Source organism: Bactrocera dorsalis, chromosome 1 (assembly GCF_023373825.1).
Source record: "Bactrocera dorsalis isolate Fly_Bdor chromosome 1, ASM2337382v1, whole genome shotgun sequence".
Lineage (NCBI taxonomy): Eukaryota > Metazoa > Arthropoda > Insecta > Diptera > Tephritidae > Bactrocera > Bactrocera dorsalis.
Window position 1 is genome coordinate 53,544,642 of NC_064303.1, and position 144,179 is coordinate 53,688,820.

The 144,179-nt window shown below is 37.0% G+C and overlaps 2 protein-coding genes and 1 pseudogene across 7 annotated transcripts; 2 read left to right on the forward strand and 1 right to left on the reverse strand.

Annotated features, from left to right (window-relative positions):
* Positions 1–1,714: 1,714 nt before the first annotated feature.
* On the forward strand, positions 1,715–65,637 carry LOC105223759 (methionine aminopeptidase 1D, mitochondrial). 6 transcript variants are annotated; one of them, XM_049446071.1, is made up of 4 exons: positions 1,715–1,870; positions 1,927–2,129; positions 34,355–34,499; positions 34,574–35,125. In XM_049446071.1, the coding sequence occupies exons 1-4, from the start codon at positions 1,828–1,830 to the stop codon at positions 34,945–34,947; spliced, it is 765 nt and encodes a 254-aa protein (XP_049302028.1). In that variant the 5' UTR covers positions 1,715–1,827; the 3' UTR covers positions 34,948–35,125. The 6 variants fall into 6 exon arrangements, with proteins under 6 accessions (XP_049302028.1, XP_049302026.1, XP_049302027.1 ...); XM_049446069.1 differs by lacking the exons at positions 34,355–34,499; positions 34,574–35,125 and adding exons at positions 64,873–65,326; positions 65,387–65,637 and having other exon boundaries at positions 1,716–1,870; XM_049446070.1 differs by lacking the exons at positions 34,355–34,499; positions 34,574–35,125 and adding exons at positions 64,873–65,326; positions 65,387–65,637 and having other exon boundaries at positions 1,735–1,847; positions 1,949–2,129.
* A 6,904-nt stretch (positions 65,638–72,541) lies between these two features.
* Positions 72,542–74,503, reverse strand: LOC125777749 (uncharacterized). The gene has a single exon (XM_049453198.1). The coding sequence runs from the start codon at positions 74,501–74,503 to the stop codon at positions 72,542–72,544; it is 1,962 nt and encodes a 653-aa protein (XP_049309155.1).
* A 42,668-nt stretch (positions 74,504–117,171) lies between these two features.
* Positions 117,172–117,964, forward strand: LOC125775609 (uncharacterized; annotated as a pseudogene).
* Positions 117,965–144,179: the final 26,215 nt, after the last annotated feature.

The following is a 144,179-nucleotide window of genomic DNA, read 5'->3' on the forward strand; positions in this document are numbered from 1 at the left end:
GATTTTCGGTTTGCACTGCATTGTCTGCTATTTGTGATGTATTTTCAGCTATTTGCTGTGCCAGACGATTTTCTGTTTGCACTGCATTCTCTGCCATTTGCTTAATAGCCACTAACAGCATGTTCATGTCCACACTTGATGATGTTCGTTGTTCTTCTACTTTTTCTTCTACCTTTATAGAAGTTTCTGGGCCATCAAATTCGAATTCGTCGACATTAATTCCATCCGCTTCCATTGCTTCACGTAATCGTGCCTGCAGATCCGCCTTTTGCCCGCTTATCGGCAAATTACGCTCCTCCAGTTTCTTTTTTAATTGCTGAATTCTCAATTCTCCGAATTTAACCATCTTGAATTTGGATTATTTGACAATCCCACTTCTGACACCAATTGTTACGAATTTACTGCTTGCTAGTTCACTTTGTTAGGTTCGTATCTCTGGATTGACAAATTAAACCAAAACTGTTTAATTTAATTCAACAACTCTTTATTTCACAACTCGTCTACACTATAGCAGTTTACTCTTAGCACTGATTGATTACGTTGGCGCTGCCACGGCTTATATAGCCACGCACTTCTCGCTGATGCCGACGTGTCCTTCTAGAATATTGCGTCTGGAAATTACCAGAACATAATGCTATACGGCGCCAAATGCAGACAAGCAGACAGCCGCCAGACTCTGCAATTGTTCAAGTAGACGGCTGCGGCGCCAGATGTCTATTGTTTCGACAAGCAGACAGTGCGGCACCAGATGTCTATTGTTTCGACAAGCAGACAGCGGCGGCGCCAGATGTCTACAACAAGACAAATGCTATTCCATATACCTACAACTATTGTTAATAATAAGGGATGCATATAGCAATACAACTTAATACTACTTTTGTAACAATATAATAATTTGCAATCGTACCAAATGTGGGTGTTTTAATTTAAAATGCCCAAAAATTCTTATATTTTTAGATCTGCCCATAATGGAAAATGTTATAGAAAATGCTTATTTTGCGGCGCTCTCACACTGGAATAAGTTGGGCATCACATTATCCCTGTTATATCTTTAATGTCAACTCTACTGTCGTCCTACTGTCGTTGGCAAATATAAAAATATACTAGGGGTATTCTCTTGCTCTTGCAAGATTGCAGATTGCAAAAATACTATACCGAAATATACAAGGGCATGAGAGCACCCATTGCAGAATCTAGTGATATATGAGCGACTGATTCAGTCAATTTATTGTAAATGACTATTGTGCATGGCTATTGTGAATTGGCGCTCCTTCTGCATTCATTTTTATCAAAAAAAACTGTAACAAAACTTTATAATTTATATAGCAATTATAAAATATAATTAAAATTTACCTTTCTCAGCAATTTAACGACGTAATATGTCTTTATGTAAAATGGCAACTACAACAGGCTTGCAATTTTATTTTTGCGTGACATTGCACGCTAAAATACATGGGTTTTGGTCTGACATATTTCACAGCCCTTGCAAATATTTTTCTGCGTGTGTTTGTTGTTGTGCCGTTGTAAATCTGCAATGCTTGCACCGTGCACCGGGTTTTGCAAGAGCAAGAGAATACCCCTATTGAAGTTTGCGAGAGCGACAACTGTCGGCCTGCAGTCGTGTAGTCATGCAGCTGTCAAAATAACTGTGTCCTTAAGAACGTGTGTATTTTAATATTTGACAGATGTCGTTTGCAGTGTGTCGTGCCCATTGTGTTCAGCACATCAAAGTGCTGAAATGAAGTGCTGAATACAATATCGGCAGGTAATAGCCGAAAGGCCGGTAACGTTGTACACTTCGTGACTATCCTTATAAATAAATAAATTATGATCTACGCGGAGATGAGGTGGTCATCTTTATATTCGAAAAGTGAATGACAATTGTTTTCTGTTTGTTTATTTAAATTACGGTCTTTTATTTAACAGCATTTATTTTTTTTTCGAGGAGACTCTCACTGGAAAGGATCGTATCCAGCCATATTAAAAAACCAGATTATTTTTACCGATTTCACTATCCGGGTAGTACAATCGGTGTGCCAAGTATTAAGAATGAATCAGAAATAAATACTACTCGCTTGAGTTGTAAAATGGCAGGACAAGTACTCGAAGCGTGCTCGCGATTAATAAAAGTAAGTTATATTTCAGATTATGGAATTATATCGATACTTTAAAATAGCGAACCGCGACATCGGCGTTAAAATTAGTATGTACGGATAGACGTCATCCAGATCAAGAAAAAAAAAATATACGTACACTCAAAAGTTTTGGCACAGCTGATGTTGGTTCCTTCAGTGCTCTGTAGTTCCGTAAATTTAAAAGGTCCGTTCAAATGTACTAGTAATATACTCACCTTTATGTTATCTATCACTATACTTAATTTCATTTATGATGTGTCTGTGGTTGTTTTGTTACAATAATTTAAATAAAAAGCGAATATATTTCATTGGACAAAAATTTTGGCACATTTTGAATATATACGATATTGAAACATGGGAAAAAATGCTAATTTAATAACGAGTATTCAAACCTTTCATTTTAATAACGTCATTTGAACAATTTGGCATGGAGTGAACCAATTTTCTTGTCACCTCAGATCCAATGTTAGTCCATTCATACTGCAGTACCTCTTTTAATTGGCTTTTACTTGTTACGTTGTGCTTTTCAACCCTTCCTCCAAGTTCATCCCGTAAGTGCTCAATCGGATTTAAGACCGGTGATTGAGGAGGAGTTCGAAGTACGTGGGGAACGTGATGAATGATCCACTTACGAACATCATAAGCTGTATGTTTTGGATCATTATCTTGCTGAAAATAGAACTGATTTCCAAGATTCAGCTTTTCTACACTTCCTTGTAAGTTTTCTTTCAATAAATTTCATGTATTCATATTCCCAACGCCTGGCGCCGCCATACATCCCCAAATCATGACTCCTCCACCTCCATGCTTTAGAGCATTACTAACATTACTTTTGTCAAATTCAGTATTTGCCTTTCTCCATACTCGTATTCGACCGTCGCTTTGGAAAATGTTAAATTTACTTTCGTCTGTGAATATTACTTTGTCCCATAAATCCATAGGTCTGTTTTTATACTCCTTAGCAAATTCTAAACGCTTCTTTTTGTTAGCCTTGCTGATAAGAGGTGTTTTTCGAGCTATTCTGGATTTGTACCCGTTACAAATAAGCACCCCGCCGCATTGTTTTCGAATGCACATGTTTATTTAATTCTTCCTTCAGGTCAGCAGCAATCTGTTGAAGTCAGTTTAGGATTTTTTTTAATTTACGTACCACATATGCCTTCTCTCTAGAAGTAAATTTGCGCGGACGACCCGAACGTTCGCAACTCTCGAGACAACGAACATCTTTAAAACGCTTGATTATGCTCCGAATGGTAAAACGACTTAACTTCATTATTTCACCAATTTCTGCATAGTTTCTTTTGGCGGAATGAAGATTTAAAATAATTTTTCGCTTCTCTGCTGTCGTTTCTGCTCGCCTCCGATCCATTTTACTGAATTGTAGTAATTAATGCATGCTTCGAAGGCTATATTTCAATTTAAAAGTTAACGGTTTCTATTATTTGGTACAGCATCATGCAGTCACTTGTCAGTTTTTTTTTTTTTTTACTTTTTAAGGAAAATCAAAGGAATTATTTCCGAGAATTCTAACTGTGCCAAAACTTTTGTCCACAGAAATATGTACATTCGTTTTTTATTTAAATTATTGTAACAAAAGAACCATAAGCATTACATAAATGAAATTAAGCATTACATTATTTGAACCTTCCTTTTATATTAACGGATCTATGGAGCAGTGAAGGAACCAACATCAGCTGTGCGAAAATTTTTGTCCGTCAGTGTATGTATATGTATATCTACCGCTGACTTGTAGTTTTTTGAGGTATACAAATTGGGTAAATTATAGAATAGCATCCCCTGATTTCGGGGTTAAAATGGATATGTACGGATAGAGGAGGTCCTCCATATTAAGAAAATATATACATTCATATATGTATATGGTTGCCGCAGACTAATGGATTTTGAGATATTTGCATTTAAAGTTCAAAAAATCAGCTATTTAAAATGCGTGCTTCTCTCCATAATGAATTTTATAGTTATATTTTTAACATTATATTATATTTTTAGCCCTCGGTCGGACCATCTCCTGAGTTTCGCAAAAACTACCCTCAGTCTGATCAACACCTGGGCGTGCACAGTTCTCTTGTTTTGAACTCCTTCAAAAAAAAAAAAAATAACCCTGACCGATCGAACACCGGTATTAATCAAGATAATGAGATTTTACGTAACTCTTCACACGGTAATGAAATTAGTTATGACGTCATAATCTTTCTTTTTTCTTATTTTTCTTCCATTACAAATAGGGTAAATTAATTTTTTGCTTGATTACAACCATTTTCTTATTTTATAAATAACTAGCTGGCAATGGTTGCGCGAGGCTTCGCCACGCCCGTCAAAATATGCAAAATAAAAAAAAATATTAATAAAATAAACTTAAATCTTTAGACTGTTCTTTAGTTCAACTTAATCTTTAACATTTACAACTGATTCCAACAAAGCAATTTAACGGAATAGTTATATTTTTAATTTCAGTTATGCCTAAAGCTAAGTTAAATAAAAAAACTTAAGTAATCTCGTAGATTTTTATTGTTCATCAGTAAGCAAAATATTTTTAGGAGAGATTTTATTTTAATTCTTTATTTGTTTTATGACAATTAAAGCGTTAATTTCAAAATTTCTCAGTTTTTATGAACTGGCTTGACTGCAAAGAAAAGAATTCTTAAGTGAAAAGTTGCATAAAAACTAAAATTAAATTCTCTTTAAAATGAGGAAAAAAAAACTTGAAACCGGTGCACCGGTATATTAAATTATTTCTCTGTAAACAATATTTAGAACTTTTTTCTCAGGAGATAAAATAAAAAGATTATTTTTATTAGTGACTCGCGACAAAGCTACGTAAAGCTGGCCATGAGAGAAACAATCGATACTTAGGTCCAGTCCAGCGACTTCTAATGTTTGGCCTTGAGATTTGTTTATTGTCATAGCGAAACAAAGTTTTAAAGGAAATTGGAGGCGTTTGAACTGAAAAGGCAAGTCTGTCGGAATAATAGGTATTCTGGGTATTAACACAATATCTCCAGGGCCACATCCAGTTACAATCTTACACTCTATTAAATAATTTTTGAAAGATACTATGACCAAGCGGGTGCGGTTACAAAGTTTTGGAGGATTTAGGTTTCTTAACAAAATAACTGGTGAGTCTAGTTTAAGATTAAGTTTGTGCGGAGGTGCGTCAGACGGATTTAATGAATTAAGAAATTCGGTTGGAAAATGAACTATTTGCTCAGAATCGACAACTGTGTCGACTGAATAGTAAGTCTTTTTAGGGGCGTCAAATTTGCATTGAACAATGTCATTAATTACATAACATTCGTCATTTGTTGGAGTTAAAATAGCTCTCTTCTTAAACCAATCCAATGTTTTCCCACTTACATTTGAAATATCTGGATAGACCTTTTCTATAAGTTCTTCAAGGTTTTTAACAGGTACACAAAGACTTTGATTTATGTCTACTTTACAGTTTTTGTCTGTCATTTGCCCATGACCAATTTGCAGTAGTGTCTTACCGAAAATTTCATTTTCTAGACCTGGGGTCAGCCTCATGTTCTTTTTTAATTGGACATTATAGATATGTTTCCACAACTTTGATCTTTTCAAGCACGCATTTACCTCATCTGCCCTTGTTCCCCTAGAAACCACTGGCAAAATTTGACGAAAGTCTCCAGAAAATAGTACTGTGCATCCACCCATAGATGAAACTTTGTTGCGCAGGTCTTGCAATGTTTTATCTAAAGCCTCTACTCCTGATTTGTGTGCCATTGTAGCTTCATCCCAAACTATAAGCGAGCAGTCTTGCATAACCTTAGCAGTACTGCTTTGTTTAGGAATGTTGCAAATTTTGCATATTTCCTCAGTTACCTTAAGTGGAATTTTAAACATTGAATGAGCAGTTCTTCCTCCATCGAGAAGAGTTGCTGCTATGCCTGAGGATGCAACAGCTAACGCGATTTTCCCTAAAGACCGAACTTTTGCCAATAGAAAATTAATAAGAAAGGTTTTCCCAGTACCCCCAGGGGCATCAAGTAAGAATATTTCACCCTCACAATTAAAAGCAGAACTCAAAACTAAATTATATATACTTTTTTGTTCTGAATTAAGCTTATCTTCATTACGTCTAACAAGTTCAAGTAGTTGATTTTGATCATATGATTTTTCTCTCTCGTATAGTCTATTATTGACAGTGTTAACGTCAGTTATCAGTGCAAGGGAAAAATCGGTAACTGTTTTACCGCAAAGAGAAATTAAAATTTTGTTGAGGTCACACAAAGCCTCATCAAAAATTAATTGATTGTAACCTAAATTTTGATTACCAGCTTCTCGTTTTTTTCTTTGCAATATGTCTTTTGACATACTTTCTTTAAATTTATTCCAAAGTTCAACAGAATCCGAAACTTGACAAAAAGACAAAATTATAGCAAATAAATATCGCATCGAAACAGACGAAGCACTAATTTCTGCTTCCAGTAGCGTTTGTTCCCAAAGTGAATCATCTTCCAACAAACCCAAAGCTTTGTAGGCTGCTTGATAGGAACTAAAAGCCCTACCTTGTACAGTTTTCAAAAATTGGAAAGAAGTTGGACCTTCGACTTTATGTAAAAGCATCCTTAGGTAAAAGCATTCACTATTATTGGGATGAACAACATAAACTCTTCCCAAGGCGTCTCATTTTTTTAAGTTTTCGTAACCCTCAACAGGAGAGCTTATTTTCCTACGTTGGAATTTTTTTGTAGATCCATTCCCCGTGTAATAAGCAGGAACTTCGTCGTAGGTTATAGTTTTGGCGAAATCATCATTTGCACATAACTTTAAAAAAGCCGTTAAAGTCGTATCTGTTGGATTATTAACAATATCACGCACGTTATTTTCGTTGAAATATATCCTTTGGCCGTTTTCTAAATGAACTGATAGATGAGTAATAGTAGGATAGCGATCATGGATATCAAAAGAGAAAATTCTCCACAGAGCTTCCGACGTGCATATGTATCTTCCAGACTGAAATTCTTGAATTTCATCTTTCGAATTTATACCCTTATTTATGTATTTACATACGTATTTAATAGATTTTATAGAACTGCAGTGCTCGACATTGATATAGGCATTAAAAGCTTTTAATAACACAGGGTTATATGGTACCACCCAGCTATTATCAACAGTGTAGTTGCGCAACGATGCTGTTTGACCTCCTTCTGCTGGGGATAAACGGCGATATTTTGGATATCCATCATCCCCACAGGATGTGGTATCTTGAAAAGCTTTTGGATATTTTTTTATACAGCGGTTCTCTTTCATACATGGTCCATGTATCATGTGCTTCACTACCAAATCGTGCAAAATTGGATCGCATTGCTTATTCGGTAATTCGGCGGAAATAACACTATCAACATGATTTGCTGTTATCTTATTTTTTAACCAAAGCAATAAATGCACATGTAGAAGTCCACGCTTTTGCCATTCCACAGTATACATATGGCACTGAGGCGGGCCAAATATATGAGCTTTGTTAATTAATTTTAACAGCTTTTTAATTTTTAAGTTAAAAACTCTATTGATAATATCATAGCGCTGTTGAACAACAGTGTTTGAATCTAAATTGGTTTTAATTTCTTCCCAGTTAGGGTTGCATGTAATTGTTATGAACAAATCAGGCTTCCCATAATTCCTGACATAAGTCATAGCATCTTGCGTTTTTTCATGAAGATATCTAGGGCCGCCTGTGAATGTTGCAGGAAGAATAACTAATTGACCAATTTGATTTGGTTCTTCATTTGATTTTAAAGCATCCTTCAAATGAATATAATTCTCTGCACGTAACTGTTTTTGGTTATTTCGTAAATAAGCCAGACGCTCTGTCTCAATTTTAGCGTATTGATCAACTATGTACTGATTCATTAACATTCCATACTTATGAATCGGGTTGAACAAATTTTCTTTTACCATTAAACGGTAGCAATAAAAGCTCATGCAGGAAACGGTTTTTGAGATAGGCTCTTTCGAATTAGGATCAATTTGTGAAATATTTGTAACCATTTTCACCGCTCAAAATATTAGTGGGTATTGGAGACTATCATAACTACGATGAAGTTCAGAAATTCGAACTAATTGTTGCACCGACGTTTTAAAATTATGTCCCTTTTATTAAATTCTTGACCAGTTAACATGACCGCAACTTCACTGGTACATGGTGCATTGTATCGACCAGGATGACTTCCGACAGGCAGTTTATTTGCATGAATAATTACTCGGAGATCTGGAGTATTTGGTGGAACACTTTCTAAAGCAGTTTTACGCGTTATGTTCATGCAACATGTCTTGCAAAACCCTTACAACTCCTTTGTCAACTACTTGCGCTGCTCTACTACATCCTACGGACGCTTGTGCTTCAGAGTCTGAAATAAAATAAATCTGAAGGAATTGATGCCCTTGGTCTAATTCCGGAAATAAACTACCTGCTAAGTGGTAAACTTGCCCTTGTATCTTAAACGTAGGCATGTAACCACGCTCGACAATTTGATTACTCCGAAATGAAGTAAATTGGAATGCATTGTTGTAGTTCCGTATATTTTGCAAAAAATGAATCGATTTTGGATGATTACCTGTTAATAAGGACTTTAATGGTTCGGGTGGAGGAGGGATTTCTTCTAAATATACTTTTCCACCAAGGCAGCACATGCCAACTGATTCATCTGGATATCTTTTGGCAGAACAAAAACTACAAACAATTGACATATTTCCAATTGAAATATATTGGTCATTTGCATATTCAATCGCAGCATCGTAGCGCATACCCGAAAGCTTTTTTCACGCCACAAATGTTGGCTGGCTTCAAACCGGCGCGCATGGTTTCTAACCCTATTTTGCATCAGGCGCGCCTCCCGCTGACTTTCTGTTTCAATAGTACGTGCATTGCGCTGTCTCTTCGCACGTACAGATAGTACGTCGTTATCAGTACGACGTCGGGCCATGCTTTTAATTAAATTTTTAGATTTAGTAGTCGCTATTTATTCAAAAATTCTCGCAATTTTGAGAAAGCACGAAAAGCGCTCAGTTCTATTCGCTTGCTAATTTGAGAATGATTAATCAGCCCTATCACGCAATCCATCGTAGCAAAGCTACGAATACGAATGTCCGCTACGAATACGAACAATTTGCTATCATTGAATTCATGTGAATTCGAAACTTTTGTTGCCAGACTTATATTTGAATTTTGACATTTCGAAATCAGCTGTGTAGAAGAAAAAATAAAAATTAGGATTAATAAAAGTGGAAACGTTTATATTCAAATTGATTTTACTAACAAAAAATATGTATTCGCTAACGTTTTCATTTATGGTGCTTTAGGATGAACGTGAGAAAAGTCGGCGTGATATAAAAATTCACCGAAAATCACTGAGGGACAGGAGTAACCCTTTCGATGTGGACGAAACAATGTACAATTCATAAATCCATAAAAATTCATTGTTAATTTTTATTAAAATTATTTTTTTAAAACAGGTTTATTAAAAACTATCGCTTAAATAAGGCGGCCTTTACGTATGTCCTCGATGTTCTAGAGAGGAATGCAAGTTCTTCAAGATCGTCGTCTATATCTTTACTTCATCGATTGTCTTCAGTTTTACGGTTTTTAGCTGAAGGAGGCTATCAGCATGGAGTGGGTAAAGACTTCGATATTCCAATGGCTCAGTCAACATTTTGTTGCATCTTAAAATAAGTATTGGGATTGCTTCAGTCTCATTTGTGCCCTCAGTGGATAAACCTCGATTTAAGTGATGTTGAAAAAAGGGAAGCGAAAAAGGATTTTTTCAGAAATACGGATATCCAGGCGCGATTTTATGTGTAGACGGGACACATATTAAAATCGTTGCCCCAACTAAAGATAAGTTTCTCTATTATAACCGCAAAGGATACTTTAGTATCAATGCCATGTTTATAAGTTTGGTGGCAAATTCGCATATCAAACATCTTAACACTCCAGTAGTCGCGCGTACTACAATAGTAGATCACTTGTGTATATACTTTTACGTTTTATGAATAACTATTCGCAAGAAGTCTGAATTTAAGTTCCTAATATGTTTAAAATGAATATTTTTTGGTTGATTTGGTTTTATAATAAACTGTTACTTATTATTATTAAAACAAATTTTTTTATTTACAAATATTTCGTTTCAAACCCTTATGTCTAAAATGTTCTACACATGTAGTACGCGCGACTACTAACGGCACAAAACGGGGCGCGACCACTGGAGTGTTAATCAATGTTTTGCAGATATGTGACAATAAAATGAAAATACGTTATGTCAATGTTCAGTTTCCTGGGAGCAATCATGACTCTCACATATGGAAATTTATTTCTCTGTAGCACAAACCTGTCGTACAAAAATTCCGCTAAACTTAAAAATTTTCCGTTCCGAGTGAATTCAGTGAACGCAACTCTACGAATTTCGAACTTACATTCGGAACTGTTCGAATTGCATGATAGCAGTTTCGTAACTTTCCCGAAAAAACACTCTACGATGGATTGCGTGATAGGGCTGAATAATTTCCAGCAGCTGACCATATGTTACAAAGATGATGCCACTCATGTTGCCTCGCAGAGGAACGGAGTGAGAATTTATTCTTTTATGAAATATCGAACATGCTTGCAAACTGTCGTTCAGCATACAAATACATATGTACATATGGTGTTTTCCGCGACAATACCCATATCCAGCATTCCACTCCATGTCTTGCCGCGCATGCACATATATACACACAATTATATGGAAATATAGGTATTAATCTCTACGTTGATATATACCAGTGGTCGGCATGAGAGGATCTGTTACTGTGTTGGTGAGCACTAAAAAAAAGTAGCCCAGTGAGAAATTGGAATTTAAATTAAGCAAATTTTATGAGCAAAATTATAAAATAAAGACATTTTCGTTCTTTTTCATCTAAATAATTAATAGTATAATGAAAATTAACAAAATGTCTTCAAGGATATATTCCCTATTATCTTTAAAAGACTTATACCACTAATACGTATGGGGCTTTGCGCGAACATGTTGTAATCAAACAAATTTAATTTCTAGCGAGCAGGTTGCGCAAAATTGTTCGCCTTACCGCGGATGCATAGAACATTAATTGATATACATACATATATATACACATGTTTGAACTCTTTTTTTCATTTATGCTTTGCGCTTCTCCTGCATGCAGCAACAGGCGACAATAATAACGAAGCTCGCATAAAACATAATAAAAAATGTTAAACGGATTTTTATTTTAATTTTTGGGTTGGGTTTAGTATCGCGCCGGTTAATTTTGGCTCACTGTAGCTAAACGAGAGAACCAAATTGAAAATTTTAAACACGCATGTATGCTTAAATTATCGAACTTTATTTTAAAACATATTTTATAAAAATCGGTTCTCAAATTTTTCCACAAATTCACTTTAAAAAATGCTATTTTTTGCAAATTTCTCAATATATGCTAATGTATTTTCCTCTGTTGTGCATTGTACCAAACCAATTATGGATACATTTTCACGCACATATATTACTTATGAATTATAAAAACCACTAGTAATGTTTTTTATTACTTTTGATTGTTAATTTCTTTGTAAATCTTTAAATAAAATACACCTTTTTCTGCATTGAGTTCAATAATGCGAAAAACCAAAATGACTGCCTAATTTGAACTGTCAAATTGCCGAGAAAGCACGAACAAAAGGGAATAAATTAAACCCAGTTAGCAACAAATGTGGTAAGTGAACGCGAAAAGGTGTTCAGTGCTAAAATACTGTGGATGGCGTAGCCGGTGTTGGACCGGCCAGGGTTATTTTTTTAAAGCGCGGCCGAAGGCCGCCCACGCAAAAAGGAGTTCTATGCGAAAAAAATTTGATACACCCCGGTGTTGGACCGACCAGGGTTATTTTTTTTTGAAGCGCGGCCGAAGGCCGCCAACGCAGAAAGGAGTACTACACGAAAGTACATCGGTCACCCCGGGTATTCGCTCGACCAGGGTTATTTTTTTAGAGCGCGGCCGAAGGCCGCCAACGCAGAAAGGAGTACTACACGAAAGTACTTCGGTCACCCCGGGTATTCGCTCGACCAGGGTTATTTTTTTTGAAGCGCGGCCGAAGGCCGCCCACGCAAAAAGGAGTTCTATGCGAAAAAAATTTGATACACCCCGGTGTTGGACCGACCAGGGTTATTTTTTTTGAAGCGCGGCCGAAGGCCGCCAACGCAGAAAGGAGTACTACACGAAAGTACTTCGGTCACCCCGGGTATTCGCTCGACCAGGGTTATTTTTTTAGAGCGCGGCCGAAGGCCGCCAACGCAGAAAGGAGTACTACACGAAAGTACTTCGGTCACCCCGGATACCTTTGTATCATTCTTTATTTTGATTTCTTGTCCATACAAAAATGTTGGCTGGGTTGCATTGCTTTCAGTTTGTATGGAAAAATGAGCAAAAACACTGATTTTTGGTCATTTTCAAAGGGCTCCCTACAGGTCTATAGGGGCTCTAGGGGGTCGAGGGGGGGTTTATTAAAAAGTTCGATCCTTTCCCTTTCCAATGAGGGGGCGTGAGGGGGGGTAGCCCCCCCCCCCCTATTTTTCTCCATAAACGATACTAAACCGGCGCGATACTAAACATTTCCCTAATTTTTTTTTCGTATTAATATTAATATGAACAATGCAATAACTGATGCAATTTGCTTAAGAAATGTTCAATTCATTACATCGTATTTTTCCTTTCTAAATTGATGCAGTAGTTTTAAAGATATTGGAGTGTGAAGAAAAAATTAGTCTATTTTTGAGGTTTTTTTGCTTATTGTCGCGCCTTTATAAGGCAAAATATTTTTTAAGGTATCCTACGTTGGAGAGGAGGGTTTGCAAAAAACCGGAATAAAATCGGTTAAGATTTAGCTGAGCTGTGAGGTAACATACACATTTTAAGGCTTTATTTTATTAGATGTAAAGATTGGATTTTAACTAAAATGTGATATGGAATAAAGTTATTTTTGCACTATTTAATGAATGAATGAATGAAAGTTGAGGAATGTACTGCGACCTTTGGTCTATTGTGCCCTCTCCTGACTCACATTGTCTCACTCAGCCCCAGCGCATGAATGAAATCCAACAGCTTGCCGATTGCTAGTGAGGCAATGTGATCCCTATCCGGAAATATCGATCCAAGGGCCTTCGCCCTGCGTCTCCAGACTGCTGTGCAGTCGATCAGCAGGTGCTCCAGGGTTTCAGGCTCCCTATCGCAGAACCGGCAACTTGCACCAGAGGATAGGCCCATGCAGTGGCCAGTGTACCATGCGACCAGTAACCTGAGTTTGTTCCTTTGGAGGTTTATTACCGTTTTGAACCTTTTCAGGTTGTAACCCCCCAGGCACCCAGATTAGGTGTACCTGGTTCTGTTCTGCAAGGCTGTTCAGCCCTTCCCTGCACTCCTGCACTAATAGCGATTTGACCTCATAGGAAGAGATCGCCTTTAGCGCCGCTTGACTATTGCTGAGGATGGCTATTCGCTCATTACGATAGTTGCAAAGGATGTTAATATCAATACACTCGCTAATTGCACAAACTTCTGCCTGAAAAATGCTCGGGAACTCTCCCATAGGTATGGAGAGCTTAGTGCGTGGGCCCACATTCCCTGCGCCGATTCCCTCCGACATTTTCGAGCTATCAGTGTACCACCTTAGCGTGCTATTCCCCAGCATCAGTTCGAGGTTGGAATCATCCCATTCGTCTTTGCTGCCAAGGGTGACCTTAAATCTTTTCCTTAATTTAACCGTTTTTGTAGTGTTGTCCCTCGGGAGGAGGGCCAATGGTAAGCGGCCACTTATCTTCTCCATCCTCCGGGACGAGACTACCTTGCCAATTCTACACCCCTCCGCCGTTATTTGCAGAAGTGTGTGCTCGGCTACCTGACCGATAACCAAATGAAGCGGTGTCAGTTCAAGCAAAGCCTCCAGTGCCGCCGTTGGACAAGTTCCCATTGCACCCGTCATGCAGACACAGGCTAGACGCTGTAGCTCCAAGTTTTGTCTTAACCGAAGTTTGAGACGCTACTGAGGCCCATGCCACCGCCCCATATGTGATTATCGGTCGCACTATCATGGTGTACAACCACCTAACGATCCTTGGCTTACAGCCCCAGGACTTTCCTGCCAGTCGATTGCACACCATTAAAGCTTTTGTCGCTTTGACCACGGTCAGGTTTACATCGCAGAGTGGAGTCCAGCATCAAACCCAGGTATTTGACACTGTTGATCATCTCTATCTCCCTTCCCCCAAGTGAGAGATTCCTAAGACCGGGTAGGAACCTGCGTCTCGTAAACGGGACTACGGTCGTCTTGGAGGGGTTGATACTCAGTTCAACCCCCCTACACAACCCCTTCGCTAGATTTAGACTTCTCTGGACCAAATCACAGAGAGTGTCCTCATATTTGCCTTTCGCCATTATTACAATGTCGTCCGCATACCCCTGGCAGCGGATCCCATTGTCCGTTAGCAGTGCTAACAGGTCGTCCACGACTAGACTCCATAATAGGGGGGATAGCACACCTCCCTGTGGGAAGCCTCTAGTTGTGCCGAGACGGATTCTTTTATCACCTAATGTGGTCTCAGCAACCCTGGTGCGCAGTACGGCTTCTAACCATCTGCGCCCCGGTGCTGCCACATTCCTTTTCTCCAGTGCCCTGGCTACAGTCTTGTGAGACGTATTGTCAAAGGCACCTTCGATATCCAAGAACGCGTAAAGCATCACTTCCCCATGCTCCAGTGAACTCTCTATCTCAGAGGTCAGCTGGTACAGGGCAGTGCTCGTTGATCTGCCCGCTCTGTAGGCGTGTTGAGCCGCATGCAGCGGTGCTCTCTTCAGCGCCTTAATCCCTTTTTCCTGGTCCACGATCTTCTCCATAGTTTTTAGTAGGAAAGATGTTAGGTTGAATGGCCTGAAAGATTTCGCCAATGAGTAGTCTTTCCTACCTACCTTGGGTATGAAGATCACCTTCGCTGTCCTCCATATCTCGGATATACGCCATTGCGAGGCTCTCTCTCAGCAGCCGTATCAGGTGGGGCAATAAGAATTGCTCACCCTGTTGTAACAGCGCCGGAAAGATGCCATCCACCCCCGGAGACTTGAATCTCTCGAACGAGGCCATTGCCCACTTGATGGAGTCCGCCGTAAACAGCTGTTTGGCGATACTCCAATCCCCGCGGGATGGCCTGTGTTCGGTCATAGGAGGACACTGGTCTTCCCGAACTGTCTCCGGGAAGTGCGCCCGCAGAAGCTCCGTGGCTCTGTCCTCTGCGCTGGTCGTGAACGTCCCATCGTTCCTTTTAATTGCTATTACTGCATCGTTTGTGCCCCTCGCCAGAGCCTTGTGCAGCCTGGCTGCTTCTGGCGTAGTGGCGACATTCTCGCAGAATCTCCTGAAGCTGGTCTGCTTTGCAGACCTGATCTCCTTATTGTATATAGTGAGATAGCTCCTATACTCAGCCCAGACCCCCGTACGTTTTGCCTTATTGAACAGGCTGCGTACTTTTTCCGGAGGTCTCGTAGTTTCCTGGACCACCAGGGGCAGTTACGTCTGTCTCCGGGCACTTTTAGGGGGCAACTGCCATGATAGGCGTTAATCAAAGACCCATTCAGCTCGGATAACCTAATCTCCAGACCCGGACCTGAGACGCTATTATCAATATCATCGGCATACGCCAGCAGCTGTACACTCTTATAAAAGATTGTACCTGCTCGATTAAGTTCTGCAGCTCGAATAATTTTCTCCAGCAGCAGATTGAAAAAGTTGCACGATAGGGAGTCGCCTTGTCTTAAACCTCGTTTGGTATCGAACGGCTCGGAGAGGTCCTTCCCGATCCTGACGGAGCTTTTCGTGTTGCTCAACGTCAGTTTACACAGCCGTATTAGTTTTGCGGGGATACCAAATTCAGACATCGCGGCATAAAGGCAGCTCCTTTTCGTGCTGTCGAAAGCAGCTTTGAAACCGACGAATAGGTGGTGCGTGTCGATTCTCCTTTCACGGTTCTTTTCAAAAATTTGGCGCATGGTGAATATCTGGTCGGTTGTTGATTTTCCAGGTCTAAAGCCACACTGATAAGGTCCAATCAGTTTGTTGACGGTGGGCATTAATCTTTCACACGATACGCTCAACAGAACCTTATATGCGATGTTGAGGAGGCTTATCCCATGTTAGTTGGCGCACACTGTGTGTCTCCTTTTTTATGGATTGGGCATAGCACACTTAAATTCCAATCGTTGGGCATGCTTTCATCCGACCATATTTTACAAAGAAGCTGATGAAAGCTCCTTATCAGTTCTTCGCCGCCGTGTTTGAATAGCTCGGCCGGCAATCCATCGGCCCCTGCCGCTTTGTTGTTTTTCAGGCGGGCAATTGCTATTCGAACTTCTTCATGGTCGGGGAATGGAACGTCTGCTCCATCGTCATCGATTGCGGTATCGGGTTCGCCTTCTTCTGGTGTTGTGCGTTCACTGCCATTCAGCAGGCTGGAGAAGTGTTCCCTCCATAATTTGAGTATGCTCTGGGCATCGGTGGCTAGATCACCTTGGGGGGTTCTACAAGAGTATGCTCCGGTCTTGAAACCTTCTGTAAGCCGCCGCATCTTTTCGTAGAATTTTCGAGCATTACCCTTGTCGGCCAGCTTATCAAGCTCTTCGTACTCACGCATTTCGGCCTCTTTCTTTTTCTGTCTACAAATGCGTCTCGCTTCCCTCTTCAACTCTCGGTATCTATCCCATCCCGCACGTGTTGTGGTCGATCGTAACGTTGCGAGGTAGGCAGCCTGTTTTCTCTCCGCTGCGACACCGCACTCCTCGTCGTACCAGCTGTTCTTTTGCATTTTCCGAAAACCAATGGTTTCGGTTGCAGCTGTACGTAAGGAGTTTGAAATGCCGTCCCACACTTCCCTTATACCGAGTTGTTGACGAGTGCTCTCAGAGAGCAGGAGTGCAAGTCGAGTAGAAAATCTTTCGGCTGTCTGTTGTGATTGCAGCTTCTCGACGTCGAACCTTCCTTGTGTTTGTTGGCGTGCGTTTTTTGCTGCACAGAGGCGGGTGCGAATTTTGGCTGCAACAATACAGTGGTCCAAGTCGATGTTAGGACCTCGGAGCGCATCTAAAACACTGGAGACGTGTCTTCCGTCTATCACAACATGATCGATCTGGTTGGTGGTTTTTCGACCCGGAGACAGCCAGGTAGCTTGATGTATCTTCTTATGCTGGAATCTGGTACTAAAGATAACCATATTTCGGGCCCCAGCGAAGTCGATCAGCCTCAACCCATTTGGGGATGTTTCCTCGTGGAGGCTGAATTTACCGACCGTAGTGCCAAAGATACCTTCTTTGCCCACCCTGGCGTTGAAGTCGCCAAGCACGGTTTTGACATCGTGTGCGGGGTATCTCTCATAAGTGCGCTCCAAGCACTTATAAAAGGCATCTTTGGTCACATCGTCCTTCTCTTCCGTCGGGGCGTGGGCGCAAATCAGCGAAATGTTGAAGAACCTCGCTTTGATGCGGTTTGTGGCTAGACGTTCATTCTCCGGTGTGAATGATAGTGCTCGGCGACGGAGTCTCTCTCCCACAACGAATCCAACACCAAACTTGCGCTCCTTTATATGGCCACTGTAGTAAATGTCACAAGGACCTACTCGTCTCTGTCCTTGCCCCTTGTCCCGTCCATCGCATTTCTTGGACGGCGGTGATGTCAGCCTTTGTTTTCACGAGGACATCAACCAGCTGGGCAGCGGCACCTTCCCAATTAAGGGACCGGACATTCCAGGTGCATGCCCTCAATTTGTAGTCCTTATTTCGTTTGCCATAGTCGTCATCAAAAGGGGGGTCTCTCATCCGAGGCTGTTTACACTTTTTCATTGGGGGTGTTTTTTTTACGTGGCGGGTCCCAAACCCAGCGCACAACCCTATGCAGGGGATGTTTCGCCTTCTCATGCTAGCTCGCCTTCAAACGGATGTTCTTAGGCTACCCAGAGGATACTTGGTCAAAGACCGGAAGTCGTGAGCTGCTTGAGTCATATGTAAAAGAATCGTTTCTGGCCACTCCCAAGTGAGTGGCGATCAGTGAACTTTGCTCACTTCGTGAACTTCTACACATGGCTCCATCCTCCGACTGACTTAATAGAGTAAAATATCGTGGTGTGAATACAATACCTATGTCCATTTTTTAGTTAATAATATGACTGTTAATGTGTCAATCTGATTATCAACATGCCACCTAAAAAGCTAATTGTAAACAACACATGTGGTAGCTGTTCTGAAAACGTAAGAAAAAACACCAAAAGATTGAGATGCTATCTGTGCCACAAGTGGTTTCATTCCAGATGTCTGAACCTCAGTAATGCTGAATTTGACGCAATAGCTACAAACATCAAGGTAAATCGTATCTTATGGAGGCGTCTGAAATGCAATGATTTGGAGGTTAGTGTAAGACATTCTGATGACTCGGAGGATGAAAGTGAGAATGACAACGTTGATAGACTTGAAAAAGTCCTAAATAAACAATTTGAAGAATTTGCCAAAAAATTGTATGACAATCTTAAAAACATTAAATCATCTATTAGTGAAAGTATCACCGGGTTAAAAAAAGAAGTTAAAGCGCTCGTCAAGCAACATGCCATCACCGATAAAAAATGCACGGGTCTGAGTGACCGTATTACAACTATTGAAAAGAATTTATGCTCCTACCAAATCTAATCATCATCACCATCTTCTCCTGAGGACATCATAGAAGAAATTAATGATCGTAAGAAGCGTGAGTCAAACGTCATCGCTCTTGAAATTTCAGAGTCAACCAAAGCTACTGACATCGACCGACTGGAAGATGATAAAGTATCACTCTCAGCTGTATTATCGGATGAATTATCTGCTAAGTTAACTGGATTCAAAATCCGAAGACTCGGACGTCAGACACCTAACCGTACACGTCCTCTGCTTATAGAGACCCAGTCAGTTGCTGATGCCAGAGAAATCTTTAAACTAAACCAGAGTGAGAGCTCTCAAGTTAGATTCAAACCAGACCTAACCCCTGCACAACAGACTCACCTTAATGATTTACGCTCTCAATTAAACACTCTAAACAATAATGGTGACACAAGTAAAACCATCAAGTATATTCATGGCATATCGCAGATAGTTAAAAAAAAATTTCGCCCGCTCAGTGAAAAGGAAGAGACTCGAAGCTCTTCAAGTAATTTATCAAAACACGCGGAGGCTCCGAATAACTAAATAAATTTTTCACAATGTCGACCTCATTTGTATTACTGGATCATGGTTACACCCATCGATTCACGATGGCGAACTAATCGAAAGCACTTACACAATTTTTAGGCATGATAGGGATCCAGTTCTGTCCGGTCTAGAACGAGGAGGTGGAGTTTTCATCGCAGTCGAACGCCACTTTCAAGCTGAACTAATTGATCAACATAACCTTGAGCTCGTCTTCGTCAACGTAAAAGATGCTTCCCATGATATCATTGTTGGCTGTGTCTACATGCCACCTCTCTCAAACTTTGATTCCTATACTAATATACTCACTCTGCTCTATTTTATAAGCGATAATTTTAAAAATACGAAACTATTACTTGTTGGCGACTTCAATTTGCCTAGTAGTGTCCCCCGAAGGGACTGTGAAGGGATTCTCCAAGATGGTTTAGCTTTACTTGTATGCACTCAAGTAAACAACACAAGCAACTGTGATAACACTTTTCTGGATCTCTGTTACAGTAATATTGAAATTAGTGTTGACAAAACCCTACCATTTGTTGAAGAGGACAAATATCATCCGGCTCTCTCTATCAGTCTTAATTTTCGACCTAATCTTACATCACCGAGTCCACCTACATACTCCTTCAAGAAAGCCAATTATCATATTCTCAACGTTTTTTATCACCAGGTTAACTGGGTAGGAATGTATGAAATAGACACTATCGACAATGAAATTGCTTGGTTTTATAACAAGCTAGAGGAAGGCATTACCCTATATGTGCCTGTACATAAGAATTATGTCAGTAATTACCCTAATTGGTTCTCTTTTGAGCTTATCAACAGAATTAAGCTCAAAAATGCGGCTCACTCACAATACAAAAACTCTAATAACCAACGAGATTACGCTCGCTTCAGCATGTTAAGGCGTGATTGCAAAACTTTAAGTATTGAATGCTACAGAAAATATGTTGACAAAATAGAGAACATGGTTCAGTCTGACACAAGTGCGTGTGAAAGTTCATCAAGGATAAGAAGTACAATAGTGTGAACATTCCATCCGAGATGTCGTGGCTCGATCAATCTGCTACCACTGGTGAATCAATCAGTAACCTGTTTTCCTCATACTTCAAAACAACATTCACTGATGATAACAATAATGATCGAATTAACAAAAATACAGTGATCAATGACCCAAAACCAACCTCGATAATCTGGAAATCAAATGTGAAGATGTTCTCAAACAATTACTCAAGCTGAACCCTAACAAAGGTGCTGGACCTGACGGTATACCAAATGTTTTCCTTAGAAACTGCGCTACTGTGCTCTGTGAACCTATTACTCACATATTCAATAGATCTTTGCAGCTTGGCACCTTCCCTAGCGCATGGAAGCTGTCGTGTGTCAGTCCAATCTTCAATAGTGGCCAGAGAACTGATGTTTCCAACTACAAGCCTATATGCATTTAATCAGCGTTGGCAAAACTATTTGGAAAGCTGGTCCTCTCTCAACTTACTGCTGCCTTTAAAGATATCATCACGACAAGACATCACGGATTTACAGGTGGCAGATCAACCACGTCCAATCTTTTCTCTTACACTAATTTCCTACTCAACACTTTGAATGATGGTCTCAAGGTTCACTAAATATATACTGACTTTAGCAAAGCCTTTGATCGTGTAAATCACAGAATTCTTGTTTCTAAGCTTCAAGTCTACGGAGTCTACGGCAATGCCTTGGATTGATTATATTCCTACCTGGTAAACAGATCCCTACAAGTTAGTTAGTTGATGGATATATGTCTGAGGAATATAAGGTTACATCTGGATTGCCACAGGTATCCCACTTAGGACCTCTGCTTTTCAACATCTTTGTCAATGATATTGGCAAAAATCTCCTGTCAGAATACCTGCTATACGCAGATGACCTCAAGATCTACAGAACCATCAAAAATGAGCTAGTTGTCCAGCTGACATTGACAAACTCTCGGCCTCTTTCGCGCTCTCACAGCAATATTGCCACCAGTTATAAACTAAACGGTCACAACCTGCAAGAAGTTCCCGACATGAAAGACCTGGGCATCATCATAGACAACAAACTCACTCGAAGCATATAACCAAGATCACACTCTAAGCTTTCAAGGTTCTTGGATTAATCACGAGAACAGGCAAAGAGTTTCGCTATCCCTACACATTGATACGTCTATATTGCCAACTAGTTCTACCCATACTTGAGTACGGCACTGTAGTCTGGTCTCCTTACACTGATGTCTCAATCAACAGATTGGAGAAGGTCCAAAACAAATTCTGTAAATCTCTATCCTTCCATACAACCTTGAGGTCGCAAGTACTCTCCACTGATGATATTCGTTCATGCTATAAATTCAACAGCCTAGCTACACGTCGTCAAGTCGCTGACCTAGTCTTTTACTTTAAGGTTGTTAACAACCTAATTGATGTCCCAGAGATTCTTGGTAGTTTTGAGTTTGCTCCTACCGCATTCTCGCTGAGACAATCACGGAAACTTAAAACAACAAAGACACAGAAAAACTACGTCTTCCATGGACCTCACAACAGGATTGCTAACCATGTAAATTCACTTCACCAGAACATCGATTTCTATGGAGGCTCCCTCAGTTCATTCATCAATAATATAAAGGACAAACTCCTTCCATACCATTAATTTGATCATTGTAATATTTACAATTTTACAATACCTTATTATTATATTTTTTCTCTTTTTTCTTTTACTTATAAAAGTAACTGTTGTACATATATTGCCGATTGGCGTTAATTTGTTAAATAAATAAATTATATATCGGGGAAATAGTTGATTTTTTGAACTTTAAATGCAAATATCTCAAAAACCATAAGTCAGCTGCAACTATATATGAAATTAAAAATAACTTTATAGGTTCCGTAAATACTAAACAATGAGTGGGGAGCATACATCGATGTCTAGGGACAATAATAGCAACAAAATGTAGGCTAAAAGCCGCTAAAACTATTCTAATTACTTTTGATTTATGTAAATAATCATTAGTGTACGTAAACTTTTTTGATATAAATTATTCCCGCTTAAGCATTAACAACAATTTTATTTTATTGGTGTAAATAAATATTTTTTATGCTATATTAAATGTTAAATATACATCTTTTGAAATGGATAGAAAAAAACACAATTTATTAATTTTACAAACAATAAACGTGTCGTAATTTAATACATAGAACTGGTGTATGTAAACTTTATTGGTCCACTGTACATGTTCAATGGCATTTAAGTCTGATAATTGTGGAGGTGGTTGCAATAATTTAGGAAAGTTGTGGATTAACCACATCTTCGCCACTTCGGAAGTATAATTGGGATCGTTGTCCTAGTAAAAGGCAAAATTGCTCGCGATACCCAATTTATACTATGTTCGGACCGAAATTGAAAACATTTTGAAAACACATTTGTATGTTGTGGAATGTAAGTCGTTCGGACCGACAATGTGTGTTTTCGATAAGTTTTCACTGATAACTATCAATATGGGGATTTTCTCTCTCTTGCAAGAAGACACAAAATCCAAAAATCCTATACCGAAATATGCAAGGCCAAAAAAGCACCCATTGCAGAATCTAGTGATATATGACGGCACGAAAATAAACATGGGTTTTGGTCTGCCATATTTTACAGCCATTGCAAATAAATTTTTGATTATGTTTGTTGTGCCGTTGCAACAAGAAGAAAATTCTGCAATTGGTTTTGCAAGAACAAGAGAATCCCCTTAGCAGTGAGCAGCTGTATTTGTATATGGAATGTAAAACCAGTTTTTCCCACGAAAACATTTTTTCAATGTCGGTCGAACATAGTATTTATTAGTTGCACTTTGCTTAACATTTGCCTTTAGTATATCAGGATACGCGAACCTACTCATATTTCCCTCGACAAATGTTAAGTTTCCCACTCCTGCACTGGACATACAGCTCTAAACCGTCCAAGAACCACCACTGTGCTTTACTGTGGCATGTGTATTTTTACGTTCGAATTCTGTGTTCGGTTTTCTCCATACGTAGCTCCTGCCATCAGAATCATGTTAGTTAAATTTACTTTCATCAGTAAATAAAACCAATAATACCAAATATTTAATCAAATTCATCACATTAGTTAACTTTAAATTGTCCCACGCCCCCTCCAAAAATTCTCTGCTTTTGATAAGTATTATTTAGCAAAATTTTGCCGCTTTGCTTTGTTTTACAGTACGGATTGCTTCGGCGCACACTGTTTTTCGGCAAAAAGTTTTAATTTTGGAGCGCTAACAAAAGGACGCACTTTCACTTCTTTCAATATTCGGCGCTCATCAAGGGAATTAAGCTTCTTTCCTTGACCTTCCTTACTTTTGTTGGGCAAAGGAAATTCTTTGAAATATCGCGTCACAATATTCTGCACTGTGAATCGGGGTTTTCCTGTTTTTTTTGGGGAATTTCGCGAATTGATAGCCCTTCAGAATGAAGTTTCACCGCTTTTCGAAATTTGCTTGCTTTCCATTGCACAAAACACTTAAATATAACATACGATGAATACACAATGAGTATTTATTGAAATAAAAGCGCAGAACTTATTTCAGTTCCAAGAAATAAGGGTGTCCCATTTTGCACTTGACATTCAAATCGTATGTGTGTATGTTTGTTTTGCCTTAGTTCCCATGAAGTTGGGCGATGGTTACCGAGCTTACGAGAAATTAGTAGTTAATATAAGTTCAAAACATGTTGCTTACTTTTTATTAAAAAAATGTATATTTTTCACTTAAACTGGAGGCCTTTTTTGTAGCATAGTGCGGTGTCCCATTTTGCGTTTGAGCCACTGTACATTAAAATTAAATAAATATTAAACATATTTTCATATGTTTAAATTAAATAAATATTAAACCTAAATTAAATAAATATTAAACATATTTTCATCAATATTTTGTCGCCCCGCCTTTATTTTTTAATACAGCATTTGCTCTTTCAGGCAAGTTTAGAATGCATTTTTGTATCATGCTGTGCAATTCGACGTTATTTGTCTAGACATCTTTAATGTTTCGCTTTAAAATGTCAATTGTTGTGCTACTTCATTCATTCCTTTCGTTTAAGATATGGCCAACAGTTCTCGATTGGATTTAGGTCTGGAGAATTGCCGGGCCAAAGCAGGACTTTCAAATGCAATTTATTTAGGAAATTCATGCTTTTCCCAGCTGTGTGGCCTGGAGCCCCATCTTGCATTCTTCTGCCGGAAAGTTAAGTTGGTTAAAATAAGGCATCAACGTATCTTTAAGTGCAGACATGTATTGGATAGATCGCATTGTGCTTTCAATAAATTGTATGGGACCAGGATCTTCTGTAGAAATGCAGTCCCAAATCATCACTGAAAGCGGGTGTTTTACCCTGGGAAGAACACTGGAGCTCATTCACTGCTTCCAAATGGCATTCATCGCTAAAAATAAACTTTAAAAAAATTTTAAATACAATTTTAATATGCTTACTATTGTGAGGTTAAATAAATAAAGTAAATAAAAATAAAGGAATGTAAATATTTTATAAATGTACCTTGCTCCAATAACTGGAATCATAACTTTTGTGCAGCTGGGCACAACAGCACTCTTCGCTGGTTTCCTGCATTTTTAGCCGTTTTTGTAATATCTTCTGGGAAGAGTATGAAGCGATGTCTTAACGCCGGCGCTTTTAGCGTTTTGTAAAATATTTTGTTCTGACGCAGTTCTAATCATATAAGTTTTTTAATAATCATAATAAGTTTTTTTTCAGCCACCTATGTTTTAGAAATACCAACAATTTTGCTAGTTCCTGAGTAGCTCGAAGATTCTTCTTTCAAAAGAGCTACAAGATGTATTTTCTTGTCTAATAATGCTGCCAATACAGCTTTTAATTGAGCAACCCCATAGTTGGGCTCCGTAGGCCCAAACTGGCTTTAGAACTTGATTATATAGTAACAGTTTGTTTTGATTTGATAGCGTGAATTTCTTGCCAAATAAGTGGTAAAGTTTGCAAATTTCATATCAAGCTCGCTCCTTTTTTTATATGCTCTTTCCAGCATAGCTTAGCATCTAAGGTGATACCAAGGTACTTAGTACTGTTATGATGTATAGGAATGTTATTTATATAAATTGGACAAAAAGCCGCCATTTTCAAGGTAAAGTCGTCATTAATTGATTTGGTGTCGTTTAATTTGATGCGCCACTTAGGAATTGCGTTAACTGCTGTCTGCACTCGTCGATTAGATATTGAAGTTGACTCTCCAGCTGCTAACAAAGCTGTGTCATCCGCAAATGTCGCTGTCATATAACTGGAGTCAGATGGGAGGTCACTGGTATAAAATAAATAAAGCATTGGCCCCAACACGCTTCCCTGAGGAACACCCGCTTCTATTGGTTGCAAGTTTAAGTATGCATCCTCTTGCTTAATGCGGAAGTATCTATCTTTTAAGTACGAAGCACTTATTTCGAAAAATTGTGTGGGTAGCATGTATTTCAATTTGAGCTGCAGCCGCGTATGCCAAACATTGTCAAAATCTTGAGACGCGTCTAAGAAGGCCCCTGTACAAACGTTCTTTTTATCAATTGTATTTTCAACGAAATTAACGATTCGGTGTACCTGGTCAATTGTTGAATGGTGGTGACGGAAGCCATATTGATGTGTTGGTATAAGGTATTTATGAACGATTATTGGTTTGAGCCTATTTATGACTACATTTTTGTACACCGAAATTGGTCTATATTATGTAATATCGTGTACTGGCTTACCCGGCTTAGGTATCATTATGACTTCAGATACCTTCCATAGCGATGGCACGTATCTTAGGCATAATGCGCTGTTTATAATGTTTACAAGTTTTTTTTTATAAAATTCTTTGGTAAATTGCATAATATTTCTCCAGTTATTAATTCGTACCCATGTGCTTTTTTGAGTCTTGTGTTTCCGATAAGATTTTTAATTTATTTAATAGTAACAGGAAATACTGATGTGTCGATACAACCAACTACTTTCACAGTTTATCTCATACCCATCGTAAATGTGTTTCTCAATTGATTTGCAAATACGGCAGCTTTTTGTTCATTTGTTTTGGCCCATGCAGTTTCATTTAGTTTTAATGGTGCTACATGTTTTATTTGTTTATTAATATTTCTTGCAGCTTTTCAGAGTGAATAGTCAGTGGATTTATCAGCTATGAGTTTAGCCAGATAAGTTTTGAATGAAACATTTTTAAACTCTTTAATTTGTGCTATTAGTTTTGCTGTACGTTTATTAAGCTCAGTTTTGAGAGCAGAGAGCCATCTCCGTCGAAGCTTGTGCTTTTTATGGATACTTTCTAAGATGTGTTTTGGGTATTTGGTACCACATACATTCACGCGGGTATTTGGTGTACTCTTCCACGCAGCGTTTTGAATTATTTTTGTGAAATCTTCAACCTCACAGCCCAGCTCACTACCATATGTGCTTAAGTTTTCGGTCGACTTAATATTTCAACATATTTTTAAATTTATACTAATTAGTGCATAATAATAGGCTTTTCATACAGAGTTAGCACTGGAGAATGGTCAGAGCTTAGGTCTGAGCAATCTTTTATACATAAATTGAGTTTCGGTATTTTATTGATTATAAAGAAGTCCAGAAGGTCTGGCAATTTCTGACTATCTGTAGGCCAATAAGTGGGTCTTCCTGTAGAAACAAAATTGCATCCAACTGCTTGGTTGTAGTCGAACCAGATCCCAATGAGTGTGTTTCGCGTTCCGTCATATTTTTTTTAATAAATTCATATAAGTTTCTATTTTTATATTATGTCTAGGTGAACTATACAGAGCAATAAGATCAATGGGTGATTGTGCAGTTTAATGAAGTTGTTGTAGCTTGAATTTCTTTCGTCTTAATCGGATCTTCATCGCAGTGTTCAATAATGCTTTTGATAATTATAGCGCTCCCTCCTCGTGCTGAGTTTGCCGGGAGTGGTGTGTGATATAATTCATAATTTTTAAATTTAAAATATGGTTGGTTTGTAAAATGCGTTTCAGATAATGTGCCCAAAAAATAAGGTGACATTGTATTTATTTTGAAAATTCTTTATTTATTCTTCCAAATCAATTTCATCATTTCACTTCAAAGTAATCCCCTCTCGATGCAATGCACTTATGCCAACGGATTTTCCAATCTTCGAAACACTGGTTGTAGTCACATTCCGGGATGGCCTTCAGTTCCGTCTTCACTGCGACTTGAATCTCCTCCATCGTATAAAAACGCCGTCCCCGGAGCGGGCTTTTGAGCTTGGTGAACAGCCAGAAGTCGCACGGCACCAGATGAGGTGAATACGGTGGTTGCGGAACGATATGGGTTGAGTTTTTGGCGAAATGATCTCGAATTACGAAGGCAGTATGGGATGGTGCATTATGGTGGTGTAAAAACCAAGAATTGTCTTTCCACAATTCCGGCCTTTTTAGGCGGATAGCGTTACGCAAACGACGCATAACGTTCAAATAATACTCCTCGTTGACTGTTTGACCGGTTGGAAGCAATTCATGATACACAACACCATGATAATCAAAGAAAACAGTCAACATGACCTTGATTTTTGAGTGACTTTTGCGCGATTTTTTTGGTCTCGGCTGTCTTTTGGCACGATATTCGCTCGATTGATCGGTTGTTTCGGGGTCGTAAGCATAGAGCCAAGTCTCATCGCCAGTTATAATGCATTTCATGACACCCTGGTGGTCGGAAAGCATCGTTTCACACACTTCAACGCGACGTCTTTTTTCCAAAAAATTCAATGTTTTCGGTACCAGTCGAGATTTGACGCGCTTGAGGCCCAAAACATCCTTCAAAATGGTATTGGCTGAGCCTTTCGATATGCCAACTTCATATGCGAGGTCTCTAATTGTTAATCAACACCAAATCTTTGATTTGTTGAATGTGAGCTTCGTCGGTTGAGGTTGATGGTCGCCCTGGACGCCGACACGTTCACTTGTAAACATTTTTCACCAAAGGCTTTCTGCACCATCCTCAACGTATCCGCAGCAGAAAATTGATTCCGTAAACAAAATTTAATGCAAATTCTTTGCTCAACAAATTTCGACATCGCAAAAAACGAAAAACTCACTTTTAGCAGCTCACAATCACGAATGAATGTTTTGACATGAAATTTGACATAAATGTGACTGACAGTACTACCAACCTAAAAAAAATAATTCACCAAATCCTTCGACGCACGCAGTTTAAATTCAAATGTCACCTTATTTTTTGGGCACAGTAGTACATATGTATGTATGTAATTATTAAATGAAAAATTGATGCAACACAACAAAACATAGAGATTCACTCAAATTATAATAAATATATTTTTTCTGTAAAAAATAAAACAAATCAACATATTGAACTCAGTAAAAATTAAAAAAATTACAGTACTTTTCAAGGCTAATATATTCATTATAAAATAGATAGACAATAGACAATAGAATTAATTGAGGTATGCACTGCGACCTTGGGTCTATTGTGCCCTCTCCTAACTCACAGGAACTCACCAAGCCCCAACAAATCGATAAATTCTAGTATTTTGCTGGGAGCTAGTGAGTCGATGTGATCCCTATCCGGAAATGTAATTCCAAGGGCCTTAGACCTGCGTCTGCAGACTGCAATGCAATCGATCAGCAGGTGCTCCGGGTTTCAGGTTCCCTGTCGCAGAACCGGCAGTTAGAGCAAGAGGCAAGTCCTAAGTTGAACAGGTGCCTTTTCAACTTGCAGTGGCCGGTGTAGAATGCGACCAAGAGCCTGAGCTTGATCCTTGGGAGGTTGATTATTGATTTAAACCTTTTGAGGTTGTACCCCCCTATCAGCAACTTGGCATGCCGCATGCCATGCGCCCGTTGCCAATGACCTTCTCTGCCCTCTCTTTCCTCCTTACGGAGCAGCTCCTTTATCGTGTGGGGGCCCACCCCGGTGAACGGTTCGGGCCCTACCATATTTGTGGAGGCTGCAGAGCGGGCGAGCTCGTCAGCCAATTCATTTCCGGCTATGTCTCTATGACCAGGTACCCAAACTAGGTGCACCTGATTCATTCCCGCCAGGCTGTTTAGCCGTTCTCTACACTCCTGCACTAGCAGCGATTTGATCTCGTAGGCCGAGATCGCTTTTAGTGCCGCTTGGCTATCGCTGAGTATGGTTATCCGCTCATTGCGATAGCCGCGGTGGAGGTTTATCTCTGTACACCGACTTATGGCTAAGACTTCGGCCTGGAAGATACTGGGGAATCTACCCATCGGTATGGATAACCTTGATCCGTCGGTGTACCACTTCAGTGTACTGTCCCTCAGCAACAACTCAAGAGTGGAGTCACTCCACTCGCTCTTGCTGCCAAGGGTTACCTTGAATTTCCTCGTAAAGTTAACTGCCTTTGTAATCCCGTCCTTCGGGAGGAGGGCAATTGGATTACTGCCACTTATCACCTCCATCCTCTGGGACGAGATTATTTTTCCTTTGCCGCATCCCTCTGCCGTTTTTTGCAGAAGTGAGTGCTTGGCTACTTGGCCGATCACTATGTGGAGCGGTGTGAGTTCCAGCAGGACCTCCAGCGCCGCTGTTGGGCAGGTTCGCATAGCGCCCGTCATGCAGACGCATGCGAGCCGTTGGAGCCTCGATAGTCTCATCACCACCGAGGCCTGTGCCGCCACAGAGGCCGCTCCATATGTCACGATCGGTCGCACAATCATGGTATACAACCACCTGACAATCCTTGGATTGCAACCCCAGGATTTACCTGCCAGCCGATTGCACACCATTAGAGCCTTTGTCGCCTTGACCATGGTTTGGTCCACATGCTGCTTCCACCGCAAAGTGGAATCCAGAGTGAGACCGAGATATTTAACATTGCTGGTCATCTCGATCACTCTACCCCCAAGTGTGAGGTTCCTAAGTCCGCGTAGGGATCTTTGCCTTGTAAATGGGACGATGGTAGTCTTCGAGGGGTTGATGCTCAGCTCAACTCCCCTGCACCACTCCTTTGCCAGATTTAGGCCTCGTTGCACTAGGTCACAGAGAGTGTCCTCGAACTTGCCTTTCGCTATGATCACTATGTCGTCCGCATATCCTTGGCAGCGGATGCCGTTGTCGGTTAGCAATGCTAACAGGTCTTCCACGACAAGGCTCCACAGCAGGGGCGATAGTACACCACCCTGCGGACAGCCCCTTGTTGTGCCTAGGCGAATCTTTGTGCCCCTGCAGTGGTCTCAGCAATCCTGGTGCGGAGTACCGCCTCTATCCATCTACGCACTGGTGATGCCACATTCCTACCTTCCACTGCCATTGCCACACTTCTATGAGAAGTGTTGTCAAAAGCTCCTTCAATATCCAAAAAGGCGCATAGCATGACTTCCCCTCTCTCCAGTGAACTCTCTATTTCGGAGGTCAACTGGTACAGAGCTGTGTTGGTTGATCTGCCAGCTCTGTATGCATGCTGAGCTGCATGCAGGGGTGCGGTCCTCAGCGCCTTAGACCTTAAATGATGGTCTATTATCTTCTCCATAGTTTTCAGTAGGAAGGAGATTAGGCTAATCGGCCTGAAGGATTTGGCCAAAGAGTAGTCCTTCCTTCCCACTTTCGGTATGAAGATTACCTCAGCTGTCCTCCATGATTCGGGGATGTAGGCCAGCGCCAGGCTCTCCCTCAGCAGCCTAATCAGGTGTGGCATCAGAATCTGCTCACCCTGCTGTAGAAGCGCTGGGAAGATGCCGTCCACTCCCGGAGACTTGAACCTTTCGAACGAGGCCATTGCCCACCTGATCGAGTCCGCAGTAAACAGTTGTTTGGCGATAGCCCAATCAGTGCGGGATGGCCTATGTTCGGTTGAGGGCAGACACCAATAAACCGGGACAGTCTCCGGGAAGTGAGCACGCAAGAGCTCTGTAGCTCTGTCCTCCGCGCTGGTCGTAAATGTCCCGTCATTCTTTTTGATGGCTAGCGCTGTGTCCGTCTTCCCTTTAGCCAGAGCTTTATGCAGCCTGGCAGCTTCTGGTGTGGAGGAGACGTTTTCACAGAATCTCCTAAAGCTAACCTGTTTTGCAGACCTGATCTCTTTATTGTATAGCGTCAGGTTGCTCCTGTACTCCTCCCAGACCCCTGTACGTTTTGCCTTATTAAATAGCCTCCGTACCTTCTTCCTTAGGTCTGCGAGTTTCCTTGTCCACCAAGAGCATTTGCGCCTGTCTGTGGGTACAACTAAGGGGCAGCTGTCATTGTACGCGTTTATAATGGACCCGTTAAGCGCGGTCAGTCTGACCTCCATTCCCCGGCCCGTGGCGCTACTGTCAGTCTGCCCCTTCCTCTTTAGCTCCTCGTCTAGCCTCTCCTTGAAGGTACTCCAGTTGGTCCTTCGAGGGTTGCGTCTATGAGGGCACAGCTTGACCTCTGCCCTCAGCGCGAACCTCACAATTCTGTGGTCCGACAGGGAGGGCTCCGTTGAGACTCTCCACTGCGAGACCAGCCCCGTTGCAGGCTCATTACTGAGGGTGATGTCCAGCACCTCCCTCCTGCTTATAGTTACGAATGTGGGTTCACACCCTACATTCTCTACCGCTAAATTTCTACCTACTAGATATTCTAAAAGGGACTCACCTCTCGCGTTGCAGTCGGTGCTGCCCCATTCCGTGTGGTGGGCGTTCGCATCACAGCCGATGATAAGGGGGAGCTTATGCAGTCTACAGTGCTCCACCAGCCTTTCCACCGCCTCCGGGGGTGCCGTTGCTGCCTCTCCCGGAAAGTATGCTGAGGCTAGGACGAAGTCTTTGCCCTCACTGTCCCTAGCCTGCACCGCCACCAAGTCTTGCGTCAGAAACTCTGAAATGCAAAAGAAATCAATATTGCTTCTAACAACTATACACGTCCTAGGCCTCTCGCTTGAGAGGTCCCAGATTACCTTGTTTGCCTCCGTCTTGAGGCCCTTTACCTCTCCTTTATGGGTCCAAGGCTCTTGGATCAGCAGCGTGCCCAGTTTTTCCGCAGTGAACCTGCTTGTTATGACAGCTGAGGCTGCCGCCGCATGATGCAGGTTCACTTGGGCAATCTCCATGTTGACGGCCATCATAAATAGGGCTCGAGGAGGGAAAGGTCCTCTACCCCGCCGTCAACCGCGCTGCTGTCGATTGAGTCTCCAAGTCCATCTAGGAGCTCCTGCGTAGAGGGTAGCCCCATGCTCCGGCCATCGTCGGGGACGTCTATAGTCGGCTCTGGCACTGCCTGTTCAGTCCTGCTCCCGCAGGGCTGCTCCGACGACTCGTCCACCTCTATCTCCTTTTCCTCCGGGGTGGATACCGTCATTGCCTGGCTAACGACGCCTTTGTCCTGTGAAGGCGCGGGCGTCTTGGCTTCCTTGCTCCCGGTGTCAGCAGGCTTGTAGGGCCGCATAACGACCGTGCTGTACCTGTAGAACAGGCGGAAGCTCGCGGCCCGAACGTACTTGTATGACTCGTCGTCAATGTACACGTTCAACCTCCATCCTTCCATGTCGCCTAGCTTTTCCTTCTTACTGCTGGCGACACACCAGGCCGAGATACTGAGTCCCCTGTTCTGGTTCCTCAACAGGCCCAGGGTGTACTCGTAGGACCTATCTCCACTCCGAGGGAGAAGGCGGGTATTGTCACTTGCGAAGCGAATTTATTTGGCGAAGCGAACGCTTTAGCGAACATACCCCAATTTTGCATTGTGAATGGCGAATGAACGTATTCGCTAAAATACGTCGTTGCCATTCATGAAAAAAGTAGTGCGTTCATCCGAATTTGACATTTGTGCCATTTATACTTAAAAATTTTTTTATTATATCAACTGAAATTTGAAAATATTGTTACAAAAATTAGTATTAAGTTGTATTTGTATTACTATATGCATCCCTGATTATGAACAATAGCTGTAGGTATATGGAATAGCATTTGTCTTGTTGTAGACATCTGGCGCCGCACTGTCTGCTTGTCTAGTTAAACAATTGCTGAGTCTGGCGCCGCGACTGTCTGCTTGCGTCTGGCGCCGTATAGCCGTATGTTCTGGTAATTTCCAGACGTGATATTCTAGAAGGACACGTCGGCATCAGCGAGAAGTGCGTGGCTATATAAGCCGTGGCAGCGCCAACGTAATCAATCAGTGCTAAGAGTAAACTGCTATAGTGTAGACGAGTTGTGAAATAAAGAGTTGTTGAATTAAATTAAACAGTGTTGATTTTATTTGTCAATCCAGAGATACGAACCTAACAAAGTAAACTAGCAAGAGTAAATTCGTAACAATATGTTTAATAACGCGGATCTGTATTTTGAAGATAATTACGATGTGGAAACGCGAACTAATCTTCTTCGACAGCGCCGTTTTATTAGAGATAATTCTAATCCTACAGAGCTACCTAACACAGTGTATGTATCCAGTTCAATTATAATGAATAATAAGAATTTTTTGTTCAATGTACACGTATTTGTAGATTCGTTGCGAATTTCCGCTTGAACAAGGACGCATTTATGTATGTGCTGAATAAAATCAAAGACAAATTTCATTGTCGGATGTCGTCTTCCATAACGCCCATGTTAAAATTGTGTGCCGCACTCAGATTTTTTGCACATGGCAGTTACCAACAAGCTATAGGGAATGAATTTCAGTTGGGACTTGCTCAACCAACAGTTTCCCTTATTTTAAAAGAGATCATACCCATTTTGGAAAATGAAATTTGTCGTACCCATATAAGCGTAGATATGAGTGAAGAAGAAAAGCAGCAGGCAAGGAGCAAATTTTATTCAAGATCGGGAATACCAAATGTAATAGGCTGCATCGATGGAACCCATATTGCGATTTATGCTCCTACCACAAACAAACACCTCTATCTAAACAGAAAAGGATTTTTTAGCATAAATGCAATGATTGTGAGTTTTTATGAATTTAATACAGTAAAATTGGTATAAAAATTTTGTTATATTTTTATTACAGGCTTGTGATCATGATATGAATATCCGTTTTGTGGATGCTAGATATGCTGGTTCTACACACGATTCGTTCGTATGGAACAATAGTTCTCTGAAGGCATGTTTAGAGGCAGCGCATCAAAATGGAGATCAGAACTCTATTTATTTAGGTATTCGCAATATTTGACTACTGCGCAAGTTTAATCTTGACATATGAATATTGAAAACAATAATACATTTGCAGGTGACTCCGGATACCCACTAAGCCCTTATTTATTAACACCTTTCCGTCATGCAGAATCTGGAACTAGGGAGTCAATTTTTAATAAGAAGCACGCGAAAGCGAGAAATGTTGTTGAACGTACGATTGGAGTTTTGAAATGCCGTTTCAGATGTCTTCTGAGTGATAGAAAAATGCGCTACGATCCTGCTAAAGTAACATCCGTTATTAATATATGCTGCGCCTTGCACAACATTTGTAAAAAATTTAGAATCGGTGATCCGGAGGAGGCTGAAACCTTCTTTGATGCCGTTGTACCATTGGAACCAATTAATGAAAATGGCAATGGTTCACCAGGAGAGCGCCGCAGAAGACAAATTGCTGATGCTCTGATGTAAATGAAACTATACCGACTTCAGTGAATAATATATTGTATTCTTTTATTTTATTCAATACTTTGAAATTCAATATTACATAGATAATAAATATATAAAAATTACAAAAACTACATGCTTTTAAATTAAATTAAAAAAATCACAGATTCAATTCTGTCACTTACAATAATAAAGTAAAAATAAATTCATCACATGTTTTCTTAAAAGAATCACAGATTCAATTCCGTCACTTACAATAATAAAGTAAAAATAAATTCGTCACATGGTTAAAATATGAAATAAAAAAAAATTCATCACATTCTTATGAAATAAACTATAAACTAAATTCAATCTATTTACAAGCACCCTATTTTTTTTGCATTTTTAATTTTAAAATTTGTAGTTTTATTTCCATCTTTTCTTTATGTCTTTTTTTTTCTCTAAATATTCTTCCTTCTTCCTTTCTTCTTTCATTTTCATTAATTTAATTTCTTCCTGTTTAAGTTCATAAGTTTTTCTTGCATACCTTGCAATTTCATCAACTTTTTTTTCCATTTTTGCAATTTTGTTGGAAAGGATGTCTTGCACTTCGGCTTGCTTTTCCAACGCTTTCATCCGAATGACTTCACGTTCCTCTACTGTCATTCTAGGACGGCTGCTTGAGGATTGCGATGCCAAATCCATGGCTCGTTGTGTTTCCACGGTCGTGCGCTCTTCTGGCTGAATTTCATTATTATTTACCGCAGTTTCCACTTCATTAGAGCCATACGCTAAGCCTGTAGGATTTACAGCCGCCTGAAGGTGAAGAAGCTCATCCACACTTTGCTCTAATGGAGATAAACTTTGCTGAGCATAAGGTCCTCCTCCTGTGGCAACAGTTTCGCGTCGGTTTGTCGCTATTTTTTTTTTTTATTTTCAGTTTATAATCTAACCAAACCTAAATGCTACACATAAGTAACTTCAACCAAACAAATTAATTAAATTTTTACCTTATTCCACTCGCGTCCGTTTCGCAATGGTGGACCAATGGCATTGAGTTCGGCAGCGAACAGATCCCATTGCTCTGCCCTGCTTTTCTTCGTCGATCCAAAATTCCCCATTCCTCTGGCGACGTCCGGATTATTTTCCATTAACGCAACCAATTTTTGAAATTGTTGCGTTGTTGTACGTTTTGTTCTAGAAGTATCGTTTTGTTAAATATAATTAAATAATTACATTTGCTCAAATAACGATCAAAATTTACTTACGTCCTTTCCATTTCAAATAGCGAATAAAAAATACATTCGTCAAATTTTGACACTAATGGCGAAGCGAATGACGTTTTTTCGCCAGTGGCAATACCAGAAATTTATTTTCGCCACTCGTTCGCCATTTTCTGGCGAATTCGTTAGAGATTCGCAACTTACAATTCGCCACGGCGAAACTCGCCAAAATTTTCATTCGCTTCGCAAGTGACAATACCCGCCGAATACTGTCATGCTGCGCATGATTGGCACGTCTTCCACCCTCTTCGCACAGAGGACAGGGCCCGTCCAGCCTCCCAGCTTTGGAGCGTGTTCCCTCAGCCAGTTGGCGGACGACTCGTCATGGCAGTCTACCTGCATCATGCCTCCCCTGAAGTCGATGCCCAGGAAGGACGCCGTATAGTCCACTCCTTCACACACCTCGTCCATGAGGATGTCCTGCAGCACGGTGAGCTCCTCCGTTTTTAGCGCCTCCGCCGGGTAATTGAGAGGCAGAACAGCCATGCGGATGCCCCTAACAGCGTCCGCATACCCGCGCCGCACCTCCTCCACCCGGTGAGGAGCCGGTCCAGATTGTTGGCCACCGGTTGCCTTCGCGTCTGTGCCCCGCACCCTCTTGGATCGTGGGGGCAATGCCCTGCTGTCGCCCCGCCGTAAGGACAGCGTAGTGCTGACCGGACCACGGCCGCCGCTACCGCTGCCCTGCGCGCGAGCTGGCACATTGTGGTCGCGTCCAGTCGCCGGATTGACGTTGACCCATTGGCTCTTGCTCCTGGCTAGAGCCTCCGCCTCCTCCGGGGTTTTCCCATCGTGTAGGTGGCGTAGGTACCACCTCATGGTGGAGCCACTCATCCCTCTCCTGCGTGGATCCCCACACCCACCGGGTTGGCCAGCTTCTGGGAGGGGGCGCTGCCCACCTCTTCTGCGCCTTCTCCTCCTTCTCCTTTTAGTGCCGTCAGGCTCTGCCCGACACGACTCACCAGAGGTCGACCCACTGCACCCTCCGGCGGGGGGCTTGACGATGTTCCTTTGTGCTGCATCGGCTCCAGGCGTTCCCCCCAGGTGAGCTCCGCTGCAGGAGGGCACGTCGTCGTCATCCTCCCTGGCGTGCTAGTCGAACAGCGAGCGCTCCTCTGGCGTGAGAGCGTCAAGGTATCTAGGCTTACGCCTGGCCCCTCGACCCCCCTTACCTTCCGCTGCTCCAGTCCCCTTCTCTTTATCCGCTACCGTTTTCCCTTGTCGCTGCCCTTTGTCCGTCATCAAATCAGGTTTTGTTGTTGTTTGTTTTTGTGTTTGTTCGTTCATCTTGTTCGTTCGACCCTTGGCTCAACAAGGTGAGCTGTCGGGTCTATGGTCTAAATGGGGAACGGGAAGGTCCGCCACACCAGAGCCCCTTGGCGCGGTAAGGCCACCGTTACTTCCCAATTCGGCCCGGTGTTGGGAAGGCTGCGTTAAAATACAGCCGAATTTACCTCTGCACCGCGGCAAGGTGCCTACCATTAGCAGAGGCTTATAAAAAAAAAAAAAAATAGATGATTCCATCACTAATCTTTAGTTGGTTATTTTTTATTTTTTTTTTTGAAAAAAGGATATCGGAGAGCGTCAAGAATGTTTACGTGGTTAGTAGAGAACAATCATAGAGAAATGCACCCTTTTATTAAATTATTAACTATTCCAAATAAAATACGATCAGAAATTAAAATTTTCGATTTTAATTTCAATATATAGCAAACTGTTTCTAATTACACCGGCCTAATTCCTTGTTCAAGTTCTGATTATTTTTTTCCACTAATTTGGTAGTGCTGATCACGAAATTATACCTCATTTTATCGTATCACATCAGGTTTAAAAAAAAACTCTACCTTTCGGTAGGTCTAAGATATGGAGAGAGCAGACAAATCATATTGATGATTGTTATTTTTGCTGTACATATGTGAAAGGTTTTAATGCTAAAAATAAAAATAAAATTGTCTCGGCAAATGTATCTACAATTACTCGTACACGGCCGATTCCACATGGTTCAGATATGCCAGTGCCCCTTCCAAGCTCAATATCCGATCTTAGTTCAACATCATCAGTACAAAATTTACAGCGTCAAGAGTCGAAGGAAGTTTATGAACCAATTTTAAATCAACCACAGAAATTTACTCAAGGTGAATTAAATGATTTAGTTAGAAAACTAAATCTTTCTAAAGAATCTGCTTAACTTCTTGGATCTAGACTTCATGCCAAACATCTGTTAGCTCCAAATACAATACATATTTTGCATGGTATAGAAAACGTGAAGCAGAATTTGCACCTTTTTTTTTTAGTTTGTTTTAAGAATATTCCCAATCTTACTGAAAAGTTACGAGTAAAATATAATTCTGGAGATTGGAGACTTTTTATAGATTCTTCAAAGATTATCTGAAGCAAAAAGAATGAGTGTTCGATGGACCACAAATAATAAACACCCCAACTATAAAAATAAGGTTGCAAATCTATTAGATAAGTATCGGAAATAGAGGTGTAATATGAGCATAAAACTCCACTTTCTATATTCACATATGGACTTTTCCTTGATAATATTGGTGATTACAGAGAAGAGCAGGGAAAAAGTTCAACCAGGACATAAAAACTATGGAGACAAGGTACCAAGGACAAAAATATGTGAATATAATGACTGATTACTCCTGGTCACTCACACGTGATATTACTGAAGATACTCACAAAAAGACTACACCCAGACGTAATATTGTCGCGAAACGTAAAAGATGTCACTCCAAATAGTTATGTAGCATTGTTTAGACTCAGTGTTTTCTTTGTAAATGTTCAAATATATGTTTTGTAATATGATTATTGATTTTTTCTTTACAATTTGAAAAAAATGCTTTTTCCTTCTTTTAAAAAAATCTGATGTGATAGGGCAATATGTAAGTGTTTTCGTGTTTAAAATAGTAAAAATTGGTAATATTTGTGGCTCAAATACTAACAACATTCAAAAAATTTTGATTTGTCGGCCGGTGTTATTGAAGGCTCTAATTTATGAGCGTAGACGTTGAGTAAATTTAAAAATTTCTCTAAAGCTATAAGTTTGCCACTGCTGTATCTATAAATATTTTTTATTTGGAGAACCTTCTCCATCCGCACATGCCCGATTGGGACGGATTTCTAATATTCTCCCGGTTAATGTATTGGTTAGGCCCCACAATGAAGGTGCCCGCGAAAACTTGGTTTTTAATAAAAATTGTTCTTTCTGACAGTCACTCAAGATGTTTGTATTTTTGAAGATGAAAGTTAAGTATATTGGGTTGTCAAGCAAGTCTTGCGGTATTTTTATTGATTTTTTTTTTTTTATTGAAATTGAAATGAATTTTTGATGACTCATGCCCAGCTCTTGACCGATGCTATGGCTGTTACTATGCCGGTCTCTTTCGACTAATTCAGCGATTTTACGGCAATTTTCGACGACAGGCCTTGCGGAGCGTGGCGCATCTTCGACCACCTCTACACAAGACCGAAAACGTTGAAACCATCGTTGTGTGGTGGAAATGGAAACTGTATCGGGTCCATAAACTGCACAAATTGTATTGGCGGCTTGAGATGCATTTTTGCCTTTATCGTAATAGTACTGTAAAATACGCCGTATTTTCTCTTTATTTTGCTCCATGTTTGCGACGCTATAACTCACGAACGACTTAAAGAAAAAAGAAACAATCAATCAAACACGTGTTAGCGCGTGAAATGAGCTTTTCAAAAAGGTATAGCATGACCAGATGCGACGAATAAAACTAGAACAACGCGCTTTCAGCGCCAACTAGCGAAAATGCCGCAAGACTTTTTTGACCACCCAATATATGTATATTAATTATTCAATACAGTTTCTTTAATGCTTTACCGCTGGTTGGGGATAGAAAAGACTTCTGTCAATTGAAAATATTTTCATTCTAATTTTTATTTGGTTTTTATTTTGTTTATATACAATTTAGAAATATTAATTTTATAATTTAATTGTTTGAACCCGATAAATGTAGCTGGGCATATTGCAAATGCATTTTTCAAATTTTATTCTTTAAAGCATGCTTAAAAAATTTTGCATTTGACAATGAACTTCTGTGCGAAAAGGCTATAAGGCAGGTTGGATAGGTGATTTCCCTCTACATATCAATGATTATTTAGGTTTTTGTACACTTATTTAATTCTGTTTGTCATATTAAAAAGTAAGAACTAAGGGATCAGGGGGGGGTAATCTTAAAAAAAAAATCCGGTCCTTTTTTTTTATACCCTTATAATTAATGTAGAAACCCACTATACCATTGGAAGGTTTCGAAAAAGGCTCAAAAATAATAATACCGCTCGACGTTCGGTACGCTGGGAATGCACATCTGGCAGTACCTCAAACTTTAAGCGCGTTTTTCTCAAAACACACATTTTTAAACTGGCGGACATGATTCCGGTCGAACTACTCACCCGATTTGCTTCATTTGTTTTTTTTTTAATATATTTTCTGTTTTTAATTGACAATGTTATGACAAAATGCATGTAAAAAACACGGGGAAAATTAAAAAAACGTTGATTACTTTTTTATTTATCAACATTTTTTCATGATTCTAGTGGAAACGATAACCATTCACGTATTTTTAAGAATAATTGTTTCAGATGATCCAAACATGAGAAATCCTGTCCGAGAGTGAAAAGACGCATCTCATTCACCCAGCCATTTCTCCGACAGATGCCATCAAAAAATTCCAAAAAAAATTTGTTTGTACACTCCACGATATACCTCATGATATGTGAACAAAGTTCTATTGTAGAATAAAAATTTCTATAAAAAAATTTCAAAAACAGGCCCGATGACCCTACTGACCCCTTAAGCCCAAAGTTGCAGACTAAAAATTCACTACAGTAGAAACTCGATTAACCGGACTAATTGTTGTCGATAGGCATTCGGATAATCGAAAATCCGGATAATCGAATGTATGAAGAAAAACAAATAGATATTCATATCCTGCAACGAAAATCAATGTTTATTAAGAAATGAACACTTACTTATGTATGTATGTACCAGAGTCCTGCACGAGTAATTAAAAAAGTAACATGTTAGCAAGCGGCGATGCCGATGCGGCGAGTACACTCTACGTAACGGTACTTTGGCATCGTGGGCATCGGCATCGAGGGTATCGGCATCGCGGGCATCGCCGATTACTAACATGTTACCAGTGGTCGGCATTTCTTAGAACAATTGTGGAAACTAACTTCACACGTACGCTTACGCTCTATCGCAGAGCCGCTCAAAATTTTTCATACCTATACTCGGAGTATAGGCAAGCAAATGCAGTCGAAGCATGTACGCTATGACGCTAATTCTGCCAGCGTCAAAAATACACTCGAAATACAGGAATTCAGTTTCGAATAAGCATATAGAGGACTTAATGAGAATCAAAACTTACGATCTTGAAGTCGATATGGAAAAAATCATGGAAAGTTAAAAAAATTAACTTAAAATTATTGTTCTTAATTGCTTTTTTAATCAAAAACCATAATTTTTTATTTTTTTCTAAATTTTTAATAACAAAATAAACAAATAGCACGATTTCACTCAGTGTACTAAGCAAGCGCGCGCACACAATCATACGCTAGCAGATATCAAATGTGTGATTGTATGCGTTGGTAAATAAATTGCGCATTATTTTGAGCGGCTCTGCTCTATCGTTCAGTCGTTGTCGAGCCAGCAACGAATTAACATCATGTAAGACTATAGCGTTTCATTTGGCATTGACGATACCAGATAGTAATCGTACGATGCCACGATGCCGCGATGCCGATGTGCAATGTTACCTTCGCATCGTGGTAATCGTCAGAAGTGTTACTTAGTAACGTAATCGTACGATGCCTACCTTAATCGTGCAGGCCTCTGGTATGTACATATTTTCTTAGATTACACTACATACGTAATACTAAACTGCAGCATTAATCATGAAATACAATAAAATATTTAGGTACGTATGTACGAATAATTTGTCTACAATATGTATGTATTTGGTAATTTGCATTTGGTAATCATGAAATAAGTACGTAGGTAATAAGTTTAATTTGGTTTAAAATATTTGGTAATTGTCATTTGACGTAAGCAACTTTTTCTCTTCATTGCTGCTATATCACCAATTCGTTTCAGTTGTAGTAGACTCACAGTATCACTCTAGGGGTATTCTCTCGCTCTCGCAAACCCCTTGCACGGTGCAAGAACTGCATATATTTCCTCTCGGTGCACCGGCACAACAACAAACACACGCAGAAAATTATTTGCAAGGGCTGTAAAAAATGTCAGACCAAAAACCATGTATATTTGCGTGCAATGTCATGGAAAAATATAATTGCAACCCTGTTTTAGCTGACATTTTAAATAAAGTCATATAGCGTTGTTAAATTGTCTCTTACGCTTTGGCAGGTTTAAATATGTAGACGTGACACGCACGTCAGAGCGGAGTCACAATTGCAAATGAACTAAAACAATAATGAAACGCGCGGGGCAGCGGCAGCGACCCCACCTGTGCGAGCGGAATATGCAAGTTCCGACACGTTCATGATTCCATAATTTCTACGTAGGTACATATAAATTGGTCGCGATTGGTAGTCCGGATAATCGCGAATCCGTATAACTGAGGGCCGGATAAACGAGTTTCTACTGTACCTAGTTTTGTCTTTAATATTCTTCTTTTATATTCATGAAGAATTACTATTGATTTGTACATTTCCGATAATTCACTTTGTATTAACTCTTTGAGTGACAAATATTTCAGAAAGTTAGAATATTCGTGCTGTTCAAATTATAGACCACCGCTGCTGCTGCCATTTATATAATATTCTTGGAAACATGTTTTATCTTCGAGAGATGTGGAATATCGCATTTTCCGCATATCCACTGTTACGTCTGTTTCTGATCCTTCAATTATTTCAAGCCGAAATTCTTTATGTTTTAGGGAGTATTGTTCCGTTAAATTGTACGAAATATATGAATTCACTATGCAAATATCCAAAAAGTAGAAAAGAAAATACTACAATCGGATGGCTCCATATTTTCAACACCAATATCATTATGGAATCTGCAAAAACTTTGATACCGCCCTCAATCGATTCTAAATCGGAGGGAATTTCAGCACAATCCAATCTCAATTCTTCAAATTCGTCCAAGAATTGCCTGATATTCTCTTCGCTCACGTTTCGGCAGTTGTCCCTGTTTTTCAGTACAAAATCCGCGGTGGTTTAAAATGAGTACCAATACAAGAATTACTCCTCATGAGTGTAGCATTTCACCAATATATTATTGGACCTTATTCCATTCACATGCGCAACTTTCAAAAGAATTACGTGAAATTAACGACAAAACGGATAGAAACAGTGAAACTGCACCTGAAAATTTGGCATAATGGCGCCATTAATCCGTTATAATTTTTGGTACGAATTTTAAACCTGTGAGTCACTTGTAATGAGTGGTACAAATTTTAGACAGCTCTGCTGAAAGAGTTAAGGGGAGTTCTGCTTTTATAGAAGGCATACACGCAACAATTAGTTGGTTGATTGAGTTGGGCTAGAATTTGAGGCCAACTTCATTTTGAATATTCACTTCGTTGCTTAAACATGAGTTCGGAAGTTGTTGCTTTACTTATTATAAATGAAGCGCTCACTTTGACAGCCGAAATAAAATGGCGAAATAGTTTGAAATCGCACGACCAACCCAAACACTATCAAACTAACACAACCAACTTGACAAAATATCAAAAAATTTTGATTTTCATCCAATCAGTTGGTACAACTCATACAACTGCCCCACATATGTACGTAACAATCAGGTGTATAATTCGATGAAATTGGTGTTTTTCTCAAAACACACATTTTTAAACTGGCGGACATGATTCCGGTCGAACTACTCACCCGATTTGCTTCATTTGTTTTTTTTTTTTAATATTTTTTCTGTTTTTTATTGACAATGTTATGACAAAATGTATGTAAAAAACACGGGGAAAATTAAAAAAAACGTTGATTACTTTTTTATTTATCAACATTTTTTCATGATTCTAGTGGAAACGATAACCATTCTCGTATTTTTAAGAATAATTGTTTCAGATGATCCAAACATGAGAAATCCTGTCCGAGAGTGAAAAGACGCATCTCATTCATCCAGCCATTTCTCCGACAGATGCCATCAAAAAATTCCAAAAAAAATTTGTTTGTACACTCCACGATATACCTCATGATATGTGAACAAAGTTCTATTATAGAATAAAAATTTCTATAAAAAAAATTTTCGAAAACAGGCCAGATGACCCTACTGACCCCTTAAGCCCAAAGTTGCAGACTAAAAATTCACTACCTAGTTTTGCCTTTAATGTTCTTCTTTTATATTCATGAAGAATTACTATTGATTTGTACATTTCTGATAATTCACTTTGTATTAACTCTTTGAGTGACAAATATTTCAGAAAGTTAGAATATTCGTGCTGTTCAAATTATACACCACCGCCGCTGCTGCCATTTATATGATATTCTTGGAAACATGTTTTATCTTCGATAGGGATGTGGAATATTGCATTTTCCGCATATCCACTGTTACGTCTGTTTCTGATCCTTCAATTATTTCAAGCCGAAATTCTTTGTTTTAGGGAGTATTGTTCCGTTAAATTGTACGAAATGTATGAATTCACTATGCAAATATCCAAAAAGTAGAAAAGAAAATACTACAATCGGATGGCTCCATATTTTCAACACCAATATCATTATGGAATCTGCAAAAACTTTGATACCGCCCTCAATCGATTCTAAGTCGGAGGGAATATCAGCACAATCCAATCTCAATTCTTCAAATTCGTCAAAAAATTGCCTGATTTTCTCTTCGCTCACGTTTCGGCAGTTGTCCCTATTATCTGTTTACAAAATAAATCAAATATTTTTCAGTACAAAATCCGCGGTGGTTTAAAATGAGTACCAATACAAGAATTACTCCTCATAAGTGTAGCATTTCACCAATATATTATTGGACCTTATTCCATTCACATGCGCAACATTCAAAAGAATTACGTGAAATTAACGACAAAACGGATAGAAACAGTGAAACTGCACCTGAAAATTTGGCATAATGGCGCCATTAATCCGTTATAATGTTTGGTACGAATTTTAAACCTGTGAGTCACTTGTAATGAGTGGTACAAATTTTAGACAGCTCTGCTGAAAGAGTTAAGGGGAGTTCTGCTTTAATAGAAGGCATACACGCAACAATTAGTTGGTTGATTGAGTTGAGCTAGAATTTGAGGCCAACTTCATTTTGAATATTCACTTCGTTGCTTAAACATGAGTTCGGAAGTTGTTGCTTTACTTATTATAAATGACGCGCTCACTTTGACAGCCGAAATAAAATGGCGAAATAGTTTGAAATCGCACGACCAACCCAAACACTATCAAACTAACACAACCAACCTGACAAAATATCAAAAAATTTTGATTTTCATCCAATCAGTTGGTACAACTCATACAACTGCCCCACATACGTAACAATCAGGTGTATAATTCGATGAAATTGGTGTTTTTCTCAAAACACACATTTTTAAACTGGCGGACATGATTCCGGTCGAACTACTCACCCGATTTGCTTCATTTGTTTTTTTTTTTAATATTTTTTCTGTTTTTTATTGACAATGTTATGACAAAATGTATGCAATAAACACGGGGAAAATTAAAAAAAAAAACGTTGATTACTTTTTTATTTATCAACATTTTTTATGATTCTAGTGGAAACGATAACCATTCACGTATTTTTAAGAATAATTGTTTCAGATGATCCAAACATGAGAAATCCTGTCCGAGAGTGAAAAGACGCATCTCATTCACCCAGCCATTTCTCCGACAGATGCCATCAAAAAATTCCAAAAAAAATTTGTTTGTACACTCCACGATATACCTCATGATATGTGAACAAAGTTCTATTATAGAATAAAAATTTCTATAAAAAAAATTTCGAAAACAGGCCAGATGACCCTACTGACCCCTTAAGCACAAAGTTGCAGACTAAAAATTCACTATCTAGTTTTGCCTTTAATGTTTTTCTTTTATATTCATGAAGAATTACTATTGATTTGTACATTGCTGATAATTCACTTTGTATTAACTCTTTGAGTGACAAAGATTTCAGAAAGTTAGAATATTCGTGCTGTTCAAATTATATACCACCGCCGCTGCTGCCATTTATATGATATTCTTGGAAACATGTTTTATCTTCGATAGGGATGTGGAATATTGCATTTTCCGCATATCCACTGTTACGTCTGTTTCTGATCCTTCAATTATTTCAAGCCGAAATTCTTTATGTTTTAGGGAGTATTGTTCCGTTAAATTGTACGAAATATATGAATTCACTATGCAAATATCCAAAAAGTAGAAAAGAAAATACTACAATCGGATGGCTCCATATTTTCAACACCAATATCATTATGGAATCTGCAAAAACTTTGATACCGCCCTCAATCGATTCTAAGTCGGAGGGAATATCAGCACAATCCAATCTCAATTCTTCAAATTCGTCAAAAAATTGCCTGATTTTCTCTTCGCTCACGTTTCGGCAGTTGTCCCTATTATCTGTTTACAAAATAAATCAAATATTTTTCAGTACAAAATCCGCGGTGGTTTGAAATGAGTACCAATACAAGAATTACTCCTCATAAGTGTAGCATTTCACCAATATATTATTGGACCTTATTCCATTCACATGCGCAACATTCAAAAGAATTACGTGAAATTAACGACAAAACGGATAGAAACAGTGAAACTGCACCTGAAAATTTGGCATAATGGCGCCATTAATCCGTTATAATGTTTGGTACGAATTTTAAACCTGTGAGTCACTTGTAATGAGTGGTACAAATTTTAGACAGCTCTGCTGAAAGAGTTAAGGGTAGTTCTCCTTTAATAGAAGGCATACACGCAACAATTAGTTGGTTGATTGAGTTGAGCTAGAATTTGAGGCCAACTTCATTTTGAATATTCACTTCGTTGCTTAAACATGAGTTCGGAAGATGTTGCTTTACTTATTATAAATGACGCGCTCACTTTGACAGCCGAAATAAAATGGCGAAATAGTTTGAAATCGCACGACCAACCCAAACACTATCAAACTAACACAACCAACTTGACAAAATATCAAAAAATTTAGATTTTCATCCAATCAGTTGGTACAACTCATACAACTGCCCCACATACGTAACAATCAGGTGTATAATTCGATGAAATTGGTACAATAATTGTTGCGTGTATGCCTTCCATTATGACTAATTTATTATCCAAATAAATATCAAATAATTATATGTGCAACGCTGAAACTTTCATTATTATTAAAGGGAATAATAAAAGAATGTGTATTTACTCTCGGCTCTTATAATTAAAAGAACTAAACATTAAACAACGAAATTGTATTCAAAAAAATAAAAAGAACAATAGTTTCCGGAATTTCCGTATTAAAAATGTATATGATGTTATATAATTATTTCAATACAAGTACATGTCTTTTCATTTATAAATCAAATAATATTGAAGTTTTGTATTGGTTGTACAGTTTATTTCAGACTGACGACTAAATTCTAATGTACACATATATATAAGAGACACTTGTTGCTCGCAGGCAACGGGATTTTACAGTTACAAATATTGCGTTGTATATAAGTACATATGTATGTAAATGTCTTAGGTATTTCTAACACTCCTTCTCAACGCAATATGTCATTAGACAATTAAAAGTTAACATTTTTCATTTTAATATATACCCATCATGTTAATACATTTCTTATGCTTAATTTTACAAAGGTTCTTGGTCAAGACATCAGACATCATATTTTCAGTTGATACATACTTTATTTCAATTACATTGTCTTTGACCATTTGCCTGACATGATGATACTTAATATCTATATGCTTACTGCGCGCATGGTACTTCGAATCTTTTGCTAAATATTGCGCACTTTGGTTGTCGCTAAATATTTTTGTTGCATGACCATCACTCAAACCCATCTCGTTCATGAGTTTGCGGATATACGCTGCTTCTTTAGCAGCCGTTGACAAAGCTATGTACTCCGCTTCAGTGCTGCTTAAGGCCACGACGCCCTGTTTCTTCGATTCCCATGAGATCACTGCTCCTGCTGCAAGAAATGACCAGCCGCTATACGATTTTCGATCTATGCAATCTCCAGCCCAATCAGCATCAACATAACATTCGATGGGTTTTCCAGTTCGTTGGTAGTGCAGACTCAGCTCAGCAGTGCCCTTAAGGTATCGCAAAATTTGCTTGGCACCCACTTCATGTTCTTATGAGGATTTGCATTACGTTGTGAAAGCTTCGTAACAGAGTGTAAAATATCTGGCCGGATTGTTATGGCTAGATACATCAGCGAACCTATCAGGGATTGATAGCTTAACTGGTTCGCTCGCGGACACTCATCATTGTCACACTTAACCTGGAATCCTGCGCTCAACGGAATGACATTCGGTCTGCAGTCACTCAGACCATACTCATGTAGTAGATTCCCAATATATTGTCTGTGACCAACAGAAACGTTACCAGTTACTCCTTCTCTTTCTATTTCCATGCCAAGGAAATGCTTCAGCTGACCGCCATCGACTACATCGAATTCGTTTGCTATTGACGCCTTCACCCTGTTGAGTTCTTTCATAGATGTGCTGGCAACAATCAAGTCGTCCACATAGACAATGACCATGCTGAAGTCCGTGCTACTACGGAGTGTGTACAGACACGGTTCACTAGCACATGAAACGAGTCCAATGTTCAGGAGCACTTCATTCAGTTTTGTGTTCCTTAAGGCCGAAGTTACTGTTTCTGGTACTGCCACATCGTCTGTTGTCATAACATTCAAAATGTTATACTGCTTGCTTGGACGCCCTGGATTTCCTGTACGGATCAGCTTTGGTCGCCCAGGACCCCTCTTGATGTTTGACTTATCTTCATTGTCTTCTTCAGACAAAACTCCATCAGACGCATCGCAGTCGGCGTCAGTGTTTTCCACAATTTCGTCTTCTGTAACACATGCCGACTCTGACTCCAGGTTGACCAGCGGCACCTCACACATAGTTGCCGATTCATTACGATTTACACTGTCATCTGCAAAGAATCTTTCAAGAAAAATTACGTCACGTGCTACTGTTACCTTTCCTGTACTCGGATCGTATAAACGGTATGCCTTTGCTGACTCTGAGTAGCCAACCATCACACGTGCCTCGCCTTTCGGGAGAAACTTCCTGCTATGCTTCTTGTTTAAAACTATAGCTTTGGTCCCGAATTCTCTCAGATGGTTCACTGTTGGCTTTTTGCCAGACCACGACTCGAATGGTGTCATGTCCTTTAAAGCAGATGTTTCCGAGCGGTATCTTAGGTATGCAGCCGTGTTAATAGCTTCTGCCCAGAAGCCCTCATCCAGACCAGCATGTAGAATCATACTGCGCGCCATCTCAACCAATGTTCTGTTCGCGCGCTCAGATACACCATTTTGTTGAGGTGTGTGCGGTACAGTAAGCTGTCTTTTAATACCATTGCTTGCCAGGAGTTGGCCAAACGCGCCACTCAAGTACTCCCGACCGTTGTCGCTTCTCAGACACTTTATTTTTTTGCCCGTCTGCTTCTCAGCGAACGCCTTGAACACTTTAAATTTTTCCAATACTTCGTCGCGAGATTTTAAGAAACTTACATACGTGTATCGCGATTTATCGTCAATGAATGTTACAAAATACCGCGCTCCTCCTTGTGAGGATTTATTCATTGGTCCACAAATGTCTGTATGCACCAGATCCAATACAACTTTCGAGCGATTTTCAGTTTTCTTTGGAAATGGTTTTACGCATATTTTACACTTTGCACAGGTTTCACATATATGATTATTTAAATCATTGTAAACGTTTGATGTTTTTAAACCATGCACCAGCTTTTTATTAATCATTTTGTTCAGACTACCAAAGTTCAAATGTTCAAACCTATAGTGCCATTTCATTATATCAGTCAAATCAGACTGTGCACCAAAACACTTATTGTCGTTTGTTTCTAACAAAAACAAATCTTGCCGCTCTTTAGCCATTAAAATTACTTCACCGTCTTGATTTTGAATGCTCACACTTTCATGTTCAAACTTAACACTGAACCCCTTCTGTATTATTTTTGCTACAGATATAAAATTGCATTGAAGGTTCTGCACATATAAAACGTTTACCAAATCAACTGTACTTTCACGCCAATTCAACCTCACTGTACCGCGACCACTTGCTACAATATAATTGTTTCCAGCTAACACTATTTTCTCAGTATGCGGTTCGAATTTTATGAAACATGATTTATCACAACACAAATGTGCCGTTGCACCACTGTCCAAGCACCAAACGTTTTTTGCAAAGCTACCGTTAGAACACGCAAACACTGAGTACGATTTTTTTCTGTCTTTGTCGTCATTCTCATTTTCGTTGTTTTTGACGCTATCATTTTTTTCGCTAACTTTTGTTTGGCAATTCTTTGAAATGTGTCCACGGCGACCACACGACCAGCAACTTACGTTTTTTCGTTTTTGTTGTTCACCTTTTACATACTGTTTATTTTCGCTTCGCGAAGAGAATATTTTTTGCTCTTCTTGTTGTTCTCTTTGCTCCTTACGCCTTTCACTCTCTTCGAGCAGTTTAATTTTTAACGCACTTAATGCTGGCAAGGAATCAAGCGATTCCATTGCTACCACGAAATTATCAAAGGCGTCGCTCAAGCTTGACAACAACAGTATACACAAACACTCTTCGGGCAATGAAAAACCAATTTCACACAAATTTTCAATCAGATCTGTGAATTTCTCTAAATGCTTAGATATATTTTCAGATTCTGATGATTTTATATGCAATAATTGTCTTAACAATGTAACGCGGCGTGCAGGTCCCTTACTCATATGTATTTCTTTTAACCTTTCCCACGCACTAGCTGACGTTTGGCTATTTTTTACATTATTTATTTGTGAAGGCTTAATGCACAGCATAATGCAGGCTAATGCTTTTTCATCTTTTGCATCAAACACAGTATCTTCTTCGTTTTTTATGATACGACCGCAAACTACGCCCCATAACTCTGCATGTATGAGCACACTTTTCATCTGTACGACCCACGCGCTGTAATTGGTGTCGTCCAGCTTTTCAATAGAGTGCATAACTGAATTCATTTTTTCCTTTTGACACGAAATTTCACTTAATCACTTTAAGTTATTAGTTTTTTCGTTCAATTTTTTGCTCGAGCGTAACAATACTGAAAATTTATTTTTGCAAATCAAAATTAACGCCAACACCGCACACAAAATCTTATACGCCAACTTTTTCACTTGTACTAAGTATATTCAAATGTTTTTGCCACACGATTTTTTTCAAGGCTAGTCTGGGCCCATAACCTATTGGTTGTACAGTTTATTTCAGACTGACGACTAAATTCTAATGTACATATATATATAAGAGACACTTGTTGCTCGCAGGCAACGGGATTTTACAGTTACAAATATTGCGTTGTATATAAGTACATATCGTTAGCTAAAATGCAAACGGCCCTAACTAACAAAAAAATCAAAATGGGTTTTTTGACTGATTATAATATATTTATTCAAACTACATGTTCATACAAAATTACAGAGTCATACGATTAAAAATAGTTTTATTAACGAAATACAAAAGGCCCTTACTACAAAGTGTTCGTTTTGATAAATGCAAAGAGCCCTAACTACACACAACAACAAACACCACACAATACAAACACGGCCTTGTCCCGTTACACCGTTTTGCTTTGTAGTAGACAGCACAGTAAACACAATTAAAGTTTTTAGCAAACAGTACACGTGTTTTTTCAGCGATCTCAGTGTTTAACTATAATTGAATTGTTCAAATTTTAAGCAAATAAATTACATATCATTAATATGAATTCGGATAGTGAAAATATGTCGGAAAATAACGGGGCATCTCGACAGGATAGAATATATAGAATACTTGCTGCATTGCCGTGCACATAGCCTGTGGAGACTCCACATTGCTCATAGCATACTAGACATAGAATACTATCTAGTTTGCCTAGTTTGTCTAGTTTTAAATTTAATAAACTTATACAAGCATAAATCAAAATATTATTGGGCATTTTAAATATTATTTTTCCCAGAAGTACATTTGTAGAAAAAGGATCTTTCTCCCAGAAATACATTTGTAAAAAAACGGATCTTTATCCTTTGTCATTATTTTCTTTTTCCTAGAAATACATTTGTAAACAAAAGGATCTTAATCCTTTTTTTGTTTTCCACATAAAAGATTTAAGCTACCTACCTCTCATTTACGTATATATACCGACGAAAGTTTTATTTCCGACGGCATTTCGCAAATGATAAAATACATTTTTCAAAAGCTCAAAGCATGCGCTACATAAGCTACATCAGAGATGTCCCGTAATTTAGCAAGTGGTGCAACCAGAAATGCGAATAATACTACAAAAAATGTGAGAGTTAATAACCAGCAAAAACGTATGGCAGGACAGAAATATCAAGGTTTATCTAAAGGAAATATGAGCTATAGAAAGCCCACAAAAATGAAAGATGCGTGTAAGTCGAAGTTCTGTGAGAAAAGTTCCATTCGATTTTGCTCCCATTTTACCGAAGATACTCGTAAAGAAATTTTTGACTCGTTCTGGATAATGTCGTGGGATGAAAAAAAATTATATGTAACAAACCTCATTGAATGTTCCAAAACACAACGTGTAACTGTTGAAAATTCCAAACGCTCCAACACTAAATATTATTTTCTAAAGCGCAATACAAATCGAATGCAAGTTTGTCGGCAAATGTTTCTATCAACTTTGGGCTTATCAGAAAAAATGGTACGTTGTTGGACCCAATCCAGTGGCTTACATTGCACCCAAAAGAGTCTAAAAACGCAAAATTCTGATCAAAATAAAGAAAGATTACACTATAAGAAAAGATGTAGCTACGTACAAAACTGGTTAGAAGATTTACCAAAGTTGGAGTCGCACTATCGTCGCAAATATACAACAAAAATATATTTTGAAGCAGATTTCAAAACATACAGACAGATTTATGAACTTTATTCTTAATCATGCGAAGAACATAAAAACAATGATATTGCTCGAGTATCATTTCCAATTTTTATGAATGTTTTTAAATCAAGCAATTACTCGTTATTTAAACCACGAAATGACCAGTTTTAAATCAAACAACTTGTCACAGGATATATTTGACATTCACCGAAATGAAATTGAAAGGATGCGAAATGAGAAGCAAAATGATATCGCAAATGCCAAATTAGGTGCATTTCTACTATTTTGCATAGATATGGAGGCAGTTAAACTTTTACCACAGTCCAACGCCAGCTCCTCTTATTATAAAATGAAACTTCAAGTTCACAACTTCACTATATACAATGTTATAAGTCACGAGTCTGATAATTACGTTTGGGATGAAACCGAAGGAACTCTTGTCTCAGCAACGTTTACAACAATTGTTTTAAAACATTTAAAAACCCAACTTTTGAAACATCCTCACATTCACCACATAGTTATCTACTCTGATGGTTGTTCTTACCAAAACAGAAATGGAAAAAGACATTACCATAGAACACAAATACTTAGTAGTAGGTCACACGCAAATGGAATGCGATTCCACTCATTCTCTTATTGAGAGACGAATCAAAAATAAACAAATACATTTGCCATTTCAACTAGTAGAATCAATAAGAGCAGCCCGGAAAAATCCTATGCCTCTACAAGTTCACCACTTAAACTACAAATATTTCCTCGATTACGAGTCTGTTCCAATGAGGTATTCATCTATTAGACCAGGTAAGGCACACTTTTAATTTCTAAGAAATTTTCCAAAATTTGATTGCTTATTAAATTTTTAGGAAGAAAAACAGGAGACCCTACTGTCAATAAGGTACGTGCATTGTCATACGAGCAGACTGGAATTATTTATTTTAAAACTGATATAAATGACAATTATACCCAGCCACCTCAAAGAACTTCAAAACAATTCACAGTTGTCGAACCTTCCCAATTGCACCTGAGCAGACTAGCAATTTCTAATAAGAAATGGCAGCATCTGCAGGAGCTGAAAAAAGTACTACCAGCAGACTGTCATTATTTTTATGACAATATACCCTATGAAAATTAATTATTATACGAGAGTTGTTAACACAAAAGCTAATAAAGTATAATTTACCGTTACCTCTGAACTGTACTACATATTTATTTAATCTTCTTGAATTAATTTTATTTTCATATACTAATTAATTTAATATATAATGCATTCAAAAAAATTTGGCAACCATGCTTAAATAAATTTTTCTTTATTTTGTTTTAAATATAATTATTAGCATCTACCTATTGTTATTACAGCGATTTATTACTTCATTGAAAATGTATTGACAGGTTACTGACAAATAACTAAAAAAATTGAATTGTAGTTAGGGCTTTTTGTTTCAGAAAATCAGGCGTCAAAAGGACGTAAGTAACATAACTTCTAAAATATTAAAAAAAACATTATTTTCTTTCAAATTTAAATTTGTAGTTGTTTTACAAGTTACATTGAAAAAAATTGCTCTAAACACATTAATATATATAGTTTTATACAGTTTTTTGTTTCTCCTGTAAAGTAATGAAATTGTTAGATAGGGCCGTTTGCATTTTAGCTAACGATATGTATGTAAATGTCTTAGGTATTTCTAACATTTTGAATAAGGAATTGTGTTACCCTTATGTATTTTTACCAGTTGGATACGAGTTTGTTTTCCAGGCAGCACTTGTAAAAATTTTAAATACACACGTACTTATGGGAAGAGTTTTATCGACGATAGCACGACTGCACGGTACCAGACTTGTTATTGTTGCTGTCACTAACTTAAAACCATTTCTAATTTTGCCGTTGACAATGGGCAGCTGTAGTGTCGCCACTAGTATGCAAGATGTAAAATTATTCAATTTTTTAAAGGGTGAAACCCATGTAACCCTTTAATGAATTGAATAATTTTACATCGGGCAGAAAACAGCTTTTTTTCAAAAAAAAATTTTTTCATAAAAAATGAAATGTTTTATTCGAATTTTTTATTGTTACAAAAAAGTATTCATCTATGTGCTCTAAAACTTTGTGCGGTCCAGAATAGGGTGGTTCTAAAGGTCGCTTTACTGGATCGGATGCGGAGAAAAACGTGAGAGCAAGTGTAGAGATTTTTTAGGATGAAAATTCGAGATTTAGTGTGATGAGCAGTTGGTGTGGGCCTTAATCCTCTAATATGCTCACGAAATTTCTCGACGAAAATCTGTGGGTCCGGTGGTATGTCCTCTGAAACAAAAAATTCTCCGGGCACACGTAAACCTGTGCCAGGTACAAGGTCTGCAGGTGAGGCGCGTGCGAAGGCCTAGGAGCACCGTTGGAGGAACTTGCGGCCAAAGAGAAACAGAATCGCTCATTAGAGCTGCCTTGAGCGTTCTTTCTACCAATCCATTCGCTTGCGGATGATAGGGCGTTGTTCTTATGCGATGGGCACCATTCAGCCGTGTCAAAGCCGTGAAGAGCGCAGATTTAAACTGGGTTCCTTGATCTGTGGTGGTGATGAGCGGTTTGCTGAACTAAGTAATCCAGTTCGAGTAGAAAGCAGTGCAAACGACGTCAGCAGTCATGTCCTTCAGAGGAACAGAAACGGGCCATCTGGAAATTCTATCTATGATTGCTAAACAGTACCTAAGATGATAGACAATTGAAAGTTTAATGAGGTCGAGGTGTACATGGTTGAACCTAGCGTCGGGTACATCAATTTAATTTTAGGTGTGAGGCGATTGTGACGCTGAATCTTGCGTCGTTGGCATGGTATGCAGCGGGACCAGTTCAGTGTGTTCTTCTTGATGTTCGGGCAAATGTACTTTTGTTTGAGTGTGCGGGCCATAACTCGACCACTGTGAAAGGGCACTCGGGAATTTTGGGAATGAAATGTCTTACCACACCGGATGATATGTCACAATAAATTGAGGTGTCTTCGTCAATTGATAGACGTTACAATTTCAAAGTTGTGTTGTTGTTGCGAATAAGCTGCTGGAGTTCTTCATCCACTTGCTGCTCATGCTAAATTCTTTCGGCAATCATAATGGTCGGCATGCTAACGGATGAGGCATCCACCACCTTCCTTCCTTCAACTTTGAGGTAAATGAAAAATCCAATTGGTGAGTGAGAGAGAGAGGCGGTAGACGAAAGGAATGTTCTAGTTGCTGCTGCAACAGTCTTCTAGGGCCTTTTCAGCCTTTTCAATGGTGCCTGTAGTTGTGAAGCATTGGAAATACATTTGCGGAAGTAATTGATCATTGCGAAATTGCTCTTACTGGAATTCATAGTGAGTTTGTTGGCGCGTAGTACTTTGAAAATCTGATCCAGGTGCTGGAGGTGTTCCTCTTGGGTTTCAGAAGCCACAATGAGGTCATCCATGAAACAGCCAACAAAGTCTAAATCACTTAAGATGTTGTCCATGTGGCGCTGAAAATTTGGGGTGCATTGCGTAGGTGGCATTCCCAGGAACTCAAAAGAACTGAAATGTGTTGTGACTGCTGTCTTCTCGATGTCTTCTGAAGCCACAGGAATCTGATGATATGCACTAGCGAGATCGATTGTTGAAAAAATTTCCTTTCCGTGGAGGCGCTCAAGTAAGTCTTCAGCGACAGGTAATGGGTAGCGGTCAGGGTCCTCGCCCCCCCCCCCCAGCTTCTTGGCTACCATGTGGATAGGACTGGCCCAGTTGCTGCTAGAAAGACGAATTATCCCAAGCTCTAGGAGCAGGTTGATGTCATCTTTTGCAGCTTTTAGTTTGTCACCGACCAGTCGGCGAACTCGTTCAATTAACGGAAGGCCCGTGGTGAAAATGTGGTGAGCCACGTCAGCCTTGCTATGAGAGGCCGATGTGACCCTGGGTATGATGATATCAATAAAACGATTTAGTAAGTCGGCATACGTATTATCGGTATGAGTGTTGAAAGGGGCTTGCTGGTCCACTGTCGAAATACCATCTTCCGTGGTTTAAGCAACTTCTCCCGTCATAGTGATGTTAACGTGTCGATCAGTCGATGTTTTTTAGGTCTTTCAGGAGGTCATAATATACGATGAAGTCAGCCCCAATAATCGCAGACTGAACGTAGGTGCCGATCTCCTTGAGTATTGCTGGCTTCAATGCGCCGACGACTGCCTGGTACATAGTATTGTCGTTCCCAATGTTTCACGACCGCAGCTGTGCCTTCACCTGAATGAACCAGAGCTCGGGATCGTTGGTCCAGAATTCAGGGAGTCTGAGTTGTGTGACTTCCATAATTTTTGTATCGTTATTATGCTGGACGATGCGATATGGATAGTGATTGTTAAAGTTGCCTTATACCGCATTGAAATAAATGTTTGCACCAGATGGTCTGTTGTCTGTGACAGGGATGCCAGTTGCTGTGTCACTGAAAAACAGCTGTTGGAATCCAACAAATCTGTTTACGCCCCTAGGAACCAAATAATAATTCCGAGGTACCTATAGTTGACTTTTTTTTTTTGAAAATATCGGTCAATGTCTGAGATATATAAATGAAATTCATGGATAGTACTTTTTTTAATATGGTATGTCTGTATGTCAAAAATGGGTTGAATCGGACCGATACTTCACTTAGTCGCCAAATACTCAATATAAAGATAATCGGGTGACTTTGTATCGCATATATTGGCTAATATTTGAGTTATCTCAATGAAATTGAGCTATCGTGTTTTACTCATAACAGTGTATCTTTATGCCTAAAATAGATTTATTTGAGCGAAAACTTTGCATAGCCCCTATACAACTAATATCAGAATTTTCGAACATCCGACTGACTTTACTCTATATGATTAGTTTTTTAAAATGTGACATGTTAACAGTATGTGCTATAAGATTTGGTCGATACTACCCCAACTTCCATATACTACATACTATAATGGTTTTCGTGTGTCTGTCAGCATATGAGTTATACATAGTATATACATGTACATATATAAAATTGCTTGGATTTCGATCCTAAGCCTTGCTTACTTGTTTAGATTATCATTAATAAATGGTAAGTTTCTTAATTCTCATTTAAATTTGTAATTAAACTGTGCAGAACTGTAAAGCTCAATAATCTGAGTGCCTCAAGACAGTAATTTATACTATATATTGTATTAACCCATTTTTTCGAAATCAAAGGTTCAAACTTACTCAAAAATAATTATTATTAAAATTTTGGTCATTATTTTAGAAGCCCGATTTAGAGGGTTTAGTCTTTTTTATTACAAATACTCTTCTTCTTTACTCGCGTAGACACCGCTTACGCGATTATAGCCGAGTTAACAACCGCGCGTCAGTCTGTTGTTGATTTTTCATTGGGATGGTTTTTTTTACGTGGCGGGTCCCAAATCGTTTCTGGCCACTCCCAAATGAATGGCGATCAGAGAACTCTCCTCACTTGCGTGAACTTCTGCACAAGACTCCATCCCCCTATTACAAATATTAGAATTGAGTAATGTAGATAGGAGTTACCGATAGCATACGTGATAGCAATTCATTAATCATTCATCACTATTATTTTATTTATTGATAATATCGTTTTTAGAATTATCGACATTCCCAGGTCTACTTAAATACACATTTATTACCTCAAAATAAGAAAATAAAAAAACACAGTTCTGAATTTGCTTTTACCATTGGAAGGTTTCGAAAAAGGCTCAAAAATAATAATACCGCACGACGTACGGTGCGCTGGGAATGCACATCTGGCAGTACCTCAAACTTTTTTCTGTTTTTTATTGACAATGTTATGACAAAATGTATGTAAAAAACACGGGGAAAATTAAAAAAAAAAAACTTTGATTACTTTTTTATTTATCAACATTTTTTCATGATTCTGGTGGAAACGATAACCATTCACGTATTTTTAAGAATAATTGTTTCAGATGATCCAAACACGAGAAATCCTGTCCGAGAGTGAAAAGACGCATCTCATTCACCCAGCCATTTCTCCGACAGATGCCATCAAAAAATTCCAAAAAAAATTGTTTGTACACTTCACGATATACAGGCAAATGCTCTAGCTGGTGCATCACATATTAAATATCTAATTTAATTCATATATTTTACCGCCTAGTTCTAACCCATTTACCCTTAGAATTTGAAACTCATTGACAAAATAGCTCAAAAACTTATCAATATCGCTTGGCTTTTGCTTGCCTTTTTATATACCCACAGGAAATACCGATATATTTGGAATATTAACTATGCGTATTAAAATTGGCCAAAGTTGAGTTCTTGAACTATTGAATAATGGCAGACCATCAATATTAATATCAAATACAATTTCATTAAATTCTAACACACTACTTTCAATTTTCTTAATTTGATTTTTAAGGCCGAGATGAACATACTTTCCCGGGGGAACATGTTCGATAACCACTTCTTCATTTTTTAAGTCCAATAGAACTGAGGGGCTTAACGGTACGTCTAAATTTTCCTCTTTTAAAATAAATAAAAGCTCACGTAAGCTTTTGTGACCGATTCTATTTTTAATCTGCCAAGCTATAATTTTTTCCCGAAAAGAATTCTTTAAGGAAGCTTTTCCCTAGTGGCATCAGTACTATGAAAAGAATTACAATGCGCAATATTCTCGGTAGCGGCATCGTTTCCCCAAACTCGTACTGATGCCTCATTTTTAACGGCTAATTGCTCTGTATAAAACTCTTTTTTAGCTTTAAAAAGGCGTTTCAAATGCTTCTTTGAGCAACTCATTTTATTTAATCACTAATTTATTATTAAATTTTTCACACTATACTCACCAAAATCCTTGAAATTTCTCCAATTATGTCGCAGTAAATTTTTCTTCCAATTTTCCAATCCATCCAATCCGTCTGACAATTTCAAAATGAGTAAATGTAGGGGTGGGCGATACACAATATATGAATACAACGACTTATCGATACTTTAAAAGGATTAAGCGCGCATTGACACACTATGCCTTTTATCGCCCAAACTGTAGGCGAGGGCACGTCGAGGAAAATTTAATTTAATTATAAACTTTTTAAATAGAGTATAAAAATTTCGGTGCAAATATGTGTATTATAATATAAGTGTTTTCGAAAATTAAGAATAAAGATAAAAATTATCTTAAGAAAAATATTTTTGTGCACATTTTAAATGAAGCGTACAAAAATTTGATAATATGATATCAAAAAGATTGCAGAACACCAGACGAGAATATTCCGAAAACGAGCAACAAAAGTTTTCGGGTGAAAACTCGTTCTAAGTTAAAAATTTTATGCAAATCGATTTATTTTGTTATTCTCGATAATGAATAGTTCACTTTTAGACTAAAATATTCAATGTTTTTTATAATTTGTTTTAAACTAAAATGAGAAATGTTTCAAATTCTTAGAAGACACGGTTCGTAAAATTGTATTTCAAAGATCTTTTTGAATTAAATGTTTGTTCTAATTCTTATACATATGTATGTGATTGATGAAAGCAACCGCAAATACAGAAAAAATTTAAGTGGGGTAAAAATTAAGAAATTCTTCAACGTGCTAATAAATAAGAAATATTTACGTTAATAAAGGTTTTTTGAAATGTATTAAATAATTTTCAATGACTTTTTAGGAAAAATAAATCGATATCTCGTTACGATTTATTTAAAATTATCGTTAATTTTTTGATGTCCATTGCTAAATATACCTGCATACGAGTATAACCGAATCAAATTGCCGAACAATCACGAAAAAGACGATGTTCAATTTCAGACATGGTCCAGTGCAGCATAACATATGGTTAGGTATGTAACCAGATCTCATCGCCTCTACTTCGAAGCATTACCCAATTGGACTATGTGGTCCTCAAATTTTTGCATACATATACATACATATATGTATTTAATTAAATATGAAAAATTTCAAAAATAGTACATATGTCTTACAAATTCCAAAATAAAACAAGGAAGGAAGGGCTAAGTTCGGGTGTCACCGAACATTTTATACTCTCGCATGGTAAAGTGGTAATCGAGATTTCATTATCCGTCATTTACATATTTTTTATTTTGCTGTAAAATTAATTAGATTAGTAGATATGGTTTTTGGTCCATAAGTGGGCGACGCCACACCCATTTTCAATTTTTAAAAAAGCCTGGGTGCAGCTTCCTTCTGCCACTTCTTCCGTAAAATTTAGTGTTTCTGACGTTTTTTGTTAGTCGATTAACACACTTTTAGTGATTTTCAACATAACCTTTGCATGGGAGGTGGGCGTGGTTATTATCCGATTTCTTCCATTTTTGAACTGTATATGGAAATGACTGAAGGAAACGACTCTATAGAGTTTGGTTGACATAGCTATAGTAGTTTCCGAGATATGTACAAAAAACTTAGTAGAAGGCGGGGCCACGCCCAGTTTTCCAAAAAAAATTAAGTCCAAATATGCCCCTCCCTAATGCGATCCATTGTGCCAAATTTCACTTTAATATATTTATTTATGGCTTAGTTATGACACTTTATAGGTTTTCGGTTTCCGCCATTTTGTGGGCGTGGCAGTGGGCCGATTTAGCCCATCTTCGAACTTAACCAAGAAATACGTGTACCAAGTTTCATCATGATATCTCAATGTTTACTCAAGTTATAGCTTGCATGGACAGACGGACGGACGGACAGACAGACATCCGGATTTCAACTCTACTCGTCACCCTGATCACTTTGGTATATATAACCCTACATCTGATTTTTTTAGTTTTAGGATAGTTGAGTAAGAATTGAGATATCTTGACGAAACTTTGCCTACAGGTTTTTTAGTACAACAAATTTGAGTTCGTAGATGGGCGTAATCGGAACACTGCCACGCCCGAAAATCGCCAGTATCCGAAAACATATAAAGTGCCTACAAGAACTACTACCGATAGTGTGAAAAAGAATGAAATCGGATGAAAACCCGGTTCACTCCCGATGATAATGATAGCAGTATTAATATTTTACTACGTTTTTAAAACAAGGTGCTAAGAGGCATTGTAAATGCTCCTTGGTATTGCAGAAATTCTGACATTCAGCGAGACCTAAGGGTGAATACAGACGCCGAAGAAATAAAGTGTCAAGCAGATGCCCACTACAAAAGGCTTAATGCACATGTGAACGAGGAGGCAAGAAATCTTCTTTTACACACATGCCTCTCTAGTCGATTATGTCGTAAAAAACCACATAGCTTAGTTGGAATCTAAAATATAATATAAAGGAATTAATTATATAACATATATGTATGAATATTGTTATTAATTTCTATGTTATTTGTTTTTAAGTTAGTGCTCTTTAGTTTTTGAAACTAGTTGTAGTGATATTGTTAAAGTTTTAAAAATATTTGTAAAAAAAACTATTCTATTTATTTTTTTCTCACATAATAATCGTTATATTTCGATTTTTATTTGCCGTTAAAGCATAAGAATAATTTTAAAAGTTACTAGCTGACCCCGCAGGCGATGTTTTGTGTGAAATTGTGCGTCTTGAAATGAAAAAAAGTTAGATGTACTGTATTTTGTGTTTAAATCATTTATTTGCTATTTTTCTCAATGTAGCGCAGCTTGATAAACAACATTTTTTGGTTTCTGTTCGAAACATGGAATTTCTAGATGTATGCCACACACTTCTAGCGACTATCCTTGTGCTCTGTTGATTGTCATTTCAAATGCAATTTTCCCTGAAAACTGAATGGGTTTAAACTAAAATGGCAAATCGTTGGAATTCAAAGGTATTCGTAGCACCAAGCATTCGGCGCCCTTGTAGCGTCACAATCAGTTCGGTTTCATTACACAGTTTCGACGCATGAAGATTGCGGAACATAATAATGACAGTTCCAACTTTGAGACGCAAATATTGCGGCGGCATACCAAGCCTCTCTAAAGAATTTAGAAATTTAGATAATTCACGGCTTCGTCTTCATTGTCAAGACGGTCGGAATTTGCCCATTCATCGCGAAAAGTATGCGAACTGCAGTGGCATGCGAAGTAGCTATCGCATCGTTCATCGTTTGATTCCAGCGATTATCATGTTCCAGCAATCGTAATGTCTGGCATGCTTCTCAAAAAGTTGCACACACCGTACCATTCACAGTACGCAATGACTCAAGTGAACTTGAACCGCGTACATTAATCAATAGCAACCGAAGGTAGAAACAATCGACGTTTTTCGGGTGGATTGTGTAAATTCATCCTAATGCATTAGTTAAGAACACACCTGAATGTCCATCTACTGGTTGGCATTGTTTTGTGTGTAAACATTTCATTGACGATGCATTCTATGTATAATATCTAGGGATTTCCGAATATTGTCGTTGGCGGTGTTTCCGTTGGCTGTACTGTATTCTCTGGGTTGAAATACACACTTTGGTCTTCTCCAAATGAGCGAGATGCACAACAGTCGGAAAAGTTTCATGAATTGCAAAAGTAAATATCCTACAAAGCGCTTCATATCAGTTCATTTATCGACCCATTTGATACTTTCTGATCTCATATCGTTCAAAGCCAATAAGCGCCTATTGTTTTCTTTGGCGACGTACTTGCAAACGGATTTGATTCGTTTCACCAAACAGTAATACTCAAAATTGATTTCTATGAAGTGAGATTGTGGTGTCCGCAAGGTCCATGAACCATATTGGTTTTCATCACTTGGTATAAAACTGGATGTTTCTATACATCAGGAATTTCCGCAAAATGATTTCATCAATTTGATCTGGTGTAACCACCATCCAAAGGACAATGTGTGCGTGTGGCAAACCTCTCTTTTGCCACTCAACAGAGTACATCTAGCATCTAACAGCATCACATATACGTTGCTTCACGACAAAGTCCATCAAACATCGTAGCTGTTGCTTGAAAAGTCATGCTGTAACATCGTGAAGATCGCTTGCTGACTGACAGCGATCCATAATCCCACACGTATGTCATCGCATCCTGGTTTGATCAGTTTGTGTGAAAAGTTTCTCTGAATAAGTTTCAATAATTTTTCTTTTGAATAGCCGGAATAAAAAAGCAAACAACCGAAATTGAACGATTCAAATGATTTACAAATTAAAATATTGAAAAATAGAAAAAAATTAAAAAAAAAATTTTTGTATGGGAAAAAGTTTATTTTCGGAATTGTCCAATTTTCCGACTTTTAGGGGTATGGAAATAGATAGTAGCCGATTCTCAGACCTATTGAATAGGCATATAAAATTTGGTAAAAAATCGGTAAAGCCGTTTCGCAGGAGTACGGTAACTAACATTGGGACATGGAAATTTTATATACTATATTATCTTACGTAATTAGAGTTAAAGAGTAATATTTTTCTTTTGCTTTGACAAATAATACTCTCACGTTATTACTTTCAAATCGCGAAGACGACACAAAAAGCTCTTCACTCTTCTTGCGTAAAGGTTATTTAAAACTCACCGCATATCTTTTATTCTGTGAGCAATAAATAGAAGTTAGTATTTTGTGAGCGAAAAATAAAAAAAAAAAAACATTATTTTGCGAAAAAATAAATAAAAATAAAAATTTAAAAGTTTTTGACATATTTTTGTAGTCCTTTAAAAAACAAAAAAAAAATCTACTAAATGTAATAGTATATATAATTTTTTTTGTATTTGTAGGCAGGTACATCAACTGGTGAAATCGATGCTTTTGCACATGATCAGATAATTTCTGCAGGAGGCTACCCATCTCCTTTTCGTTATGCTGGATTTCCAAAATCTGTATGCACGTCAGTTAACAATGTGGCTTGCCATGGAATACCGAACGAAAGACAATTGGTCGATGGAGACATAATAAATGTTGACATCACCGTATATTTGAATGGCTGTCATGGAGATTGCTCTAAAACATTTCTAGTGGGAAACGTTGACGATTTGGGAGTATATTTGGTAAAGTCAGCAGAGGAATGTGTACAGCATTGCATTAATATATGTAAACCTGGAACCCCATTTAATGCAATCGGCAGATATATAACAGACTTCTGCAATATAAAAAAATTGAATGTGATACCAGCATTTGCTGGCCATGGACTTGGGAAATCATTTCATGAACCACCGGAAATATTGCATTATTGTAAAAATAAAAACAAAATTACTTTGTGTACATGAACGTAATGTTAAAACTATTTGGCAGATAATTCTGAACCTGGCTTTATGCGTACAGGAATGGTATTTACAATTGAGCCCATACTTAGTCTTGGTAAGCCCAACGTAAATGTAATGGAAGATGGCTGGACCGCAGTTTCTGTCGACGGTATGCGAAGCGCACAATTTGAACACACTATTCTTATAACACAAAATGGGAGTGAGGCGTTGACAGAAATAAATTAATTACAAACGAGATATCTAATCCAAATATATAACTGGCTCAAGCCTCGAGATTCATCATGGAATTTTATTTATTCAATTTGTGGTGGGGATTTTTGACTTAAAAGAGGAATCTTAAATTCCTTAACTTGACAGATACAGCATAAAATCATCTCAAATTCATGTCACTGCAGGTACTAACAAGAAATATTTCCGCTGGTTCTTCGTATTGTTGAGTTGGAATAAAAAAAATATATTATTATCAGACCAATTTACCCTAAGTCTTAATCGGTCTTACAACTGTGTAGAGTCAATGAACTACCCAAAGCTGTAATTCCCTTTTGGGTGCAAGCGTCTAAGTATGAGAAGTACCCCTTCGGACAAATCTTCACATCGTTGAAGCTCCGGTGTTGAAATTATTGACCTATCCATGAAATGCCAGTTTAAGTAAGTTGAGAGCGGCTTATATTGCTAGGAAGGCTACAAATATGTATTATTTTACCTCCAGAGCTTACTTCCGTTTCTGTAAATTTTCTTTAAGAATAAGCATGTTGCAAAACTAGCATTTTTATACTCTTTCAACCAGTTGCTATAGAGTATTATAGTTTTTTTCACCTAATAGTTGTATGTATTACCTAAAACTAAACGAGATAGATATAGGGTAATATATGTATGTATAAATGACTAAGATGACGAGAAAAATTGAAATATGGTTGACTGTCTGTCCAATTGTTCGTCCGTCCGCCCGTGAAAGCTTTAATTTGAGTAAACATAATATCTTGATAAAGCTTGTTATGTGGTATAGTACAAAAAAAATAATCGAATTCGTATATCGGACCACTGCCACTGCAATTTTGCCTGCCCCTTAATATGTTTAATGTGCATATTTCCTAAACCACTTAAGCCAGGGGTGGGCATATTAGCCCTCAGTGGCATTTTGCCCGTGCGGGCACGAGTGTAAATTTTGAGGGCTAGGTGAGGGGATCACCGCGGGCAAACATGAAGAGGAAAGTAAGAGCAATGTATTTTACTAACTACTATAAAACTGCCTAACAATTTTGAGTTTATTTGCAACTGTTTAAATGAGTTAAGCATCCGCCCACTTTACCCGGAAAAACTGCCGCACCTTAATAAACCAGCTCAGTTCACCATAGCAGATGACACTAAAACGCAACTCACCACATCAGTAAACCAACCCACTCCGCAAAAAGGATGGACAAGGAAAAAGTAGGTCACTTCGTGACATACAATTCGATATCAACATTCGTTTACACACTGCGCCGCGTCGACACCTTTCGCCAACGCACTTCGTCACAAACAAGTCGATCATCAACATTTGTTCCCTGTTATACATTTCGCTGCGTCGACGCATAGTTCTATTGGACTTTTTCTGGACTTCGTCTCAACCCGGTTCCTGTGAGCAGCTTTCGTTCATTGTGTGGGGTTCAACAGCAATTTCGCACTACGGTTATTTAAAACGTCACGGTTCCTGATAGGGGTGGATATGAAATTGCATTGTGTTCTAAGTATATTAAAAATTATAAAGAAGGTTAAAATTAACTAGGTTGTACACGAAGTCGCTCGCGCATGTTCATTTGTATGCTTGATCGCGGGTGTAAGTGAATTGTGCATATCCTTGCAAATTGGGGATTTTGTTCATGGTCCTTCGAGCCTCTAAGACAGGCACTGTGGATTGACAGCGACAAGTCGAATCACAAAAATAAAACAAGACAAAATCCAGTTCAGTGCGGTGAAGTGCAGTTGCGAACAAAAAATATATAAAATAAACAAAAAAAAGCAACTAAGCTAAATGAGCGTAAGGCCCTAAGATTAAAAAATAGAAAGTGCAGTGCCCCAAACAAAAAAAAAAACAAAAAAACTTATTTATACAAACAGGAAAAAAAGTGCAGTGGAGCGAAAAGTACAAAGGTGAAGTGACAAAAATAATAAAAATATAGCAAATAGAAGAAATAAATAAAGTGGAACGGTTCCCAAAAAATATGCATACACAAATGTACATACATATATGTATGTATGTAGTATATGAAACTCTAAATCTGCAAAAACCAAAACAGAGGTGACAATTAGTTACCATTACAAAAATATAAACAACAGGAGAAAAATTAATTTCGTTCCAAAAAACAAAAACAAACGGTGCCCGAAACTCCCAAACTAAAAATACAAAACATAAATCAAAAACAAACACTATTCGGGCGCGAAACCTAGATACAAACAAAAATGAAAAAAAAAACTAATAATCGGGCGCGGGCTAAACTTACCTACATAAACGCAACACCACGCACAAGGAGCCAAGCAGCAAGCAGATGGATACATAAGCACAGGAGTGGAACAAAACGAACAGGCATACTATACAAAACGTTTTACCCTACGAAACTAAAGTTAGCGTATTCTGTTCATCTACTATATCTTTATTATGCATATTTGTCTGTAAAATTGGTAGTTTATATGCATAATTAACGATAAAACCATTCCGTTGGTTAGTAAATACGTTTAACGAACATTTCGGGTTTAATTTCGGGAAAACCCTGAAACCGTCTGGCATTATATATATTGACGTATATACTTAAATAAATAATAACTTCTTGCCTATTTATGCTTAGCAATAACTCTTCTGTTGAAAAAACAGTAACCAGCTTATTGACACACAATTAGCTCTCGCGTTGAAGAACACACAGTGCGTCCGATACACTGTATTTATAGCTTTATACTGATGTAGCGTGGCGTGCTGTGATTCGTTGTTTTAGGTGGCATGATATTTGCTGTTGATTCTTGTGGCATGATGTTATCTCCCTTTGTTTGAATGTTCACGTTGTATATGCGTGATATGCTGTTGTTAGGTGATATTGTTACATATATATATTATATATATAGGTGAAGGTATTAACTCCCCCCTCCTTTAATAAAAAGATCTCCTGATCTTTTCCTTCATACTGCGGTGATGGCATCTTTCTTTATTAGATGTTCCATTCCTTGTGATTTCAGGATTGGTTCATATTTCTTCTGCTGCTCTTCCTTTAACTTAAGTGTTTTACATTTTAATATGGCATAGGTTAACTTAAATCCTAAGTATGTCAGTACAATGATTATGCAGAGAGTAAATATGGCTATGCAAGTATTCCTTATCGGGTGTTCCTCGAATGGAATAATGAATTTGTGCAGTTTTTCTATGTTATTAAATTTATATTTTGTTTCTGAACTTAGTATGTCTAAAATTTCTATATTTTGATTTCCTTGAGATAAAATGTATTTTTTAATCTCCTCATCTTGATTGTGGGACGTTATGTCATTAATTTTTATATTTTCTTTAAACTGTATCAAATAATTTCCGTTTAATGTTTCATTATTTTCTTGGTTAAGTCCGTTTACTAATATATTACCTGAACTTATTTCTAATATATCTTCATTCTTTTCTTCTATCGTGTTGCATTGTGCTTTATTATTTAATAACATTGGAAGGGTGCACATATCTGGTTGTGTTTCTTTACAAATTAATTTTGACATGATGTTTTTACATTTGTCTATTCGTGTGATTTGTTGGTTACATTTTGCTATTTGTTTGTCCATTTGAATTTTTTCATGTCTGTATGAAATTGGTGTTATGTCATATGTTTCACATTTTTTATTGATTACAGGATATTTGTATACTATTATAAATGTATCCCCTATTCTACAAATATGAATATCTGCGTATTCCATTATATTTATTACCGGAACTTCGTTGTTTTCCAATTTCATAACTTGTTCTATGTCTTTCATATTCAGTGATGCTGAATAGAAATTTTTGTTTTTTGCGAAGTTAATCGTTAAAGTTAGGTCTTGTAACTCTTTATAGATCTCCTGAAGCATTGTTTGCGATTGGATTGTTTTATAGCTAAAGGTTTCTAAAAGTTTTTCAAAGTGCGTATTTATTAGTCGTTGTTTATTATTGTTTTCTATTATGTCGTTGATTTGAGTTTTAATCTCTACCGCATCATCATGGTCTGGTATCCCTGTTACAAAACTAAGTATTGATCCTAGAAAATTAATACTTCTTTTCTGTCTCCTAATTAACAATTGGTTTTTTAATACTTCTATTCTATTTATTAGTGCGAGATCCGCATGTTGGGTTTTCGCTGAAGTTGCCGATGAGTGTAATTCCTCGTAGTGTTGAAGTATTTTTGTTAGGTTTACCATATGGTATAGATAATCTGATTGAGTATAAACATATGAAGGGTATGTCTCTGTTAAAACGAACTTCCTATCCTTGATTTTCGTTGTCTCATATTGGATGGTTTTGTTGATTAGGGTTAGTATTATTAACGTTAGGTAATACAATTCGAATGTTATCTTTGTGCACTAATTTGTTTTTCGTGGTTAAAACGGTATTTTCTCTGTTTTCTTTCACAATATTTTTTATGTAACGTTTCGTATATTTTCCGCGTCTACTACTTTTTTCGTATATTATTTGTCCTGGAGCGTAATCCTTTTGAGCTCTTTTTTTATTATGATAATTTAGCATGAACTCTTTTTTTTTGTTTAATATTTTCTATCACTTCTTTTTCCACTAAATTTTGGTTAAAAAATAAATCCACTGGTTTCCTTTGAGTGACCGAATGAATTGTTCTATTGTATTCGCGTATTGCAGAATATATTTCTTCCTGGGTTGTGACTGCTCTATCTTTAGCTAATGTTCTTGCTATCTCCGTGATTGTTGAGTGCAACCTTTCTACTTGCGCGTTTGATGTCGAATGACCGTTTGCTGTGCGCGTATGTCGTATTTGTAGTCTGTTGAGCAGTGCTATCGTGCCTACGCCGACGAATACGCTTTCATTGTCTGTCATTAATTCCGTGCAGTTCGGAAATATTTGTGTTATTCTTCTATAATTTCGTAAAACTGTACTTTGCTGTGTAGTTTTCTAAAATATGCATATTTTGTTAGTCTGTCTATACACGAGAGATAATTCGTGCTGTCTATATAAAATATATCCATCTGTATGGATGTATCTGGTTTTTCTGCTGTCGGACTTTTGCCTAAGAGTTGTTTGATCAGATTTCTTTCGTATTTGTTTTCTGTACAGTTCTCACAGTTTTTTACTATTAATTCCGTGTCTTTATTTAACGTTGGCCAATAGCATGTTTCCAATATCTCTTTATAATTATTTAGGACGTTCCTATGCGCTCTTTTATGCGTAAACTCTAGTATGTTTTCTCTATCTATTTGTTCAGTTATGTCTTTTAGTTTTGTTTGCGTGAATACTTTAAAATATGTCGCGAATACTGATGCTATACTTTCTTTTATTAAGCTTAGTACGCAGCTCTCAAGAAACGTAAAAACTTCATATAAAAAAACGCTTAAGAAACGGTCCAGAAACGTTCCTGCGATAAAGTTACTTGTGCTAGTACGCAGCTCTCAAGAAATCTAGTACTAATTTTTAATACTTTTTTTCAATAAAATGTGAATATGGCAAACCTGGTTTTGCGAAGAAACATCAAATCAACAATTGTTTCTTGAGGGAAATTCGAAGTAATCGTCAAATTCATCCTAAATTAGTTGAAATCATTATTATAAAGTATATTCCATTTTGAAATGTTGTATAAAACCAACCAATCATCAACAACATTCCTTAAATCTCAATGAAAATATTTGTGTTACCATACACATACATACATACGCACAAAGTTTGTTTACTTTGTTTATTCTCTCTTGCTCTTCTAATGTGGATCATTCACAATGCGTAACCAGCTGTCAAAATTACTTGAGAAATAATGTATTTTTGTTCTTGAGCAATTACTTGAGAGCTGCGTACCAACCTTTAGGTGCCAGTTCTCTAACGTTGAGTGAAAAGCTGTCACAATTTTTGGTTTCATAATTTGTTTCAATGTTTCTATTAGGTATTCGTTAGTCTTGTATCTAATCTCATAACGTTCGTGGCGTAGAAAAATTATAGCGGAAGTTTTCGTATTCTCGTTTGCTGAGATGAGTTCGATTTGTGTGCGGAAGAAATTAAATGGTTTTGTTACCATTTTTATATTACGTAAAGCAGATGATTCCGCTGAATGTATTGAAGTGTCGGAGAGTGTATATACTTGTCGGGATAATGCGTCTGCAACTACATTTTCATGTCCTGGTTTGTATTTTAGCTTAGCTCCGTATTCTTCAATTAAATTTTTCCATCGTTTTAGTTTTGTGTTGGGATTTTTCTCGGATATAGAGAAAATTAGTGATTGGTGATCTGTATAAATCGTTAAGTCAGAGGTAATTCCTAAGTTTTTGTAGTGCCCATACTATCGCTAACATTTCCTTCTCATTTGTCGAGTAATTTTGGTCTGTTGTAGTCAATGTTCTTGATATAAAGCTGATTGGGTTCTTTCCTTGGCTTAATACTGCGCCTATTGCGTGGTTAAGTCGAATCCCTTTTCAAAATCTGGTTGGTAAAGTTCTACTTTTTCTTTTAACCTAGATTTTATTTCTTCTATAGCATTCGTCGCTTCTTTACCTAGTTTAATCATTACATTAGTACTTTTATTTTTTGAGATGCTCCCATTTTCTCCTTTTAAATAAATGGTGAGGGGTTTGCATATATGTGTAAAATTTTTAACAAATTTCCTGTAATAGGATGCTAGTCCCAAGAACTATCGTAGTTCCTTTAAATTTTCGGGTGTTTTATATCTATTTATTGCGTCTATCTTACTAGGGTCCACGGTGATTCTTCCGTTATGGTTTATGTGTCCCAGAAATTCAGTTGTGGTCTGAAAAAAATTTGATTTTTCTTCCGAAATCTTCATATTTGCGGAGTGTAGTGTTTGTACTATATTTTTAACATCTTTGATATGTTGCTCTGGGTCAGCAGAGTAGATCAAGACGTCGTCGATATAGACACATGCACACTTCCCAATATATGTTCGGAGAATATCATCCACACATCTCTGAAATGTTGCCGGAGCGTTCTTTAATCCAAACGGTAATCGAAGGAACTCATATTTAGCTCCATTTACCGAGAAGGCTGTTTTTTTCCCTATCTTCTGGTTTAATTAATATTTGGTGGAATTCAGATTCTAAATCTAGTGTTGTAAAATATCTTGCTTTCCCTAAATTCTGTAACGTCATTGTTATATCTGGAATTGGATATCTATCTGCGATCGTTTGCTTATTCAGTTTCTGAAAGTCTGTCACCATTCGTTTCTTTGATTTTCCTTCTTCGTCTAGTCCTTTCTTTGAAACTGTCCATATTGGTGAGTTGTATGGACTCTTGCTTTCTTTAATAATGTTATTATTTAATAATTTTTCTATTTCTTGCTTTACGAAATCTTGGTCTGCATAAGAGTATGGATATTGACGAACCCAGACTGGCTCTTGAGTCTCTGTCCTAATTTCTGCTTGTATCGTTGTTGTAAACGGTAATATCTCATTATTATAATTATTCTTCATTAGCTCGTGTATTTCTTTTTCATAGGTTTTATTCCCTATTGTATAATTAATTCTTTCTTGATTCCTATTCTGTAGAGTATTCTCCTGTTCAAATGTTGCCGAGTAGTCAAACAGATCTATTCTAGCTTTCATTTTACGTAAGGCGTCTCCCCCTAATAGTATGTCGAATTCTTTTAGATCTGCGGTTTCATAAAAATCCAAATCAAACCCTACTAAGTTAATTTCTCTTTTATGTGTTACTACTGAAGTTCCATGTAGTGTATTAAATTTTATTGGTTTATCTAGTCTTATCCTTTCTGCAAATGGATAGTCTTTACTTACATAACTACTCGTGGCACCTGTATCTATTAGTATATACACGTATCTTCCGTCTGGTGCAGTACGTCGGAGTGTTGGAAGACCGTGATGCCTTATAAAAAAATGTTTCTGTTTGTTACTAGTATAATTGACGCTAGATACCTCATTATATAAAGATCCTGCATCCTCGTCTTCACCTTCTTTGATCTGGTTCACTCGTTGGGCCTTACTTTGTGGTGCGAGTGATGTCTCATCCCGTGATCGCTTGAACTGTTGGCCAAAGTTTTGTACAACTTGCCTGAATGGATGATTGGGTCTTTGTTGAGGCGGCAGCTGTCGCTGAGGATATTCTTGTTGTTGATTTCTTTGCGTATGCTGTGCATGCCTACGGAATCGTCCTGATGAGTCTACATCCATAGGTTCGACTGGTGGTTGTCTTTGCTGTTGATACTGCTGTAACTGTTGGTATCCTTGCATCATGGGTTGCCTCATCTGTGATACCCGTGGTATATATTCTAGCTGATGATATTGTGAGTCATGTTGCATGGTTCTCGCGATACCATATGCTTCCATGATGTTGGTGCAGGCTCTGGAGTACAGTGCATTTTTAGTTGCTGCACTTCTTAGTCCCGCGATGAATGTCCTGACTGCTTTCAGTTGTATCTCTTGTGATAACGCATTGATCACGTTCTCATTTTTGTGCTGCATTTCTATTTTGGATAATACAGTGTTTAATGCCTGATTAAGGTGATCGAAGTACACGTGAAGAGGTTTGTTTTCTTGACGTATATTCATTATGTCTTCCTCCAGGACATACAGTGGTCGCTGATCTGCATAGGAGTTATCCAGTCTGTCTATTATTTCATCAAAGTTTAACTTTGTGTTATTGTTGATGAGTATCTGGGCCGCTTTCCCAGTTATCTTTCCTCGAATTAATATTAATGCTTCCGTGTAGATATTTTGTCCACGGAATTGTTTTACATTATTCATTAATGTAATAGCTAATCTTCTCCAGTTACGATATTCCTGATAGTCTCCGCTGAATATGTTTATGGCTGATTTGAAGAGGTTTAAGTCTACCTCCTTTGGATCATTGTAGATACAAACTTCGTCCTTGGCTTCCTCTATGGGAGCTGGTCCTAGGTGAGCTTCGGCGAATCTGCGTTGTAAATCTACCACGATGGCTTGGAGAGCTGAGAATTCTGGTGATTGAGCCATCTTTGTTTTTAATTTGAGACACTTGAATACTTTTGCAAAATTTGTTGTTTTCTACTCGTATTCTCACTTTGAAGGAATTTATTTTGATTCCTTTTAGCAGTGGGTTCCTGCTCGGGCGCCAATTAAGAATGCTATTTAGGCAATTCTAAAATATATATTTTACCAGGATATTACTCCTGGGTTTCTCTTTATTTAATATAAAGGTATTATAAAATACATCTAACTATGTCTATGGTTTATATTAGACTAAGTTGAAGAACACACAGTGCGTCCGATACACTGTATTTATAGCTTTATACTAATGTAGCGTGGCGTGCTGTGATTCGTTGTTTTAGGTGGCATGATATTTGCTGTTGATTCTTGTGGCATGATGTTATCTCCCTTTGTTTGAATGTTCACGTTGTATGTGCGTGATATGCTGTTGTTAGGTGATATTGTTACATATAAGTTAGCAACAATAACATTTAAAGCAATCAAAAGACACGCGCATCCGTTCTACTCGCAAAAGTGCTGACGATACGTCTAGCGCAGTGTGGCGTGATTCTCTGGAAATCCAGCGTAAAGTGGGAACCGACGTCAGCAGAACTGCAAGCGCATTAAGTTACCATAAGAGTTATATGGAAACCGATGTCAGCAGAACTGCAAGCGCATTAAGCTACCATAAGAATTATAAAATTTGTTAAGTTTAGAGTTAAGTGAGCGATTGAACAATAAAGGTCGTAAGACCAGGAAAAGAAGTTAATTTTTACTTTTGACAAGTAAACCCATAACTGGCGCCCGAGCTAAAATAAGCCCCTACATCGCGAAGGAAAACAAAAGGCGTTAAGAATCCTTCGGAGAACGTGGAGCGATAAGAAAAACAACTGTGCTAGTGTGAGATCAGGCCCCTTAGTAGCAGAGCAAAAAGGACGCAAGCCAACTCATCAGCACCTATCAACATTAACAACCAACAATATCAAGAGGCAAAGAATGAAAGGCGTTATTGTATTGTAAGTTAAGTGATAATTATTAATTAAGAACATTAAGTGAAACCCAGATTGTGAAATTTTTTTTTTACCAAACTAAAATTGAAATAAAACCTTTAAGCATTAATTTGTAAGTGCAAAAACTGAAACGTTACTGAAGTAGAAAATAAACCGATACGTAAAGAGTAGTGGACAGTGAGAAAAAATATAAAACGAATTCTTTAACAGACACAACAAAATAGACAATGTCGAACCCAAATAATCTGGTTCGTCCAACAGTAATCAGAGCGAATGTCCCTACAGGAAATTCAGGATCAGCTAACGTTACAATAAACGAAGATGACCTCGTAAACCTAATAGGAAGGGTAGCTTTAGACGTGGTAAACAGGCAGGGGCCCAGCATAGTTAGGGCAACCCTTAACCCGAATGCGGGTTTAGCAGACACGTGCGACCAAACCATCAATATAGAACACGCAAGCAACTTATCAGATTTAGACAAGATACCCGATGTAGCAAAATGTTTACGCGAATTCTCGGGAAATCCCGCCGAATTCAATTCTTGGAAAAAAAGTGTAAATCGAATATTAAATATTTACGAAGTGAGTAAGGGCACACCTAAATTCTACGGAATTCTTACGGTGATAAGAAATAAAATCGTCGGCAACGCGGATGCTGCCCTTGAGTCATACAATACACCCTTAGACTGGGGTGCTATTTGTAAGTGTCTAACTTTACATTACGCCGACAAGCGTGATGTATCCACCCTAGAATACCAAATGACTTCTTTTGTAGGTCAATTGAAGAATTTTACCAGGCCGTTTATTCCAATTTATGTTTAATACTTAATAAGCTAGGTTGTATGGAGGTGGGTAGCGAGGCTCGTAATCTTCTTACTCACACATACAGAAACAAGGCGCTAGATACGTTTCTGCGCGGCCTCAACGGAGACTTGCCTAAACTATTGGGCATGCAGGAACCAATGGATCTGCCCCAAGCATTACACTTGTGCCTGAAACTGGAAAATCAGGGATTCCGCACACGGTACGCACACAACACCAATATGGATCGTAGAGGGATGCAGCGAAACACCGCACCACCTTTACCTTCAAGAAATTTTCGGAGGCAAGTAAACCAACAAAATTTCTTCCCCGAAATTGCTTACTTACCACAGCCACAACCACAACTTATTTCACATAACTTTCCAAATCAAAGATTTGATAGGAACTTAAATGCACAAACACACTTTAACCAACCGCCTATGCGCCCCCCAAAACCGCCGGTGCCTATGGAGATAGACGAAACTTTGCGCTCGCGCCACATTGACTATATGAACCGGCCACAAAATAATCAATTATACAGCAAAAGGCCACCACAGACCACTTCTGAAAGAAATCTCAAGCCACAAAAGGCACAACGCAATTTTCATATAAGTAATACTCCAAGCGCTACCTCGTACACTGGCTCAGAAGATAATCTGAACGATTATTTGGGAGTGGCGGACGACAATATACAGGAGGAAGGCCAATATTACGAATATAGCGATATTCATTTTTTAGGTTTAGAAGCTCTTCGTTGCCGTATTCAAATTTTTAATTGACACTGGCTCCAGCCAGAATTATATTCAACCCAATTTAGCAAAAAAAGTACTAGAAAACAAAGATATATTTTAGCGAAAACTATTGCTGGTGATATAGAAATAAAACACCACACATTTTTACAGCTTTTTAATCAAACAGAAACTTTAAAATTCTTTATACTACCCCCTTTAACAACTTTTCATGGCATTTTGGGCTATGATAGCTTTCGGCAGCTAGATGCTGTAATTAACATTAGAGAGGGAACCTTGACAATTAAAAATTATTTAAAAATATTAATTAAAGAATTAAAAACAGATGCAGTAAATGCTATCAAAATACACGATGACAACATTACTCCCCATCAAAAAATAGCTCTACAGAAATTGGTTACAGAGCATCCTAACTTATTTTCGGAACCGGATGAACGGTTAACTTATACTACCAAAGTAGTGGGAGAGATCAGAACGTCATCCGATTCTCCAATATATAGTAAGTTTTATCCATATCGCTTAGAGGCGAAGTAGAGAAACAGGTGGAAAAACTACTAAACGATGGCATTATAAGACCATCCAGATCCCCCTATAATTCCCCTGTGTGGATCGTGGCAAAAAAACCCGATTCCAGTGGAAATAAACAGTATAGGTTGGTGATCGATTATAGAAAATTAAATAGTTTAACTATAGCGGATAAATATCCGATACCCGAAATAGAGGGTATGTTATCGCATTTAGGCGACAATTCGTTTTTTACCACGCTAGACCTCAAAAGTGGGTTCCATCAGATCCCACTAAAGCCGTCAGACATAGAAAAAACGGCATTTTCGGTGAATAATGGGAAGTTCGAGTTTACTCGGCTACCATTTGGGCTGAAAAATGCGCCCGCCATTTTCCAGCGTACACTTGACGATATCCTCCATAAACATATAGGCAAGATTTGCTATGTGTATATAGATGATATCATAATATTCGGAAAATCCGAAGAAGAACACTTACAGAATCTTCGAAAAGTTTTCGAAACGTTAGAGGAAGCAAATATGAAGATTAAACTGGACAAATGTCACTTTTTTCAAAAAGAGGTAGAATTTTTAGGATTTATAGTATCACAAGAGGGCATTAGAACTAACCCAAAAAAGGTAGAAGCAATTACTAATTTTCCAGAACCCAAAAATATTAAAGAATTGCGATCATTTTTAGGCCTATCCGGCTATTACCGTAGATTTATTCGCGATTACGCGAAATTAGCAAAGCCATTAACAATCTTACTAAGAGGCGAAGAAGGCCGAATTTCAAAAAACAAGTCCGCAAAAGTACCGATTGAATTCAATGAACAAGCTAAAGAAGCATTTCAGAAAATTAAAAATACATTGGTTTCGGACGAGGTAATTTTATCTTTTCCAAATTACAATAACGATTTTGAGCTCACAACTGATGCCTCAAATTTTGCACTTGGTGCCGTTCTTTCCCAAAGTGGAAAACCTATTTCTTTTATTTCTCGAACTCTAAGTAAGGCGGAGGAACATTACGCCGGAAACGAGAAGGAAATGCTAGCCATTGTATGGGCATTATCCACTCTGCGGAATTTTTTGTACGGGCATGCTAAGGTCAAAATCTTTACAGACCATCAGCCCCTAACTTTCGCTTTAAGTAACAAAAATACAAATAGTAAAATGAAACGATGGAAGGCAGAACTAGAAGAGTATAATCACGAAATATTTCATAAAACTGGTCGAACTAACGTTGTGGCTGATGCACTGTCAAGAATTACAGCACAGCAACAAATAAATTCAATGTCGGTTATGACGCATAGCGATGACAGTTCAGGTCAAAACTTGATTCAATTCGTGGATGTACCTATCAACGTTTTTAAAAATCAGATATTTTTCAATTGGTCTACAGAATCAAGCTATAAATTTCAAATTGTTTTTCCAACTATTCACCGTCACACTATAACAGAAATAGAATTTTCCGAGGAGACAATCATATCTTTATTGAAAAAATATTTAAACCCTTCGGTAATAAATGGGATCAGCGCTCCCGAACCAATAATGGGAATAATACAAGAAGTTTTTTCAATCCACTTCAATAAATATCGTATTAGGTTTGCACGAAGAAAGGTAGAAGATGTATTAGAAGAACAAAGGCAGGAAGAAATTATCATAGAAACACACAGAAGAGCTCATCGTAATGGTAAAGAGAATAAATCTCATATACTAGAGAAATATTTCTTCCCCAGTATGAATAACAAAATAAATAAAATAGTCAAACAATGTAGTATTTGTAAAACAAATAAGTATGATAGACACCCTAATAAGCCCGTCTTCCTTACCTACCACCTATCCCCTCATACGCAGGACATATAGTGCATATAGATATTTACAAAACGGAAGGCAATCTTGTGCTCACTGCTGTCGACAAATTCTCAAAATATGCGCAGGTAAAACCAATAAAATCAAAAGCTACTCAAGACATAAAAGAACCTCTAAGGGAACTTCTCTTTCAGTTTGGAGTACCCAAAACCGTAATTTTTGATAACGAAAGGTCATTCAATTCAGCGACTATTACTTTTATGTTGGAAGACATATTAAACATTCAAATTTTCAAATCCCCGCCATATAAAAGTGCAGTGAATGGCCAAATCGAGAGATTCCATTCAACACGTTATGCGTTGTCTAAAAGCCGAAAATCGAGGTCAATCATTTGCACAACTTTTAGACAGAGCTGTCTATGAATATAATTACTCAATTCACAGCACAATTAATAATAGACCAATAGAAATTTTTTTCGGTCGTACGGTAAGCACAGACCCCGAACAATTCGAAAAAGCTAGATTAGATAATATTCAAAGAATAAAAGATAAACAAAAACAAGATCTTAAAAATCACAATAGCAAATTACAACCAATTATTGATTGGATTATAATCAACGATCAACGAAACGATTTACGTGAAGGTCCACAATAGGTTAGGAACTAAAATCTCACCTAGGTATAAAAAAGAAGTAGTTAAGGAAAACAGGTCGACTACGGTACTGACCGAGTCAAATAGGGTGGTTCATAAGAGTAATATTAAAAGCTAAGTAATAAAATTAAATAAAACTGACGCATTTTCTAATTTTTTTCTTTTTGCAGACTAACGCTTACAGCGACAACAATGGCTCTGACTGACTTCCAAATTACAGACTTCTCAACAGCTTATATAATTACAATAAGCAAAGTACTGACCAAAATACAAGACGGAACGTTTAAACTAATACACCTTATCAACGTTGAACTGTACGAACAATTTTTGGCAGAGGCAAAGAAATTCATGGACAAAAACATACAGACAAACAGTATATTTTACTCAACAAGAAATAGAACAGACCAAAGAAGCAATTAAATCTATTAAACCATCAGGTAGAAAAATTAGAAGATCAATTAGCATCCTGGGTACAGCATGGAAATATTTAGCTGGAACCCCAGATCACGACGATTTTGCTGCATTAGAATACGACACAAAACAATTAAACGACAATAACAATAAACAATTTCTAGTAAATCAAACACTAACAGAACGTATGAATAACCTCACAGTAATTACGGGCAAACTAGCAAACGCAATAACAAAAGACAGCTACTTTAACGACAAACTAGTAATAAGTATTCAAAATAGATTACGTTTAGTTAAGGAAGAAATTGTAAACGTTAGATATGCCATCCAATGGGCAAAATTAAAATTAGTAAATAGCATTTTATTGAACAAGAAAGAATTGGAATTAACTCTTAAAACACTAGAAGAGGAAAAGATGCCTTTTTCATCAACTGAAGAAGCCTTAAGTTTTGCAGAAACAAGCGTCGTTTAAAATTCAACAATGTTAGCGTATATCGTGAAAATACCAATTACGGAAAAAGAAACCTATGAAAATATTTTAATTAAACCTGTTAAGAGAAATAATACGATTATAAATATTGTTTTCAATAATATTATTAAGAAAGAAAATAATATACTTGGAATAAATAGCGAGTGTAAGACAATAAATTCTATATCTATTTGTAAGAAAGACCAAACTGTTGGCCTAGTTAATGAAACCTGCATAACAAAACTTCTAAATAGTAACCAAAATCCAACTTGTCAATATAGCAACGCAAATCATGTTAAACCAATAGAAATACTTCAACCTGGACTAATTCTACTAAACAACTTTAATGGTACCGTAAATAATAGCCTGGAAGAAATGTCCGTTGCAGGTACATTCGTCGTAAAATTCAGCAATCTTACTATAAAAATAAATAATGATTCTTTCTACAATGGCGAAACGCTTTTAACCGGGGCGTTACCAGTCAGAACACAATTTGCTCCAGCGGAAAAGGAAAGAATAAATCTTTTGTCATTGGAATCAATCCACGAGTTATTCATAGACAACATAAATCGTTTGGATTGCCTTCAGAATAATACGAATACCACTCAAACTTCTGTGGCAATCATGGCTATTCTCACACTAGCAGCTTTTTCAATAATATTCTTCTGCCATAGGAGAAAGAAGATAATTCTGCAAACAAGCTTTACATCAGAAACATCGTTCAGGGGTAAGGACCCAGCAGTACCAGAAATAGTACCAAAAACAGCAAACCCCACAACATGCTTCAATTTTGACAACCTACCATATTTTTGATCAATTGAGGACAATTGATTTTAAGAAGGGAGGAGTTAGCAACAATAACATTTAAAGCAATCAAAAGACACGCGCATCCGTTCTACTCGCAAAAGTGCTGACGATACGTCTAGCGCAGTGTGGCGTGATTCTCTGGAAATCCAGCGTAAAGTGGGAACCGACGTCAGCAGAACTGCAAGCGCATTAAGTTACCATAAGAGTTATATGGAAACCGACGTCAGCAGAACTGCAAGCGCATTAAGCTACCATAAGAATTATAAAATTTGTTAAGTTTAGAGTTAAGTGAGCGAACAATAAAGGTCGTAAGACCAGGAAAAGAAGTTAATTTTTACTTTTGACAAGTAAACCCATAACTTATATATCGTCACCTGAAATGCAAAATAACGTATCATCAAAAAATTTGAAATTGAGTGTCTTATTGATTACGCTTCACCACTTCAAATTAAAAAGATAATATTACATATGTTCAACATTTTCAGGTTCTGCACTCAGATATAAACCAGTTTTAACCAATATTAAATTTTGTTTTCACTCCTATTCTGTTTTATTGCGTGTTTCATTCATGCCACTTTAAATTTCTGAAAATGTTGTTACGTTATTTTGCATTTCAGGTGACGATATATTATATATATAGGTGAAGGTATTAACTCCCTCTTCTCAGAGCGAACATACATACATACATTATATAAATATATTTGTACATATAATCATACGGCAAAATCTGCCTGTGACGCAAAACACAAAATCTCGAAAAAACCAAAAGTTCAAAGTCCACATTTGCAACTATCCAGCAATACCTCTTGTTCTTTGGAAAACAAAAACAAGCAGGATTGTGGACAAAAAGCTAATTGATCTCTCTAACGAGCTCTCAATTGCTTACGAACAAAGCATAACAAATAATTCGTGCATACTTAGGCACAAAGCGAATTGATCTCTCTAACGAGCTCTCAATTGCTTAAGAACAGAAACATAATTATAAATACAATAAGAACAAATTGTGCATACTTATGTAAATAGCGCATTGATCTCTTCAACGAGCTCTCAATTGCACAAAACATAAGCAATGTCATACGGACATACATACATACATACATACAAGTCCAAGTATTAGGGTGTACCTACCTAAATACAAATCATTTGGACTTATTTACATAAAAGAGTATTTCATTTTCTATACTTTATCGCTTCGTATAGATACTGTTTACTCTGAGAAAAATTGTAATACACAATACAATAAAAATGGTTAATAACGGAAAAAATCATAATACACCTGCAGCAGCTATACGCTCAAAACAGGCTATTCAATTTATTTCAGAAAGTGACAGTTTAACAAGATACTGCACTAGATTTGCCTCCTCACCGATTCACAAAAATTCGGAATCGCTAATAGAAATTAAAAGTCAAAATCTTAAAAATTTTTGGACTCGCCTCCAAGCGGCTCACGACGCCAACGTAGAATCTGACGATTCAGATCTACCACAAAATTTTAAATTATCTGCTTACGCCATATACGAAAACTGCTTAGACCAGTTCGAAGAAACAAAAGCTATGATCTCCGATCAACTAAAGCTCATTAAAGCAATTGCACCTACTCCCCACAGTAGAGTAGAGCTGCCACAAGAAGACAGTAAGAAGGCAAGTTCAGGCACCCACCTCGAGGTGCCCATATGTGACACAGAAACCTTTCACGGAGATTATGAAGAATGGCCGTCCTTCCGGGACATGTTCACGGCCGTGTACATAAACCATCCTCAATTATCACAAGCGCAAGAATTGTATCACCTCCGATACAAAACTAAAGGTCAAGCAGGCGCAATAGTCAAGCAGTTCGAATGACGATAATTTAAATTTAGCTTGGGAAGCTCTAAGATCACGATATGAAAATGAGAGAATATTGGTCGATAAGCAAGTAACGACACTATTAAACATGCCTAAAATCAAGAAAGAAACAAGTGAAGAATTTGTAACACTACAATCCACTGTTTCTAATTGTTTGTCGATTCTGTCGACACAAAATATTCCCACAGACAGCTGGGACCCAATTCTGGTAAACATTTGTACCGCCGCATTACCAGAAAAGTCGTTACTTCTATGGGAGCAATCGCTCTCATCACGAAAAAAGTGCCCAACGTGGCAACAAATGGAAGATTTTCTCACCACCCAATATGAAATTGCGGAAGGGTTAGAAGAAAAAATCAAAATTAAGAACATTAAACACGACCAAAATGGAAGCTTAAATAGACCCCAAGCTAGAAGCAACAAAAATTTAAACAAAAGCTTTTACAAAACACAAACGTTCACTTCAGAACAAAGAAAACAAACGTCACGCGAACTATGTACATCCCATCCCATCTCACCCTACAAAAACGCTTATAAATCAAGATCCGCGGGTTTAATTGCAAAAGCAAATCCCGAAAACCAAAATTCTAAAAATAGCCAAAATAATGACACCATGTTGCTCAAAGGCACAAAAAGCGCAAACGCTGCACAGCCAAACACAAAGTCGACTAGTTACAGAACTAGTTACCACCACACTAACTCAAGTTGAGAAACAATCAAATCAACGCCTTAATTCACAATTAAGGAAATTTCAAGAGATAGGGAAACTTCCACGAATATTAAACAAAACTAAAGGAGATCAGTATTGTGAGGACTTTTCTAAAGCCACAACCACTCGATCAAATAATTGCCGGTACGTCGTACGACAGCCAATAGAGCCGCAATTTTCTAATTCCCCACATAAAGGCAGAAAAACCAAAGTCAGAATTCAATCTAACATTATTAAAAACTCAAATATATGGCACTTTTCGACACCGCAGGATGGCTTTCGCCAATAATGACAAAAAGAAACAAATTCCGAAAAAAACAAAAAAAAAATCCTAGAGCTATGGTGGGCTACTACTGACCAAATTAGTGCATACGCACATAAATATTACTCATAATAAAGTTATCCAAAACGTCGAATTATAATCGCATCTTTCCAAGCGCTCCTCAAATGGGTGAGTTAGGGAAATCAGCTCTACAAAGCATCAACTTAATTATGAGAATTTTCTATTTGAATCGAAGCCGTTCTCCATTCACGGCCATTCTCTAGCAAGATCCCTCTAATTTCATAGTCCTAAATCTAGGGCTAAGGAGTACCCATTCTGGCCACATCTGAGCCAGGCGTGGAGTTACTATCTTTTATAAGCCGATAACAAAGAAAAGGCAAATAATAAACAACCGACATACCATACCGATGAAATAAGAAATTTACATACCCGCTAATAAAATGAATAAAAGCAAACACTTGTTTACTATAATAATAAGTCGGATAAACCCGCAAAATATAAGACCTAGCCATACGCACCTAACAGTAAATAAATAACAAATATTATGTTTAAAACCAAAGGCATTTTCAGGATTTACAGCATGCATTCTGCGCCCTCGGCAGCATATACATACGCAATACTAGGCAAATAATTTGCCTAGGGGGCCAGGATGTTTAAATGAGTTAAGCATCCGCCCACTCTGCCCGGAAAAACTGGCGCACCTTAATAAACCAGCTCAGTTTACCACAGCAGATGACACTAAAACACAACTCACCACATCAGTAAACCAACCCACTCCGCAAAAAGGATGGACAAGGAAAAAGTAGGTCACTTCGTGACATACAATTCGATATCAACATTCGTTTACACACTGCGCCGATCAAACAAGTCGATCATCAACATTTGTTCCCTGTTATACACTTCGCTGCGTCGACGCATAGTTCCATTGGACTTTTTCTGGACTTCGTCTCAAACTGGTTCCTGTGAGCAGCTTTCGTTCATTGTGTGGGGTTCAACAGCAATTTCGCACTACGGTTATTTAAAACGTCACGGTTCCTGATAGGGGTGCATTTGAAATTATATTGTGTTCTAAGTACATATATTAAAAATTATAAAGAAGGTTAAAATTAACTAGGTTGTACACGAAGTCGCTCGCGCATGTTCATTTGTATGCTTGATCGCGGGTGTAAGTGAATTGTGCATATCCTTGCAAATTGGGGATTTTGTTCAGTAACTACTATAAATTTATAAAATGTAAGACAAATAACAAAAAGTATAATAAATATTTGATTTTAGTAATCATTTTTTTAATGTCTTTATATCAGCATTTAATTTTGTTTATTTGAAATAATAAGTTATATGTTTGGCTTAATCTCATTTGCTATAGTTACACGCATTATTGTACCAAAATTTAAATCAGATAACCTACTTCTTATTTTATATATAATTTTCGAAGCAAAAAGTTTCAAACCAGGTTATTTCTTTAAAAAGGAATTTCAATAATAACTTCAGTTTATGAACCACTGTTTCTTCAAACACATATGACCTTATCTTAAGAGAGCGCAATGTATGTAAATAATTACCCAACAACCCTTCTACCACCCGTCAATCGTAGAATTTCCAACGGCCTGGGGTTTTCTCCGTAGAAACTACTCAGCTGATTGCTCTCTCACACCGCAGGGATGCCAGGCTCGATATACTGTAGTAATTATAAAAATTGTCTTCAATATATTTGAAATTTTCCTAAAATAACGCAAATTGAGAATCGAATGCTATTATTTAAAAATATATAATCTAGGTTTAATAGTTTTGATATTTTATATTATAAAAATTATAATTGAAAACTTAGATTTGTACAAAACTACATATGCGTATTGAGTAATGGCAACATTGTTCGAATGAAAACGAGAACGAAACGCTTGCAGCTCGTAGCGAAGTGAGAAGATGTTTCTGCCATTAGCGTTTGTACTTTATTTGTGTGCTTAGCCACTCTCAATCAATAATGCCATACCGCGCAAATATATTTTTATTTGATGATTTTTTATATTTTTGAAAATATGTATGTGTTCCCTTTCTATAGCGCATATTATTATTTTAATACATTTCCAGAGGCAACTTAGATTATTAAAATTTAACAAAACAATTATAGAAAAAAACCTCAATTCTTTGAATATTTTTATAAAACAACCAAACCGAAAATATCACAAATCATATATTTATATAAGTATTTTCTTTAAATGGAACTGCAATATGTTTAAACACAATATATATAATGGTCACAAGTATCTTCTCTTTTTTATATATTGTTACAAAAGCAGTATTAAGTTGTATTTGTATTGCTATATGCATCCCTTATTATGAACAATAGCTGTAGGTATATGGAATAGCATTTGTCTTGTTGTAGACATCTGGCGCCGCACTGTCTGCCTGTCTACTTAAACAATTGCTGAGTCTGGCGCCGCGGCTGTCTGCTTGCGTCTGGCGCCGTATAGCATTATGTTCTGGTAATTTCCAGACGCAATATTCTAGAAGGACACAGCGAGAAGTGCGTGGCTATATAAGCCGTGGCAGCGCCAACGTAATCGATCAGTGCTAAGAGTAAACTGTTATAGTGTAGACAAGTTGTAAAATAAAGAGTTGTTGAATTGAATTAAACATTTTTTGGTTTTATTCGTCACTCCAGAGATACGAACCTAGCAAAGTAAACTAGCAAGCAGTAAAATCGTAACAATATGCAGATATGCATATTAGGGTGTTCGTTATGATTATTTTTGACGAGACGCCCCCTAAACTTTTAGTTTTCCATCTAAAAAAACATATCAGACCATAAAAAGCCCTTAATTTTCATAATAAACCTTGCCCCAAACACGATACATTTCCCATTGAAATTACATGGGATTTTGCCACTTTTTACAATTTTTTTTTCTCTGGAACTTTCTCGTTTGTAGGAATAAAAAAATCATATTCTTATACAGAATTGAATGCTCTACAAAAAACGTCGAACAAAACAATTGAATTTTACAAAAAAAATTTCAATTTGCCGTAAAAGTTCGAAAATTCCAGAAATTACCCAGAAGTTTAACCTTGAATAACTTTTAAAGGGGTGAGTATATCGAAAAATTGTCCGGCTGTTTTTTGTAGAGCATTCAATTCTGTATAAGAATATGACTTTTTTATTCTTACAAACGAGAAAGTTCCAGAAAAAAAAATATTTGTAAAAAGTGGCAAAATCCCATGTAATTTCAATTGGAAATGTATCGTGTTTGGGGAAAGGTTTATTATGAAAATTAAGGGCTTTTATGGTCTGATATTTTTTTTAGATGGAAAACTAAAAGTTTAGGGGGCGTCTCGTCAAAAATAATCAATTTGGTAAATAACGGACACCCTAATGCATATGTACGTATAAAAGCCCACAACTTGAAAAAAGTTTTCCCAATTGTAACTAAAATGAATTTTTCCAACTAACATCACCGCCATTAACTGATCTATCACATGTACAGTGGTGTGAACAAAATAGGAACAACCATAAGGTGTTGTGAAGTTTTAAAATATGCTGTTTTCTTATTAAATAAAATTGTTTTTAGATACAAGTATAACATATGTATATATTTCTTTCCTAACAGTGATTCGAATTTCCAGCATGCAAAGCTAAATTAAAACAGATATTAATGCGAATCTCTAATACGTGCAAATTATGTTTACCTCTCTTTGTTCACACAACTGTACAATTCCGATATAACTTCCGCTCTTAAATTTGTATACAATGTCAGTATTGCCGCAACCATTCTGCCAGGGATAAAGGGTTGTTAAACTTATTCCAGTGTGAGAGCGCTTCAAAATAAGCGTTTTTTATAACATTTTCCATTATGGCCAGATCGAACAAAATAAGAATTTTTGGGCATTTTAAATTAAAACACCCAACATTTAGTACGAATAAAAATTACTATGTAGTGGTTATTTATTATATGGAGAAACTATTTAAATCTTTTTAAAGTATATTAGAAGAACTGAATTTTGACCTTTCAATACCCAATAAAAAGACTTAAACTTGTTAGCTGTCATTCATTAAATTTTTTTAATCATTTTCCATTGAAAATAATACTATGATGCTTCAAATTACAAAACGTTTCATCAAATACCTTTAAATATCACATATTTACTTAATTTTCATCGTTTTAAATTTTTTATAAGTGGTCTTGAACGATGCAACAAATCCCTCCGTTTATATATTTTTTGGTAAGATTTCAATCTGGCCATCGCTCGCTTCTCGAGCAACTGTCAAAGTTTAGGTGGTTTTGACGTTTAGCAATTGCTCTCTCACTTCCAGTGAGAGAGCAGTTAAACATCTCTTTATCTCTGATTCTGCGATGAACATTAAGATGCGGAGCGATATAATTGATTTTTTTTCGCAACTTATGCCCTACCCTCCGTACACTGATATTCCCCTCATCTAATCTTGCAAGAGCTTCTACCGACAGGATGAAAATGGATGAAATCGGAGGATAACCCCACTCACTCTCCATATAACGGTATTGTTAAAAACTACTAAGAGCGCGATAAATCACTAAGTACCCCATAGACACTAAATTTTGCCACCGATATGAAATGAGAGATCTTTCTGTTAGCTGGTGTGAAAATTGGACGATGAGGGTTGTTCTTTTTACATTCGAAGATAACATTGTCGAAATGGACTAAATCGGACAACAACTACTACCCATACGTATACCACAATTTTAAATTCCACTTGATTCGTTCAGTTTCTAGTACGCAAATCAAGAAGCAATTAATATAAAGGAATAAAACTTTGAACGAATCTTTAGCATGCGCCACCCAAAAATTGTTTAAGTCTAATTAAAACTGTTCAAGCCCCTAGGTACCGAATATTTCGACACCGGTACCTATAGTTGACTTTTCTTCGAAAATGTCGATCAATGTGAGATATATATAACTGAAATTAAGGGATAATCCTTCTCTAGTAATGGTAAGTGTGTATGTCAAAAATGGATTGAATAGGACCAATGCCCCTAGCGCTCATATACTTAATATAAAGATTTTCGAACTTGCGGGTGACTTTGTACCGCATATACAAGGTGTGATCCAAAGTAAACAGGACTTTTTGAATCTAACATCCCCTGGTGATGCCATCTACATATATGTCGACTGGTACGTTAGAATCTGCTATCTTTATCGATTGTCCAGTGAGACATGTTCATGACATGTCATTGATTGGAAGTGAAGTTATTGCGTTTTAAGTGTCAGTAAGTTTGTGTTATCGGTGCGAAAATGAGCTTCGAACAAAGAGCAATTATTGAATTGGTAAAATTTTTTCCGAAACGTTTCAATTGATAAAACAAGCTTATGGCGATGATTGCCTATGCCGTAGCAGATTGCACAAGTGGTTTCAGCGTTTTCAAAGTGGTCATAAATGACGATCACCATTAGGGCCAATCATAATCCGTGATCACCGGAAATTCCATCGAAACTGCACATTCACGGAAATGCACGGTTTGTTCCGCACAAATTGACTGACGACCAAAAATTGCTCAGAATCCAACATTCGAAGGACGATTATTTAACCAAAAATCCCATTTTAACCATTAACCACTCCCCGTATTTACCTGATATGGTAACGTGCGACGTCTCCCTTTTCGGAAAAATGCATTTGTCCATGAAAGGAAAGCGTTATGCAGACGTAGAGGCCATTCAAAAGGCTTGCACCGGCATACTGGCGGCCATACCGGCCAACGAGCTAAAACGCTCATTCGTCATTCTTTTGGACCATGAAAAAAACTGTATTGAAGCAGAAGGAGAGTATTTTGAATAAAATAAATTGATTTTGCCGAAAAAACCATTTGTTCTGTTTTTTTTTTTAAGTCCTATTTACTTTGGAACGCACCTTGTATATACCAAAATGTGAATTTTCCCAATGAAAATAAGAGAGGGTGTTTTTTATTTATAAAATTGTGTCTTTGTGCCTAAAAAAGATAGATTTGAGCGAAAATTTTGCATAGCCCCTATATGACTAATATCAGGACTTTCCAACATCCGGCTGACTTTATCCAAATGGTTGGCTTTACATCTTAAAGTATTTCCCTGGCTTTGATTCTTGCTAGTTGAAAGAGTATAAAATGTTTGGTTGCACCTGAACTTAGCTCTTCCATAATTGTTAAATTTTATTTTTGATGTACACTAGCTGACCCGGCAAATAGATTTTTTTTTTCATTTCAAAAATTACACCGGTATTGGTTTTAATAGAATATGAACGATTTTTCCTAATTTCATTGTGTATACTTTAACAAAATTTTTACAAATCTTTCTTTTGTAAACATTGAACGGGCAGGTTTTCGATATGATCCAAACATTCAATATATCGCATCTGTTCAAATCGGTCAGATGTCAGTAGTTTGTCAATATTGCAATGCAGTCAAATTTAAAAATGAACTGCCAAGGTTATGTTGCGCCGGGGGAAAGACGATGCATTCCATGTATAATACCGAGGCATCTCCGAGTAAAGCAATGTTCTCGCGAACGGATCACTGGCGCAAGTTGCAAAGAAACTTGTTAAAGTGGTTGCTGGTGGTATTTCCGTTCGCTGTACTATGTTCTCTGCGTTGAAATAAACTCGCTGGCCATTCTCCAAATGAGCTGACAGATGCACAACAGTAGGATGGCGTTCATGAATTGCAAATGAAAATATTCTCCAGATTGCTTCATTGCAGTTCACATATCTGCCCATTTGAAATTTGCTAATTTCATCTCGTTCAACGCCAATAACCGCCATATCGCTTCCTTTGGTGACATATTTGCAAACATACTTAATTGATTTTATTGAACTGCAATACTCAACATTTATATGTGTTTTGAATGCCTTAGACAAAATTGGCGAATATGGAACGATCCATGTGTTATCAACCACGAAATTCTTTCCTTTCAATTGAGTGATGAATGTTCTGCCATTGTCAGCGGGTGAGCGACGCCGATAGAGAGGGTATCCGTTGTTTCCAGTTTGAGTTTCCGAAATAAAAGCACGGGGACAGCGTTTTTTGCATTTACTGTCCGACATACAAACCGAAGATGGATCGTGTTCTCCGCATGACCCATGAACCATATTGGCCATCACCACTTCGTGCAACTCTGGATCTATTTCAACATCAGGAATTTCGGCGGAAATGATGTCATCAATTTGGTCAGGTGTAATTTTCTCCACTATCCAAAGAAGAATGTGTGCGTGGGGCAAACCGCTCTTCTGCCACTCCAATGAGTACATTCAGCATCGAACAGTGCCATATACACGTTTTTTCGTAATAAAGTCCATCAAACATCTGAGTTTTTGTTTGCGTGCTGTAACAACGTGGAGATCGCTTGGTGATTGACCGGGATGCAATAGATTCGTAATGTCTGGCCATTTTGGATTGCAAGTTAATGTAACAAACAAATCCGGCCGTCCATAATTGCGCACGTAAGTCATCGCATCCTGGGAGTACTCATGCATGTATCTAGGACTGCCAATGTATGTCGATGGCAAAATATAGAGTCGACCAATATCTGTAATATCCGCATCACCATTCATTGCATCTCTTAAGTGAATATACTCTTCAGATCGCAACTTCGACTGATTGTATTGCATGTAATTAAGTCGTTCTGTCTCAACTTTAACATACATGTCAACTGCATACTGTTGAAATAACCGTCCATATCTCAGTAAATGATTGTCATAGTTTTGGCGAATCATCATTCGATATGCGTAAAACTTCATTGAACTGACTTTTTTATTTGTCTCGACACCTAAAAGCTTAAATTACCTATATGAAGTAGCAAACAAAAATTTTTTTTTACTAACCATTCACCGGATTTATCATCTTATATCTTAAGTGATATCTGTCTTCTCTACGGCAGAACATGAGCGGATATTGCATTGCGTCGTAAGACCGATGTGTCTCACTTATCCGTTTTAGTGCGTTTTGATTTCTACGTTTGATAACAATATCACGCGACTGCAAATTTTCTCCAACAACAACAACTGATATTTAACTAACTGTAGGTGCATTATATTGTCTTTCATGTGACCCTGTAGGCCTTTTGTCCGCTTGTATGATTATAATATGATCATCTGTTGGCATACGTTCCAACGAAATCGTAAACAGTTTAATGAGGCCATTGTGTTCGTGTAACATTTGCTGCAATTGTTCGATTATTTCTCTTTTCGTTGTATTGAAGATAGCACAAAGCCGATTTACTTCATCATGTGAATCTCCCAGAAAGTAAATTTGGAGATATTTGTGTTCTTGATCTGGATGCGGCAACCGCGATCCAGCGAGATGAAACATTTGCCCATGAACGTGTATAATTGGAGGAAAGCTCTGTAGTTTCTGTCGAATATTGTTGGGCAAAAATACCTTAAACGTTGGATTGTAGTTTTGTTCATTTACAATTTGCTTTAAGAAATGGCTCGAGAGAGGAGATTCACCGTAAAGCAGCTGGAACAATGGCTGTGGTGGTGGAAGCAATTCTGGCAACGGTTCATTTTTAAATTTGTCTGCATTGCAATATTGACAAACTACTGACATCTGACCGATTTGAACAGATGCGCTATATTGAATGTTTGGATCATACCGAAAACCTGCCCGTTCAAAGTTCACAACAGGAAGATGTTGCCACTGTTGTCGTCGAATAATCGCATGTTGTGATTTTACTTCATCACTTTGGCGAGCACGAACTTCCTTTCTTCTCGATCGTTGTTGCTGATTGTGAACTTCCCTTCTTCTCAATCGTTCTTGCTGATTGTATGTTTGGTTGGCATCTTCTAACTGGTGCGTGCTACTCTCCAGCAGTCTATTTCGTGGTGATACCCTCTCAATAACACTTTCCCTTTGACGTGCTCTGCTATTTCGTGTTCTCCTTGCGGCCTGGGAACTCCGAGAAGTGTTACCATACGTACTGATTCTTGACATCGTAACAAATTTCCAATTGGAAATGATCATTCATTTGCATAAAGTTCATATAAGGTTTTACGGACCAATAACTTACCTTTGAAAACTCCAAAAATGAATGAATTAAACTAAGGAAGCCGATCAGTTGAATGATAAATTCCAATGTACATAAATCGGTATTCGCCAACACGCTAAATCACTTTCACTAAATAACTCACTTTTTAAAACAAAATATATCAATATATCAGTAAAGCAAGGCGCATTTTTATTGCCCTCTAAGTTTTGCGTGTTCGATTGCAAAGCAAAATTGACGTTTAATTTAATTTGTGTTTGTTTCATAAAACTGCCATTTCCATAAACCAAAAATAGCACGTAACACAACCAAAATTACCATATAACCGCTGCAGCAAGAACAACCAAAATGTCGTGCTAGGTGGATAATGAGATAAATATATGGTGGATTAACAACCAAAATAATTAAAGATTGTAAGGGAGGTACCACGTCCCCTTTTTCGATAACGCCAAGCTTTATGGTTGAGAATGGTGTTGTTTCCTATAGCTCTATACCAATTTTCATGTTCCTACCTTAAACACTTTTGAAGATATTCACCTTGAAAAGTTCAGTTTGTATGGGAGGTGCCACGCCCCCTTTTCCGATTACCTCTTCTTTTATGTGTAAGAAGGGTTTTGATATCATATAGGTCTATACCAATTTTCAGGTCCCTACCTTGAACCCTTTCAGATATTTTGCTTAAAAAATTTTGTTTGTATGGGAGGTACCACGCCCCCTTATTCGATAGCCCCCGGTTTTATAGGTGAGAGTGGTGTTGTTATCCTGCAGCTCTGTACCAATTTTCATGTTCCTACCTTAAACACTTTTGAAGATATTCGACTTGAAAAATTCAATTTGTATGGGAGGTACCACGCCCCCTTAATATTTTATTCTGATTTTAAGACATGACCTGCGCGTGGTAATAACAAACAAATCCCCCAAAGGAAGTATTTCATTTGGTTCAGCCGTTTTCGAGTTTTAGCGTTACAACTATACACCATTTCATTTTTATATATATAGATTACACAGAATAAAAACTGCTCATTCATACAAAAACATCAGAAATCGTCAAAAAAAAAAGGCTCCACAATGATCAAGGATGGAAACTACCGCAAAATAAGATTTCGTTATTGCGTTTACAGTGTCTTATAGGTCTACAACTTTGCTTAAGCCGTTTTCCAATAGATGTCTCTAGGGTCAAGCACTGGTCGATTAAATCGTTTTATATCGATCTTGAACATTTATGTCAACATTAACCCAACAAAATACTTGCAGAGATCTGCTTGCATCCCAAACTTATTGAAAATGTCACTTTTTGAGCCGAATTCTTGACATTTGCGGGAAATTTTGCTTTTCTTTTTTAATTCTAAAAAAAGTGCGGCTGAGGACCCGTCCACGCTTTACTGAGGCTGACACATACATATGTAGATAATACTATTACTCTACTACTACCATCTATGTATATGATTTCTACATATTAGGTATTAAAAAAATATAGAATTTTTGTAAACCAACTTGTGTTAGTTTACAAAAAAATGGATCATAGAGCATTTCGTGTGCTAATTAAGCATTGCTTTTTGAGGGAATAAGGGAAAACATTTTTGGACCGTTTTTATACAATAAAGTCTTAAATTTACAAAAAAAAACGGCGGAAGCAAACTTGAAAACATTTTTTATTTTTGTTGTCTTCGAAAGATACTGTTATATTTCAGACGGCATGCGCAATTTATGTTAGTCGTGCATGTACCGCCCGTTGTACAAATATATTGATCAAGCTTATCTTCGCCAATGCTGAGGCAGTACAAAGCAAATACATAAACAAGCGCATAAACACACATACATATATGTGGCGCGTATTCATTTATAAGCAATACGCTTGCACTCAAGAAATGTAATATTATATGTATAAACATATTTACTTAGGTTTGGGCAATTGATTACAAATACACTTGTGCACTTGAAAACAGCCCAAACCATACAACATAAATTATATGACATAACACACACACATGTATTGTATTGTACAATTGAAAAAACCCTATGTGGCGTGCCGTAAATATACATATGTTTAATTAGATAAGTAAGACCCCGAAAATAGTATATAATACCATGTTCAGACCGACACTTAATCACACGATTTCGGCTGTTGAATGGATTATCCCACTAATCTTAAAAATTTATCATGATTTCGCCATACAAAAATGACAGTTCCAAATCACTTCACTGAAATGATTTGAAACTACTTTTCAGCAATGGAAATCTTTTACATTATCCCAGCTGATTTAGACACTACAAAGGGAAAAAAATGTAAACAAAAAATATTTTTTTTAAAGCAATGAATCTAATTTAACCTGAAAATCGACTTAACAAATGAAAAAAATGCATCCATTATTTCTACTATATGTAAAATATTAAAAAAGACGGCTTTTATTTCAAAATACTATGTATATGACAATCTTTTCTTTTGTTAAATATTAAGCGATGTGAATTCTTGAATGACAATAACAGCTGTTTTTTGATCTTTCTAACGGCAGTGAGAACACTGTTGGGTTATGAAATGCTTAAATGTAACCTAATCTTTTAAATTTTCGGTCTGAACATGGTATAAGATTCACAATTTTAACAATAAAATCAGAGTGAAATAGTTCTCAGCTTACCGTGCGATTCTGTAACTTGAGACAGTCTCAAGTCTCTAAATTTGAGATTTTAAGTTAGAGACAATTTTTGAGACTTGAGACGATATTGCTATTCTGTAAGTGACAGTCACAAAATCTATTACATTTCATTATTCAGAGATGTTTTTACACTTGAATCAAAATAAATATGCCGATAACAAATATTAAATTTCCTATAACATAGTCAAAAAACATAATTATCAATAAAAATAAAAATATATGTTGACTTTGTTTCATAATATTTACGAAATTTATGTAAAATTGATTTATTTTTCATCTTTTCGTGTTTGAGTTGCTTACAAAATATAAAGAAACGACAATCGATTAATATCTATGATGATCTCTATTCAGTATATTCAAAATGGCAGACAAGAGCTCTTTTTAGTTTGTGACTTGCTAACTACTAGGTCTCAATATTTTGAGACTAACGCTAGAGACTGTTTAGTGAATAGTAACTAGTCTCAAATTGAGACTTTGCCTCAAAATGCCTCAAATAGAGACTAGAGACTGGTTACAGAATCCCGCTATCCCCCACTAGTGGTAAGAATTTAAAGAATCATATTTAAGTTTAAAGTTTGATCTTACAAATCAAACAGAGAGTCAAACGTGAACTCCCACAGTACGGTGTTTTTTGGTACATTTGGTCCTTCGAGCCGGATAGTTGGCTCAGCAAAGAAAAGACCTGTATAAGGAAAATACAGGCAAGAGAAACTCCCATAAGAAGAAAAATACAGGCAAGATTAACGAGCCTAAGAAAAGTGGTCTCAGTCGAGGAAAAAGACCTGTATAAGGAAAATACAGGCAAGTAAGACCTGAATGAATAAAATAGAGGCAATGTATGTAAAAATCCTATTATATATGAATATATTGGCAAATGAATAAGAAATTGTAAGACGGGTTCATATTCCCGCAAATTTATATGATCACGTAAGCCGTTTTAATACGAAACTAAACGCTGTGTAAATACTGGTGTTTAAAAAATATTCAGCGGATGTGAATCGAGGCACAGCAAGGTCAACCAGGAGATCAAAACAATTACCTCTAACGATTTTTTAAAGAAGAAAAACAGTTCATAAAAAAATAGTTAAAATGTCGAACACTGCGGACATGGTACAAAGCAAAGGCGATCTACGCGTAGACAGGATCACTTTGGAAGAAGCTGCGCGTAGAAGATTTAAGAAAAAAAATCTAGATCTCTTCTTCTTCACATTTCGTGCGAATGCGAATTTCTTGGAAAAATCAAGTTTAGAGCCCCGTAATACCTCGCCGGTGTGAGTTTCGACTTTGTTGCTCTGGGCACTTTTGTAGAGTGAACAATTCTGAGAAACATGCGTCTGAAGTCAAGTGATGCCTTAAAATCTCTGATCTGTAGGAATTTAAAGATAAAAAATCAGGATTGTCATGTATTTTCTATGGACAATTTTTACATGCCTTGGTCCAGTTTTTAGTGTTAATATTTAGGGCTAAACATTTCAAGGAAGTTTTTGTATGGTATTTCCAAGGAAATTTCGTGACGGGACTGAAAAAAATTAATAGTTAAAAAAAAACACCCTAATGTATACAAAAAAGGGGAAAGTAATGTATGTAGTTAAAATTAATTTCGAAAATTCATAGAATTGAGTATTGTAATACATTTGGAATAGATGATGTTTTTGGTAATATAAAAATGGTACATAATAAAAAAATATATATAATTTATTCAATTATTATCTAATTGATTTTATTAATATTTCTTAAAATATTTGATTTTAGATTTATAAAGTCACTTGACGCAACAAGTTACAAAATGATTTGCATAACATTTTTTTGTTTGAATTATTCAATTAATTCAAATGTTATGACAGAAAATAGCAAAAAAAGAAAAAAAAAAAACAACAAACACATGCGGGAGTTGTAGAACATGAAAATTTTCATTAGCTCTGCTTTGCTACCGCTCCCAATTTTTTGCTACCGCTACGCCAGAGCATAGCGCAGAATTTAATTTTTTGTTCCCGCTCCAGCTATAGTTTTTTACCTAACAAAACTCGGAGCAGAGTAGAGCACTTCTTTTACATTGTTATGCTAAGGCTATGCTGTGGCTCCCGGAAAAGTGAGAGCGGTAGCGATAGCATAGCAATAATTCTAGAAATTTTGCTGCTACGGAGTAGTAAATGAGAACCCTGGGGTTACCATACTAACCTAACCTGACTAACATACCCTCTATGACATTGCTACTTCTTCGCGTAGAACTCCTTTTTGCGTGAGCGGCTTTCGGCCGCGCTTTAAATGAAATAACCCTAGTCGGTCCAACACCGGGGTGTATCAGATTTTTTTCGCGTAGAACTCCTTATGTTTCCTGTATTTAGGGTATAAAATTTCCTTATATTTTTTTGTTTTAGTTTGTAAAATATTTTAGTATGGTAACACTGATTATTTGACAGTTTGTAATTCATTTGTTATTCTATAATAATAATAATTCAACAATAATTGAAAAATATATTAAAAGCAATTTTTGCACTATAGTATATAAAATAAATGTGAGCAAATGAATAAGTGGTGTGTTAGTGTATATAAGATTGAAAAATTTAATTGCAAAATTAATTTTATATATCGAAAATATGTAAATAAAATGCTGCCAATTTTAAACTTTAAACGCGAATAACTCGGAAACCATAAGCTTCCTGCGGCTATGTGATCAGGAGAATCTCCTCTATCCGACCATCCCCTTTTTATTCCCGAAATCCTGGGACGGTATACTAAAGCCGACCCAAAATTAAATTTATTATTGAAGAGGCAAAATCAAATATATACATATATTGCCGACGTAGCTGTACTTAAAAGGTATGAAAATTGAATACAAAATTTATGGAATCTCGTGGAGAAAAATATAGATGAAATTACATATATGTATATACAACAGGATGTATTTTGATGATGAAACAGATCAATTATCTTTTGAAGTCAAATACATTATACGAATATTAAAAGAACAAAGAGAAATCAACTAAAAAAAGAAAGAGAAGAAAAATGGAAGCAGCTACAGTTAGAAACAACATCTAAAGTAAAAGACCAAAAGACTGATTCCCTAGTGCAGAGAATGCAAAATAGAGCACAAAGTCTTCGATATTACATCGATAACGCGAAAATTAATTTATTTAGCACCAATGAAAATGTGCTAGAGACTTGTGAAAACCACATTACGAATATGTGGAAGTTATTACAAAAGGATTATGAACAACTATGCGGAATGTCGTACTTAACAGATTATAAAACGGATGTGGAAGAGTTAGAAGATCAAGTGTTTGACATAGTGTATATGTTAAAAAGAGCAATAATTTTCATAAGATATGAAAACCATAAACAGCAATTATCAAATAAATTTGATGTTAAACCCACTTTCGGAGAAACACATCCAAGTTTGTTTGATAAAACGTCTACGACCAACACTGCATTCATTCTCGGACAGAGTTTCGCTGACAAAAGTGGAGGAAGTACTTTCAGTATCGCTACCACATTTGAGTCCAATATTAATGATGGAAACATGTCGCTTGGGAGACATGCCGTTAACGAACAACTAACATTTCAGCAACAAACATTGCCGAAAGCAGCAAAAGAAACAACACAGATGGAAGATTTTACTACTTCACTAATTCACATAAAAGAAACAAGAATTGACAGTATAATAGATACTATTGATACAATTACAAAAGAATCGTGTGATATGACTCATGAAATCAGGGACATAGAAAACAATGAAGAAGAACCGAAACTAAAAGATGAGATATGCGAGAATTACATTAAGACAACATACGATTTCGACCGAAAAGATGAATATCAAGGGATGGGGGACATCAAGGAAGTAGAAAAGATGGGCCAATATATCATTGTAAAGTGGCCTAACGTGATGAGCGCTGACATCGAAAAGATGTATAGACAAATAAAATACATAAAGGAAGATCGAGAATATCAATACATTCCATGGGGAGGAAATTAGCAGGAGAAAATAAAAGAGTTTAAATCTACAACAATCACATATGGCACAGTAGCAGCACCATTCTTAGCAGTAAGAGCGTTGCAAGAGAGAGAGATTGATAACGGTTACTGCAAACAACAGGAAGACGTAAGAGTAAAAGAAGACGTAAATGAAACTATTGAAATAGCCGAATAGATCCAGTTGGAAAAGCGGATGTAGTAACAATCATTTGGGAGTTACTAATACCATGGCAGCTTGCGTTAAAACAAACGAAAGAACTAAAAACCAAAATCTGCGGTTAGAAGTCACTTTTGTCGCCCGGCAGAATGTTCAAAAATTAACATGTACGTTGATACCAAAGGACATACAGTACGCATTAGTGATGAGCGATATTTCACTACCGGTGATTTTTTCACTGTGATTGAAAATTCGCAAATCGCAACTGCGATCGCTTTTTATAAATAGCAGTTCGCTTCTATAAACTGCGATTGCGATCGCAGTTCGAAACTGTGATCGCAGTTCGAACCTCTGAATTGCGATCGCAGTTCGAACCTGTGAATTACGATCACAATAGCAAATAGCAGAAAAGTAACAACTTTCTTCAGGGTATTGTATATATCGTATATGCTATTTTTCGTCATAGCGGTTTGAAGTTTTGAGTGTAACGATCTTATAATTTTTAATAATGGCAGGAAATGTATCAAGGAAAAGAAGTGAAGTGTGATGTTTGAAGTGGTAGATGAAATATAATCAAAATGGAATATTTTAATTTGTTTTAATAAAATTTTAAATTTTACTTATTGTTAAGATTACAAGAAAAAATGATGGAATAAAAAAATTACGGGTTTTTAATATTTTCCCAAAGATTAGGAAACTCGCGTTAATTATTTGGTCTTGAAAATATTAAAAGCGGGTATTCTAAACAAACAAATTATCAACCACACTAATGGTAATTCCTTCTAAGAAATACCAACATACCAACATTCAAATGAACTATGCAATACGCTCTAAGTGTCAGGTAGCCGAACCGCTCCAACATTTGCGAAAATGTTGTGAAAAGAAAGGCGGAAAAACTTGACTCGAGTTACAGGATCCAAAAGAGAATTTGCCGCCAATAACAACAAAATGTTTCCGTCGTTCCCACGACAGTCGGGTCTACGTAAGTGGAACAGACCCGGACTTTTATTCGGCCAAACAGTGTCAAATTGGCAGAATCTGCCACTACAACAACAACAACAACGTTTGAACGTAGACTTAGTTGCGATCGCAATAGCAATATAAAATCACAGTGATTTAAAAATAGCAATCACAGATATCGAAAAATCACAATATCGCTCATCTCTAGTTCGCATCAATAAATTTAGTTTTATTATACTTAAGAATATTCAACATATTAGATAAGATATGAAACTGTGTAATTCTCACTATTTTAAAAACACATATAGTCCACTAAAATTGAATAATTACTTTTCCCTCGGCGATATGTTCAAATACAATATATTGAACAAGGTTATCTTCGCCAATGCTGAGGCAGTACAAAGCAAATACATAAACAAACGCATAAAGACACATACATATATGAGAAATGTAATATAAACATATCGCTCATTTGCTGCAAGACCGGCATAAATCAAAAAACGCGATTTTTGAGTTAATGCTGCAGAATTGTTCGTTATATCATACTTCATGTTGAGTGCAAAATTCATATGAATACCTCTTATATGCTCCGCTTGAGAAGAGCTGTAAGGTTGGAGTCACCGTGTAAGGTTGTAGTCGGTTGAAAACTTTACACGCGTTTTCTGGAAAATCGATTTTTTTGACTTATGCCGGTCTTGCAGCAAATGAGCGATATTTACTTAGGTTTGGGCAATTGATTGAAAATGCACTTGTGCAATTGAAAACAGCCCTGTATGGTAAATTAGTATATGACAACACAGCTCTTTTTCTGCCACTATTTTTCTCTTAGTTCTACTTAGGCTCATCTGTTGGGAACGCATCATGTGCGGTATAATATTTTCAGGGGTTAGCCGTTTTCCAAGAAGTTTCCCTAGTTGTTTTCTCTTATCTTATAACGTAGACACAGAAAGAAAATGTGTCACGCGTTTTCATTCCTGTTTCACAAAAAGAGCAGTCGTGTCTACATTTTTGTAAATACTCTATTCAGTGGTCAGTGAAAAACTCCTTCAAGTAATAGTCAGTTGCACCGTGGCTTCAATCTACGCATGTTTACATGTTTCTAATTAGCTTGTTTCTTCATCTACATTTTGTTGTTTCGATCTACCGTTTCTGTCACGCATGAAGACTAGTTTGTCTTTCTTGCTTCCTCTCTTGTTTAGTAAGTCGTCTTTTTTTTGTGCTGCAATGCTTTCCCTATAAAGGTGCGGCGTACATTAATACTGACTGGCTAACTTTTGCCAGGAGAGTGCGCCTACTTGCTTCAACTATATTGCCCATGATTCTTTTTACTCTAGCCTAGCTTTTTCACACACTTTTTCAATATGCGTCCGATAATTTACCCTCACGTATTTCAGCGAATGCTGCGTTGAGATGTTGCATCCATCAATGTTGAGCGTAGCTGCCTCTAGTTTTTTCTACTCGTTATTAGTACCGTTTCGGTTTTTTGGCCTTCTACCAGGAGCTTCGTTTTTGTAAATTATTATTCTACTTTTATAGTCGCGTGGTTGCATCGGTACTCTATCTGGTTTATTTCTTTTGCCCCATCATTACTGCTATATCGACAATGTGTTACATGCAGGCTAAGTATGTGCACGTGTAAACGAATGCATCAAAATTAATATTATATTATGTATGTATGTGTTGTAATATATTTGCCACTAATGTACTCGTATTAAAGAGAGCTACATATAATATTTGTTATAACTGTACTTGAAACTGAAGCCAACTCTCTCAGTTACTATATTCATGAATTCCTTTTGTGCCATTTGTCATTCACAAATAAATGTTCAAGAAAATAAGACGTGTCGCTCTGCTACCATTGTATTCAGTTCCTCTAAACCGGTTGCGAAATTAGACTAATAGCGGGATTCTGTAACCAGTCTCTAGTCTCTATTTGAGACATTTTGAGGCAAAGTCTCAATTTGAGACTAGTTACTATTCACTAAACAGTCTCTAGCGTTAGTCTCAAAACATTGAGACCTGGTAGTTAGCAGGTCACAAAACTAAAACGAGCTCTTGTCTGCCATTTTGAATATACTGAATAGAGATCATCATAAATATTAATCGATTGTCGTTTCTTTATATTTTGTAAGCAACTCAAACACGAGAAGATGAAAAATAAATCAATTTTACATAAATTTCGTAAATACATATTATGAAACAAAGTCAACATATATTTTTATTTTTATTGATAATTATGTTTTTTGACTATGTTATAGGAAATTTAATATTTGTTATCGACATATTTATTATCATTCAAGTGTAAAAACATCACTGAATAATGAAATGTAATAGATTTTGTGACTGTCACTTACAGAATAGCAATATCGTCTCAAGTCTCAAAAATTGTCTCTAACTTAAAATCTCAAATTTAGAGACTTGAGACTGTCTCAAGTTACAGAATCGCACGGTAAAATTACTTCTTCTACAGGTTATGGGCTCAGGCCAATAAAAAGGAAAAAATAAAACTATTAAGTGGTTGCGAATATAAAAAATACCTATAATGAGTGGTAGTGATTTATACGCCATTGAAAACCTCGATGATGTCAATTATGTATCGTGGTCAATCCACATGAAGAGTGTACTGGTTCACTCAGAGTTGTGGACAGTGGTTAGCGGAAAGCTAACAAAAAGCGAAAATTCAACTGTGGAAGAAGTGTCGGCATTTGATGCAAAAGACGAAAAGGCGTTGGCGAGCATATTCTTGTGCATCAAATCATCCCAAGTTGGCCACGTGAGACATTGTCTGACAGCAGCAGCAGCATGGAATAAATTAAAGGAGATTCATCAACCTAGTGGCCCTGCAAGAAAAGTGACACTATTTCGACAGTTGTTGTCATTAAAATTTGCTGAAGGTGATATAATTTCAAATCACATAACTGAGTTTTTCGAAGTTCAGGAGAGGTTGTCTGAAATAGGTGTCAACCTTCCTGATGAAGTGGCAGCCATAATTTTGTTGGCAAGTTTACCAAAATCGTTTGAAAATTTTGTAGTGGCCATTGAATCACGTGATACATTGCTTACATTGAATGTACTTAAGCTAAAATTCCTTGAAGAGGGTGCAACACGTAACGGCGAAAAATCCGTTAATTCCGAATCACACCACGCGTTAGTTGCGAGAGCGAAGTTCCATAGAAATCCTAACGGGACCATCAAAGTCGGCAGCGACGGTAGCAGCAGCGCAGAAGTTCAATCGTCAAGAAATAGCGAACAAAAAAGGCAACGAGGAAGATGTTACAATTGCGGAAGATTTGGGCACTTAGCTGCACACTGTAGAGAAACGCGAAAAGAGGAACGTGTAGAACGGCAAGTGAAGAATAAATCGTTAGTTATTCTCGCTTCTGCTTTTCCCTTCAAAATGCGTCGAGACGTTTGGTGTATAGACAGCGGGGCAACAGCACATCTCTGTTTTGATCGTTCCTTAGTTGTATCATACAAAGAGAGAACTGAGAAAACAGAACTCACTGGTGAAAAATACGATGAAGCAGAAGGAGTTGGTGAAGTGCAGATTGAAAGTGGTAAATTTTTGTTAAAGTTAAAAAACGTTTTATATGTGCCTCAGTTGCGATGCAATTTTATTTCTGTAAGCAAAGCTTGCAAACGTGGATATAATGTTGTATTCGATGAAAAACAAACTTTGGTGAAAGACAGAAACGGAGAAATTATAATAAGAGCACAAGAAGAAGGTGGTTTGTTTGTTGTGAATTTAAAAACGAACAGGTGCATGCTCACAAATAGCAGAAACAGTGAAGCAAGTGTGTGGCACAATCGGTACGGGCATTTAAATTATGACAGTTTAAATGAAATTGTGAACAAAAAATTGGTATATTTACCAAAAATTAATACATTAACAAAAAACATTGATTGTGTAACGTGCGCTAAAAGTAAAATTTGTGTAAAACCGTTTCCTCGCGCTTCTCAAAATCGTTCTAACGAAGTATTGCGAATTGTGCACTCAGATGTATGCGGGCCAATGAATAAAAACTCAATTGGTGGCTCCAAGTACTTTGTGACATTTATTGATGACAAGTCGCGATACATGAGTATATATTTTTTAAAATCAAAAAGTGAAGTTTTTGCAACATTTAAGACTTATAAAGAAATGAGTGAAAAACAGACTGATAAGAAAATAAAAATTTTGAGAAGCGATAATGGTAGGGAATACCTAAGTGATGAATTCGAAAAATATTTGCGTGAACATGGTATTCGGCGGCAATTGACAGTGCCGCATACACCACAACAAAATGGTGTAGCAGAGCGTGCCAACCGCACGTTGGTTGAGATGGCACGCAGTATGATTGTGCATAGTGGGTTGGACTAGTCTTTCTGGGCAGAGGCAGTGTCAACTAGGGTGGGTCGATGCCGAACTTTTTTCGATTCGGAATTTCTAATAGTGCGGAAAAGTTGCCTTAGTACTTCCTGATTCCAATGCAACTTTTTGTTTTGAGATCGGATTGCATCTTCAACCCCAACTCCGGCCTTGAAATTTCAAAAGTTATTTGTCACGTCATTTGCTACCGAAATGGTATATGTGATCATGGCCGTAGGACGAACCGTTCCCGAGATACGAGCGAAAATGCGGCGCGCCACAGCGCAAGGTGAAAATCGGCTTGCGGCCACACTTCTTAACGTTGATTTCGCCGAGCTCTATCACTTACATTCATTTCCCTGCGCCATACGACACATTCGGACTGGTCTCCACATAAATATTTTTTCATCGAGTTCCTTCACTCTTGTCTTTGATTTCGCCGAGTGCTATCACTTATATTCTCTCTACAGAACACAGAACTCAAAATATCAGTATGTAAATTTAAATTTAGATTTGTTTGGCATATATCCGTACAATCTCTCTGAGTCCCAGTTACCTACTTACCAGGATGTTCTTTTGTGTTATCAGTTTGAAAGATTTCGTATAAGGCGACTCCGAGGCGACAACTATGAACCTAGAAGTAAAGAGGTTACAGAAATAGTTGCAAAAAAGGTTGAAAATACTTTCAAAAAGTCATCTATTGCGATAGTTTCATACATCAGAGTTATGCTCTCCACATATCATAAGAAATTTCTAACTCTTAAACAAATGTTTTTAAGGAACCCAATAGGTTTGAGCTCTAAAAGAGACGACTTTGTCTCTTCTGTCGGAAAATTATTTGACATTGCTGCTTGTAAATGCATTTATTTTTCTTCTTGCACTTGTCCAAAGGAAAGGAAAGTTCCTAGCAATGAACAACCATTTCTCTTGGACCAGAGAACCAGAAGAATTGGTCGCATTGGAAGTGTTGATCTACCTGAAACAAAAAAGATTACAAAGAAAAATGAACGTAAACTATTGACTCTGTATGTGGGCTGTATTTTGACGGCCGCAAAGAGAATACACTTACACAAGTCAGCGAAGGTGAAAAGTACTGCCGCGACACTGTGAGGAACATATTTCTCTTATAGCGGAACCTGGTTGTCATTACTTTGGCCACGTCACCTCTCCTTCCGGTCAACTGAGGTTGAGTCGCAAGCTATATGGCAACATTTACAAGACAATTCAGTTGATGTGGAACATCTAGAAGTTGTCGGTGCTGATGGCACCAACACGAACACAGGTTGGAAAGGTGGAATCATTCGGAAACTAGAAGAAAAAATAGGTAGGCCATTACAGTGGGTTGTTTGTCTTCTACATTTCAACGAACTTCCACTTCGTGCTCTTTTCGAACACATAGATGGTGTCTCAAAGAGTCCAAATACATTCTCAGGCGACATAGGTAAATTGCTCCCTGATTGTGACAAGTTGCCTGTTGTCAAATTTGAAAGTCTTTCATCCTGCCAATTACCTTCTGAGGTTATTAATCCGACCCAACTTAGCACAGACCAAGCTTATTTCTATAAAATATCAGAAGCTGTTATTTCCGGTAAATGTTCCTCAGATTTAGCGTCGATGCATCCAGGTAACATGTGCGAATCCCGCTGGCTCACCTGTGCAAATAGAATTCTGAGATTATACATTTCTACTGACAAACCAACAAAGGAAATAAAGATTTTGGTCAAGTACATACTTATAGTTTACTCACCTTTGTGGTTCTCAATAAGATTCAACAGTTCAATCAAAGATGGCTCGCGCCATCTTTATGCTGCAATTCAAAGGTCGAGATACTTACCTGCTAAACTGCGCAAGGTTGTCGATTCATCCATTCAACAGAATGCTTTCTTTGCTCTTCCAGAAAACATTCTCCTTAGTATCATGACTGATGACTAGTCAGACTGGTGACAGAAGCATCTTCTAAAGTTATTGGCCCCCAATCTCGTGATCGTTTTATACACTCTACACTGAAATCTAGGCAACAAGTGCCAAAGTTTAGTACAAAATCTGATTTTATCAATAAATTTGACACAGATTCAGACTAAAACAAGCCTGACATATGGTTGGTTGGTTGGGTTGGGCTTGGGAGGAACCCGAAGAGCAGCCACCTCCACGCGGTGGGTTCTGGGTGACCAATACAGGTTAGCTGAGAGCTGCAACAATTTTCACCTTGCGCTGTGGCGCGCCGCCTTTTCGCTCGTATCTCGGGAACAGTTCGTCCTACGGCCATGATCACATATACCATTTCGGTAGCAAATGACGTGACAAATAACTTTTGTTATTTGTATTTGTACATTTTGCCATGAGATGCGTATTTCAGGCGCTAGGTAGACAATTTCACGATTTTAGGCGAATTTCCGAAATTTCAAGGCCGTAGTTCGGGTTGAAGATGCAATCCGATCTCAAAACAAAAAGTTGCATTGGAGTCAGGAAGTACTAAGGCAACTTTTCCGCACTATTAGAAATCCCGAATCGGAAAAAGTCCGGAATCGACCCACCCTAGTGTCAACAGCGGCATATCTCCGTTATAGAGCTGCAACAAAAACACTCGTCGATAAAACGCCTTATGAAGAGTTTGTTGGTAGGAAACCAAGTGTTGCACATTTAAGAGTATTTGGTTCGCTGGCGATTGGCTTAAATAAAACAGTTTCAAAAAAGTTTCGTGCAAAGGGAAAAGAAATGATAATGGTTGGTTATTCAGATATGGCTAAAGCGTATAGGTTGATGGATCCAGATACACGTAAGGTGATAGTGAGCAGCGACATTTTATTTTTAGAAGATAAATATATAGGCAGTAATGAAACCAGTCATGACATTGTTGAATTGGTGCAGACGAAGCGAGCAGCAGTAGTGAAATCGGCGAGGATGAACAAAGCGAAGATAACGTTAAAGTAAGCAGCAATAAGGAGTCAATAACGCATGGTCGGGGTAGACCTAGAGTAGTTCGCAGTGGTAATGGCGGCCGTCCTCGAAAAGAGCGACATGCATTGAATTTCACCAAAAACATCGACGTCAAGATCCCACAATCAGTGAATGAGGCGCTTAATGATGACGAATGACTTAATGATGGCGAAACAGATGGCGGGCATCTATGCAGAAGGAGTACTATGCATTGGTCAAGAACAAAACTTGGTCATTAGTAGAGTTACCATCAAACGAGAAGGCAATCAATTGCAAGTGGATTCTCAATATCAAGCGGAACGCAGATGGCAGTGTTGAGCGATTCAAGAGTCGTTTATTGGCGAAAGGTTGTAGTCAACAGTATGGTATAAATTTCACCGAAACGTTCTCTCCAGTTGTAAGGTATGCGACAGTGCGTTGTTGCGTGTTGTTAGCACTAGCATGCGAATATAAGCTACATTTGCATCAAATGGACGTATCAACGGCTTATTTAAATAGCGATTTGCACGAAGTAGTCTACATGAAGCAACCTGAAGGTTTTGTAGATAAAAAGTTTCCTCAGCGGGTTTTAAAATTAAATAAAGCCCTGTATGGTCTAAAACAAAATGGCCGTGAGTGGAATATGAAGCTTGATGAAGTCCTGAAGTCATTCGGGTTTACACCGTGCATCAGTGATCTTTGTGTTTACACACGAAATGTTAATGGTAACTATAATATAATCATGGTCTATGTTGATGATTTAATTATAGGCTGCTCGAAGCTGGATGAAGTTGTTACGATTAAAGAGCAAATTTCTAGCGTGTTTGACGTAGTGGATGGCGGTCCGCTCAGGTATTTCCTTGGCATGGAAATTGAGCGCGAAGGTGAGACGGGAGCGATCACGATATGCCAGAAAAAATACATCACCGAACTGCTTTCTCAGTATAAGATGCAAGATTGCAAGGCTGCAGTTACTCCGTTGGTTGCTGGTTTTCAAGTCAGCTGTAATAGTTTAGACTGCAGGCGCGTAAATTCAAACAATTACCAGTCATTAATCGGAATGTACCTGGCTGTATCCACAAGACCAGACATCCTGCACTCTGTATGTAAGTTATCACAGCGGAATATAGAACCGCATTCTGAGCACGAGACTGGTGCAAAACATATTTTGCGTTATTTAAAAGGGACAATCGACTTGAAACTCCACTACAAATGGACGGGTGAAGCAATTAAGTGCTATGTTGATGCCGATTGGGGTTCCGATGCAGGCGACAGGAAGTCATACACCGGCAGTGCATTTATAGCAGCAGGCAGCGTTTTTTCATGGGAATCAAAGAAGCAAAGTGTTGTAGCGTTAATCAGCACTGAGGCAGAATATATTGCTTTGTCAACAGCCGCAAAAGAAGCGGCCTACGTTCGAAAATTAACAAATGAAATGGGCTTTCGAGTCATTGAGCCTACTGTTATCAATAGCGATAATTAGGGTGCCATGCATTTAGTTAAGAATCCAGTTTACCATGCTAGGAGTAAACATATTGACTTAAAGTATCATCATGTTTGAGATATGTATAAAAACAATGAAATTAATTTGAATTATATTTGTACAGAAGAAATGTTTTCAGATATCTTTACAAAGAATTTGCAAAAAACTAAACATTGTAAATTTCGAAATAATATGGGCTTATATTAAATTAATTAAATTAAATATTATATATAGAGAAGGAGTGTTGTAATATATTTGCCACTAATGTATTAAGAAGAGCTACATATAATATTTGTTATAACTGTACTTGAAACTGAAGCCAACTCTCTCAGTTATATTCATGAATTCCCTTTGTACCATTTGTCATTCGCAAATAAATGTTCAAGAAAATAAGACGTGTTGCTCTGCTACCATTGTATTTAGTTCCTCTAAACGGGTTGCGAAATTAGACTAAAATTACTTTTTCTACAGTATGTATGCATGCCCTCGATGATTTTTATGAATTCTATACTCATGCTTCAATTTTTGTAACCAGGGAATCGGTTGTATGTACATATGTGCAATGTATGCAAATATGTATGTATGCTTTTGCGTTTTGCACTCAGCAATTCCATATTGGCATGTAATAATAATTATGATACGAGTACAGTTTTTGTAAATGCATATTTAATTTAATTTTTTTATGAATGGCAATTAGATTAGAGTTATACAATTTTACATTTTAAATGGGACTATACATTGTGGGGGAAAAGCATCCGGAAATTGTATTTAAATTCTCCGTGTACAGAAGAACTAATGTATGTCAAATATGAGCGCGATCTAATAAACAGTTTTTGTACAGCAACCGCTTAAGTCTGTACACCTAAGTAGTGCATGCGATTTTTACAATGGATAAAAATATCGAAAAAAGAATTTGTCTCAAATTTTGTATTTCTGACGAAATTTCGTGTGCGGAATCGTTGCGAATGTTGGAAAAGGCGTACGGTAATTCAGTTTTATTAAAAGCTGGCCGTTGTCCTGCGTGAAAATATGTCTTTTGAAATGAAAAGAAAGTTAAATTTATCATTTAATTTTTCTTTCAATGCAACACAGCTTGATAAACAACATTTTTTGGTTTCTGTTCCGGTGTACAGAAAAGATGGTTTTCCAACTGGTGAGCACGCCACGTATATCTGACCGTGTGAAAAACAGAATATTCTCAAATTTATGCCACACACTATGCGACTATCCTTGTGTCCTGTTGATTGTCATTTCAAATGCAATTTTCACTGGAAACGGAATACGTTTGAACTGAAATGGCATGGTTTCGGCGCATGTAGATTGCGAAACATAATAACGAAAAATCCAACTTTGAGACGCAAATGATGCGTTGGTATACCAATCCTCTCCTAACATTTTAGAAATTCCACTGGATAATTCACGACGTCGTCTTCATTGTCAAGACGAACCATCGATTTGTATGAGCGCAAGTCTTCCGGAATTTGTCTTTGAATTTTCCAGTTTAAGTCAACAACATCGGCATTTTTGGTAACTAACATTGCGCGTACATTTAAGGAATCGTAGTTAAGATAATTTGGCCAATGTCCGAATATTCGTGATGAGTTATCTTTCGTGAGTTGATCAACGGCAGATGGACTTAATATCAAGTCACCGAAAGTAGTCAACGGAATTGACTCATTTCCAATTCTTAGCGAATACGATGTAAAATGTCTTTGGCAATGTCATTTTTGTTCGTATCCCCTAATAGGTGCGGATTTGAAGGCTGATACATATGTCGAAATGATTATCGCGAAAAGTGTGCGAACTTCATTTGCATTCCAGTGATTGACATTTTCCAGCAATTGTAATTGCTGGCTTACTTCTCCAAAACTCGCAGACACCGTACCATTCACAGTACGCAATGACTCAAATAAAGTTTAACCGCGTAAATTAATCAATAGCAACTGAAGGTAGAAACAATCGTCGTTTTTCGGGTGGATTGTGTAAATCCGTCCCAACGCATTAGTTGATAACACACCTGGATATCCACCTACTGGTTGGCCTTGCTTTCTGCGCAACTTTTTCTTCGACGATGCTTTCCAAGTATAATATCAAGGTATTTCCGAATAGAGCAATGTTCTCGCAAACGGATCACTGGCGAAAGTTAAGAAAAAAGTCGTAAATATTAATATTGTTGCTGGCGGTGTTTCTACTGGCTGTACTGTATTCTCTGGGTTGAAATACACTTTTTGGCCATTCTCCAAATTAACTGCGAGACGCACAACAGTCGGAAAACGTTCATAAATTGCAACAGTAAATATCCTACAAAGCGCTTTATTGCAGTTCATATGTCGACCGTATCGTTTAAAACCAATAACCGCCATGTTGCTTCCTTTGGTGACGTAATTACATACGTATTTCTTCGATTACACCAAACTGCAATACTCAACATTGATATGAGTTTTGAATGTGAATTAAAATAATGGTGAATATAGTACGATCCGTGTGTTGTCAACTTTTAAATTCAGTATTCTAAATTGAATACTGAATGGTCCGTCATTGTCGTCTGGTGAGCAACGCCGATAGAGTGGATATCCATCATTTCTAGTTTGTGTTTCCGAAATAAAAGCAGGTGGATAGTGCTTGGTGCATTTATTGTCAGACATACAAACCGAAGTGGGATTGTGGTGTCCGCAAGGCCCATGAACCATATAGGTTTTCATCACTTCGTATAATATTGGATCTTTCTCTGCATAAGGAATTTCATCAGAAATGATTTCATCAATTTGATCTGTTATAACCACCATCCACCAACCAAAGAAGAATGTGCGGCAAACCTTTTTTTTGCCACTCAACAGAGAACATCTAACAGCGCCACATATGCGTTGCTTCAAGATAAAGTCCATCAAACATCGTAACTGTTGTTTGAAAAATCGTGCTGTGACATCTCTTGCTTGCTGATTGAAACCGATCCATAATTTCGCACGTATATCACCGCATCCTGGGAGTACTTCTTGCCTTGGGCTGCCATACGTTGACGTCAAAAAGAACGCTGACCGATATTAGGGCGACCTCTTCGCAATTGATCACTTTGTGTGAAACACACGTAAAGTTTTCACCGAATAATTTTCAATAATTTTTTTTTTGAATAGCCGGAATAAAAAAGCAAGCGACCGAAATTGAACGATTCAAATAATTTACAAATTAAAATATTGAAAAACAAAACAAACAAAAATTGAAAAAAAAAATGTATGGAATTGCTTTTTGGAACTATCCAATTTTCCGACTTTTCCTCATGAAAAGTATAAGGTATTTTTATTTCTAAACCTTCCCCGCTCCACAACGATCAACCTCTGAAAATTTCATTAAGATTGGTGCAGCCGTTCCCTTAGCGTTACTAAAAAACAAACATTCATTCGTTTGTATGGAAAAGAGAAAAGGGCTGTTTTTAGGGGTTTTCCGGAAATTATTCGAATTTTTCTTGCCGTAAAACCCATCCTTGAACCTCAACGAATAATTTAAAAAAAGAATTGGCAAAATTGGCCCAAGCGTTGTTGAATTATGCGCTTAGCAACATACTCGTATTTTGCGATTCATTTTTATATATAAGATACAACAGACAAAGTGATTTCTTTAAAAGAATAAAAAAAAAAAAACAAATCAAAATAAAGAGACCGAAGAGTAAGCGGCACCGTTATGTCGCCGCGTGTGCATAAGAAAATACTAAAAAGTGATACTGGTCAGCGCATTGGCACTGATCAAAACTTCCTTTCGCATCTACAAACTCTCGACGATAGAGAGAATGCTAAAAAAGTGACGAAAAATGTGAACAAATCGTAAATAACAAAACATACATCCCACCTATTACTGTACTTAAGTGCACAGTGGAACAACTACATAATATTTGCAAAGAAATAAATTGCACCAAATACTCTATAAAAAATATTAATTGGAATAAAGCTCTATTGTGTGGTAAAATCAGACTATGAAGCGGCATGTCATACATGCAAGGTAAATTTGAATACTTCTCATATGCCAACAAGAAGGAGAAACCATACAAAGCAATTCTCCTGGGGGATGTTATGGACACTACAGTCCTTAAAAACGAACTCATTGCTATGAACTACAGTGCTTGGATGTAAAGCTTGTTCAAAGAATGAGGCCTAATAACTCCATATTAATTTTATATGTGGTATATTTTACCAACAAGTCTACATCTCTGAATATTCTCAGAAAAAATCATGCTGTTATAAATTACGTGAGAGTAAAATGGGAATACCAAAAGCGAAATATATAGTAATCAATTAACGCAATGCTATAACTGTCAAATGTTTGGCCACGGACACAGTCGCTGTGCAGTAAAGGCGTTTATGTGCGGGAAACCACAACACTACGGACTGTAAGCAGGAGTCAGCTATTAAATATGCAAATTGTAACGGGCCCCACAAGTGTAACTTCTACGAATGCCCGAGCAGATTAAGTTGTATTAGTGGTACTCATTTAACGTCGTAAACGTATGGCAACATCGCAAATTCGCAATATCGTAAAACAGCTGGTAATTTTTACATGCATTTTATTTTACGACAATCTTGCAAATATGCGAGACCGTTTTCAGTGGCAACCAAAGCATTTTGCGCAATTCGCAATCAGCTGAAAGCGTCCATTTGGTGTTTTAAAAGATGAAAAGAAAAGATGGAAGCGGTAAGTAAATTCATAACCAATTGAAGCATGTTCGCGAATAACGTTGTAAGCGGCAGATTTAGAAATGTTCAGGAAATGAAATAAACGTTTAAAGCTTAAAGTTTTATCTATTTTGGATTTTTTTTTTATTTTTTCAATAGTAATCTGTCTATTTAGAGTGAATAAATAGAAATAAAAAATTAATAAAATAGTTAAACTAATAAAAAAAACGGAATTAAACTCTTTAAATGGAAAAACGTTTTATATCCAAAATTAAATGGATGTTAACACGTTATTCCACTATGCATAACATATAGTAGGATGGCGTTTGAAACGTTTTTCCGTCAACGTATTTGGAAAGTAAAGGTTTCAAAACCAAAAACATTGTATTTCAGTAATACAAACAAACAAAGAAGGTTATAAACAAAACGAAAAATCTTTTATTTCAAATAAATTTAAACGATATTTCCACAAAATGTAATTCACAACGGATATGTAGTAAATAGTATAGAGTATCAATATTTGTATTGGTTTATCTTTCATGGCAACTGTTTATAAAACTGTGCACAGTTTTCTGGTAAATACGACGCCATTGCCAGAAGGTCCTACTTCTTTTCATCACTTACTTTTATTGTATCATTCCTGAGCATTGGCAAAGTATAATTCGCATAATTTATGTTTTTTTTAGCGCAAATTATAAGAAGTCCATGTTTCTGCTATATTATGCTGCTTACGCATTTTAAGTGTGTTTGGATCGTATCTAGAAATTTGTATCCACTTTGCAGCAGTTATTTTGCTCAAAGGATTTCTATATAAATTTTTGACTAGCATCTCGAAGTTTTTAAATTCATATAAAGCCATTTGATGAATCTGCAATGGATTCGAAGGCCTGGCAAAATGAATCATATGACACACATCTGCCTGTGTATAAAGTTGAGCTGTTTTTTTTCTTTTTTCCCGGTCGCATGGCAGAAAGCTGTGCCCTGAAGTAAGAAATTTTTGATTCACTTCAGAAAAGTATTTGATCAGAAGGCTGTGGCACAAAGCAATCATAGTCCAGTTGTTATTTTGTCCAACGCATCTATCGAACCATATAATCAATTTTCTAATTTGATCAGTTTCCAGAATACTGAATTTTGATGTAATGTGTTTCCAAATACATGAAGCTATTTCAGCAGCTCCTCTTTTAGCAATCGTTTCGTGCCATGTGTACATATCGACCGTATTTTCTGAGATAGTATGGACAGCAAAATTATAATTGGAATACTGTCGCTGATAAAATACATCAGAATGTGTGAGATTCGGTGTGAAAATCACTTGCTGCATATCGACACATATGACTACGGTATTTTGTGAATTTTCGCCAGCGTTGGAATCATCTCGAAGTTGCGCATATGCTTTATCTGCTTGCTCGTGATAAGCTGTCGCCAATTTTTGAATATTTTCAAATCGTTCCGTATTTTCAGCGGCAATCATATCAATAAAATACTTGTCAAAAACCTTGGAAGTATCACTTCTTGGGAAACCAAATCGTAGTAATTCGTACGAATTTTGGGTATCCGGATATTTAACTTTGTATAACTCGTACATTGTTTTAATATTTAAATTGGGGTTAAGACAATTTTTTCGAGATGTTGAACGACCATAGTGACTTTCTTGGCTGGGAAAGCTTACTATGTGTTCATCAACGCTCAGTTTTCCTGTTCCATGATTTTTTGGGGACGATCATCAATGTTTTTCCCATATTTTACTTTTTCAACCAAAATTTGAACTCTGCGCTGCGTTATCTTCATATTTTAAAATAAAAAGTAAAGTAAAAATCAACGAAAAACAACAACAAGAAAATATTTACCTGAAATGTGTGACAAAACATTTTTTTGCACACTCTCTCTCTTTTTCCGTTTGAAAGCACCAAAAAATAAAATACTGTTGTATTTCGTATGCGTAAACATTGCTCGTTATAATTTTTGCTATAAAAGTTATCAAAAAGGTTCTTCATTTGTTCATAATCAAGTTTTGCACAATGGAAATTACAATGGCAATCAAAAATCTATTACAAAATAATTCAAAATGTATATGAAATAAAAATTATGTACTTAAAACGTTTTTCCACTATACCTGCTTTGGGACATTTTTTGCTGGTATAACTTAATATAAGATTGCCCACTATTTCTTAGCTTTTTATTATTGAAATATTTCCAATTTTCTAGATTTATTTTCCTTTTGGAGCCTCTAACACACTTATCAAGCACACGAGAACACTCAGTTTTTGCCATTGTACACACAATAAATAAGTCACTTGAAACGTTATTCCACTGAGTGCTTGTATTAAAATGCGATTTGAATATGAACAAGTGCAATAATATGCCTAATTTTGATTTGGATTGATAAAAGAGAGCCATTATAACAGTAATCTGCAAAAAAACCGGTTTTGAAAAAATTGTCGCTTACAACGTTATTCGCGAACATACTTCAATTACTGGCTTGTATTATTAATATTTAATTGATTATTTAACAGAAAAAAAGATTAAGGCTAAACGGCACATTTCGTTGGTCTGAAAGCCAAATGAAAGACCTTTTGATAAATATAGTGGACGCAATAAAAGAGAATTCGCACCATTTTGAGGTAATATTTATATATTTTTTGTCATTCCATCATTTTACATTTTACGATCTGCTTTTAGAAACCCACAGCCCAAAGGTTTTGCAACAAAATTGGCGAAAAAGCTCCAAATTTAATGAATATTAAATGGGACATAATGAGGACTAAAATGAGGCATTTGAAAACGACTTTTTTATCTGCGCTCAAGTGGAAAGGCCAGACTGGTGCAGGCTTACTTGAAAGTGGTGATCCTCATAGTGTGGAGGACCTTCACGTGATATTTGGACGTCGCATAAGTGTTCAGCCACCAGCGATTCATCAATCAACAGAGTTGGTGTCAGCGTTGGACGATATATAAATAGAATATGTTACCCCAGATATAGACCCCGACGCAAGTTCTTCGAGTCCGTTACCCAGTCCGTCCGCTATTATGTATCCGTCTGCAGAGGAAGTAGTTAATCCGTCCGCTAATTTTACATGCACATCTACACCAAGGAGAAATATGAAAAGATCTCATAGAAGTTCAAATCCATTTTCATTACTTTTCGAAATCCAAAATAGGAAGTTGGAACTATAAACGAAAAAATTGCAATTTGAAAGAGAGAGAGAGAAAAATTATTTTCAATTGCAGAAATTACGGTTGGAGCAAGCAAGGAAAGTAGAAATGGAAAAAATCAGATTGGAACACGAGCGATTGAAAAGCTAAAATAGCTCATAAATTGCCAAAATGTAATCATCTGTATTCCAAGATAAGATTTTTTCCATTTTGACTTTTCCTTCTTAATACATTTGTTGGGTTGTTTTACTTATAGTGACTTAGTGAATATGGTCCACCTTGCTTTTTTTACTTTATCCGTATTAAGTTATTTCTAGTCAAATAATTTATGTTACTTGTTTATGTAAAGAAATTGAATTTTATTTGAAAAAATAAATAAGAAAAGAATTTTTAAATTAAAATATTTATTGATTAAACAATTGTTCAAAGATTTGTCGTCGCCTTATCTCCCCTTCATTAGTACGAGCATTTGGTTCCCATAACGACTCGTCAATACTGTGCTCCGATTCCTCAGGTTGGTAATCGAAATAATCGTCTTGTTGGAGTATAAAGTTGTGTAACAATGCACAACAGAGAATCCATTTGTTAACTTTTCTCATTCCTTTTTCATTTTTTATTTGGGGCCTTAAGCCTTTTAAACTACCAAATCATTCCTTCAGCATTCCAAAACAATGTTCAATTCGAATTCTATATCGACTGAATTTTTGTTAAAAAATTCCTTTGGCTTAGTGTTGAAGATGCAACAAGTAATATATTTCCTAAGAGGGCTTTGTCCGAAAATGTAATACGAATAAGTTATACGAGGGCTGTCCGATAAATAACCGACCTCAACGTGAAGCTAGCGGCACATCTGAAAAAAAGTTTCTACTTCAAATTGTGCATATTATAATAGCTACTCGCCAAAATTTCAGAAATTTATCTTGCGCAATTATCTGTTGACAGTCGTTTTTGTGAGTCTATTTCGGTGATTTCCCCAAAATGGAAAAAAATGAATATCGAGCTGTAATTAAATTTTTATTTTTGAAAGGCAATCCGTCTTCACAAATCAAAGATGAGTTGGACTCTGTGTATGGTGACTCTGCACCATCGTTTGCCACCGTAAAATTTTGGGAAGCTGAATTTAAACGTGGTCGCAGGAGCTTGGAAGATGATGAACGTCCTGGGCGTCCAAAAACTGTAACCACTAACGATAACATCGCTAAAGTTCAAAACTCGGTGATGAGAACTATGATGTGTGGTGTGTGCAAATGCGTAGCATACTGGTCAATATGGACCAATGGCATATCGTTAATGGTAATATTAAACGATGTGAAGAAAACGCGGAAAAATGGGACCACGATGACCAAAAAGCATTGGCGAACATAATTTTATGTGTTAAACCAACACAAATTTCTAATATAAAATCGTGCAAAACGTCAGCAGAGGCTTGGGAGAAACTTCGAGAAGTGCACATGCCTAGTGGACCGTTACAAAAGGTTTCGTTGTACAAAAAGTTGCTTGGATGCAGTATGTCTGCAAGCCAAAGCATGTCGTCTTATCTCACTTCGTTTGTCGAGGTGGTAGATAAATTAGCCGAGCTCAATATAGAATTAAACGAAGAGTTAAAGGTTATTATACTGCTATCCAGTTTGCCTGCAGAGTATGAAAACTTCGTAATAGCTATTGAAACTCGTGACAAATTACCATCGTTTAGTGTTCTAAAAGTCAAGCTTTTAGAAGAAGGTGCCAGTAGAGAACAACAAATAAGTCAAGAGCCATCGGCGCAAGCGGTCTACAAACACACTTGAAAACGCAGAAACAAACGCAAACGCAAACGCAAAATCGAATAACTTCAAAGGAAAATGTTTTGGTTGTGGTATGCGAGGACATACGATTGCACAGTGTAAGCGAAAGACAGAACAGCAAGCCCATAATGATAATGAGCTTTCGTATGCTATGTATGCAGCGGATGTGGGAGTTAAAAAGGGTAAACATGCTTGGTGCGTCGATAGTGGAGCGACCACTCATATGTGCTGCGATATGGACATGTTTGTCTCGTTTGTCGAAAAAGAAGAAAAAATAATGTTAGCAGCAGATAACTTCATTTACTCGAAAGGTGTAGGTACGGTAAAAATAAGGACAAAAGAATGTGCTCTAGAATTGCGTGATGTTTTGTTTGTACCTTCACTCAAAATGAATTTTTATTCCGTGAGCAAAGCTATAAAATATAAACATACAGTGCTTTTCAAACAGTTTTATGTTGAAGTAAAAAACTTAAAAGGGACAGCTCTACTGAGAGCAAACTTGCAAAATAACTTGTTTCTTTTTTATGCGCAAGCAAATAATTCAAAAATTATGTTAAACAACATGATGTGGCATAATCGGTATGGCCACATAAACTTTGAAAGTTTAAAACAAATCGCAGACAATAATTTGGTACATGGTTTAAATAAAAATTACATTAACACTAAAACAAATTGCGTCACATGCAATAAATCAAAAATATGTGCAGTGCCTTTTCCGAAGAAGTATGAAATAGGTTCTAAACAAATACTAGAACTTGTGCATACGGACGTTTGTGGACCGATAAACGTAAAATCAGTTGGTGGCGCAAGGTATTTCCTCACTTTTATTGACGATTTTTCGCGAATGATTTTTGTATATTGTATAAAGCAAAAAAGTGAAGTTTTCGAAAAATGTAAAACATTTAAAAATCTGGTGGAAAACCAAACGAAGAACAAAATTAAAAAGTTGCGTAGTGACAATGGTACAGAGTACACCAATAATAAATTTAGTGCATTTTTAAATGAATGCGGAATTGAAAGACAATTAACTATGCCATATACTCCACAACAAAATGGGGTGGCAGAAAGAGTTAATCGTACAATCGTCGAGATGGCTAGGAGCTTATTGGTACATGCTAAGTTGGAAGAAGAATTATGGGGCGAAGCTGTTCATATAGCTGTATATATACGTAATCGCGCGCCCACAAAATTGTTAAAAAATTCTACACCGTATGAAGCATGGTATAATAAAAAGCCGTCGGTAAAGCATCTAAGAGTTTTTGGTGCACGAGCCTTTTCGCTAGATAAAACGCATCATTGTAAATTTAGCGCAAAGGGCAAAGAATATGTGTTCGTCGGATACTCTGAAGTTGCAAAAGCCTATCGTTTATATGATAGAGAAACAAGAAAAGTTATTATTCGGCGCGATGTAAAGTTTATCGAAAACAATGATACTATCGGTGTGTCCGAATGTGAAAACAGCACTAAAAACAATGTAACGGGTGATTTTTTTGAGGTTAGGATTTTCATGCATTAGTATTTGACAGATCACGTGGGATTTCAGACATGGTGTCAAAGAGAAAGATGCTCAGTATGCTTTGACATTTCATCATGAATAGACTTACTAACGAGCAACGCTTGCAAATCATTGAATTTTATTACCAAAATCAGTGTTCGGTTCGAAATGTGTTTCGCGCTTTACGTCCGATGAGCGATGAGGCTCATTTCTGGTTGAATGGCTACGTAAATAAGCAAAATTGCCGCATTTGGGGTGAAGAGCAACCAGAAGCCGTTCAAGAACTGCCCATGCATCCCGAAAAATGCACTGTTTGGTGTGGTTTGTACGCTGGTGGAATCATTGGACCGTATTTTTTCAAAGATGCTGTTGGACGCAACGTTACGGTGAATGGCGATCGCTATCGTTCGATGCTAACAAACTTTTTGTTGCCAAAAATGGAAGAACTGAACTTGGTTGACATGTGGTTTCAACAAGATGGCGCTACATGCCACACAGCTCGCGATTCTATGGCCATTTTGAGGGAAAACTTCGGACAACAATTCATCTCAAGAAATGGACCCGTAAGTTGGCCACCAAGATCATGCGATTTAACGCCTTTAGACTATTTTTTGTGGGGCTACGTCAAGTCTAAAGTCTACAGAAATAAGCCAGCAACTATTCCAGCTTTGGAAGACAACATTTCCGAAGAAATTCGGGCTATTCCGGCCGAAATGCTCGAAAAAGTTGCCCAAAATTGGACTTTCCGAATGGACCACCTAAGACGCAGCCGCGGTCAACATTTAAATGAAATTATCTTCAAAAAGTAAATGTCATGAACCAATCTAACGTTTCAAATAAAGAACCGATGAGATTTTGCAAATTTTATGCGTTTTTTTTTTAAAAAAAGTTATCAAGCTCTTAAAAAATCACCCTTTAGATATAGCGGCAATAATTATAAACTTAGACAAAAGCAATGAGGAAAACGATCAGGTTGAAGATTTTGTAAGTTGTACTGAAGATGAAGACGAAGAAGCTGAAAATGAAAATGAAGCAGAATATGAAGTTCATGACTCAGATAGTGAAATACGTCGAGGGCGCGGTAGGCCAAGATTTGTCCATACAGGGAAGGTTGGTCGTCCCAGAAAGGAATATCAGAAGTTAAGCTATCTTCAGTATGGTGAAGATATAGAAACGCCACGTACAGTCAAAGAAGCATTAGCAAGCGAATACTTTTTTGATTGGGAGAAATCTATGCAAGATGAATATGCGGCATTAGTAGCCAACAACACTTGGTCGGTAGTAGACCTACCGAAGGGTCAAAAAGTAATTGGATCAAAGTGGGTTTTTCGTATGAAACGTGATCCAGAGGGAAATATCGAAAAGTTCAAGTCAAGGTTAGTAGCAAAAGGTTGTAGTCAACAACTGGGAATTAATTATTGGGAAACGTTTTCGCCAGTAATTCGATACGAAACGATTCGTATGTTACTTGCAATTTCTGTTGAGAAAGAGTTATATTTACATCAATTGGACGTCTCAAATGCATATCTCAATAGCAATCTAACAGAAGAAGTTTACATAAGACAACCGGAAGGTTTTATAGATAGTAAAAATTCGAACAAGGTATTAAAACTAAACAAGGCTATTTACGGCCTAAAACAGTCAGGTAGAGAGTGGAATAATACACTTGATACAGCATTAAAAACTTTAGGTTTCAATCCGTGCAAAAGTGAGCCATGTTTGTATGTCAAACAGGTAGGCAAAGAGTACAGTTACATAGCAGTTTATGTTGATGACTTAATACTAGCATGTCCTAGGGAAGAAGAAATTACGAATATAAAACGCATACTAAGGTCAAAGTTTAAATTACATGATGGTAATACACTGAAGTTCTTTCTTGGTTTCGAAATAGAACGTGAAGGTAAAACAAGTGCGATTTCTGTGTGTCAGAAAAAATACATCAAAGAGTTGTTGAGTGTATACGGAGTGAACTCATGTCGTCCAGTAAGCACACCTCTCGATCCTGGTTTTCAAATAAGCTGTAACGATAAGAACTGCTCAAAGGTGGACATAACAAAGTATCAGTCTTTAATTGGATATTTAATGTATTTGGCGATTTCAACACGTCCTGATATAATGCACGCAGTTAGCTTATTGGCTCAAAGAAACCATGATCCTCATTCCGAACATGAGGCTGGCGCAAAGCATGTTCTACGGTATTTGTCAAAAACCGTAGATTTAAAGCTTTATTACCACAAAAGTGAGAAGCCAGTAGAAGGCTACGCGGATGCAGACTGGGCAAGCAACAATACAGACAGGAAGTCATACACCGGCTATTCATTCTTTCTAGCTGGTAGTACATTCTCTTGGCAATCCAAGAAGCAAGATGTCGTCGCTTTAAGTAGCACTGAGGCAGAATACATTGCCTTGTGCACAGCAGCAAAATAAGCAGTATACCTTCGTCGCTTATTGAAGGAAGTAGGTTGCAGTTCCGAAGAGCCAATTTTGTTGAAGGTCGACAACATAAGCGCAATACAAATTTCGAAGAATCCTATATTTCATAAGAGAACCAAACACATAGATATAAAATATCATTACATTCGAGATGTGGTTGATCATAGAGAAATAGAGTTAGAGTATGTTTCAACAAATGAAAATGTATCTGATATTTTTACTAAAAATTTGCAAAAACAAAAACATGTTAAATTTGTAGAAATGCTTGGTCTTAAATATTAATGTCTAGAAATATTTTACTTGAGAAAGAGTGTTGAAGATGTAACAAGTAATATATTTCCTAAGAGGGCTTTGTCCGAAAATGTAATACGAATAAGTTATATATTCCATATGAATACACTATATTGTATATGCAACATATATATCTACTGAAACATGAAATCCATTTTGTAAACTAAGTCTTGAATAAACAGTTGAACTGAGAACTCTGCCAACACTTAGTGTTAAATTTCTAGAATTTTCTCTAAATGGCGTTATAACAGTACTCGATAATTTATATGCACTGTCACCTGAAATCCACTCACCTTCTCCAAAAAATGCATGTGCTTCAATTGACAATTCACTGTTATTAAAAATACGTACATCATGAACGCTACCTGGAAAGCCTAACATCAAGTGCCTTATTTGTAATCTATGATCGCACACGGCTTGTGCCTTAACGGAGGCATCTTCTTGAATCGGTTTTCATCAAGTTCCCATAAGATTTCATTTAAAAATACCCTGGATTTCGTACACTATTTTGAATAAATTGTACGCTGTATCTGCATTCTTCGCCTAAAGCCAATACATGCATTAGGTCCTCCATTATTTCATCTTATTTACTTTTCCTCCCTTCTGCAGAACAAAAAATGTAGTCATTTAAAATAAAACCAATTTAATTTAAATATACATATACCATTGTCCTCACAAAAGAATTCAATAATCATTAAATCATTTAACGCTGCGACTTCCAATAACTTCAAAAGATTTTGTATATTACTGATTCTCGGCATTTTAGCTTTTTTATTACTTATAAATAAAAAATTAAAGACTTAATATTAATATTCCAACAGTTGCCAAAGAGCGCTCATTTAACTTGTGTTGCCATATTGCAAATTTACTATTTTTATATAATTGCGACGTTAAATGAGTACCACTATTTATTTAAGATCTCAAAAACAGCAGAATCGATCTAGACTTAAGTCAAACAATATTATTAATGCTCCTCGTATAAATGACAGCAACTTGTTTCCAAACTCACTTATATCGGTATTCTGCTTGAGACGATTGTCTCATGTCTCTAATTGTCACAATCGTAATTAAGTGATTCTGTTAGTCAGGAGTCTTATTTTCGTATTCTGGCAGATACAATATACTACTATACAGTACACTACTATACTTTATCTGCCAGAATACCAAAATGAGACTCCTGACTAACAAAATCCCTAAATTATAATTGTGACAATTAGAGACATGAGACAATCGTCTCAAGCAGAATACCGATATTAGTCAATCAATCCCACCGGCGAACCCTACATGGGTAACTTCGCAACAGTCACTCACTTTCGATTTAAGTAAAAATCTAAGAAATTGTAAATCAAAATCTGATCAGTTTGAAGTATAACCTCACTAGCTTGCAAATTTCTTAAATAATGTTGAACCACTTATTAATTGTCACTTGGAATTCCAGAGGTATTCGAAGTAAAAAAGATGAGCTTTTCAATTTCATCATTACTAGAAACATTGATATTTGTTTACTTACTGAAACGTGGCTAAATGACAAAATTTCATTAAAAAACAGTTCATCTATACTAATATTATAAAGAGGAAATGTTTGTTTTTTTGTTTGTTTGTTTCGAATAGGCTCCGAAACTACTGAACCGATTTGAAAAATTCTTTCACCGTTGGAAAGTTATACTCTCCCTGAGTGACATAGGCTATATTTAGTTAAAAAAAAAATAGGGTTCCTTACCAAAACTCCGATAATGTAAAAAAAATACCAAAAAACTTTCTTTAATCCCGAATGCTGCGAAAACGATTGAAGATATAACAAAGTGATATACTACAATTTTGTAGAACTTATCATTATCTACAAAAAACGTCGCGACATCATACCTCTAGTTGTTTTGTCACAATAAGCGATTTTATATAAAAAAATTAATTAAAATACCACTACTTGAAAAGGCTCTTTATTTATACCTTAGTATTGATCCTTATCGAAATAAATGATTTATTATTTAAGATCGCTTCAAAACCTTTATATAACTTTTTGAATTATTAGATTCTGACATTCCATTCAAAAGATATCACGAGTTAAAAATTTTTAAAAGTCGCTCGACGGAGAACTATGCGTTGTAGAGTTGTAGGCGTCAGAGTTAAGACAAAGAATGTATAATAATAAGAAGGAGCAAATGTTAGCTGTGCTATAATGTTATTTGACATTAGGGAACATCGAAAAAATTTCGAAGAGTAATCGAAAAAATTTCGAACAGTATGAAGGAACACACCATTCAAAAGGGGAAGCAAGCCAATGTTTACCACTCTATAAGGGAACTTGCCAATTGCGTGCACCACGATATAAAGGAACATGAGAACAGAAAATGTATCAGAGAAACTACACCACACTATAAGGGTACTACTCTATAGAAATTGCCCACGCAGATGTTCTTTGATATGCGCATAAGGGAAAATTTGAATAATGTGTATTACAAAAAAATAATTATAGGGCAAATAATCAAATAAATAGTAATTAAAATGGAAATAAAATAAAATGAAATAAAAAAACAAAAAAGTCATAAAATATATACATATTTTAGAAGTTCATGTAGGCTTTGAACCCGAACAAAATATTTGGAGTTGCAAAATGTTGATCAGCTAAGCACACAGCACCAAAGCCAATTTTGGAAGTAGAGAATTTATTGTGGTATACGTACAATAAAAGCGATATATACTCCTCTACCCAAATTTTTCACCACTTTATGAAGGAACACGACAAACTACACCACATTAATAAAGAACATGAAAAATGTCAATGTCAATATGTATGCAAAAATTCAATGCCCTGGATTGGGTGAAATTGCGCCAAAATAAGAATAGGAGAAATGAGAATACTGATTTCAATGAGAATGTTGGACTTTATGCATATGCCAAAATCCAATGAAAGAGAGTATGCTTTGGATTGGTTAATTTTTAACGGCTAAAACTGTTGTAATAATTGGAAATGGTTAAAAAGCAATAAATTGGTGTGAAATTGCGCCAAAATAAGAATAGGAGAGAGAAATGAGAATATTGATTTCAATGAGAATGTTGATCTTAATGTTGCAATAATGTACATATGTATTATATGTATATGCAGTGTATTATACATTCTTTGGTTAAGATCACTCGCGCGGGCGCGGCTTGAAGAGCAAAATTTCAGAGTATACAATCCCGCACTAGGGAATCAAGCTCTGAGCGTTCCCAACGCCTTCAAGACCAGAGAGAACGACAACAGACTACAAGAGCTAGAGTTCGCAATCGAGTTGTAGCTCACAGTAACAGATCGGCTTTTAAATACGATTCACAGATTGATTATGCTCAACAGTCTTCCGTCCAAATCGGCGACATGAATAAGATTTGCCCTAAGTGTTCTGCCAAAAAATGGGTCGATGAAACTAATGGTATGTGTTGTGCTTCTGGAAAAGTTATTATCCCCAATATTCAAGAACTACCACAGCCAATAAAAAATCTGTTGACAAATAATCATTCGCTATCTAGACATTTCCTAACCAACATCCGTAAGTACAATAGCCTTTTTCAAATGACTTCGTTTGGCGCCAAAGAAATAAGAGAAGGTAATTTTATGCCAACTTTCAAAATAGAGGGCCAGGTATATCATCTTATTGGTAGCCTTTTACTACCATCAGGCCAAAATCCACAATGCTTACAGATATATTTTATTTCAGACGCAGATCAGCTATCGTTGAGGGCAAACATAGCTCCAACGCTAAAAATAGATGTAATTAATGAACTACAGACAGCACTGAAAAGCCACAACGTATATATACGAAGCTTTAAACAAAATATTGAACGCAACTCTTCGGATAATTTAAAGCTAATTATTCTTTCCGACCGCCCACCGCAGACTGCTCACCCGGGTAGATACAATTCTCCAGCTGTAAACGAGGTAGCTGTTCTCTTGGTTGACGAAGAAAAAGGCCCCAGAGACATAGTGCTGCACGGAAGAGACGGCCAACTTAAAAGGGTATCCGAGTTACATCGATCATATGATCCACTACAGTATCCCTTAATGTTCGTTAAAGGAGAAGACGGCTATTATTTAACCATTCCACAGGAAGGCACAGCGCGTAACAAAACTGTGACGTGCATGCAATTTTATGCATTCAGGTTGATGGTTAGAGCAAACAGTTTTAATCCATTACATTATTACAGGGACTTATTTAGCCAATATATTGTCGATATGATGGCAAAAATGATATCGGAACGATTGAATTACATATGTCGTAACCAACAGAGACTAAGGGCTGAAGAATACATTCATCTCAGAGACGCTTTAAATCAAGACGGAAATGTTGACCGATCAAATATCGGTCAGCGCGTAATCTTACCATCTTCGTTTACAGGTTCTCCACGTTACCTGCATGAAAAAACACAAGACGCGATGACGTATGTCCGAAACTACGGCAGACCAGACTTATTTGTCACGTTTACGTGCAATCCTGAATGGCCTGAAATTAAAGCGGAACTACTACCTGGTCAGCGATCTTTCGATTGTCATGACATCATTTCAAGGGTGTTTCACTTAAAAATGAAGAAATTCATAAAATTATTCAACAAAGATGAAATATTCGGCAAAGTGAAATGTTACATGGTGAGTGTGGAGTGGCAGAAGCGAGGTTTACCACACTGTCATATGCTGTTTTGGCTAGAGACAAAAATCCAACCAGACGAAATTGATAGGGTCATAGTTGCGGAACTTCCCAACCAACAAAACGATCCAATATGGTGCACGGACCATGTGGAGAGCATAACTTGACAGCACCATGTATGAAAAACGGAATTTGCACAAAAAAATACCCGCGACGTTTGGTCAACGAAACTCAAACCGGAGATGCCGGATATCCAGTATATCGTCGTCGTGATGCGCAAATGGAGGTCAGAGCGCTTCGCTCAATATCAGAGGCAGTAATTTCACTATAGATAATAGCTGGATTGTCCCTTATTCTCCACTTTTGTGCAGGACGTTCAATGCTCACATAAATGTTGAGTACTGTCACTCAGTTCAAGCCATCAAATACATTTGTAAATACATAAATAAAGGATCGGATCAAGCCACATTTGGCGTCAGAAATCCAAATGATGAAGTGGAAAACTACGTGAATGGCCGCTACATAAGTACTTCCGAAGCTGCCTGCCGAATATTGGAATTTCCGATCCACGAGCGACATCCTACAGTCTTGCAGTTAGCTGTTCACTTAGAAAATGGCCAAAGGGTGTATTTTACCGCAGAAACGGCAGAACTAGTGGCCCAAAATCTACGTAAAACAACTTTGCTGGCTTTTTTTGAGCTATGTAATGAAGATGAATTCGCAAAAACACTTCTATACCACGAAGTCCCGCAATACTATACATGGGCCAATAATAAGTTCACAAGAAGGAAGCGTGGTGAGAACGTAGTTGGCCATCCAGGAATAAAAAAAGATGCAGCTTTAGGCAGAGTCTACTGTGTCCATCCTTCTCAATCCGAGTGTTTCTATCTTAGGATGTTGCTACATCACGTACGGGGCCCAACCTCATTCCAGTACTTGAAAACCGTTGACGGAGTTCTCAAAGAAACATATCAAGCTGCTTGCCGTGCTAGAGGTTTGCTAGAAAACGATGACCATTGGGAAAATACTCTGAGAGAAGCTTTGCTTTCTCAATGTTCACAACAACTGAGAGAATTGTTTGTAGTCATACTTTTATTTTGTCAGCCATCGGAACCATTAAAATTATGGGACATTTTCAAAGACAATTTATGTGAAGATATTAGACACAGAATCAGACAGCAAAATCTAAACTTCACCTTACCATACAATGCGGAAATTTACAACCAAGGTGTTCATAAAGATATGAACATGAAAGTTTTGTAACCTTAAGATAGAATTATATATACAAAATTATATTTTTGACACAACTACATTAATACATAAAAATATACATGTAAACAATAAATTAAATAAAAAGTATATACAGTCCACTAAATGTCAAGTGCAATGGTAAGCAACAAAATTGTAATATGAGACTTGCTCATAAAAATGTGAAAATCATTGCACATAAAAGAAAACTCATAAATTAGAGTACACATAATACTAATATTAAAATACAAAATATACATACTCGAAATATTAATGCACACAAGCAACAGATAAGAAAGTATCAAGCGTGTGTACGTATGTGTATAAGTGCGTTAGATGCACTAATCTAAAAAACTATAAAATATCAATGCGTTGGTATCTAAAAAATGCAATAAAAATATAATACATATTTACACATGTGTATGCACACTAAGCATACACACATATACATATATACATAGTTAAGAAATTAGAATTAAGAAATGTATTGAGGGAAGAAATTTTAATAAAGAAAATCAGAGTCAAAAGTGAACTCTCACAGTACAGACTTAAGCAAAGACTGTTTTTTCTGTACATTTGGTCCTTCGATCCTCTTTTTGAAAAAGAATCGAGCAAGTGCAAGTACTAGAAGCCTCTTAAAAGAAAAAGAGCATTACTTAGCCAAGTAAAAATAAATGTAAGCCGGAATAGCAAAGACTACCCGTATTTATAAAAATTACTTTTAGTAAAAGTTAAACAAATTTTTAAAAGCGTCCTTGTGGCTATAACAACAAGAACAGTGCAAAAAAAAATATATATATATACAAAACCTTCTATAAAGAAGCAAATATGAAGAATTTGCTAACACGACAGAAGGAGTTGGGAGATCTAGCTGCGTTGGAGGAGCAGAAAATCCTGAGCGGAAAAATAAGAAAGGCTTCATGTCTGGAATATATGGATCATATTCAGACTGTTATGAAAGAGTTTACTGCAAATCATAATAAAATAATGGCTAAGAAGAGTCAAGAAGCTGAGGAATACATTGCGAAGAACTACTTCGAGCATGTAATGCAAACAATGGAGAATTCTATTCAGAATTTAAGAATTCAAAGTACTGCCGAAGGTGTTTCAGCAGTGAGCAGCATGTGGCAAATAGAATCTACGCCACAAACTATTCAGGTCGCACCACCTGAAGCCGCGTCTGGCGTTGAAAGAAAATATCAACGTCGAGCAAAAATGCTCAAAAGCACAATGGATGAAATACGAAGAAATGCATTGGATTCTCTCGAGCAAATGAGAGAATTCAAAACCAAGCTTCAAATGCAATTTGAAAATGTTGAAGAATCATATTTTGAAACTCAAAATATCAAATTAGTTGAAACAACTGAAGAATCTATTGAGGAACAAATAGATGTATTTCGTCAAGAATACAAAATCATCATCGAAAGGATAACGGAGAAATTAAATAATTATAATTCACCACAAACAATGTATTCCAATATAAAACTGCAGGAAATTAAAATTCCGATGTTTTACGGTGAAATGAAACAATGGTCGTCATTCCACGACCTTTTTAAAAGTTTGGTGCATGATTCGAAGCACTTTACAGAAGTGGAAAAGATGTTCCGATTGAAGACATCATTAGGTGGAGAAGCTGGTAGATTAATTCAACATCTACCAGTAACAGCAACAAATTATGAAGCTGCTTGGCAAATTCTCAAGGAAAGGTATGAGAATAGAAGGCTACAATTTACAGCACAAGTAGACAGACTACTTGATCAACCGACAGCAAATGGAGAAAGTGCACAAAGCATGAAGCAGCTGTTAGATACCACCAAAGAATGCATTTATGCTTTAAAAGGGCTAAATCTAAATTTAAATGACGAACAAGCCATCATAGCTCGGATAGTGGTTCGAAAACTAGACAAAGAAAGTCTACGCTTATACGAGCAAAACGTAAAAAAAAGTAGGGATATACAAAGCCTAGATGACGTTTTCAGTTTTCTGGAACAGCAATATCAAGCTCTAGAAGCAATACGCGACAGAAAACCAACTAAATGGAACAATCAAAAGCAGCCACAGCGAACACCTACATTTTATACAGCGGCACAAAATAATTGTGTATACTGCAAGGTTCCTGGGCATCAAATTGGTGAATGCAGAAAGTTTCAGACATTGACTACGATGAATCGAAGAAGATTCATAACAAACAACAAGTTATGCTACATTTGCCTTGATCACGTATATGAAGGAAAATGTAATAATAAAAAGAAGTGCAATAAGTGTGAAAGAAATCATCATAATTTATTGCACTTCAATGAATTCCAAAGAGGAAAAGGAGGAAGTGAAGAAAATGTCACAAACACATCTTCCACAATGATGACGAAACATTCGAAATGGCGATACTCCTAGCAACAGCATAGATAAGGGTGAAGGCAGCAAATGGAGAGTATGTGACATTGCGAGCTCTAATCGATCAAGGATCCCAAAAAACTACTATTTCCGAAGAAGCATCTCAAATACTTCATTTACCAAGAAGAAGAGAAGTAACTGAACTACAAGGTTTAGGAAATACCACAGTGGGAGTGTCCAAATTTAAAATCAACATTAAAATCAAGCCGAGATTCCTAAGCAACGAGGCGTACAATGTCGAAGCACTAATTTTGCCGAAATTAGCGAGTGCTCAACCAGACAAAACGTTTAAATGGGATGTAGAACATTTGAAAAACTACACTTTAGCTGATCCCAATTTCAATAAATCAGATCGAATCGATATTGTCATTGGAAGTGACATATATGCCGACATATTAGAAGAAGGTATATTTAAAAAGGATCGAATACTAGGTCAAGCTACGAAATTGGGCTGGATATTGTCGGGAGTTTTACAACAACCGAGAAAAAACAATACAATTTTAGCAGCGGTTACTACAACATTGGAGAAGTTTTGGGAAATAGAAGACACTACAACTCCAGCAGATACAGCAGATGATGATGAATGCCTAAGAATTTTTGAAAAAACAACAGTAAGAAATGGAAATAATCGATTTGTCGTCAATCTACCTTTTAAACAAGAAAAAGAATTGGGCGATTCTCGCAAACAAGCTATGGCGAGGTTTCTTAATCTTGAGAAAAGGTTCGCTACAAATAAAGAGTTAAAACAACAATATGTGCAATTTATGAAAGAATATTCAGAAATGGGCCACATGAAAAAAGCAAGTGAAAATAAATGCGGAAAATACTATTTGCCACATCAAGCAGTGATTCGAGAAGACAGTAGAACGACTAAACTACGAGTAGTTTTCGATGCGTCTGCAAAAACTACAAATGGAAGTAGTTTAAATGACATCCTCTTCATAGGACCGAGACTTCAAAGAGATATATTTGACATTATAATCAAATGGAGACTTTGGCAATATGTATTAACTAGTGATATTGAAAAGATGTTTCGACAAATTAAAATAACAGATAGTGATCAAGATTACCAACGTATATTGTGGAGAGAAACAAAAGAAGAGCCGATAGAAGAATACAAACTACAAACAGTTACATATGGGACAGCATCAGCTCCTTTTTTGGCAACGAGAACTTTACAAGAAATTGCCAAACTATGCGAGCCCCACAACTATTTGCTTTCAAACATCATTAAAAACGACTTCTACATGGACGATTTAATGACAGGATCAGATTCAATAGATGAATGTAAGGCCATTCAGTATGAAATATCGAAACAACTACAAAAATATGGATTTCACTTAAGGAAGTGGATGTCAAACAACAGTGAAATCATAGCAACAATTCCGGTAAATAACGCGAATGAAGTAATAAAAATAGCAGAAGACGAAACAATAAAGACATTGGGTATTCAATGGGATCCTACCAAAGACATGTTTGGATTTAATACGAATCTTTCAACGCAAAAGCTGGTTACAAAAAGAAAAGCTTTGTCTGATTTAGCGCGAATTTTCGACCCAATGGGATGGCTTTCACCAACAACCGTTATAGCAAAGTTATTTATACAGAAACTTTGGTTGATGAAACTCAACTGGGACGAGTTACTTGACGAGAATTTAACAAAAGAATGGCAAGAGTTTATGCAGCATATACCAGAGATAAAACGAATAAAAATTCCTAGATGGTTTGAAACTAAAAACAACTTTAAATTTGAACTACATGGATTCGCAGATGCTCCAGAGAAAGCTTATGCAGCAGTTGTATATGCTAAAGTTAGATCAGTTATAACAATTGTTGCTGGTCAAACTAAAGTGAATCCAATTAAAAATAAGAAAACGTTACCAAAACTCGAACTATGCGCGGCTCACCTACTTGCTAAATTGCTGCAAAGGATAAAAACAGTCATCAACAGAGAAATGAAAATATTTGCTTGGAGCGATTCAACTATAACGTTAGCAAGGATAAATAATTGCCAAAGTAAAGACAGATTTATTAGATCACGAATAGAAGAAATCAAATTACTTGTTTCCAATGCGAAAAGGCAACACGTTGGAACAAAGGACAATCCAGCTGATGTAGCAACCAGAGGGGTAATGGCGAACAAACTAATAGAACACGATCTATGGTGGAAAGGACCAAAATGGTTGCGAGAAGAGGAACATCATTGGCCAATAAAGAAGATTATTCAAATCGACGCAACGTATGTGACAACCTCAGAGGAATTACATTTCTTGGATAAGGTAATACTTAAATATTCTAGTTTAAGCAAATTAATAAGGGTAGTAGCTTATATTTTGCGATTTTTAAAAAGAATAAGAGGGGAAAAATGCCCTGAATACTTAGTTAAATCTGAAATGAAGGAAGCTGAAGAAATGTTAATAAGATATCAGCAAAAATTACAATTTAGAGAGGAAATTCAGAGTTTAGAAATAAAAAAAGAAATTAATCATAAAAGTAGCATTGCAAGCTTAAATCCAATTTTGGATAATAAGGGAATCCTTCGTGTAAGAGGTAGATTGGGTAATTCAAATCTTCAATTTAATCAAAAGCACCCAATAATATTAAATAAGTCACATTTGTCATCATTGATAATTGAAAATATTCATAAAATAACCTTACATGGAGGAAACAAGTTAATGGAATCAATGATTAGAAGGAATTACTGGATTGTTGGATTGAAGAATTCTATAAAAAAGACAATTCGAACTTGTAGTAGATGCGTACGTTACCGCAAAGAAGTAGCAAAACAATTAATGGGAAATCTTTCAGAATTCCGAGTATCTATGTCAATTCCATTTACACACGTTGGTATAGACTATGCAGGACCGATTCATATGAAATGTTCAAAAGGACGAGGACAAAAAACATTTAAAGGATATATAGCTGTATTTGTTTGTATGGCAACAAAAGCTATTCATTTAGAAGCAGTAAGTGATTTAACAACCGAAGCGTTCCTAGCTGCTTTGAAAAGATTTTTTGCTAGAAGAGGTAAAAGTCAACATATATATTAGGACAATGGATCAAATTTTGTCGGAGCTTGTAGAAGATTAGACCGAGATTTTAAAATGGCAATCAAAAATAATTCAGCCGTAGCTCCCATATTAGAAGCAGATAAAATTCAATGGCATTTCGGGCCCCCGGCAGCTCCTCACTTCGGAGGAATTTGGGAGGCAGGAGTGAAGTCGGTGAAATATCATTTAAAAAGAGTGATAGGCGAAACTAAATTGACATTTGAAGAAATGATTACTTTGCTATCACAGATTGAAGCAGTACTGAATTCACGACCTTTATGTCCGATAGATAGTGAAAGCGATATAGACGTTTTAACGCCTGGCCATTTTTTAATAGGATGTCCAATAATAGATTGTCCTGAAGCAATTAATGATAACCAAATAGGTTCATTAGATAGATGGAAATTAATACAAAAACTTAAAAAAGACTTTTGGAAATGATGGGAAAGCGAATATGTTGTAATGTTGCAACAACGCATGAAGTGGAAAACCAAACAAGCTAATCTCGTACAAGGACAAATAGTTATTATTAAAGATGAGGAAACTCATCCAGCCAAATGGCCATTAGGAAAAATTATTGAAACTCATCCGGGAAAGGATGGAAATATAAGAGTTGTAACTCTAAAATTACAAAATGGCATACTTAAATGGCCCGTTCACAAATTATGCCCACTGGAGGTAACAAACAGCAGTAGAGCAGAGGAAGCAAATCATGTGACAAGTTTGCTGACTTCGAGAATAACAAAAAATACTGCAACCTCAGAACGACCGAGTAAATCAAACAAATTGATGATGTGGTTCTTAACGATACTCATGCTAGCAACACAAACTAAGTCATTATACATTAATGATACATCTAAATCAGGAGCTTCAGTGACTAAACTAAAAAATAATACAGCAATATATTTGGAACCGATTAGTAAAATGGACATAATAAATTCAAAATGGAATTTAATAGTCTATTACGAATTAGGTACTTATTATGATCGGATGCATAAAATACAAGAATTTATTAACAGACTTGAAAATCAATGCAAAATATTGACCTATTACGAAGATGCCTGCATAATGATTACTGCAACTTTAAATGACAAATATAATAGTCTTAAAGCAAATAATGAATTGTTTATGAAAAAACAAAATAGAAAAAAGCGAGCACCATTCGAATTCGTTGGTTCAATTTATCATATATTATTCGGAATTATGGATGCTGATGACCGAGAAAATATGGAATCAAATATTAGAAATATTTTCGACAACCAAAAAGATATAGCAAAATTGTTTAAAAGGTAGACATCGGTAGTTGATTCTACCATAAATATATTAAAAAAGACAACAAATGAAGTTAACCGTAATTTTGAGAAAATGAATCAACAACTTAATAAATTTTATAACGAACTAATAAAAGATCAAAATGCTGAACGAATGACCTTGATGTTTCAAATATTAACCATTTCAATAGGAATAGTTATGGACGAATGTGAAGAAATCCAAACTTCAATAATTAATCTTCTAATTGACATAAATCATGGTCGCATAAATCCAAAACTATTAAAGCCTTCGCAACTTAATAAAGAAATTGAATTTATTAGAAACAAACTACCACACAAATTAATACTACCTGGAAGACAATCGGGTAACGAATTAAAAGAAATTTATAAATCGATGACTGCTAAAGGTTTAATTGTTGATTCACGGCTAATCATAAACCTAGAAATTCCCTTAATATCGTATGAACCGTCAAACGTATATAAATTAAATCCACTTCCAATAAATTACAAAGGGAATATGATTATTCCAGAAATAAAGGCAGAATATTTAATATACAAGTTTGATTTGAATCAATATTCACTTATAAACCAAGTAAATCTAGATAAATGTTCTACTAACTCAGAGAATCATTACCAATGTCCTGGAAATTTAGCTTGGAAATCAGCGACGGTTAATTCATGTGAAGTAGCTGCTTTAAAACAATTAGAAAATGAAGCATGTGATTTCAAACCTTCTACAAATGAAAACGTTGGGATAAAATTATCTTCTCAAAATCGGTGACTTTACAAATTATTTAGCAAAGCAATGATATATGTAGAATGTGATAATAATCAACAAATGCATATGGAAATCCCTAGTCAAGGCATTATGACAATAAGAGAAGGATGCACAGTCCGGCATGAAGGAGTAACTGTAACAGCATCTCATCACGTACAATCTGAAATTAAAAAAGAATTGCTATCCTCTTCTTTAACATTAGTTTTGATAATAGCATTAATCATTACTATTTTATATATAAGATCCAAATGTGTAACAAGAACTGTGACTGTTCCATTTGAACTTCCAGTTAGACATAATTAAAAAATATTAATAATAAAACATAATATACAAGTAAAGTTAAGATACAACTTTGGCCCCTGGCAGAATGTTCATAAAGATATGAACATGAAAGTTTTGTAACCTTAAGATAGAATTATATATACAAAATTATATTTTTGACACAACTACATTAATACATAAAAATATACATGTAAACAATAAATTAAATAAAAAGTATATACAGTCCACTAAATGTCAAGTGCAATGGTAAGCAACAAAATTGTAATATGAGACTTGCTCATAAAAATGTGAAAATCATTGCACATAAAAGAAAACTCATAAATTAGAGTATACATAATACTAATATTAAAATACAAAATATACATACTCGAAATATTAATGCACACAAGCAACAGATAAGAAAGTATCAAGCGTGTGTACGTATGTGTATAAGTGCGTTAGATGCACTAATCTAAAAAACTATAAAATATCAATGCGTTGGTATCTAAATGTTTAAATGAGTTACACGTCCACCCCCTCTACTCGGTAAGACTGGCGCATCCTAATGTAACAGCACAACTCACCACACTTCTACATCCATCAACCTACTCAACAAAAAGGATGGGAAAAAGGATAGCGGGCTCAATTCGTTAGAAACAATCCGTGCTAAACATTCGACCAACACATTCGTTTACACACAGCGCCGCGTCGACACCGTTCGCCAGCACCTCCAATCAATTCGATCTACATGTACGGGCCGCACATTTACATTCGCTTGGATACTGCGCCGCGTCAACACTTCTACTGACTCCGATCGACAGCGTTCCGCCCGCATTGATTTGCGGCGATCCTTTGGACATTAAAGCGCTCGTTGCACACGGTTTATCAAACACAGTGGAACATTAAATTTGTTAAAACATTTAATTTATAATTTAAGCTTAAAATAACATTGTAGTAGGTTGGATACTTTAACAATAAATTGCGTGGTCATTATAAACTTGAGTGAAACGGATGTTTTTATTACGTTTGTTATGCCCATCTGAACTAAGTATCTTACATGTGCATAGTGACTACGAAGCTAAAGATAAAGATATAGTGGTTACAAATCTTAACATGGTCCTTCGAGCCCTAAAGATAGGCACTATAAAATAACAGCCACAAGGCAAACCACAAAATAAAACAAAAACGTTAAAAATAATAAAGAATTCTCACGAAAATCGAGAAAACAAAAACAAAACTAGTGCAGTGAAGTGCAGTGACAAACAAAAACAAAAAAAAAAGAGTATACCCATATACCTGTATACATATATATATTTATATATATGTATGTAACTACATATACATAATTCTTGAAGTGGAAAAAAAAAAATAACAAACGAAAGTGCAGAGCAGTGCAGTGTTTTTTTGTAAATATACATATAAAGATTCACGATAGACAAAAGAGACAAAAAGTGACAAAAACAAAAAGAAATTACACGGAAAAACAAAATAAACAAAACAATTTCAACAAACAAAAAGGCGCGAAACCTAAGCACAAAACATAAATCGGGCGCGAAAAACTAAAGCACCAATAAAACGAAACAAACGGGCGCGAACATTAAAACAAATATACAAGTAAATACAATACATACAACAAAATAACAGCACGAGGAGGTAGCCAGCTGGAGCACAGGAATCCGAACAAACGAACAGGCATACTAAACATTGGAATATACCCTACAAATCTAAGTGAGCGTATTAATTTCACTTAAAAATTAGTATATGCATATATTTATATGTTCTAAGTTACGGTTTTCCTATTTAAAACCTAACGAAAAATCAACCTAATCTGTTTTAATTCACGGCAATATTACACGGCTTAATAATCCAAGAAATTCAAATACTTACTAACAAAAATTCTCTGGCAATACCGCCTTTGTTTGACAAGAACAATAAGCAGGGTTGCATAAATTAAAAACGAAAAGAGAAACAAAAAACAAACATACATACATATATGCAAAATTTTGTATGTCTCTAAACATAATTATAATATAAGTATGTACATATATATATGTATATACAAAAATATATACATAAGTGCAAAAGGAACATACCTGCGCATATGTACATATGTACATACATATATTTGTACATATATAATATCATAGAATCTGCCTGTAATTTTATTTAAATTATTAATTAAATGAACACTATATACACATAAATATATTATTGGTGCATTTACAATTGTCCGTACATTACTAAACATACACAAACATATGTATATTCAAAGCACACATTGATTCGCAATACCTCTTGTTCTTTGTCAAACAAAAACAAGCAGGATTGCACAAAAAAAAAAACAAACAGAAATTAAACAGACATATAATATGTATTAGCACAAACATTTCGTGCATACTCACGAACAAATAGCGAATTGATCTCTTTAACGAGCGCTCAATTCCTTAAGAACAAAAACATAAGCATAAAATCATTAGCACAAACAATTCGTGCATGTACAAAGCATATTGATCTCTTCGACGAGCTCTCAATTGCACAAAAACAAGCACAGGCAAGCCAAACATTGGGGTGCGCCTATATACCTATATAGAAAATACTTAAAATTAATATTGCGGTTTCAAACCAAATCATATAAAATAAAAATAAAATTGAAAAGAAAAGAAAATAACCCGTCTTTTACAAAAAAAAAAAAAACGTATTTATACTTAAAAAAGTATTCAGTCCACACTGAGAAACCATTTATTTAAAAAAAAAAAAAAAATATTTCTACATATAACCAAAATAATGAACAATAACAAAAATCAAAGTACACCTGGAGCTACACGCTCAAAACAGGTTGCTAGATTTATTTCAGAAAGTGACAGTTTAACACGATACTGCACTAGATTTGCCTCTTCGCCGATTCATGAAACCTCTGAATCGTTATTAGAAATCAAAATTCAAAATCTTGAAAATTTTTGGACTCGCCTCTAAGCGGCTCATGACGCCATACTAGAATCTGACGATTCAGACTTGCCACATAATTTTAAATCATCGGCTTACGCAATATACGAAAACTGCTTAGACCAGTACGAAGAAACAAAAGTTATGATCTCCGATCAACTAAAGCTAATAACAGCAATTGCACCTACTCCCCACAGTAGAGTAGAGCTGCCACAAACAGACAGTGAGAAGGCAAGTTCAGGCATCCAACTCGAGTTGCAGGCATGTGACACAGAAACGTTTTACGGAGGTTATGAAGAATGGCCGTCCTTCCGGGACATGTTCACGGCCGTGTACATAAACCATCCTCAATTATCACAAGCGCAAAAATTGTATCACCTCAGATACAAAACGAAAGGTCAAGCAGGCGTAATAGTCAAACAGTTCGCTCTCAATGACGAAAATTTCAATTTTGCTTGGGAAGCTCTTAAAGCACGTTATGAAAATGAAAGAATATTGGTCGATAAGCAAGTAACGACACTATTAAACATGCCTAAAATCAAGAAAGAAACAAGTGAAGAATTTGTAACACTACAATCCACTGTTTCTAATTGTTTGTCGATTCTGTCGACACAAAATATTCCCACAGATAGCTGGGACCCAATTCTGGTAAACATTTGCACCGCCGCATTACCAGAAAAGTCGTTATTTCTATGGGAGCAATCGCTCTCATCACGGAAAAAGTGCCCATCGTGGCAACAGATGAAAGATTTTCTCACCACCCAATATGAAATTGCGGAAAGGTTAGAAGAAAAAATAATCAAAAAAAAGAACATTAAACACGACCAAAATAGAAGCTTAAATAGACCCCAAGTTAGAAGCAAAAATAAATCAAACAGAATTTCTAACAAAACACAATCGTTCACATCTGAACAACGAAAACATACGTCATGCGAACTATGTAAAAGAGGGCATAAACTTATATCTTGCCAGAGGTTTAAAAACTTAAAAGTTAACGAACGAAATAATTTTGTCAGGTCAAAAAGACTTTGCACAAATTGTCTGTCACATGCGCATACATATAAAAATTGCAAAAGCAAATTTAATTGCTTACAGTGTCACAAAAGACACCATTCAATGCTTCATTACAGCAGATATCCCATCTCACCTCAAAGAAGCTCTTATACACAAAGAACCACAGGTTTAATTGCAAAAGCAAATCCTGAAACCCAAAATTCGAAAAATTGCCAAGAGACACCATGTTGCTCAAAGGCACAAAAAGCTCAAACGCTGCACATCGAAACACAAAGTGGGTCAGTTTCAAAACTAGTTACCACCATACCAAAACAAGGCCACTATAATAACAAATGCCTTAATTCACAATTAAGGAAATTTCAAAAGTCAAGGAAAATGCTCCCTATAATATACAAAACTCTCGAAGGTCAGTATTGTGAAGACTTCTCTAAAGCCACAACTACTCGACCAAATAATGGCCGGTACGTCGTACGACTACCACTAGAGCCACAATTTTCCAATACCTCACATATTGGTAGGAAAAACAAAGTAAAATTTCGGTCTAACAATATTAAAAACTCAAATATATGTTACTTTTCGACCCCGCAGGATGGCTTTCGCCAATAATGGAAAAAAACACAATCCAGAATAAATCCTAGAGCGGGGGCGGGCTACTAAACGCCAAATTAGTGTATAAGCACTTAAACATAAAATAAAACAAAAGTGTCTCGAAAAGTAAAAACACAAAAAAAATCTACACTTCTCACACAATATTGCCCCACAGAGGCCTAAATTGTAAAATAGAAAAAAAAAACTAAAAAAAGCAGATAGCGCTCTTATCGCTCCTACATAAGCGCTCCTCATAAGGGTAGTTGGTGAGAATCTGTTGTAAAGCATGAACATCCCACTTAAAAAATTTTAATTCTACTGAAGCCGTTCGCAATTATCGGCCACTCTCTCGCAAGATCCCTCTATTGGCACAGCCCTAACTCCAGGGCTAGGGAGTACCCATTCTGGCCATATCTGAGCCAGGCATGGAGCTACTATCCTTCATAAGCCAAGAATAAGTTAAATGCAAACAATTGCCGATCATACAGAAAAGGCAAATAACAAACAATCCACTTAATCAAATAAAAAAATCGCAAACACAAAAGGTTTTCAGTCAATCGAATAAACCCGCAAAATAAAGTTGCTTCTCTTAAGCACCTACCCGCATATTAAAATGCACATTCAAATACATGTGGCATGTTTAAAACCAAAATCCGTTCTCTACACCCACGGATAAATACGAGTATAGTACAACTCCAATACTTCTGCTGTCGGAACGTATTCCGCGCTTTGGCTACTCTACCAGCAGTACGCCGAAATAAATGCAACAGCTTATACATACGCAATACTAGGCAAAATATTCGCCTAGGGGGCCCAGGATGTTTAAATGAGTTACACGTCCACCCCCTCTACTCGGTAAGACTGGCGCATCCTAATGTAACAGCACAACTCACCACACTTCTACATCCATCAACCTACTCAACAAAAAGAATGGGAAAAAGGATAGCGGGCTCAATTCGTTAAAAACAATCCGTGCTAAACATTCGACCAACACATTCGTTTACACACAGCGCCGCGTCGACACCGTTCGCCAGCACCTCCAATCAATTCGATCTACATGTACGGGCCGCACATTTACATTCGCTTGGATACTGCGCCGCGTCAACACTTCTACTGACTCCGATCGACAGCGTTCCGCCCGCATTGATTTGCGGCGATCCTTTGGACATTAAAGCGCTCGTTGCACACGGTTTATCGAACACAGTGGAACATTAAATTTGTTAAAACATTTAATTTATAATTTAACCTTAAAATAACATTGTAGTAGGTTGGATACTTTAACAATAAATTGCGTGGTCATTATAAACTTGAGTGAAACGGATGTTTTTATTACGTTTGTTATGCCCATCTGAACTAAGTATCTTACATGTGCATAGTGACTACGAAGCTAAAGATAAAGATATAGTGGTTACAAATCTTAACACTAAAAAATGCAATAAAAATATAATACATATTTACACATGTGTATGCACACTAAGCATACACACATATACATATATACATAGTTAAGAAATTAGAATTAAGAAATGTATTGAGGGAAGAAATTTTAATAAAGAAAATCAGAGTCAAAAGTGAACTCTCACAGTACAGACTTAAGCAAAGACTGTTTTTTCTGTACACAAGGTCTGATACAAATAGAAAATAAACTGATGCAATTAAATGACAAAAGCCTAAGGGACTTTGGATTACCATGTTCAGTTCGTACAGAAAATAATGGAGCAAAGACAATGACTAATCGCTATGATACACATAATTTGACCGCTTTTGTTAATGAAAACTTACCAAAATTAGTCCCAGATCAAAGAGATGCTTTTGAAAGTATAGTCGATAGCGTCATTAATGACAAAAGAAAAGTTTTCTTTTTGGAAGCACCCGGTGGAACAGGAAAGACGTTTCTTGCTAATTTGATACTTGCTAAGATAAGATAATCGGGGAAGATAGCAATAGCAGTTGCTTCCTCAGGAATTGCTGCAACTCTCTTGACGGATGGAAAAACTGCTCATTCTACTTTTAAACTTCCGCTATCCGTAAATCTTGAGCAACAATATACATGTTCTATCCGCAAAAATGGGCCTGTTGGTAAATTACTACAAGACGCCTCATTGATTATGTGGGACGAATGCACGATGAGCCATAGAGCACATATAGAGACCGTGAACAGAACCTTACAGGATCTAAGGAACTCCTCTGCAGTCATGGGCG

What these genes read in the sequence shown, in the direction of transcription:
- LOC125777749 (XM_049453198.1), bottom strand. Translation starts at nt 74,503, where the DNA reads ATGGCTCAATCACCAGAATTCTCAGCTCTCCAAGCCATCGTGGTAGAT.
- LOC105223759 (XM_049446067.1), top strand. Translation starts at nt 53,772, where the DNA reads ATGGTTGTTCTTACCAAAACAGAAATGGAAAAAGACATTACCATAGAA. An exon ending in GAGACCCTACTGTCAATAAG is followed by an intron (nt 54,137 to 64,872) that starts GTACGTGCATTG and finishes TTGTATTTGTAG; the next exon opens with GCAGGTACATCAACTGGTGA. An exon ending in ACCGGAAATATTGCATTATT is followed by an intron (nt 65,327 to 65,386) that starts GTAAAAATAAAA and finishes ACTATTTGGCAG; the next exon opens with ATAATTCTGAACCTGGCTTT.